The sequence below is a fragment of the Poecilia mexicana genome, unplaced genomic scaffold (genome assembly GCF_051168715.1).
Source record: "Poecilia mexicana isolate PSO_F unplaced genomic scaffold, ASM5116871v1 scaffold_11, whole genome shotgun sequence".
Classification (NCBI taxonomy): Eukaryota; Metazoa; Chordata; class Actinopteri; order Cyprinodontiformes; family Poeciliidae; genus Poecilia; species Poecilia mexicana.
This window is the reverse complement of record NW_028263380.1, coordinates 16,871,135-16,985,773: the sequence shown is the minus strand read 5'-3', so window position 1 is coordinate 16,985,773 and position 114,639 is coordinate 16,871,135. Positions and strand designations below refer to the sequence as shown.

The 114,639-nt window shown below is 36.2% G+C and overlaps 4 protein-coding genes across 12 annotated transcripts; 2 read left to right on the top strand and 2 right to left on the bottom strand.

The window, feature by feature from the left end:
- Nucleotides 1-351: 351 nt before the first annotated feature.
- On the bottom strand, nt 352-4,246 carry LOC106919957 (small ribosomal subunit protein eS19). Its single transcript, XM_088010308.1, is given in 7 exon segments — nt 352-549; nt 1,412-1,466; nt 1,661-1,844; nt 2,628-2,728; nt 3,826-3,896; nt 4,081-4,185; nt 4,187-4,246. Coding segments are annotated over 7 exon segments (624 nt in total). The 3' UTR covers nt 352-501.
- Nucleotides 4,247-40,905: 36,659 nt separating this feature from the next.
- On the top strand, nt 40,906-46,755 carry LOC106919955 (uncharacterized). 2 transcript variants are annotated; one of them, XR_015764635.1, is made up of 3 exons: nt 40,906-41,286; nt 42,833-45,533; nt 45,587-46,755. XR_015764635.1 is itself a non-coding variant. In XM_014990649.2 (2 exons), the coding sequence occupies exon 2, from the start codon at nt 42,873-42,875 to the stop codon at nt 44,070-44,072; it is 1,200 nt and encodes a 399-aa protein (XP_014846135.2). In that variant the 5' UTR covers nt 40,906-41,286; nt 42,833-42,872; the 3' UTR covers nt 44,073-46,755. The 2 variants fall into 2 exon arrangements, 1 of the variants encoding a protein (XP_014846135.2); XM_014990649.2 differs by having other exon boundaries at nt 42,833-46,755.
- Nucleotides 46,756-49,268: 2,513 nt separating this feature from the next.
- On the top strand, nt 49,269-56,386 carry LOC106919954 (uncharacterized). 2 transcript variants are annotated; one of them, XM_088010307.1, is made up of 5 exons: nt 49,269-49,520; nt 50,238-51,042; nt 51,741-51,923; nt 53,098-53,320; nt 53,545-54,458. In XM_088010307.1, exons 2-5 carry the CDS (start codon nt 50,373-50,375, stop codon nt 53,594-53,596), a joined length of 1,128 nt encoding a protein of 375 aa, XP_087866433.1. In that variant the 5' UTR covers nt 49,269-49,520; nt 50,238-50,372; the 3' UTR covers nt 53,597-54,458. The 2 variants fall into 2 exon arrangements, with proteins under 2 accessions (XP_087866433.1, XP_014846134.2); XM_014990648.2 differs by lacking the exon at nt 53,545-54,458 and adding an exon at nt 55,057-56,386 and having other exon boundaries at nt 49,291-49,520.
- Nucleotides 56,387-58,865: 2,479 nt separating this feature from the next.
- LOC106919952 (myocyte-specific enhancer factor 2D homolog) lies at nt 58,866-100,167 on the bottom strand. Of its 7 annotated transcripts, XR_015764634.1 has the most exons (13): nt 99,953-100,166; nt 86,794-87,163; nt 83,603-83,806; nt 82,355-82,492; nt 80,476-80,692; nt 78,182-78,238; nt 76,445-76,626; nt 70,329-70,458; nt 69,945-70,119; nt 67,424-67,492; nt 66,043-66,093; nt 63,462-64,389; nt 58,866-62,062 (listed from the first exon to the last, which is right to left on the bottom strand). XR_015764634.1 is itself a non-coding variant. In XM_014990643.2 (12 exons), exons 2-12 carry the CDS (start codon nt 86,845-86,847, stop codon nt 63,969-63,971), a joined length of 1,695 nt encoding a protein of 564 aa, XP_014846129.2. In that variant the 5' UTR covers nt 86,848-87,163; nt 99,953-100,167; the 3' UTR covers nt 58,866-63,968. The 7 variants fall into 7 exon arrangements, 6 of the variants coding, with proteins under 6 accessions (XP_014846129.2, XP_087866432.1, XP_014846128.2 ...); XM_014990643.2 differs by having other exon boundaries at nt 58,866-64,389; nt 80,476-80,689; nt 99,953-100,167; XM_088010306.1 differs by having other exon boundaries at nt 58,866-64,389; nt 80,476-80,536; nt 99,953-100,167.
- Nucleotides 100,168-114,639: the final 14,472 nt, after the last annotated feature.

The following is a 114,639-nucleotide window of genomic DNA, read 5'->3' as shown; positions in this document are numbered from 1 at the left end:
CACACTACTTCTGCAGTTTTTTATTTTATTTTTATTCTTCCCCTTTGTCACTATTCAAAATTAAAACAATTTAATTTAATTTTCTTAGTCCTTTACCTTTACTCGGAATACAACTTAACATGTTTTGAATATTTCCACAGAAAAACAGATCACCAGATATTAGTGCTGACAGGACAAATACATTTATTGATCAGCTTTTAGTGTAGCCAAATCAACAATATGCATAATTTTCTGCAGACAAAGCTGTTCGAAAGAGTAAAACATGTTTTTGGGTCCGTTGCATTTGTTTTATTTTCCGTTTTTCACAGCTTCTTGGTGGAGAGCAACAACTTTAACATGCTAATGCTTGTTTATACTTTATATTGGTTCACAAGTTCAGCTGAACTTCAGACTCATGCATCTCTTTCTGCTGCCTTGGACAGAGTGGGAACCAGGCTGATATGGAAAGACAAGCAAATAAAAAAGTGAATAAACACGGCGTACGCGCTCTGGGCGCTTTCCTCAGGCGGCGCTTTGTAAACTTCGCTGTTTCTTGTTTGCAGAGGCGACCTGAACACACAAAAGGACAAGAAAGCAATAAATATAAAGTGTCCAACATCCTAAAGACGGTTTAACAGTTTCTTAGAGACAACATGGCAGCAAATACCACAGGCCAAGTGTGAGCGCCCACAGCTTGTTATATCTTTTAAAAAAAATTATTTTCTCTAAAATAAGACAAATAAAATAAAATATGATCACTTTAGTTTTTATGTTGCACAAAAAATAAAACATTTCTGAAAATATAGTATTTTAATTTCAGAATTTAATAATACACAACCACTAATTGGGCGCAAAGGCTGAAGCCTGATAAAACATAAGACATCACTTCTATCATTTACTTAATAATTATCAAAAATACACTGCAAAAACACTAAATCTTACCAGATTATTTTGGTTAGCTTCTACAGGAAATATCTTAGTGCACTTGAGATAAGACAAAACTAACTTAAAGTAACTTTTTACTAAGATAGAGGAGATTGTTAAGTAAATAATTCATTAACATTAATAAAAAAGTGATAGTTCCATTGGCAGCTTATTTCACTTATAAAATAGGAAAAATGTCTTGATATGAGTGAATCACTAGAACTTTTTCATCAATATTAATGCATTATTTATTTAAAATCAACTCCTATGCCTTGCTGAAAAGTTAGTTGTGAGTTAGTTTGTCTTATTTCAAGTGCACTAAGATATTTCCTCTAGAAACTAAACAAAAAAAAAAAAAACATCTGGTAAGATTTTGTGTTTTTGCAGTGTAAAAACAGACAGAAGCAAAGATTATTTTTTTATACAATTAAGTTTGACACATTAAAGCAGCACATACATTTATACATATTTATAAAATTCAAAATATATTTATCATGGAAAACCTCACCTGTCCAGCGATTCTGTCTAAATCCCTCTGACCTTGAGGAGTAAGTCGACGACCGCTGTAAAATGTTAAAGATTAGACGCTGATTCCTTTATTGTCATAATTTAAAAAAATAAATAAATCTCTTAGTCTGGCCCTAATACTCTGTCGTTAAGAGTCAATAACTGGACAGAGAATGAGTGAAAAAGCATCCATATTTTGATAAAGATTGGCAAACTATTGACCAAGATTTTCTTTTCTTTCCTGTCTTACCCATTGGGATCTTTCTCTACCATCTTGAGGCCCTCCAGGGCTTGAAGGACCTTCCTCGCTACGTTCCTGGAGCCCACGGTGAAGTGGGCGGGGCATACGCCGTTCCGCTGGCGGCCTCCATAGATCTTGATCATGGCGCCCACTCCCACTCCTCCTCGCAGGTAGAGGTGGCGGGCTGTGGATGCTAGAGAGGAGGGAAAAATAAAATAAATATGTACTGGCTATTTCCTGACATATTTACTGTCAGGATGCAAAATAAAGTGAAATTAAACATCAACTCATTATGTTAAAGCCAATTTATATCAAATAAATCCTCACATTTAAAATAAAAGCTGGACAAATAACAGTTGTGATTTCTTTAGTAGTGAGTGAAGAGGGGATGCGTAAATAGTTAATTTCACTAATGATTTTCTTTCTGTTTTGCTTATTGTAATCAATTATTTATATTGTTACTGTTAAGATCTGATTACAAACCCCAAAATGCACATTTGGACTAACCTAAACACATCAACGGAGGTCCAAAAGTGGCACAATTAAAAACAAAACATATCAAATATTACTTAAATATGGATGGATGGAGTATTTTATTAAAGCTTTCAATACAATTTATAGCCATTTCTGGGTGATAAATTAAATTGATTGATTTAATCAAATTTTTGTGTTTCGAAGGTTTAAGTTTTAGAAAATGTGTTTCTTTTCCACCAATGTCCTCCTTGGGTTTCCATAGTTAAGAGGGCGGCCATCTTGTTTGACAACCTTCTATTTATGTGGACTTTGGATTCAGGTCCAAAGTCCACATAAAATCCTAATGTTACAAGAATACAGTTGTAATATTAGGATAATGAAGTAGTAATTTTATGAGAAGTCCAACACAGAAAAGAAAAAAAAAATAATTATCCAAATAATCAATTAAAATTGGATCTGGTACAGCGTGTGGCCCAGTCCAGTTGGGTGAATAGTAACCAACCTGCTCTGGTGTAAAACCAGTTGTCATCACAGGGAGCTAGCTCCTTGTGTCTGGCCAGCTTCACAGTGTCGACCCACTCTGGGACCTTTAGTTTCCCAGATCTGAAATTTTGTTTTAGCATAATATGGATAAATATTATGTTATGTACAGCATAGATGTGTATTGTTAGGTTAATCAGCAAAGAAACAAAGGGGATGAATGTCCTCAAATTTAAATAAATACTTTATTTATGCTTCACGGTTTACAACAAGAGCATATTTTATGTTTTATTGCAGCTAGATGACCGTTTATTAAGGGGAAATGAGAGCAAAATCAATGATAATTGCATGGAAAGCGACTGAGAGTTACTAAATCTACTCACAAACAAGACAAAAGACAGAGTGTTTACCATAATGGAGTCCAAAAGATGTATACTAAAGAACTAAAGAAATAAAAAAATATATTTTATTTAATAGTTGAACAATGTCCTTAAAAACTGCAAATTAATAAAACTGAATCAAGTTTCACCTAACAAAACTGTTTTTATTGAGAATCAGCAAAGATTATATAAACAACATGGATTCTGTACTATACTTTCTTAAAAAAAAACTGTGTAGATCAAATCATTTCACTTTTTGCAAGTTTGCAGGTTGTTACAATCTGGTGAGCTTCCTTAGACAGAAACCTTTTTTAACTGATTTGAATAATTAACTGAGTTTACTGCACTGTTTGATAACTAGGATCAATTAGAATGTAGGAATAACAATAAAAATAACTTCATTTAAGTGCCTTGAGTTGAGGTGTTGTGAATTTGCGCTACATAAATAAATTGAATTCAATTGGATGAATGGACAAACTTTTTTATGACAAGGAAAAAGAGAATAAAGTCTACAAATACAAATATCTTCGATTTGTAAACAAACCTTTGAGAGAAATACTTAGGAAATAATAATAATAATAATAATAATTATTATAATAATAATAATAATAATAATAATAATAATAATAATAATAATAATAATAATAATAATAATGAAGAAGAAGAAGAAGAATTTGTTTACTTAAAAATATATATTTTAATATTCCCTCCCTCAATTATAAATAAGGAAACACATCCCATAATGTTTGTTATGTCATTAGAGTTAGCATACATCAGACTGGGTGACGGACTGGCGGTTGGTGACACAGAAAGTCTGGCTTTACGCTTTGTTTTACTTACTTTTTAAGGAAAGCTGACAATGCCTTAACAAACTCCTGCTGGTTGACATCCTTCACCGTCACGCTGGGCATCTAGAAAAACCAAATGGAGACAAAAGTGAGCTGATACAATTGTTTTAACATTAGAGACCTGTCGTGGCTGGGATGTGGCGCGTGCCGCAGCCGTTGGAAACGGTCCTCTTGCTAACCACTAGCTTAACTTAACCTAGCTAAAGAGAAGCTTCTGTCTATATTCGTCTTTTAAGTATTATTTTACACCAAGAATCATACTTTTATGATATAGTTTAAAGACGCCAGGAGGGCTCTGCGGTCTCAAAGTGTCCCCGTTTAGTCGAAGCTAACGCGGCGGAGCATCTGAAGGAAATGATGCTGATGATGAGGGATGGAGGAAGACTGTCCGCATAAGAAAAGGATGACACCATGAGTGCATTCAACACACCTTCAGGCTTTAATTTTACTCTTAACCTCTCCTTTTAAAACCACCTTAAGGATAATTGGATATTTCTCTTTATTCATGTGTGAATTATTTTATCAAACTGATTAAAAATAATGACGTTTAAACAAGCTATTACATACAAAAAATATCAAGTAATTCCGGTTGTATTCCAGCAGAGGGTAGTGTTGTGTCTTTTCTCTTATCTTTCTTTTTTCCCAACAGATTCGAGAGCTCTTTTGAGGACTGCGGTACAGACGGCAACAGAGGAGAAGTCGTCTGAGTGTGGAAGACAACACAAGAGGGTCAGTAACTCTATAATATTTGTAATAAAAGTTACTATTCCTGTCTGGAAATACACTTGCTATGTTGTATTAGCTTGTTGAAAGGAGCTACACCTCTTTTTAGGGGTGATTTACTTGCAGTTTGTGTGTTTTTGTTGCAAAAAGACAGTTTACAGCATATTATTTAGAGTTTTAAAGCATAAGAGGGTCTTAGCATTTTAAAGAAGATAAATCTTTTCTCATTTGGTACTGTTTGCTTTGATCAATGGCCATTTTTTTCGGACTGAGACTAAGTCACAGGCCTCCCTTTGCCAGGATGAATGCTACCTTTCAAAAACAAAGAAATAAGCACTGGGTGTTTCTAGGGATTTTCGTCATTACAAATGTCATACCTAATTCACATTTATGAGAAAATACAGTGTACACGAACCCAGCCAATCAAACTTCTAGGTTTTAGTTCTTTTTCTTTGCAACCTCTCCTTTTTTTTCTTTTCCTTTACTTTTTTACTTATATTCCTGTCTTCATAATAGCTCTAAGTTAAAGTCATTGGATTATTTACCAACTAAACAGCACCTAAAAATGTGCATTGAACAGACTTTAACTGTGTTTTCAATACTGTGAGAGCACCTGCCTTACATCTCTCAGTTTATGTAATACGCCTTGTGTAAGTTTATATCTTTAGTTGCAATTTGTGTGCCTGGGTACATGGAAATTATTGTGCAAAGCTGAGATAAACAGCTTTGCACACAAATAAAAACTAAGGAGCAATAACTGATTAAAATGAATTGTGCTCAAATTACAATAATATGTGATTAAAATATATATTGTTTTGAGATGAGATAATTGAGTGTATTTTTGCTATTTGGGATTTTAGAATAGCATGTAGAATATTTTTCCATTTTGTGGATAAATTTATAACATTGAAAAGTAATTAAAAGTTAATAGTTACGATTACTGTTGTTTATATAATTAGACTGACTGAAATGAATTAAAAATAATCATTTTAATTAATTTCTTTGGTGATATGATACACATATTGGCAAAACTAAAAATATTTACCTAAAATGTATTTATTTTCTGCATATATACCCTTCCAATTAACAGGATTATAATCTAATAATTAGAGGTCAGTTTTGTTAATTTGTTTATTTAACAGGAGCAGAGCACTTTAATAAACAGCTTAGTAAATGTGCCAGAGTTTGCCAAAAGTTTAGCTTTTTGCTGTCTTTACAAAAGCGTCACAGAGTTGACCTAAAATTTAATTCAAACAAACAAATAAACAACAGAAACAACACATAAGCACAACTTTCACAAATCATAATCAAACACCATTTAAACCCTAACCTATCTCAGACTGGCAAAAAGATAAATTTGGATCGGTTGCAACCTGAAAACTCATTCAGGTCAAATATTCTTTAATATAACTATAATAATGAAACAACAAAGGTTTTGAAGTGGTGAGATTAGCATCTAAAATACTAACAGCTTTTATAATAATAAGCATAATCTAAAAGCATGATAAAGGGATTTTATGAGTAACTACTGCCTTCCTGTCAAGATAAAAAATAATTATAAATAGAGAATATGCTTAGGGCTTATAACTTAGGCAGATGATTTGAAAATGTATATCTAATTGGGGAAAAATAATTGTTAAATGTCTATATATGTTCATTTTAGCATTTAAAATAATCTTGTGGTAGCCGTTCATACCTGATAACATCTGAAATGTGGGGCGAGTGTTTTCGGCTCGATCAGCTCTGACCTGCTGTTCAGCCTCTAACAGCCGTTTCTGTGCCAGTCCAGCTACGGCACAGACTGCAACGTCTAGGCTTCACTTACTGAAACATCTCCTCCAAGACTAAAGAAAACAAAGGGCTAACAGTTTGGGTTATTTATTTTTTTTTCCTTTTTAGTAAGTAAATGTAAACAGAACAAACACAGAAAGCTCCCCTCTGCGTTTCTTTCACATTATCTCTTGAAGTAGCTCAGATATCACCTTCGTCCATCCATAACAAGATGACAAAATGACAGGAGTGTGTTGGGACCGCACTTTGCTAGATATAGTGCAGTTTTTTTGATTTGTGCCTAACACATTTTCAAACATATTTTCTGATTTCTTTGGTTGGGTTTTGAATTGAATCCTCAATCAAAAAATAGCAACAGATGTATCATATAAGTTATAGTTTGTCGAAACTAATGCTTTTATTACTGCTGCACGCACTCTTTTTACACAATAAAGGTAGCAAAATAAACCAAGTAGAGGAGAAATCAGTACTTTACTTCACTGTACATTTTGTGTCCATTAATGTTTAGTTGAAAAACAACAGATACCTACTGCACCTTGCTGCTCTATATTTAAAAATATGCAACATAATTTAGCTATGCTACATTTCTCATTGCATTCATTGTATTTATTTTCTGTCCGATAAATCTGCAATGCAAAAAAATGTTCATACCTTCTGTAAGAATACTAAGAAGTCTAGTGCTATATTCTTTCATAAATAAAAAATATACTCTTTTAGTAATGTACAAATATTTAAAAAATTTAAACAATCAAAACTTAAATAATAAATTTAACAAAGTCAATTTTTAAATATTGAATAGAGATAATTCAGCTTAATATGGAAAATGTGCTTCATGAATAAATCTGGGCTTCAGTTTTCAACTCTGAGAAATAAATTTACAAAAATGTATTTTTATGACCTTGGTAGTTTCTTAAAGACAAACAGTGAACCAGAAATTAAACTGTAATTCTTTTTTTAGCTAATAGTGTGCAACCACATGAGATGTTTCTCTGGGATATTTCAACAGATTGGTGTAAAAAAAAAAAAATAGTAAAATAAATAAGGCAACAAAAACATTTTAACACAAAATAAATTATACATGAAAAATAACTCCAACAATATTTAGAGCATAACCTTAACAGAAGGCAGCTTGAGGCGGAAACTGTGGAACAATCTGGTGGTTCTGCATCTGATGTTATGGTTCCATATTTTTTATAGAAATAATTCAAAAAGTTCATGGAGAATGTGTGAGGAGTGTCTAAGAATATTGAGAGCCATGCATTTGTAACAAACCTCCCAGATCCCCTCTCTATCTTCTGCCATGGTGATGTTGAACATTATTGATTTCTAATATTTTTCTAGGTATTAATATAAAATTTTGTTTTTGTTTTTTCCAGAAGCTAATGTAGTGAAAATTTGATACAAAATGACAAAAAATATAATGTCAGCAAAGGCAACTAATGACATAAAATCTTAAATAGAAAAGTTAGGCTTTCAAAACTGTTAAAATCCTTATAAACATGGTTTATAGTCTTTTGAATAAGATAACAGAGAAAGTCTGAGAGTGCCTGAATATTTCTGGGGGTAATGTAGTTCTCCCAGTCCCCACCTGTTACTGTGCACTGCTGCTGAGCTGGCTGGAAGAAAGCCACTAGACATTTTAAGTGTTTAAAAATACATCCAGATGTAAACATAAACAATACATGTGTTAAAACCTAAAGCATGCCACCCTTCACTCCTGTCATTTAAAAATCAAAACTGCAAAAAAACAAAAACAAAATAGGTTTCTCAATTCATGTTTTCAAAATTTAACAGGTGTCTATTCCCTTTTTAACTGTATATGTATCAAAACCAAATTGCAGACAATGCATATTTGAATAGTTAAAATGTTAAATTATTTTTGCAGCAATTTGAATAATTGTTATTTTTCTGATTGAGATTAAGACAGTTACATAAATTTACATATTTTTGCTTAAATTTTTGGTGGAAATACTGTGATTTAATGACACCTTGGTGTTTTTACTCAAAGTTATTTCACAGTCAGAATCTCATACATATTTTTTTTACTTTCTGATTTAAGGCAAACAACTCTTATATCTTCAAGTAAAGAGAATAAACACCCATTAAAGCATTAGGGGTGGGCATTTATCATATTGTTTATTATTATTTATTCTGATACATTTCTTGTTATAAGAATTTAGATTTTTGTTGTCACAATAAATCCAATTATAAGTGGCAAAAGCCCCTAAAACTGTCCGTACTGTTGATTTTACTACAACTGCTTGTTCAATAAGAGTATCAATAAATGTCCATACATTTGAATATATGATTAGATGCAGTTATTGCGAGCAGTTTAATGATATAAATAACACTTCTTTATATGACTGTTCTCCTAAATAACTTTAGTATTTTTATTTGTGGGATTATTAAAGCTCTCTCATAAAGTCACAGCAATATAGCTGCTTAAAACAATAAGTAATAAATAGTTCTTATCACCACTTTTATTGTTATCACAATAATATTGCAAAATATTGTGATAAATCTCCTACAAAGCATATTTTTCCTGCAAAGTTTTTGCCTGGTTTTTAGAAGTTTAAGCAGATTTTACAGCCTTGCACAATGTGCTGAGGGTATTTCAGCTGTTTCTTTGTACTGAACATGCAATATATTAGATTTCTGTTATCAAATAACCGCAACTAAATCAAACGTCGGATGAACATGCGTACGAACGTGAGACATGTTCACATGCAGGACACACACCCATAAACACACTCCGTGCTCTCTGTGTCAGCCCGTCTAAGCTTCTTCCCCTCCCCCCTCTCTCTCAGCTCAACATCTCTCTCCCCTTTTTGTCCCCCTCGCCCTCTCCTTTTCCCTCCCCTCGCACTCTCCTGCCTGCTAGCACTATTTCAAGCCTCTGCCGAGGAATGAGGGAGGGCGAGCGAGGCAGAGACACACAGATGCGCAGTTAGAGAGAGGGAGAGCGGAGGGGAGGGGAAAGCAGACAGGATTTAGAGTTCAAGTGCACGTGCAGAAAATAGGGTGAATAGAGGCTAGCCGGACCAGAAAGGAAAGCAGGAACAGGAACGGCAGGAGCTAGAGACGAAGCCCACACCGACTCCTTCGAGAATGGGAAGGTATAAAGGAAAAGCACAAAAGATTTATTTGTGTGTGTAAAAAAAATATATATATAGATAAATATATATTTTTCTACTCCTTCCCCCCTATTTCTCCGGGTCCTCTTCAGACTGCCACACTCCTCCTCTATCCCTCCCTATTGGATATTTCTCCATTAACCTCCAGTCTCTCTCCTTTCTCTCTGACTCTCCTTTCTCTCCCCTCCCACCTCTTCACACATGCACACGCCCCAGACTCCTTCCCACTCATTTCCCTCACGCGCCCTTACTATCCACTTTCACTGGAGACCAACTGCAATCCGCTTAGGGTTTTTTTTTCTCCTCTTCCTTTTACTTTTCTTTCCGCATGCCGTTATTTCCCTTCAGTTATCCCTTCATGTACGGAGGCACCCCCCTCTCAGACGCCGCACTCTTACTATGTGTGGCGCCCCTGAAAAAAAATGTAGGCCGTGGATTGTCCCCGCATTAGACTGCATGCCACAAACCGCTTGTCCTATCCTGTCAACATTTTTTGTTTTTTATGTTTTTGCTTCTCTTCTGCAGTATTTTTATTTATTTTTTGTTCGGGAAATCGCTTTCTGTGCAGTAATCTTTTTCTAAAGTCGTGTGTGCATTGAAAAGCGGAAGCTGGGAGTTGAAGAAAGGAAAATCGTGTGTGTGGACATGTGAAGAAGATAGAGGCAAAAAAAAGGAAAGAAAGAAAGAATGAGGGGGAAATGGAGAGCATGGTCTGCGGTAGAAAGAATGAAGGACAGGCAAAGAGAGAAAGAGTATCAGTACTGGCAAGAAAAACAGGAGGAGGAAGAGAGGAACGAGAGGACCATAAAGGGGGGGATTGACTCAGGAAGGAGGGACGGCCGGATAGGAATTGGTAAAATCATAAAAAAAAAAAAAAAGAGGGGAAAAAAACTCCTGAATTAGAAGAAACTGGACGTTTCCTCAAACTCAGACTTTCACTCTCTGGTTTTTCTTCATCACTTCCCCGATCTTTCCTCTCATTCATTCGTAAGTATGCAGCATGTACCTGTCCTTTTCCTCTCCATTCTTAAATACTTTATCCCTTCTCACTCTCCTGTTTTTTGTAGTCGTTTGTTAAAAAAAAAAGTCTGTAAGTTGCCTCTCCCCCTCCATCCGTCCATCTATCCCTCGCTCTTTTCCCTCCTTCAGCTCCCTCTGTATCTTGAGTCTTTGCTCGTTCTCTCCCCTCCAAACACACACCTCTGCTCACATTCAGCAGAGCTCTGTGTTCTCCGAATACACTCGGTTTCAGAGGGGCCCATGAATGGGAGGCTAGCTCGCGGAGGATTCGGGGTACGTGCATTTGTATCAGTCATGTGTATTTTTGTGTCCGTGCATGTGTGTTAATATGCTGTGGTGTGATTTGGAGTTAATGGAGCCGGCAGTGTCAGAGGGTCCTCCCTCCGACGCATGCGTGGATCCACAGAGCCGTCCTTCATATTTCAGGATTTATTGGGCTGTGTTGTTATTGATGAAATGCACAGAAAGGACACATGAGGTGTTACATTTGTGAGAGAAAAATATTTAATACTTACCTCAGAGTTTTAGTCGCTTATCCAATATTTTGTGGGGGGGTTTCTCACAAAACCTCCATCCATTCATCCGGGTATCGTCAATCTATCCGTGTATCGCTGCATGTGATTCATCATTACCGTGGAAATTTATGGTCGATTTGTTCCAGGTTTTTTTTTATTAAATATGTGTTGAAGGGAGTGACTTTACAATTTTATACATCTAAGTGCAATTAAAATGAGTCTTGATATTGCTTAGATATTGTAACAACATTAAATGATATTTTTGTTGTAAAATAATGTCAAATATTTCTGCCTCAGAAATCCGAAGGCGTCTCTGTCCCTCCGTTTTTCTCTCTTTCTTCCCCTCTCCTCCGTTATTCATCTCTGTGCTCTGCCTCCTCTTTTATTTACACAACCAGGTGTTATCTCTGCACAGTGATATTTTCTAACTCCACCGTCGCTCTTTGTCATTGTTCTGAGCGGAGGACATCCACGTGTTGTCCTTGTTGTTTTAGGGTATTCATATCTTGGACATGCCATCGTTGCCCCCCCCCCCTCCATTTAAGCTATTTAAGCATCATAACTTGAATCATAAAAGCATGTTCTTCTAAAATTACTTTAGATCAAAAGCAGTCGAGTCATTTTTCTCTTTCCAGAAGATAAAAACGATGCCAAGATTGTTAGATAACAGTCACTGCCCTACTTAAATTATGATAGTCAGTGTAAGGAGATTCGATTCTTATGCATTCGTTGAATTAATACACAGTTATTTGAGCTTTGTAGGCAGAAGGCTGCTCTTCAATTTATGGGAGCTTTTGTTTAGTCGCATCCTTAGGTCAGCCTTCTTCTGACCTCCATTCTCATGTCAGCAAAACTCAAAGCATGTGCAGAGAGATCAGTCTTCCTCCAAACTCTTGAAATGCTGTTATTTGTTTCTAAAGCTCAAATTTCTGTCTGCGTTTCTTTGCTCTTTTCGATTCCACATCCGAGGGAACTTAACGCTTCCAACCGTATAGTGGGACCCCCAGGTTATGAAATGTTACTCAGACAGGCCTGGTGTTATGTAATCTTACATAACCGAGGCGGCAGCTCAGCAGGCTCGTGATCTGAGCCTCTGGAGGAGAAGCTATATGGGTCTGCTTATGGTATGAACTCGCTGACAGGGTCAACACACTCTTGAATACCTGGAACTTAAAGGGGAAGAAACCTCAACGCGATACTGCAGCATCTCTACAAAAAGAAAAACGGAGGAACTAGCTCCCCCATTCCTGCTTAAGCTTTACAATTTCTCTTGTTTTCATCATTAATACATATTCAACTTGTATTATTTTAAAGAACTCTGCTTTTACATAACCTTTGTTTCTGCAGATGTATAAGAGACTGCAACCCGGGTTCGTTCCCATGTTTCTATAGCAGCTTTCTATGAGTCTAGTGTGTTTCTCATTCATAATTGATGACATCCAACCGCAGCATACATTAACGGATTGAACATACCTCAGGAATTCCCATGCAAGCTGCGATTGTGCGTCGCAGGTCTGACTTTAAGCTGCTCAGTTTGTGTCCTCGTAGCTCAATAAGAACAACTAAAATGTGCTGCAGTAAATGAAGATGTGGGCTGTGTGTCACTGGGACCAGTAATGCCATTGACGTTTTAAAAATCATAGTATGTATAAACAGTGCTGTAAGTATTCAACCCCTTGGATTTTTTAATGTTGTATGTCACTGGGATATTTTAAGATAGACCAACACAAAGTAAATTGTAATTATGGCATTCAATGTTCTTTTTCCAAATTAAATCTGAAAAATGTGGCATGCATGTGTATAAAGCCCCCCTAGTAGCTAGATTTTGCTTTAATTGCAGCTGTCAGTCTTTTGGGTGACATTTTTTCTATTTTGACACATCTAGAGACTAAAATATTCAACTTTCATGTCTGCTTTTTTAGGTCAGGACTTTGACTAGGTCACATGAATGTGCTTTGGTCACTGAAGCTGCTTCAGTGAACCTCCACTCTGGTCTCAAATCTTTTGTCGCATCGAACATGTTTCCCTCTAAGACCCTCACATCAGCTTCCACCAGCTTCCCTGTGCAAGCTGAAGGAAAGCATCAGTGCACAGCATGATGCTGCCATCACAGTGCTTCGAGTGTTCAGGATGATGTGCGAATTTTGGTGTCAAACTGCAAACTTCTTGCAGCGAGATTTCAACAATTTTAAAATTTTTTTATATGATTCTTTCCTTGTTAAAGGTTCAATTTTTTGGGAAAATCTGGATTTCTTTTCTCTGTAGTTCAGAGTGATGTCAGCACGTCCAGGGCCGCCATCTTGTTTAACAAGTGTGTTTTACAGCTTCTACTTATCTGGATTTGAATTCAGGTCAACTCTACAACATATTGGACCACCCGGTGGCTTTTATTGTTTCAAAAATATTTATTATTTCTTATTTAGAAAAGAAATTGAGAAAAAAAAAGGTGTTCAGACCTTTGGTTTAGATGAACGGCCATGTCTTTGCTGTTACTTTTTCCAGGTTCAGATGATGGACTGATCAGTTTTCTTTGAGACGTTCAAAACATGTGGTTACTTTTATGATCAAACTGTGTTTTAAACCTCTTTGTTCACCTTTCACCTCTGTGTTCATCTGGGTTCTTTGTAACAAACCTCTGAGGCCGTCACAGAACCGTTTTTATTAAAGTACGCATAGGTGGACTGTGTTTTACTAATTAGGTCTCCTCTCAAAGCAATTGCATTTTATTTAGAAGTATTCTAGTGAAAGGGGTTTAATAAAAACGTGTTGTGAATTTTTCTGATTATTTTGTAAACAAGGAAGAAAAATCACAATTTTCTATTGGTTTTCTACATAAACGCCCAATAAAATGCATTGAAATTTGTGATTTTTAATGTGATAAAATAAAAATTTTGTGAATTTTTGTAAAAAACTATGTAAAAAATCACCAAACATTCTATAATATAACATGTTTCGATTTCAGGTTGAATTTAAGATGACGTGGACTCTTGGACATGCTTTATATAAGGTAAATATATATAGATATATTCAATTATTTTTAAGAATATATAAGCAAAATCACTATTTTGTGTCAATCTTTCACACAAAGTCCTGATAAAATACATTAAACTTTCTGACTTTAAAGTGATAAATTATAAACAAATTGTGTAAGTTCTTTGCATGGCACCGTACAGTCATTAATGTGGATAAAATATTCTTTAATATCATATATATTTGTATTTCAGGTTGAATTTAAGATGACCTGAACTTTTGGACATGTTTTATACAAGGTAAGGCTATACAATTTGCTCTAATTTCTCAAAGAATATAATTTACATATTTATTATCCCAGCTGAGTGGATGCGTTTAGAAAGGTTCAGTGAATTCAAATGTTTTTTTTAAACCGAGTTTTGCCTGATAGCACTCAGCAGACTAGAACACTTGGTCAGCCGTTTTAGTCTGTGGCGCGATCGAAATGTCAATGCACCATCAGCATAATTCAATTACTCTGCCCTGAATCATTCTGTCATGATTAACCTAACAGATATGCGCTAACCATGGGCCAGTCTGAAAGCAACAAACAGGGAAGCTTTCTGTTTCACTGCATGCCTGTTGGAGTCAGTTCGGCACAATACTGTAGATTATGACTTATGTTGGTTAGCAACAAGTGGAAAGGTCATCAGGTGGTCACGTCCCGATTATCAGATGTTGCTGAAAAGTGAGAGACTGCGGGCATAAAGCCGGGCCTGTGGTTTAGCCTTGAAGCTAGTTTTGGAGATGGCCTCACATTACATTTCTGTCTTTGTGCTAATGTCACCCCATACCCCCCGACCAGCAGCACCAGAATAAGAGCTACATTCTGCCTCCACCGTACAATTGAGCCCTTCTTGGCCTGATATTTTCACAATGTTTTTGCACGGCCCCTTCGTACACGTGTGCACACGGCCCTCTGCGAGCAGCGGGGGCTGTTGATTCAGCAGGTCAAGCTGCTCACCTGATGCTTCAAATCTTGTGGAAGGTATTTGCTTAGAGATTTGCAGAACTTCCACTGTAAATATACTCCAGGTCACCAGTTAGATTTTCAAATACATTTCTCAGCGCCCACTCAGAGCTGCTACTGTTGATTATAAAAATGCACAGACTTTCCAGAAGGTTTGAAGGCATTATTTGTGGGTCAGCCGTTGCAGTACAGTATGGCAGTGTTGCATGGGTTAACATCTGACCAGAGGAATGTGTTCAGGTCATCAGGGAGAATTCCTCAGTGCTTTGTGACTAGGTCATTGCACTGACAAGAGTCTGCCACCTATTTTAGCATGCACACCCTCTCTCTAATTCTGTCCTTTCCTCTCCTCTTTCTATCTTTTGCATTTCATCGTTCCCAGCTTTTGTTTGCTCTCGCTGTCTGTTTCTGTGTCTGGTGTCCCTTTTTATTTAATCTGTCTACTTTGCTGTCCTACTTTGCCTCACGTTTTTTCTCGCCCTCCCTCCTGGCTTTTATCCGTCCCCTTGCTCGCTCGTTTCGCCCGTGTTTTTCCTTTTTCACAATTCATGCCTTCAGGTGTTTCTGCACCAGACGCCATTATTCTGTCGTCGTTGAACCCCGAGCTCCACTTTTTAAATATTTTTCTGCCTCCGTGTCTGTCTTGCGTGGCGTATTGAGTTCAGTGCTGCAGGTGCTTTTGGAAGGGAAATGCTTTGAAAAGCCGCCATGCTTGTTTTCAGTGCGGTACAGTAACATACAGCTGGCCATGTATGATTTATACATCATGTTCCCACACACTGCAGCGAGGTCTGCCGTAGCAGCAGAGTGGAGGAGTTAGCTTTGGTTCCTCATTGGTTGGCAGCAGGGGCGACAGACAGACCCTCAGGTACTGAAGTGTTTCCGCCGATGGCAGATGAGCCAATTTGACACAGTCTGATCCTCACACATGTTCACTGGCTGAAATGAGCTTTTATTTGTTTTACACAGATGTGGATCATTATAATTTTAATATATAGAGAGTGAAAGACACATCAGGGCGTTATTATTTTCCTCTCTGCAGTTTTATTTTTATTCTTCAAAAGTCTTTTCATTAAACAGGTCTTCTAATTTTCTGTTGACGGCGTTTAAATAGACATCATATATACAATATTTTTGGAATCAAATCCGTGTTTACATTACACTAATTTCAGTGTCAGCTATGTGTGAAATTGTAAAACTATTTTAGGGAAGTCAGACTCAGCATTTTGGACTCATTAGATACCATTTCACTGACCATGTTTGTTTGTATGCATTCGCCACCAAAGCCCAGACAGCGAGGAGAGGTCAGACGTGACTAATAGAAGCGACTGATGATGTCACAGACAGCATCGTGCCGCTTTTGCTGCCCCGCTGCCCCGGCTTTAGGACACTGACGGAGGCAGCACTCAGGCACCCGTGGGTAACACACGCCAAAGCACATTAGAGGCAGGGAGATGGAGAGAAGCAGGAGAGAACGGCACAGAACACAGCTCAAGGGGACAGAGAGAGACAAACAATGAGACAGAGAGAAAAAGAGACAGACGGGTGGGGGGGTGTCAGATTTAACAGCAGAGAAAGCTGAAAAATAAAGCAGTGAGACATGATTCTTGCTTTGTTCAGCAGACTGTCTGGTTGGAGTTGAGGAATATATATATATCAGAATCAGAATTCCTTCATTGTCATTGTGTTAGAAACACACACACACACACACACACACACACACACACACACACACACACACACACACACACACACACACACACACACACATATATGTTTACATATATGTGGGTGTAAAACCTCCAGAATTTAATTCCCACCTTGTCTTCTGTGTCATACCGTTATATTCTTCTTTCCCGTTTCACTGTGTTTAAAAAAATAGCAAAAACATAATGTTAGCATCTTAGCAGCCAACATATAGGCGAAAGAAACTATCAAAATGTTAAATCGTTGCTTGACTCTCACTCTGCACTGGCCCCTTTTGTAGATAAAAAGATATTTTTATCTCCAGCTTCTCACATGTTCCCTCAGTTAATCTCGTTTATATCCATGGCCTCTGTCTGTCAGCTTTGCTCACTGAGTGAGATTGCCAGAGGTAAAAACGATAAGTTAACACTGGTGATATGAGTGACAGTGATGCATTTGAAGGACTGCTGAACTTGCTGCCTCGGACATTATTCTTCATGGAAGAAGAAGAATGGATCTAGAAAGACTGAGGCTTTTCTAGATCCATCGAATGCTAGAAAATAGTATTTATGATTCATGTGAAGCCATAACAGCTGATTAGCGGCTTAACAGATGCGATTTCAGTGGGTATAATTACACATATTATATTTATTGGATATTTTTCCTTCATAGTTTTCAGTTGTCCTTTTATTTTTCATACTTATATGACTATAATGGTTTTTATTTAATACAAAATGTAATAAATTCACAAAAACAAATTCTTATCCACCTATTTAAAAAAAGTCATCTATATGAAAAAGTTAAACAAAAACAAACAGCTCTTCACTATTTAATAATCGATGATTCTGATGAAAAACTGGAACATTTATAGATTCTTTATGTAACCTCTTAAGCTTTTTTATACAGTTAGAAATATTGTAAAAGATACAAATAAATAAATAATTCAATTCCCTTTTTAGATAATAAAATAAACATTTTATTGCCTTATGTGCAATAATATAGCGTTCCTTTAGTGAATTTGATCAAATGAAACTTAAAATATGCCAATTGAGGAGTTTTGGGTAAATCATATTTCCAGACAAAGGTGTTTTTATATATCTCTTTACAGTTTTTGCTTAATTACGTCTCTGAATATGTTCTTTCTTTAGCAAATGGCCTTTTTTTAGTCTATATACTCCAGTTAACAATTAATTGACTACTAATTTAGTTGACGATTATTTCAATAATCAATTCACCTCAATTAATCCAATTAATCGTTTCAAATCTACATATTCCACTTTCACATTTATGAAATGTAATATATTTTATCCAGCGGGAGTCGACTCGGCTGGACTTGTCACCAGTGGTGCAGGAAAGCAAATAGTCAAAACTATAAAACCAGAAGCAGAAGTGAGTTACACTCAGTTCACTGAGTTACAAATATAAATAATGTAAAGTTAAAAAGATCCCAGGTCTTATCAAATGTGTCAGTGTGATTCTGAGTAGAACAATTACTTTTTTTTAAGACTGGCACAAGACTTGATGCGTAAAATTCACAGAATAACCATTGGGCGGAGCAGCTGTCTCCCATCTCAGTAATATAGCAATATTTATATCATGAAGGATTTTTAGGAGTGCAGAAATTATTGGCTAATCTTTTATAGGTGCTATTTTATAGGTACTTATGTAATGTTTTGCCAGTTCTGCAGTTATTCAGACTGGACACAAATTATATTGTCCAAAATGATAGCAGAGTTTAGGAAAAAGAGAAGAAATACGAAAACAGGCATAAATCACAACTTCACCAATATTAGGTTTTTACAACATTTCCTAACATGTGCACCCTGACACTATTTTAATTTATAAATGTTAAGCTTTTCCAGACAGTAATGAATAAATCTGTATTTGAAAATGTATTGACATGAGTTACAATGTAAGCAAATAACTTTTAGAATTACAAAACCAGATAAGTTTTTTATATGAAGTTTTAATTTTGTAGATAAAATTCATTTTGTACTCGTTACTATTTGTTTCTCTATTGCCCTGGCGTGTAACTAAATATTATCAAATACGGCTATTCATGAACATCTACCTCAAAAGCGTAAAAAAGAAGAGTTAAAGTACTAATTGTCATTCTTGTCAGGACTGAGGGAACCTTGAACTCGAGGTAGATAGCACTTGTTCCCGGCACTCAGCTCCCCTGTGTTTGTTTTCACCACAATCACTTCAAAGTCACATTGAGTTCCGACTCCCAAATGACTCTTGAAGCTTTGATATTACAGCCAGAAGATGAGCTGGTACACAAAACCCAGCAAACATATTTTGCTGTTTCAAGGTCACTCTCCAAAGCAAAAGCATCGAAAGTATTTTTGAAACATTTCTTCAATTTTAACCTAACAATTTTAGCTCTAACATCAAAAAAGGCAAACATCTCTAATTTTTATATTTTCTTTTACCTTTTTGTGATATTATAATTTATGCTTGTCAGATAAAATGCATACCTTTATAAAATTGTATTGATTACTTTAAAGAAGTTCATATCAGACAAAATTAAACAATAATAAAATATTAATATGACTAAATATAAAGGTAAACAAACATCACTGTTAGGAATGATTAAACTAAAACCTTTTTTTAACTGTTTTGGAAACAGTTTTCTGTTTTATAGTTCAGGCTTTTTGAGTTTAAATCATCAATAATAATTAAGATCATGCTTCAAACTTGTATAAATTACATGAATCTGGTATAGTAGAAAATTATTAAGACAACAAAAGTTTAGTACCACTCTTACAGATTGAGCAGTGAACAGATTTGACCTCTAAGTTTTGCTGTTTTCAAGTCTGAACGTTTTCTTTATGTTCACATATTTTGCATTTTCTGAAAATATCAGCAACTTAACCTAGAAGGTCAAAATTGAGTCTTCACTAGCTTGAAGTATGAGATAGTATGCATGAGTTTATATCAAAAATGTAAAAAGTCATATTTTTAAACCCATTAATTGTTCAACCATTACCTTTCTTAAGACTTAAAGTAATTTAACGAGTTTTCTAGTTTTTTTAAGCGTAGCACAGTGCTACCCCTCACCCACCTGCTGCTGCACAGGTGGGGTAGAATGAAGACAAATTTTGAGGTTTGGGGTTTTTTTTGTTTGCATTTGTTGTATTACTAGAACCAAAAGTTTTTTGGATCAAAGTATCAATAAAATATCATACAAATAACATTAAAACCTCTGCAATAAACAAAAAGTTGCATTAATCTATCAGCAATGAGCATATTTGTTGATTCAAATTAAAAATATACATATATTTTCATATATTAATTATATTGTGAAAATCTTAAGCCATTTAGCTTCAGAAAATGTAAAATTTAGTCTCAACTACAGCTGCTGTGTTCAGTTATTATTTTTTTAGATTTGAGATAATTATTTATTTATTTTTAACCACGATCACACATCTGTGCTTATCAACAGACTGCTTCTGACTAAACAAACCAGAATTTATACTAAGTAATTTGCTGTTCTATAGAGATAAAGTTAATAAATTCTGGATGAAATGATATCCTGTCATGAAGCTTTTTATCATATAAAAGATAAACTAAAATCTAAAACTATCGGAAAACATTCTTCATTTACATTGCTTAAATAGATTCTAATAAAGTGATTCATTATAAGCTCATTTAAAAGCAGCACTAATTACTGTCTTTCACACCCACTCTCCACTAAAGACCACCATCAATAATGCAGCAGTGCCCCCTTTGTCTCAAGTCCACGGCTGCTGTAGTCCCTCTGCGTTTCCTCGCTTAACCATCCGTTTTACCTGCCAGTGACCTCATAGCTCTGAGGTTTTGGCTTCAGAAACGAGTGTTTTTTCCCCATGTGCACAGTTAATCGGCGAGCTGCTGGTAACACATCGCCATGTCCAACCAACCCACCGACATCCCTCCTTCTCCTCCTCCTCCTTCTGCTCATGCTCCTCTTTGGTGCATCACCCCACTCGCTTGCTTTCAATCTCTCCTTCCCTCTCCTTCTCTCTCTGGTTTAATATTGATCTGAATTCATTTGTTTTCTATTGATCCGCCACTCCACCCTCTGCCGCATTGAGCAGACGCTAGGACACATACCACGCACACAAAAGCTTTCTGATGCAGCTCTCTGGCAAGCCTTGCACGTGAGCATGCACAAACACCTAAAGGAAAAACGCATTTACTAACCCACCATACATGTAAGGTCATGAACGCACAATCACGTCAGAGAGGCACACTTGCAATCACGTACTCTTCGTGGGAGATTTAAGAGGCTGAAAACACAATGGCTTTTAAGAGGTTTCAAGTAAGCTAATGACATACAAAGGAACCCGAATTCTGTATTGATCCAACACTTTAGCAGCGAGATGAAAACACAGGCCGTCTAGAGCTGCCACGGGCGTGCGACACAATTAAGACTGCAGTTCATTTCTCAGGTTGGCTCAAATGTGCTTAGAGTCATTAGAGCAAAAAAAAAATGAAAGGAGTTCATTTTGGTGGTAATTGTGCAGAGCTATATGAATCAAGATGACATTTGTACCAGTAATTGTGTGGGTTTTTTTTTTTTAAATCGGTCTTGACTGAAAAGAGCCTCGATATTGAGCGAAATCAGTCAAGGTTAAAGCAAAACTCAACAGCATTTTGTAAATACTACTAGAAATTTGGAAAAATGCAACAACTAACAATGAACAGACATATTGTTGAAACATTTGGTTTTGGTTGAGTTATGTTAATTTCACCCTGAATGAGAGAGGATGTACAGCTCTGGAAAAAATGAAGAGCCCACTGCACTGAGTGAATATGAACTTGTCTTCTTTGCATTATTTGACGTCTTAAAGTTATTTTAACCATTTCTCATATTCTTCAAATAAAGATTACATTTTTGCTTGGAAATTCAGAGACATTTTGTCAGTAGTTTATAGAATAAAAGATCAATGTTTATTTTACTCAAACATTAGCCTGTAAAACGTTAAATCAGAGAAACTGATAATTTCACAGCGGTCTCTTAACATTTTCCAGAGCTGTATATACATTTAAGTCGTTCCTCACATGAAAAAAAACATTGGCCCTCATTAAGTTGGTATTAGTTTCAGTTTAAAGCAATCCCTTTGCTTTAAACACCCACTTTAAATATTATTATATTTAAAGATATGGATGGATTAATTTAGCCCGTTTTAAAAGCTGGAAAACTTTTTAACTGTTAAGTTTCATTTATGGTGTCCTTGTGAATAACTAAAGTATTCAATATCAACTAAAATCCAAATAATGCTCTCCCTGTAAACAATGGTTGACTGAAGGCTGATGGAGATTAATTTTATCAATTTAATCAGTCAATTGTCTTCTAGGACAGAATGTTAAAAAGCTAGTAATTTTACACAGAAGTTTCTCATTTTACCCACATTTTCCATAATTCATCTTAAATCACATTGACTTTATTTATTTTTTTGATTGCATTGGTGGCATTTTTCACACTGGCTGATAAATTTAGAGGTTACTGGCTGTGGCACCAATGCAAGGCAGCAAACAGTCCTGTTTGATAAAATTCAGTGCTGGACATTCAGTCTTCCTGAAGGTCAGCTTAAAATAAATCTGCTTCTTAATATTGTTCATTGTAACTTCTTTTAGAAGTTAAAATTGGAACATTCTTAGTTATCAGCTTCCTGCTCCTTCTTCTGTTAAAAGAGCTTATTTAAAACTGGCTTTTCAACTGCAGATTTTGCTGCAGTAGGAGTGTGTTGAATTTAGGTAATTCAATTCAAAAATACTTTATTAACCCAAAGGGAAATTAAACTTTGTAACTCATATTATCCAAGTTCCTTCAGAGTTGTTGTAGCTGCAGATAGGAAGGATTTCCTGTAGCAGTCAGTATTACAGTAGTTCTAAAGAAGCCTCTGACTAAAGACACTGTTGTGTAAGTGTCATGCATTGGAGAGATGCAGTGGAGCCTAAAAACACCGAAATAGTTACATTTACCATGTGTAAGCTAAGTAAATAAAATAATTGAATTCTTAATTTTAGTAGGAAAGTAGTTTATTAAGTCAACTTAAAAAAGTTATTTATCATACACCACTGGATTCACAGTAGTCATAAAAAGTCTTAAATTTAACTTATTGAAACCAGGAGAAAATCTGTTTTCTATGTTTATCTTCCTTTATGGTAACTAGTTTGTTTTTACTCTCCCTTCTTATTTAGGACTAAAGAGTCATATAAACTGATTTGTTTGTTTTCATCGCAGCCTCAGTGTTAAATATCTCAATCAAAGGTCTACATTTGACAGTCCACTGGTTTTCCTTGTAGACTCTAAAATAAAGGTTGAAAAAAATAAATGCAACAATTAATTTGTCTACGTATTAGTGTGAGTTGTTGAAGGTCTACTTTCTGGTATTTTTGATGAAAACTGTCCCATTTTGTCCTCACGCTGACCAAACTTTTCAGCAAGTTTTAACCTGTCACTTCAAATTTTTGGTTGATGGCATCAAGTTGCCATGACACCAGACTATTTGGGCTGCCCTCTGACCTCCTTTCAGGACACGCTGTGCTCAGTCAGAATGCATCTCGAGCAGCGGCTTGAGTTCAAAGAGCCGGAGAGGAAAGGAGCGAGGGCGGGGTGAGGCTGTGTGTCCTCCATGTTAAATTAGATAAGATGCCTGAGGCCGTACATGCTGACAGGAACACACAAACCCAAACATATATCTGAGGAGAACATGCCAACACAAAACACACATTTCTGTCATTGTTTCATTGTGTTGCAATGTCATAATTATTGCATTTGTTTGACTAACTCCTGTTAGATTGTATATTTTGTCAGTATTAATGCATTATTCATCACCAGTGTCTAACTGTCTTTGTTGTTTGTCTGTGTTTGCATTACTCTCTTCCTTCATTTTACAATATTCAGTTTATTAATTAGTTTCCTAATGAACACAATATGTTTTAAGCTTCCTTCATCAAAAATCTATTTTATTTCTTTGATTGTCACTAAGTATATTACTTAGAAATAAATGTGTGTAAATGTATTGATCAATCTCAAATTTATTTTATATCATTTATTGTATAGCTAATCTGATAATGCTTATCTCCTTACATGCTATGTCCAACGATAGACGCCTTCCCAGTGAGAAGAGAGGTAAAAGTTGCTTCCTGCTTTAAAGGTAAAGCTTTCTACAACATATTTTTTCATGTTTAAAAGGAAAAGGAATGAAATTAGCTTGACATGTCAGAAAGTTTGACTGTGAATATCAGTAATCTAACATTTATGTCACTGTTTAATGTTTTCTATCTGCATCAGTCGCTCTCTCGTGTTCCCTGATTTTTATAAAAGCTCTTAAAGATGCTGTAATATTGTTTAAATGAGTTTTTTTCTTGCATAGCTACAAAGAGACTGCTTTCTGGTTTCTTATATTTAAAACAATTAGTGTTTTACATTATTAAATGATTGCATAAGTTAAAAACATACAACTTTACAACTTTATAAAGTTGTTCTCATTTATTTCTTATCAAGTCCTTTTTTAATCCCTTTTTATATCGACTCTCTTCTGACCTTCAAAGCACAACTCAAAACTCTTCTGTTGAAGTTAGCTTTCTCACATTTATATGTATATTTTAAAGTTATGTTACGGTTTTGTGTCTTTATAGCCATTTTTTACTGTTTATTTTGTGGTTTTAGTGTTGTAAAGTATGCTTGGGTGTTTTGAAAGGCGCTAACAAATAAAATGCTTTATAAATACTATTATTATTATTATTAATGCAGTATAAACTTTAATATTTTAAAAAATAATTGGTATACATCTTTAGTAATCCATATTACCCATTTTCCTTTCTGCATTAGTTAGACACTAACGCAATATTTTAGTTTGAAAACTTAAACAGTTATCCTGTTCAGTTAATGATGTTTTCACAGTTTAAAACCATCCACTTTGCTTTAGTCAAAAGGCTATTTGGAGGAGGTGGTGTCAGTGTGGTTTCAAATTAACACTAGAGCGGTTCTTTTATGGTCTGGATGTGGTCCGACTCTGATCCGACACAGCTGCAAGATTGAGTCAACTGCCCTCCTGTAGCCAGGTATCAGTTGCATTGTGGGAGGAGGTAGAGTAAGGAAACTAAGAGACAATGGCCGCATGTGTTTTTTGTAAAAGATAAAGCCTGATGCAACTTTCAACATGTCCAAACAACAACATAATCTCGGATAATTTAGCTGGAAATGAACCAAGTAATGCAGTAATGATATAAATAAATTCTCCATATTTTGTGCTAGCTCAGAACGTAGCATTGACTTCCTGTATTTCCACTTCTGACCAGCAAATATGCTGAATGCTGTTGCATGGTTTGTAGTGACAGGTTTAAATTTGTTTGAAGTTTTTCTAAAATAGAAGTCGAATCACCATAAAAAATTAACAAACTCAACAACAGATTTGAGCCAAAGTTAACAAACTAGAGATCTGAAAACAACACTGCGGAATATTTCACCCAAATTGTTTTTTCAGTAAGTAGAAGTAAAATCTTTTTTTTTTTTTGATTGAGCGGTTTCTCCAATGAAAAGAGTCGAATCTTCGTCGCTGAGAAAATCTGCCCACACAGACTCAGACACAGACGAAGACAGATAATTTAGAAAGTCTCTGCAGAAGTAAATTGTAACACAGACATGCACAATTTGGGTTGGAATGGTTCATGGATGCCTAAGCATTAAGACAAACTCCAACAAATGACTTCACTCTGCTTTGTTAAAAGGAATCTATAAAATGTTGTTTTCTTACCGAGAATTTATTACGTCTCTGTTGTAATAGAAGCTCTTCTGTGTATATGGATGGATGGAGGGATGAAGAGAGAAATATAAGTGAAATTAAGGTGAGCTGCTGTGCTAAAAATATGAGTCTGTGGATAGACAGAATAAAGGATGAAGCTGATATTTTTAGAAAGCACATCTAAAGGAGGAATCTTCCATCACCAAAGCTCACCGCAGCATTTGAACATTATACCCGCTCTAAATTTTTGCGAGAGCGTGCTGGAGATCATGGAAGAAGATTTAGATGCTCCTTTCTCATCCCAATCAAAAATGAAAAATCGGATCGGCCATGTGTGGGAACGGTTCTGACCTGAGATCCCCACTGGTGCTAATGCATCTCTTCAGTAAGAATGGTGTTTGGTGCAAGGCCAGGATAATTATTCACAAACCATAAATTATTAGCTCTCTTAATTTGATTCTAAAGTGTGATTTATCACAAACCCCTCCTTTTTTTTTTTTTTGCTCTCATAGTACCTTATTTACAAAGCCAGAAATCGTTGCCATGGGAACACAGCACCAGGCAACCTCAGTGGCTTGGCATGATGCCCAGTGGTTGCTAGGGCAGTGTTGTCAATGGCTATTGGGTTGTGTGGACCTGTGTGTGTGTGTGTGTGTGTGCGTGTGCGTGTGCATGTGTGTGTTTTCTATGTGAATAGAAGTGAATATTATGTTTTTAAATTACTATGAATGTAAAAATCAGGATTAAATGAATAGATCAAAGCTATTTCATGTTTTTAGACATATTTTTATGCATTTGCAATGTCATTTTTATGAGATAATGTGTGGCATTTTAAATAGTTTTTATTGCTGGTTTCGGTTTGTGAGTGTCATTCAAGCCTTTTTTTAAATGATTTTGTCTAATGAGGATTCGTGTTATTAGAATTATGAATGTCTCATCTATGAAATAGTAAATTAGTAGAGATGCTTTGATCAATTTTTTATTGGTCAATTGATATCGATATCCAGTTTTCTTTGGAATCTGAACTTGCAAATCCGTTTTTTCTAATCAGGACATAAAATATTTAAATTTTGCTCCATGTTTCTTGATGATAGTTTTTAATCCAACAGAAATTATTCATCAAATAGTATATGTCTAACTTTAATCATATTCTTACAGAAACAACAAAAAAGCTTGTTGATTTGTAAATAGAAATTCTTAGTTTTGATGTGCTTCAGATTTTCTGATCACCAATCAGAGTCGATCAAGGGATATTTGGCCCATTTTGATCTCAAACTGATTGATTAGTTCATCTAAGAATTAGAAAACATTATTAGGTCTGAGAGTCAGTTTTATCTTCCGTAAAATGGAAAGGAAACTTATTCAGTATTCTTTGTTTGATGTTTTTGCATGGAAAAAAATGTTTTAATTGTAGTCAAATTAAGTTTGTCAAATTTATTTTATTTATGTTTGTTTAACATGATAAGTTAATAAACGTAATATATTTACTTGGATAAACTTAATTTGATTGCTTGTAACAAATGAACTAATTTTTTTTAATTGGATCTATTTTATTTTTTAAGTGAACAGTTTGTAATTTAGCTCAGCAGGTCTGTTGTTTTGTCAAAAATAATTGAATACTTTAATTCTGTGAATACAAGAAGACTTTAACTTAAATTTTCTATCATAAAAAAACCTTTACAGGATTATTGTATTACGCTTATATACTCCAACCCATATACTGAAGATTAATGCTTTAATTCAATAGAGTTGTCTTTTTTTTTTTGGTTTCTAAAGTGTAATCCCAAACCTCCTTATTTGACCCAGTAGCTGCTGCGTTTTGGGCCCCGGGGCCACCCAGGCTTCTGGTAACGGAGGCTCCTGTTTAGACATGCCTGGGCACATTGGCACAGAGCTGGCGTTGGCACAACCATGCCGCATGCATGCGTGACCGGACTGCGAATGAGTCGGTGTGAGGTTTAAATGGGTAGAAGAGGAATCAAGGGGATGAAGGGAGGAGATTCAAGTGGTGCTTGTCAGAAAAAAAAAGAAAAAAGTTTCAAAAGATTTGGGAACTTTAAGTGTGCGGTGATGAAGGACGAATCAGAGACGCGTAGAGGGCAGAGAGGAGAGTCAAAGAGAGGCAGTGAAGGGTGGGCGGAGGCGGGCTTTTACAATAGCAGGAGGGAGTGGAGAGGTGGGGCTTTTGTTCGAAACGTAGCCAAAAAAATGTTTGTTAAATATGTGAAACTCTCAAACCAATTCAAATGGCGTTGCCTTACGCTGTCACATTTATCTGATTTATCACAAAATATTTTTAAATAAACCAATTAGCTACTGCATCCGGCTGTGTTGTGTAATTCAAAGTGACGAGCACACATATAACCCTGTCAGCTAATAGAGTGAGTTACCTTATGTGGAATCAGCAATAAGCTGCTTCCACTTCTACATCTGCAGTTGTATTTTGGTGCATTGACCAAGCTGAATAGAAGGCCTTGCAGCTCAGCTGTGCAGCAGCCATCAAATAATCCATGAGTCCTTGAGGCACACAGCAGCAGTGTCAAAACACATCCATTGACGGCTAATAACAGCCAATTTGCTGCTTTCGCTGGAGATCACCTCGGCGAGATGTCGAATGTGTGGGTGAACCCCATTATTTATGGAACATAATAAGAGAGATTGACTATATGGTGCCATTGCTCCAAGCTGTCATCCAATTATTTGGTCATTAAATTCTATTTGATACGTTGAAAACTAATGTAGAACAAGGCAATTTTAGCAGCACTCTGAAAATACCTTGTTTAACAGCACAAACCAGCAGCCTCCTTTCACTGCAAGGCGCTGTCATCATGACACCATGCAGGGAATCTGATGAAAGTATAGATGCATAGATACACACTCTGTTTGCCAAATTGATCTAATTTAACAGGCTGGAAATTTAAAAATCTAGTTGGTCATTATTTGACTTACTGATGTGCTCACATTGCCTGTGGTGTTTAGCTGATAGCTGTAATTTCTACAGGTGACATTTTGCATTAGGTAACCTTTGATAATACTCAGAGTTTTGCAGCTGAATTGTTTCAGGGCTGCTGCATAAAACATCTTTCTTTTCACTTAATAGTCAAAATGGATGAGTAATCTTTCTAATACGATGCTTGCAAAAGTATTCACATACCTTAAACTTTTTCATATGTTGTCTTATCACAACCACAAGCTTCTGTGAATTTTTTAAACATTATTTTTATTCTGGACTTTCAGAAGAACCATTCAAACATTTGTTATGCTCTTAATAACAGTAGAGGCGAACTTATATAGTCCAAGATTGCATGGATTTTAATTACACTTTCAAGTTCGTACACAAATAACATTTAGGTCAGAATCAAATGACCGAACAGTTAAAACATCCAACAAAACAAAAAGGAAATAAAAAAACTCTCAGGCATGTACAACAGAAATAAATCACATTTTCAAACATCTGACAATTTTCTTTAATCTTATTTATCAGGGTAGCTTCAGTGAATTTTATTGGGATTTTCTGTGATAGACTTTCACTAAGTGGCACATATCAAATTAGAAAAGTATTCCATTCACTTGATATCTCTTAATAAAGTATATTGCAACTAGTTCCTTCAGATGTCATCTAATTACTATACAGAGTAACCTGTGTGCAGTTTAATCTCAGTTCTCGCATGAGATTAATTATTTAAGCAGCATAGATCCTATGGTATCTCTGGAGCAGCTGCAGAGATTCACAGCTGAGATAGGGAAAAAGGTCAGCAGGACATCTACTAGCCCTGCACAAATCTGGACTTCACAGAAGAAATTGTTGAAAGAGACCTGGAAAATAAATGCCGTTTGCCGTGTACAGGGTTGCTACACACGCTCAGAAAGTCGGAAAATATGGAATTTGCCTGGATAAGTATGGATAAAGAAAATTGCAAACAGAAAAATATTTGAGTTTCCAGTCATTTCAAATAACATCCTGCATCAATGATTTGTCATGTTAGAGTTTGACTACACATATTTTCCCGCTCATTTGAAAACCGAAAACTTTCTGACCCATTTTCCACTTTACATCACAGTTTTAAACTAAACCTGTGGATTACTAGCTAAAAAGTATCAAACGTGTTTCACATGCCAAATAAAACTTTGAAACAACCTTTTTCAAGTTTTAAAAAGGCATTAGTTATAACTGTCTGTGCTTTAAGGATCATGTGTCTTATGCTGTAGAAGAGAACTGATCTAAGTTAGTTCAGATGCAAAAAAAACACAGCAAAACAGCTCTTTACCATGATCAGAACTTCAGCTTTGTATTTGGAAAACATTTGGAGAAAGGAAATCACAGTGGTGGCAGCATCATGCTGCAGGGATGCCAAAACACTTGAGACTGAGGGAGATACTTATCTTCTGAAAGGACAACAATAATAAGCTCTGCACTGCAAAAATGCAAAATTTTACCAAGTATTTTTAGTCTAGTTTCTAGTGTAAATATCTTAATACACTTTAAATAAGAGAAAATGAACAAACAAGTAACTTTTCAGCATGATACAGGAGCTTGTCTTAAGTCAATAATGTTTTAGTATTGATTGAAAAGTCACTTGTAAGTTAGTTTTGTCTTATTGTAAGTGTACTAAGATATTTGCAGTTGAATCTAGACCAAACATTTTTGGTAAGATTTTGAATTTTTGCAGTGCATCGCTATAGTGGAATGGGCTAAATCAATAGATGGACTTTAGATCTGCAAAGCTGTCAGAAACATTACCCAGAATACCCAAAGGTGCAAAATACAATGCCACACTTTTCATATTTTAACTTATAAAATCTAAATTTTCATCCCACCAAACAATTATGCCACATAAAATCCTGCTAAAATCATATGTTTGTAGTAACTAGTTACATTTACGTGAGTAACCTTTTGGCAGAAAAATTGTTTTACTACACTATGCTTTTTACTTTTACCTCAGTAATATTTTTATAACAAGTAAAATGTCTGGATACTTTAATAGCTGCTTCTTTTTAGTGAGATAGTTTCACCAATAAAGAAAATAATGCATGAAATACAGACACACCTACAGTTTAATCTAAAGTGAGACTTGTTGTTTGTGCCAAGCTTTGTTTTTAAATTTTTTCCACCTGCTGTTCCATTTGGCACTAGAAGTACTTTACTCTGCTTTAGCATACATATTTGCATTACTGACTGTAAGTATTAGGTTCATGGTTTATTTTTTATGATTTGGAAAAGTGCTGCCTGAATCGGTCATTTTGTAATCATGTCATCTATTTGAATTTTTTCAATTTTTTTAGTTTTAGTATTTAAAATACCAGAATTTGACATAACATTTTTGTCTGTCTGATGGCATCATTTATAAATATTAAATCAGATGTTCAGATCAGTAACTCTGGACTTGAAAAGCCTTTTAGCCAGATTTTTTTTTTACTCAGTAACAAAATATGTCGCGACATGATCAATATCAGTAGCTAATACATCTGATAGAATATTCATTGAACTCCGATTCAGAACCACACCGCTCAATTTCTCACAGCCAGTTAAGCAAAGTTGGTGGAATCAACTGACTACTCACTCTTTGGTTACCTAGCAACTTATTCATAAAGCCGCTGCACGTAAACTCGGTGTGAACAAAACCGGATTTGGAGACGGAGAACTGTGTCCTTAATATATCCAGCAGTTATTAGGACGCAGCCCTCTGCTGGGTCCTTATGGGAAACCGAGAGCGGCAGAGATACCAGCGGCCTGTAGCCCGGTGCGGCTGATATATGTTAGTTTCCAGGAGAGGGGAGGCGGGTTCAAAAAATTTGAAGGTACGGTTTATAGTATGGTGCGCTCATAGTCTGGAAAATACAGTAATTGGTCTTCAAAGATTTTTTTGAAAACGAATTAATTATCTGCAATAACGCCATCTTTGAGTGTCTATGCTGTAGTAGTGACTAGCGGTGTAATCATGTAAATTTATTACCACTAGATGGCAGTAGGTACAGAGCATTTTACGTTAAAACAAGAGAACTAGTGATGCATGAATGTTACTACATTCATGCATCACACACGAGTGTTGTGGCACTGTTCAGGTGTATTTTTGAAGGGGACATGTTAAGTGCAATTTGAAATAAGAAATGTAAAATATGATAAAAATTAATTTTTGTGTTTATTTGATTCCTATTCAAGACACTTTGATAAGAATGACTATAAATGTAATATAGGCGGCTACAGAGTATCTTTGTTTACATTTTTGGTTGCCTCGTGATTTTTTCAATTAAAACAATGTACCTTGGCTCAAACTACTGGACTAATTGACGCAGCAGCAGTTTAAAAATTTGCCCACTGTGCCTCATAACTGCTTAAAAATAAAAAAACAACAGCGTGGAGTAAAGACTGTGAATAAAACAGGAAAGGTTACACCACGAGTTTGGCAGGATTTCAGATTTTTTTAAAACAAAAAGGGAATCAATAATTATCCGTTTTTAAAAATTGTGATAGGTTTTTCAGCCAGTTTGTCGAGCCTTATTTTTACTCTTACTGGAGTAATTCCTTAGAAGGCTATTTTTTACTTTTACTTGAGTAAAAATATGTTGAAGTAGTGCTATTATTACTTCAGTACTATTTCTGGGTACTCTACCCACCTCTGACTAAAATACGTTGCGGTTTGAGATTGTCACAAAATACAGACATGAGCACTTTTGCCACCCGTCTTCAGAAGAAAACGGTTTAAGAGTTTCTATTTAAAATGCATCGGAGAAACTGCAGCAGCACTGCTATTTAGGTAGAGGTCCAACCTGATCAAAAACAATAAAAGGTCACAGTTAAGAGTTGAACCTCTGAGAGGCAGCGAAACAAAGCTGAGCACAGAGCTGAATCAAATCTTTGAGGATAAGGAAGATTCCAGCCGCTCCACTCGCAGAAGTAGGTCATGCAGACGCCTACAGTATGCAACTGCAGGTTAAGTGCTTGTCTTTGTATTCCAGACAGCGAAGGTCTGCTGCGGCCTCTGGAGGGGGAAGGGGTGTCTTTGTTCTGCGTCCTCCCACAAGAGGGAGACAAGTCCACAGAAAACCACAGTGCAGGATGGTTTTTTTTGTGTCTTTTCTCACATTGTTAAACTTCTAGAATCGATGCAGATCACTAGGAAGCATGACATTTTACATTTTCTAGAAAACAGATTAAAAAAATACAATGATTGATAAGACGATAGAGAGAATCTGGAGGAGGAGGAGAAGAAGATGGAGAGCCGGCAGACTCCAGCGCTGACCCTGCTCCGGTGCTCTGCAGTGTGAGGTAGTTGGTTGTATGGTTTCGCATAATAAACAGCCTGGAGATAACTGTACAACCTTCTAGCTTTCCCTGCGGAGTCACCCAGACTTCAGATGGACGCCTTCAGTCTACCCTCCTTTTGATATGGTAAGTATAGAGAGCGGAGAGAGAAAAAGGGCAGAAAGTTATAATATAAATGACTTTTTGCTGAACCCAGAGAGGAATCTGTCTCAATAAGCACAGATTAAAGTAATTCCCGGGTTAAATTTAAACTAAACCTACTGTAAATTTGTTTCCTGATGTCTTTATACAGAAAAGGAGCATATCTGTTATGCAGACAGTGAAACAGACGAACTGACAGTCTGCGCCACACACATCGCAGCTATTATTAGGTTTCAAATTATTCTAATTCGCTTTCAACTCAGTAATTATATTTGCACAAACACAAACAACAAAACAGTTTCAGTGCTGACTGTAAATTTAATAAATCTAGATTAGGTTTGATTAGCTTTCGAGATCGCGATAATCCAGTTTTCAATACAGACACCTCGCCCTGCAGTGTCTTTGATTAGTTATTTGGTGCAGTCTAACGGGATGAAGAGCCATCTGTCAATAACGGCTTCGTTTCATTAACATCACTCCAGGAGGTAATCTTACGTTTTGTCTGAATTTATCACAGCACAATGAGACTGAAGTAATAGTAATGTTTTTAGATATTCATTCACTACTTGCTTGTTTTTCTTTTTCAAAACCTAAAAATAGAAGTGAAGTGGTGCTTCTGTTTTTAAATTTTCTGCTGTAGATATCTATTAAAAATTACAAGTTTTTCCAAAACGTTGTTTCATTTCTGCTCTTTTGATTGAAACTACTTTTTATTTTTTGCTCAGTAGCTCTTGTCACATTAGCAAATTCTGCTAGACGATGAATCGTTCCAAGAATTTTTTGCGATAAATGATAATATTGTAATATTGTTACATTATGGTAACGGCAAGAAGTCATTCTCAAAGATCAATTAACAATAAATTCTAATGAACATTTAACTCTGGAACTGAAAGACATTTTAAATATCCAAATAAAACAACAGAAAAAATAAATAAAATTGAAAATGAAGTCTCTGTAACAAAATTGTCCTTCAAAAGAAGGTCTGGTTGAGACCAAAGACTTTTCTCATCCAGTTTTTGGTAGAAAGAGAGAAAAAAACCCCCAATAAATCATGCAATTGGAAATAATTTAACTTGTTTTAATTTATAGTGCGATTGATTTATTGCAGCAGGCCTTCTTCTCAACTCTAAGCGAAACCTTAGAGACGTGTTTTGAATCAGAAAACCTAAAAAAATGAAACAAATGTCTGATTAAACGAGCAGACATTAGTGTCAGTGTCTCCTGAAGCACGAGGCTGAACTTGCCTCCCTGCCTCCGCCTCCTTCCCCTCCCCTGTCCCCCAGTGTGTCTGGCTAGTGGCTCAGACACCCAGTATCCGCATTGCGTTGCAGCGCTCCAGCGAGGAAGGGATGGAAAAAAAAAAAAAAAAGCACATATCAGCGATCTCTGCTGAGCACTGCACAAAGAAGCAACTCCCCGGCAGGTTTCCAACTCCAGGGGAAATTCAGCCTTCACATCAGACCCACTTTACACCTGCTGTTTCTGAACAGGCAGCCGGATTAATTTGATGTAAATTGTGTGTTTATATTACCCTCCATTATATTCACGCTTATTTTATTTTAAGCTGGGACTTTAAGCTGAGGAATTTGGCATAATTTCTGCCAAATTAAAGCGCGGTGGATGCGTTGTGTGCTGACATAAACTGCAGACTGTTTGTGCTGCTGTGGTCAGAAACGGCCGGGAGGTTAATCACCTTTGGCTTTCATCCTCACACAGCTTTTCGTGTCTCTCTGCTGCCTCTTTCATGCACACACTCCACTCCCTTTGGGATGCAGGAACCAGAATGCAAACCCCCTTCCTGACAAACTCTCTCCTCCAGATGCAGGAGCATCCTATCGCCCAAAGACACACACACACACACACACACATGCAGCTAAGAACGCATGGAGACACATGCCGTCATGTGAATGTCGCTTTTTTTTTTCTTCTTCTTCTCTTGGCGAGACGGGACGTCACGCCTTGGAGAAAAAAAGTAAAAAGGGGGTTCAGAGAGTGAGCGAGACGGAGGAGAAGGAGGCGGGGACAGGGTGATGGAGGGTGTAAAGGAAGGAGAAAGAGCAATAGCTGGAGATGCTGCATGCTTGCATAAGTAACTCTGTGTGTTTGTGTGTGTTGTATGCAGGTGACACAGATTTATGACAGGAGAGGGTGATGGTTGTTGGGGGTTGGTGGAAGTGTGGGTGCCGTTAGAGCACCAGATAATGGAATCAATGCAACTGTCTGCATGTGTGTGTGTGTGTGGGTGTGTGTGCGCGCGCGTGTATGCGTGCGTGCGTGTGTGTGTGCGTGTGTGTGTGTACCTGCGCCGTAGGCATCGACTGTTCGGACGCTAATCGCCTGGAGAATTAGTGATGTGACTTGGCAGAGGGAGACAGGCACACACCAGAGCCAGGGACAGCGGCTGAGAGAGAGGGATAGAAGAAGAGACAAAAAAAGGAAAAAGAGAGGAGAGTGAGGGATGGAGGGGTAGTGAGAGGGGGGAAAAAAAGAAGCTTTTTTCCCATTCGCCGCCGTGCGCTGCGCTCAGAGAAGACTGTGGAGACGGGGCAGGATAGGTTTTATGAAACGCTTTCTTCCCTAGCAGATGGATAAATGTCGTTTTTCCTGTTTCTCCCGTGGATTAATAACTGATCGTAACAGTGTGTTGTGTGCGGACCAGAGTGTAAACGTGTGTCTTTGTGTGTTTTCATGTCAGGAACAGCAGGCAAAAGCAAATGGTGAGTCCAGAATAACTTATTGGGCCGCTTAACAAACTGAGACGATCAGTCCGACTGACCGCGTCCGCCTTCCATCATCCGTCTCCATGTCCATTCTGTCTGATTCAGCGTTTCCACGTGTGAATGTTTCTCTGACGTCCTCCTGTCTTTGTCTCCTGTGCCTGCGAGGACAGCAGAGGAACTCATAAAACTGGGGCAGAGGAGGGCGTCTCAGTGCAGCAGAGACAAAGAGACAACAAAGAGACGCAGCGTAAATTCATAACAGACTGAACGCTACATGTCCCTTCGGACGAGTCGCATGTTTGTCTGCATGTTTTGCGCCCGGCCGGAGACGAGCGTCCAGAGCTCGGGACGTGATACAGGTGTCCTCTGGACGAACCGGTGCTATTTGAGCCCCCCATGTGTGTGCCGTGTGATTTGTCTGCAGAAAATATTCAGGGCTGAACATCTTTGTCATGGGGGAGTGATTACATAATCCTATGAGATCATAAGGCCTGTAGGAATATAAGAAGGCATCGCTGTCTGGCTGCCAATGAAGCACAGGCGATAATATTTACAAAAAGATACACATTTCATCTTGACTTAATTTACTTTCTTTAATTCCTCCAACTTGCAGATAAAAACTACGGATCTCCATTTGTATCTTCAGCTTACCTCAAACGCTCGAACACGTGTCTGCCAGCAGGGGGCGCTTTCTTTGACTGTTTTACCCCACAGACCTGCACTGAATGAAAGGCGTTGGCTATGCCACTGAAACAGATGATAAAAAGGGATTAAAAATGAAGAACGTTTGAGTAGATCCACTAGCACTGCAACAAACTGAAATTTAACTGAGTGCGTCTGTCTCCGCAGGATGGGATCCGGTCCAGGTTCTGCAGAGCGTCTATGACAAACGGCAACCCAGCTTCTGTGACGTAGGAACTGTTTCTTATTTTAGACCTTGTTTTTCTCATCCTGCAGGATGCGGTTAGTATTTAAAGCGTAATAAGTGTGAAAGTTAAGTGTTAAAAACTCGAATTTGGTGGGTCGCACCGGTGTGCTTCATTGTCCCTGAGACCCTTAACCTGTGATGATGTAAAAGGTCACAGGTGAGGTCCTTGGGAACAACGTTTCATGCATTTGCTCCCAGCAGAATCAAACATTTTAAGTCCTTTTTCTCAGAATATATTTTTAAAATGTTGACAGACAACATGTCAGATGCTGAATCTGTAGGAAACGTTTTCAGTCATCATGGAAACCTGAGACGAAGGACGTTTTATTTTGAAGGGGACAGTAGCTTTTGGCTGGCTTTGTGCACCGCGTTTCAATAAGAAGACAGCCAAGGTTTGTGACCCCGATGTTTTCAGCCACGCAGGATTCATTCATTCATATTATTATTAATCTTTAGTAAAGCCACAGCTTGGGAAAAACCTTATGCTGTTTTTGTTTTGGAGTAAAATAGTAAAACAATAAAAATAAGCTGATGTTCTCCAGAAGGTTTTGAGATAAACTTTGGTTATTGATATATTAATTATCACATTTCCACTTTTTTAAAACCTTTTTATTTATTGCTCTGAAAATTCCTGACTTATTAAAATAAACGCACATAAATGCTCTATTTTATTTCCCATTTCCAACAATTCATGTCTTTCTATGTTATGTTATTTCATTAACTTTTTCTGTTAAGTTTTATGCAAGTTTATACCTGTTTGATTATCTTTTGATTTGTTTCTCATTTGATTAATGTAGTTTTTAACACTGTTTTAGATTCACTCATAAATAAAATATAATTTTATGTTTTGTCTTTATTTGGTTGTGGTTAAATTTATTGAACCTAATGTTTGTAAGTCATTGACTCACATTTCCAGACATCAACCTCAAACAGTAAGGTGGAAATAAAAATGTGCTTTGCTTACTTTTATTTTATAGTAATTATTGTGTAGATACACCAATAACTCTGCTGTCAGTGAATTTGGGAAATTCAAATATTTATATCCTTATTTTGACGTTAAACACACGATTAATGCAGCTTTTTATTTTGATACTGCAACAAAAGATGTTGAAATTGATGTGCAAAGATGCTTTACATCCAATTCAACTGAGTTTCTACTTGGAAAGAAAAGAAATCTCCAAAACATCTGGAGTTAAAACTACAGATACAAACCAAGTTTTTTAACCTTTTCACTCTTTCATAGGGTTGAAAACCACACATCCTTTAACGTACACTTCAGTATTTTACATTACTTTGTGTTGGTTTAGCACATAAACTTACAGATTAGTCTGTGGTAGTTATGAGACAAAATGAGAAAAAGTTGAAGGGTCGTGAACATCTTTGCAAGGCACAAAAGCTGAATGATTTGCATCTGGTTTAGTTAACAGTTTTTTCAAGCAAAACATTTCTGACTCCAAACTCCAAAATTCTTGAGATGCATCTTAAAATTTTTGAGTATTTTTCAAGCAAATGTTTGACTTTTTCAAACTCAAAAATATCCATATTTTTATGGAAAATGTGTACGTTTTTTCTGTAACATTTTCAACTTTTCAAACTCTGAAATGATCTGTTTTTCTTGAAAAGTGTGTTTTTCTCATAAATCTTTGACTTTTCAAACTCAGAAATTTCCAAGACCTTTTTAGAAAGTTTCTGCATTTCTCTTGCAAATCTTCCAAATTTGCAAAAGAAGAAAATTTCAGAATTTTTCTCACAACATTCCGAGATTAATCTAAAATTTTCTGACTTTTTTTCACTAAAATATTCTATTTTTCAAACTTAGAAATTTTCCAAATTTTTTTCTAGAAATTTTTTTTAGAATAATGTTCAACTTTCTATGTTTTTTCCATCAACATTTTTTTACTTTCTCAAACTCAGAAATATCCATATTTTCTATGGAAAATGTTTGTTTTTTTCTAGAATATTTTCAACTTTTCAAACTCTGAAAGTATGTAGACTAATCTAAAAATTTCTGAGTTTTTTCTCACAAATCTTCGACTTTTCAGACTTTTCAAAATTTCCAAGTTTTTTCTACAAGGTTTCTGCATTTTCAAATATTTCAGAATTGTTCCTAAAAAAAAATTCTGAGATTAATCTTAAATTTTCTGGGGGGGGTTTTTTCCACAAAAATTTTCAATTTTTCAAACTCAGAAATTGTCATGTTTTTTGAAGATTTTTTTAGATTAATGATTAATAGATTAATGTCAAACTTTCTGTGTTTTTTCTAGCAACATTTTTGACTTTTCAGACTCAGAAATGTTAACTTTTTTAATCTCATAATTTCTGAGTTTCTTGATATACAATTCCTCCTATTTGTCCTCGTCCCCAATGTGCTGCTGTGGAAAACGCCCTGCGTCAGAACCTCCAGGTCGGCTCTGTGGCTCTTGGCCCGACACCCAGCCAGCTCGTCTCGGCGCTCCCTGGCTCTGCGCCTCGTGCGTATTTGTGCATCCCAGGACGGTTGACATTGATTGTGCAGGAGACAGACTGAGACACATTAGTACCCAGCTCGCACTCGCTGCTGAAAAACACATTAACTGGCTGCATTGGGAGCCCTGTCTGGTAACCATGGTAAAGCACACAGGCTGGGAGGAGGCGGCGGGGTGAGACGGGGCAGCGGGTTCAGCGCGCCGTCTCTCAGGGGTTGTCTTTCTCAAACGCTCCTTTCCCTTTCCTCCGGCCACGTCTGTCATTGTCTCTCAGCCTCTCTTGTCTCACACCGACAGCTTCTCTCTCTCTGTTTGTCTCACATATTAACACATTTGCATATTTCTTTTTTCTTTGTCTTAGATTCTTCCTGCTGACCCTGACATTACCTCATTCTCCTCCCCCTTATCCAGCCACCATGTGCAACATAATCTGTCTGCCTCTTGTTGTTTGCCGTCTTTTTCTGGCCTTCTCGTCTCGGCCGACAGGATTCCTCGGTGAAGACGGGAGGGACAAACGTGGGATAAGCTCAGCTAAAATTACAAACTGTGTGAAGAGAGATTCAGATTGTGGAGGTTTATGACAACATGCTGAATTCATCCAGTCATTTTAGATTAATAAAGTGTCTACAACAAGCCTGCTGTTGTTATCTAATATTCATGTTGATATTTTGTCCGTATTGTGCAGTATTTTTAATCTTTTTCCTGTTTTTACATGTATTTTATATTCTTTGTGTGAGTCTATTTGCAGCCAATAAATATATTTATATTCTATTATACTACAAACTATTATTATTCCTTTTCTTTATGAGACAGGTCACACTAAAATCATAATTTAAGTCAGGTTCTTTAAATTTGGTTCCACTGTAGTCTTCTGAAATCTAGTAAGTGTTTTATTATATCTTTATTTCAATTATATTATGAACATAAACTTATATTTTTTATCATTATTTTTGAGAAGACCTGTATTTATGTAACCTTAATTTACATCATACAAACGTTGCACTTTTTAAATATTCTTTTAGCATAAGATGTTAAAAGTTGAAATGGTGTAACAGTGAATTAAATTAGGGAATTAAAACAGAGACGTAAAGAGGAGCGACAAAAGCAAATGAGGTGGATTAGCCACCAGAACATGCTGCTGTGGAATATTTCTACTGCTGAGCTGTTATCATGTTCTAATACTGTCATACAACAACCGACTTCAGTCAGAGGCTTCTTCAGATTAACTGCGAGACTGACTGCTGCTGGAGATCCTTCCTGTCTGCAGCATCACCATCAACTCTTTGAATGTATGTTTGGTATAAATAAAGTGTTTTTGAAATTGGATTGTTCATCTATATTTTGTTTGTTTATTTTTGATTTACTAACTGAATTCATTCAAAAAATTCAAACAAAAAAGTGGAATTTCACTACGTTATTTGACTCTAAACAACTTTAAAATCTGGTTGAACTGGTTCAAATGGAAAATAAAATCCTTAAACTGTTTTTTTATTGCTGGCATGAAGAAACCAATGTTTACAAACGTCCACTAAATTTTCTGAAGCATGCCAATTGCTGCATGTTTTAACCAGAAGTGATTTATTTTAGTCCATTTAATAATTAAAAAAACAAAACAAAAAAAACTGAAATATCCCTTTAGCAAACTCGGAAGCCAGTTTCAGAGTTTTATTTTTCAATAGAACTGTACAAAGTAAGTAGCAGCTTTTTATGGAAAAAGTTTTGATATAACATAATAATTACCTGGTATTGCTATTTATTTATTTTTCTCTCGTTTTGTTTTTCCAATCTATATATAGTGTTTCTATTTTATTTTATCTACATAAAGCAGGGTTTAATATGTGCGAATCTTATTCCAATGTTAAAAACAACATTCGAGCACTCGATTAGGAACTAAAAATGCAGAGCTCTTGTTTCCTTCAGAGTCCGCCAGACATGACGGACCACCGGGAATAGCTATCAGAGCTTTTTTGAGAGGGAAACTTCAGACAGGGAAATGTGGCTGTGGGGAAGATGAGACAATAGAACATGTTATTTTACATCGCAGGAATTACCGGATTTAGAGAAACAAATTAATTAGGAACCTTATAAGTATGAAAATGAAATTTGACAAAATTGTTCAGGAAGCAGTGAATATCAGGCTATATTTGATTTTTTAAAACTGTAAGTTTTAGAGTAGGATATAGTTTTTTCCCCCCTTTGGTTTATTTTATTTTATGTCATGTGGTCCACACTCCTTACCGTTTGGTGGCGGTAATGCTCACCTAACGTTTTTTGCAAACCGTCAATAAATTTCAAGAAGAAGAAGAAGCCATCACAGCAACAATAAACACGCACTTTCAGTTTACGGTATGTCTCCTGAATTAATATTTACCGAAAAATTAACCTGAAATCTCACAGGGGTGGAGTTTAAGATGAGAAATGCACTGTGGTGTTTGCAGCCTTTGATCGTCTTTACATCTCTATCTACAGCGGTAGATTTATGAATCTGGCTAATACCTGGAAAATAATCTAGACTGTGGTCAAAGCTTTTATTACGGCTCTAATTTTAAATAAATACTCTGATTAAAAATGCGCCGTGTCTTAAGGGCTCTCTAGCGCATGTTGCATATATTTTTATTTATTATTGTGCATACTGGAAATGAACAGTAAGACAACACTCATTCTGTGTTGTCTGACTGCATTGTATTGATTTAGACCGCCTGTGCATTTTCCCGCCGTTATGAGATTGTAATCCGGGAAATAGACGGAGCCTTTTGAGAAGCAACCAGAACTTGGCTTCCTAGTTAGAGGTACACCTTAAAAGTCCCGTTCTGCCGGTAGAGGGCGCCTTTTACTCGTTCTGATAACTGGAATAAAAGTGAATGCAATAAATTTACTATGCTATTTATAAGATATATATGGAGTACCAGAGGTGCCAAAATTAGATTAGTAAATATTTTTAAAATTTAATTATAAATATATGAATTAAATTTAATTATTTGTCGAAAGCCATTCAAGTTTTAATTTATGTAATATCTCAGTATAAGAAATATTAATATTTAATTTAACTTTTATGTGTACTTTTAATATCTTTGATAAAGTTACAAATAAAATGTTTTATTTTCAGAAAAAGACACCAGTGTAAGTTCATTCATAAAATACTTTAAAAACAACAAAAGGTTTTTATTTTTTTTATTTTTTGTATCTTTATTTATTTCAGTGGAGTTTATTGGACCTTTGCAAACATTGGGTTGAGTCTCTGTGAAAGTGAATTATTTTCATTCCACTTAGATTTTGAATTAATTTTAATTAATACAACTAATACTTAAATATAGAAGAATTAATTTTAACTTAAAAAGATTTAGCAATCATGCTATCTAATATATTACTGTAATTAAAAAGTATTAAAACATTTAAATAGATGTGGGTATTTGTCATTTCCAATTGTATTTTCTTTACTTGTAAATAATGTTTTTATTGCAATTTAAGATTTTTGACAGTATTCATTATTTTGAAACAACATAAAAAAGACTAAATATTTTGTAATTTAATGATACAATCCTATTAAACAGGAGTTTAAAAAAATGGTCTGCAAAATTTTTATACATTTATTGGTACAGTGGTTCACTGGCTCACCAAAAGGTTTTTATTATTTGTGACCCAAACAGACAAATTTTATGTAATTTTAGGCAATAATATAGATATTTTCTTAATTTAAAAAAAGGAATTGAATTCTATATTTGCAATATTAATGAATCTCTAACTTGTCTGGTTAAATGAAAAATCTGCAGGATGTCATTTTATCTGATTAATCATCAGAATAATTTATAGCGTATTCGACTGCTCAAATAATCGGAGCTGAAACAAGCATTAACCAGTTATTGTTTGGATTGTATCTTCTGTCGGTTTACAGGAGTAGACTGACGGAGCAGGTCTGAGCTTCAGGAAGCAGAATGGAAGAGGAAGTGGTAACGGCCAAGACGAAACAAGAAGACCCCGCCAGCAGTGAAGGGGAGGCCGACGTGGTGACTAAAACTCCGGTCAAAAGAGGGAGAGGGAGGCCAAAGAGCTCCAAGAATAAACCGCTTTTTGCAGTAAACCTGATTCAGGATTCAGGTGATTCAAACAACACGCCTCAACCCAAAGAGCCGCCGGAGTCTGGGGAAGAAAACGCAGAGTCCCCGGTTACAGCTCGCAAGGGCAGAGGGAGACAGAAAGGGTCCACGAAACAGAAAAACAGCGACAATACAGAACAATCTCCAAAGAAAAGAGGACGACCACAGGGGTCTGGCAAGAAACCCGCCACTGAAGGCTTAGTAAACGGCGGCGCAAGTCCGCGCAAACGAGGGCGCCCAAAAGCCCCCTTAAAGCGAAAGTCTGATGTAGACGAAGGCATCTCCGTATCTCCTCGGAAAAGAGGCCGACCGAAAGGCTCTCCGAATAAGAAATCAAGGATTGAGCGGGAGCATAGTGACTGGGATGCGGAAGCGCACACAGCCGAGAAATCACTGAATATGTCAACAAGTCGGCCCAGGAAGCCTGTGGTGAAGTACAGCGGTGGCGTTCCCAAAACTGTCTCAAAGAAATCTCACAGAGGAAGAGGAAGACCGAGGAAGAACTTGGATGACCCCCAGCCGGTGAAGAGAGGAAGAGGCCGACCAAAAGGCTCTACGAAGAATAATCCGTCTCCATTTAAAGCGCGTAGGAAGCAAGGAAGACCACGGAAGTACCCTCTGCCTTCTGCGGAGGAGCTGAAGAAGCCCAAAGTGTGGAAACCCCTGGGAAGACCGCGGAAATATCCCCGAGTCGAGGAGGAAGCGTCAACGACGCCTCGTAGAGGCCGCGGTCGGCCGCGCAAGTCCAAGAAAGGTGCTCACTTACGAAAGAGCCTAACGTCTCGTTCCTCCTCGCGCGACGGAACGCCGAGGAAAAAAGGCCGCCCAGCGGCTAACCCGAGCAGAGACGACGGCGTCCCCCGGAAGAAGCGGGGCCGCCCGAAAGGCTCCACCAGAGGAGACGCACAGCTCAACTACTCCAAGGCAGCTAGCGAAGGCGAACAGGAGCAGACGGAGGCGGAGTCGATACGCGGGGAGGAAGCGGGAGAAACTGTCCTGGCTCAGGACGTTAGCTATGACATCAGCGACCAGGCTTGATGTACGGTCCGGTCTGACCGCTGTAGTCGATGCCGTTGAGTCATAGATCATGTGTTTTAACCTTCTGTCCGTTCGCTAGGCTAGGCATTCAGCAGCGTCTCCATTTTTACTTCTAACGTCGTCATCTCTTTTATTGTGCTTTTACTATTATTATTATTATTTTAAAGAAGTTTTTTCTGAGTGAGAATTGGAAGCCAATACAGACAGGTTGTTCTTATAGAGATGCACCGATCTGGATTTTGTCGTTTGAATCTGAAATTCGGTTTTCTTTGTGATCCTGCTTATTCAAATTTTGACAAATTCTGATGCGTTTCACTGCAAAAACACATCAAGTATTTCTGGTCTAGTTTTTAGTGCAAAATCTATAGTAGACTTGAAACAAGACAAAAATAGTAACTTCAGCAAGACAGGAGCTTGTTTATGTAAATAATTCATTAATATTGATGAAAATAATATCATTTATAACAATATATTTGTTTTCAATATTATGAGTGAATCAATATTAAGAAATTATTTACTTAAATCTAGCTCTTACACATTGCTAAAAAGTTTTTAATACTTGTCTTAGTTCAGGTGTATCAGACATAGTTTATTGTCATTCAATTGTACGTTTAAAAATGTACAAATTGAAAGAAATTCGTTGCAAGGCTCTAATAAATTAGTAATAATAAAAGGTTTAATGTAAATATATATAATAAAAGGTTAAACTAATGTCAGTTTACTAATCTTATGAGGGATGGAGCTGTTGTGGAATCTGGTTGTTCTGTATTTGAAGCTTTTAGGCAGCAGGAAGAATAAACCACTCTGAGGGTCCTTCATAATCCACCGAGTTCTGGACAGGCAGCGACTGTGAGCGCCGTCAAAGATGGAAGGACGATCGGTCCTGATGACTCAGCTGTCCTCGCCACACGCTGCCAGTCAGAGGTGTTAGATGCTCCAAACCAGACAGAGATGCTGCTGGTCAGTATGCTCTCTATTGCCCCTCTGTAGGAAGCGGTGAGGATGGGAGCAGGAAGGTTTGCTCTTCTCGTCACGATGACAGATTGTCTCAAAAACTATTGCGATAAACGATAATATTGTTTGAAGACCATTTTAAACTGGTGCAGTGGAAATGACATGATAATGCATTATGTCATTTTAGCACATCCTGCTAAAAATAAATGCATTTTATTTTCAACATTTAACACTGGAACTGATAAACAAAAGCAAAAATAAAATGGACTCTCAGTCTCTGTTAAAAAATGCAACTAAACGCAACATAAAACCAAAGTGGAAATAAAAACTACATTCAACCAAAAGAGTGCAGATTATGAAGTTGACATTCAGGATTAGATGGTTTGCATCACACCAGTCCACCTGATGCTTCGCCCGTTCGTTGTCGTCCCTGATGAAACCCTCCAGTGCTGCGGTTCTGAGCCTGACGGGTCATCAGTGGGCTCAGTACGCAGAGCCAGTGCTGCGGTTCTGAGCCTGACGGGTCATCAGTGGGCTCAGTACGCAGAGCCAGTGCTGAGGGAGACAACCCCTGAAGCGTTAACATGGTTGTAGTGAAAACTAGAGCAGAAATACTTGGCAGGATTTTGTGTTTTTGCAGCCTTTTGTTTTTATTGGACATATTCATAAAAGAAGAAGTTTGATTCAGACTATTTGTCCTGTTTTTTCTCTAAGGATTGTAAAAAAAAAAAAAAATGTCTGTGCATTCGCATGAAGGAAATACAAGATTATGTCCTTTAACCTTTATCTGAATTGTATTCAGTTCAAAACAAAATGCGTCAAAGTATACGTCGATGGTTGATGCCTTTACAGACTGAAAATGGCGCAACTTCCTGTTTTTGATGCATTTATTTTATTTTTATTTTGTCACTGATCGGAGCTCAATGGAAAATCGGGCCGATTCCGATCTCTAGCAGTTTTATCGGTGCACATGATGCACATATTGACTTTTCTTGTCACTTTTTTTGCCTTGTTTTTAGCACAAACCCTCCACGTCCATTAAGAGATGAAACTCAAGACCTTCAACATCCTCCAGAAGGTGGCGCTGGAAGCTGGTCTAGTTTTTTCCATTCAGAATCTTGTTTTTATGCCTTGTAAATCGGCCAAAATGTGCTTTTCATTTCTTAAACCTACGGTGGAAAACAGTTTTTAAAAACAAAGTATTGAACAAAAAAGAAAGTGTCAATTTGAGGTATTTTGTTTCTAATAATTTAACATTCATTTTGGGATGAAGTTCTTTGGTTTTAACCATTTCAGTTGTTTCTTGTGCTGACGTTGTCCATGACTCCATGTTCTGTTGTTGCCTCAGTGCCAAAGCTTTGAATGTACTTTATTTTTATTGACTTTCTGTTAATTGCATTCCTCCAGCAGTCCAATAAAAACCACATGTCGCTTTCCTGTTGCACCTGGAAGATTTCCTCCTTTGTATCTATTAACAGTTTGTTTTGTCTTTTAATGTTAGGCATGTAGCGCTCATTGTTTTTCTTTTTTATTATTCTTTATTTTTAACATTTTTTGGGATCAATTGATGATTTCACCAACATTCATGTGTGTGTTTTGGGGTACTTGTGCGTTGTACGTGATATTGACAACTTTTTAAATCCAAGAGGGAATTAGGCTTCGAGGTGGATTTTGAGATTAATAATTTGTGAGAAAATGTTTGAATTTAAATAAAATGTTCATCTGGCCATTTTATTTTCTGCTGTTTGTTTTTTTAATGTAAATTTTATAAACATTTGAGTAAATAATGGCTACTAGGAGCTCAGGATAATTCTGTGTCGTTAGCGGCTCCACACCCTCAACTCCTGTTTGTGACGTCATTAATGAACAATGCCCCTGAGTCACTGATAAAGATTGTGAGCTAGAACAGATGTATCACTACACAGAGAAATACGTTCAAATATATATATAAAAGTCCTACTTAAAAAGTTGTTTTTACATGTCTATTGTAGTTTTATTATAGTGAAGTGTTTTCCAGGTCTGGAAAAGTTTGGAAAAACAAGATTTTAGAATAATTTTTGTATTTTCAGATTTTATTCAATGTCAGATTCTCTAAATATTGCGTTCATTTTGTCCTTCCAGGCTCCCTTCCTCATTTTCTGTCGTCTTTTTCATTCTATGTCCTTTCAGATTTTTTTCTTCCGCGGTCTTCTTTTCTTTCTTGCTTGTCCCTCCTTTTTTTCTTTCCTGGTTTCATTTCCTGTCAACTATTTCAACATTTTGTCTTTCCTTACTTTTCTTTTTTTCCCAATCTTCTCTCTGTGTGCTTCCTCAGCCTGATGGTTTCTAAAACCAGCTTATTGTGTAGAAATGTCCGCTATAAGTTATACATTTAGAAATTAATGGAAAACTAGAATTAAAGGATTGGTGGTTTTAACTGCCACATTATTGTCTTGTAAAACTCCTTAAAATTTTATATTTTCTTGTTCTAGATCAGAGATCTGCAACCTTTTCACAAGGGTTAAATTAATACAGAACAAGCTTATATATTAAATATAACAAATGAGGATTTTAACTTTTTGTCAATGCACAGACTGACCCAGCAACCTCTTTTAGATCTGTTTTTCTTGTCATTTAATGTAATTTTCCCACATAGTTCATTCTTTCTTTTTCTTTTTTTTTTTTTTGCAAAACTTTTATGGTATTCCTTATTTTCAAACCCAAAAATGTGAGTTGAATGGTTGTTCTTTAAGAATGCCAACTCATTTCCTGTAGTAGATGTTGATTAAAATGATACATTGTCTCTTTTTCAACAGATAATCCAACATTATTGACTCTAAAGTTTTATTTAGTGGATGACTGGCAGTATCACCTCATGTCCCTCATGTTGTTTCTCCTCCAGCTTATCTGATCGGACTCCAGTTGTGAAATCTTTCCAGTGTCTTCAGTTGGCACTGCGGAGGCCTCAGGGTGGAAACATGGCGGAAAAAACCACACATAGGAGCCGCACATACCTGTTGCTCAATACCTGATGCCGAAAGAAATTCAAACTCAGGTTCACTGAGAAGCATTTCAATGTTTCAGCTTCTAACAAAGTCAAGCGTGAAATATCCAGGAATGTGACTGATGTGGCAAAGGAATCATGAGTCATACAATCGAGTCATTTAGAGCGACCGGTTCAGTTCAGTTGAACCCAGACGTGTCTGTCCTCAACCAGCTCCACCCTTTCTCAAAAAAATACTCTGATTACTCTTAAACTCCTCCCACAAATCAACAACCATCCTCCGGTTACCGTATTTTCTGCACTATAAGGCGCACCTAAAAACCTTCAATTTCCTCAAAAGCCGCCGGTGCGCCTTATAATCCGGTGCACCTTATATATGGACCAGTATTGAGCCACAACAGGTCCAGCAACTACGGTAAGCAGCCACCGACTTCATTTTCACCCGTAGAAGAAGAAGCGCGCGGTGCATGTTGGGATAGTTGTCAGAATGTTAGTTTGTTAATAAAATTTGACTGACCTATCTACCTACCAACCATCTATAATCAGGTCGTCTGCAGGTCATTTAGCACCACGTTCTCCACGAACATGCTGTGCGCGAACGGAGAAGGGTGACCATGGTCCGGCCACTCCCCTGCCCAGTCGCAGAAGGCTCTCCTCACCGACCGGAGTCGGACTGTTTTGTTGATATTCACTTTAGTGCAGCTCCATCTAGTGGATGCATAAAGTAACTCCAGCCTCTACTGAAGCGTCTCTTCTATGCGCCTTATAATGCGGTGCGCCTTATATATATATAAAAAAAGTTTTAAAATAGGCCATTCGTTGAAGGTGCGCCTTATAATCCATACTCCGGTGCACCTTATAGTGCGGAAAATATGGTATTTTATATTAAATTAGAATGTGATGGCAAACCTTTATTTTGATAGAAATGTAATCATTATATCATGTTTTGACAAAAATGCATTTTTACATTGAGTGAGTTTTATCTTGACCTAAAAGTTTCATATTCTTTAAAAAATAAATGCCATCTATCTTTCTGGTCTTCTTTGTAATGTGTGTTTACAGGGGCGCAACTACATATTATTCAGGTGGATGCAAAAACATAAATAAATAAAAAATAAATAAAATATTATAATATATAAACGGGTTCAAATTATTTTTCTTTCTTTGAAAATGTATTTATTTAGGAATGTTTTTATTTATTTATTTATTTATTTATTTATTTATTTATTTATTTATTTATTTATTTATTTATCGAATACTGCGGGATAAATGCGAAAACCTCAGGTAAAGTCGACCGTTACGTTGGACGTGTTTGGGAACCGGGATCTTCGGCGGTGTGATACCTCTCCTACAATAAACAATCTTTGAGACAAACAACTTTCTTCCACCTGCCAGGTAACTTCTGGCATAAACGTTGGATTACAAAACGACATAACTTTCAACAAAATCACAAGGTTGACGAAGTTCTGGAGATGTGGATCGACTAAAACCCGGCTGGTGGAAACATTCAGGTTTGATATTTTATGTCGTTTAAAGTCGTTACGTAAAACAAACAAGCGTAGCTCAACTAAACAGGTTGAGCTACACTACATTCCTGCATAGCTAAACAGCGCTAGCTACATTAGAGATCACATACAAGGTGTAACGTATTACTGCTATAAGTTATTTTAGCTTAAAGTATAATATCTTTTTTTATCTGATTTAAACGAAAACCAACAGTTTTACGTTGAATGGTTAAGGCTGAAGAAGTTAAATAGTAATAGAAATAAAAATAGGTGACGATTTATTGCCTGTACGAAACTGTATGTTTATTTTTATTATTATTAGTGTTATTGTTATGTTCAAAAGAGTTAATTTAAAATAACACAATGCCTGTGAGTGACGCTATGATGATTATTTTGATTCCAAATAATTAATCCCTAATTAAAGTAAACATACATTAAGCCAAAATTCACTGTGTTGAATTTAGTATAATATTATTGAATAATGGATAATAAATCTGTTTTTCCCCCTTAATTTCTTTATAATTCTGCACAAATCCAGCGACTTTTAGTAGAAATATCCTTTGACTGCCTGTGGAATCAAAGCTGCCCGAACAGAAACCTACTATGTAAACTGGATTGTCCTGTGTGGGGACAGGATCATCCATGTAGAGCAACACACCCTTGATAAACATTGAACTTTGGTTATTATGATAAAACGGCGTATTGTTGTTCTTGTCTTCACAGGGAAATTTCCAGGATTGCTGTGTCTGAAAATGGCTTCCTTGAGCAAAAGGAGTAGCTGCAAACACTGAGGATCTTTATAATTCAACTGGATATTGGCTAGAAATCAATAAACAAATCAAAATAGACAGTTTCAGAATGGCTGGTCAGGATGGGTTAGTCATGGATTTGAATGATGTGGTGGTTTTTCCACCTGATGGTTCAAATGCAAAACCTAAAGTAGCAGAAGGTGAAAAACAAGAAGACAGTGACACCAGCGCAGAGGAGCTGAAGGAGAGCACAGATGAGGAGGAGGAGGAAGAAGAAGAAGAAATGGCGAAATCTGCTCATTTTGAGCCGTCCACTTTACCCTGGTCTGGAGACAAACACAGGAGGCTGCTGCTGGAGCAGGACGACGACATCATAGGGCCCGAGGAGAAGGACTCTGGGTTGAGTCAGGACCTGTCAGAGGAGCGAAGCCAAGCGGACGGAGATGATGTGAGGAGCAAAGCGAAGTGCAGGGAGAGCATGCCAGAGGATGAGAGGTGGAGGGACGACGAGATCGAGCTGCAGAGGAACGACAAAGGAGACGGCTCACTGGCCGATGATGAAGACGAGGGGGATGAGGGGTGGATGTCCGAGAAACCGTCTATGGGTTTCACTCCACATGTCATGATCATGTGTCCCACCACCAAGGAGCTTCCTGAGGAAGAGGGGTACTACAGAGAGGAAGAGGAGGTGGAGGAGGAGGAGAAACGGGAGCTGAACATGGAGCACAACCCCGATGCACAGTTTTACCATGAGTGGGAAGATCAGGAGGAGAAGTACTGTAAGTGAAAAACCCAGTTTATTAGAACCAAATGGAACCGATCAACTTCCAAACACATCCAGAGGAAATGGTCAATACTTAAATTAGTCAGTATCTGTTAAAATCGGCGCTGGGACTCGATTAAAGGTCAAAATAATCAACATTTTCAATTAGGGCCAAAAGGTTTAATCAGATTAATTGATTACTAAAATAATCATCAACTAATTTCATAATCGATTAATTGTAAACTGGAAAAAAAATTAACCCCCAGAAGTTCAAGGAAAAATAAAGATCGATTAATTGTGTTAAAATGTTTAACGTGTTAAAATCTATGGAATCAAATAATCAAAATTAAAGCATTAAAGTCACAGTCTGAGTTAAAATATATCAGTCTGATAAGTGAAAAGTTTATTTGGGTTGAAATCTGACTACCAGTTTAAAATATTTCACTTAATTATAAGGTAATAAAACATTATTATGGAAATTAATTACATTTATATTTGGGTTTTAAGTAGAGAAGTGACTGTGGGTGGAAACCCAGGGAGAACATGGACCACATGCTCTCTACGTCTTTCTCCACGGAGTTTGCTTGTTGTTTTCTGATCAAAAAATGCATTTATTAATAGTTAAACCAATATTGTGAACTGTTAGCTTCAGTTTTGATCTTTGATTATGTTTTATTTCTCCTCTGATAACCTCTGACTGCGTCTCGTCCTCAGACGTGTGCAGCGAGAAGCTGCAGCTGGTGCTAGCCACACTGGCCGCAGGGGTCTGCTTCCCCCTGCTGGTGTGGGGTGGATACGCGCTGCTGCCCTTTGACCCACCCAAGCTCGACAGCGCCCCCTACAGAGTGCTCTACACACTTCGCTGCTCATTTTTTGCCATCATCCCCATCATCCTGGGTAAGACCTACTGCTGGAACTAACAATTATTTTAGTAAACGATTAATTGTTTGATTAATTGAATACAAATATTGATTCTGCTAATTTTTAGGCCTTTTTTATACGATATTAGAACTACATTAATGCAGATAAACAAATACATGAAATAAGAGAACATTTTCTTGCATAAAATGCATTTCTTGTTTTTTCTCTAGTTATTTATTGTATGTTGCAATGGTATAAAAAAGGAAAAAACAAAAAGTACTTTGAGTAAATGAATGAATATTAATGAGTGTGTGAGCAGTGATGCTGAACTAAATGAATTAACACTGACATTATCAGCATGTAAAGAAATTAAAACAACAACAATCAAGTAATAATAGTGACAATACTAATAAATCAATACATTTTCTTTTTAAGAGACATTTAAATATAAGCATGCAATGAATAAATTAACAGAGTTAAAAAGTTACCAAGTGAAGTTTGTTACATTATGTAAAGGAATTACCTGGAAAAAAGACAGAAAAGAGAGAAAAAAGGAAGAAACAAAAATGATAATCACAAGATAATTATGTTATTTATAATGTAAGTGAGAATCTACTGAAATGTGTTCAACGAGTACATTTTTCCAATGATGGTGGTCCTTGTTTTCTAATTCTTAACATTTGTCTTTTTGGAAAAACTTAATATTACAAGTGATTGTTTGAACAGAGACATGATAATAACAGCATTTTTTTAGTGTTTGCTTGATTATTTGTAGTAAAAGATGCATCTACAGCTAATGTATGTCTAACATGTGAAAAGCTCAACCTTTCTGCTTTCTAATGAAGTGTAAGACTGATCTGTTAGTTATTTTTTGGATAAACTCATTAACAATTGCATAGTAAAAGGTGGTTAACAGGAGATTTATTTACAAAATTTGAACCAATTTGAACCAACCAAGCTAAAACTGTGACTTGACGACTTATAGGTCGAACATTTTTATGTTTTTCATCTTAAATGCAACTTTTTATGTTTTTTGTACATATTTTAATTAATTTCTTCTCTGTGTTGTTGAAGTCTGTATACTCCAGTTAATAATTAATCAATTAATCATTTTAGCGCTAGCAAGACCTCACAGTTCCGATATGTTGTGTGATTTTTGCTCTGATTTCCAATAACAAATGTGTGTGTACGTGTGTGTGTGTGTGTGCAGGTGTGTTGGTCCAGGGAATCGCCCGGCTGCGTTTCAGCGCCGTGAAGCCGCTCTATCAGGGTCATCTGGTGGACAAAGAAGTGATGGTTCACTGGCACTACGTCAACGAATCGCTGCATCTCTTCCTCTTCTACTTCCTGCAGCTTGCCGTCATGGCAACGTATATCAGCCAGGACCTTCTTAAGCTGGTGCCGCTGCTCACCGTCATATTTGTTTTTGGCAGGTAGGTGTTTACGCAAAATGGATAAAAAGGGATTTTATTGTTGTGCTGATTGTTGTTTTTAAAGGGAGCCTGTTATGCAAAACTCACATTTTTTATGTTTATGTACTTCCACCCCAAGTGTTTAAAAAAAAAAAAAAAAAGAAAAGAAACAATAAATCAAAATTTTTTGGTGTCCAGCAAAAGAGCCGTTTCAAAAACTTTCTGAATATAATGTCACAAATCAGCAGGCACTACCTGTCACCTAGCAACCCCTGCGGAGTTCCACCCGTCACCTAGCAACCCCTGCGGAGTTCCACCCGTCACCTAGCAACCCCTGCGGAGTTCCACCCGTCACCTAGCAACCCCTGCGGAGTTCCACCCGTCACCTAGCAACCCCTGCGGAGTTCCACCCGTCACCTAGCAACCCCTGCGGAGTTCCACCCGTCACCTAGCAACCCCTGCGGAGTTCCACCCGTCACCTAGCAACCCCTGCGGAGTTCCACCCGTCACCTAGCAACCCCTGCGGAGTTCCACCCGTCACCTAGCAACCTGAGTAAAGCGGTAGCACGTTTAGCACATATGCGCTCTACATTGACTTCTGGAAAAGACAAATGTTTTTTTTTTTTGTTGCAGCAAGTGTTTCGAAACCACTTTGTTGTTCTTGTTGGTTGTGCAGGAGGCTCTACTTCTGCTTTTCAAAGTTGTACAGTCATATAATTGCACATCTGCTTGCAGCCATTTTCACGTGGTAAAAGTTGAATTGGGAGGCGTTGCCAGCAGCAGATTATTTGGATTTAAAGTGACAAGAGGCTCTAAAGTAGATCATTCAGAAAGAACCGAGCAGACTAAAATCTCATTATCTAAGAATAATTTTTTGTAAGAAATGTAATAAACATGTTTTACGTCACCCACAGACCTATCCCAACCTATTCAAGGAAGTATAATAGTCACCTTTAAAACAATATTAGCTGTCCTTTGGATCATCCAGATGCTTAGATTTCTCACTCTGTCTTAGAAAAGCGGCTCCATATCTTAGTCTTGGCAAAGTGTTCATGTTTTGTTTGTCTGCCTTCAACCGATCGATGGATCATTATCTAAACACTTTCCAGCAACACACTTCCTTTTGTAACAATTAAACTTCCTGCAAGTTCAACCGCCAGTAATACTCAACAAAGTGTTTTTTTTCTTCATAAACACGGGTGGAAATGTACCGACCCTAACCTGGTTCATGAAACCAGCAGTGACTCAGCAGGAAACACAAGTTCCTACTTGCAGCTTTACTATCTGAACCAGAGATGTTTGATCTGTTGCTCAACCTGGTTGGAAGTTTCTGGAGTGATTTATGTTCACTTTCTGCTACGTCTTAGTTCGTTTTGGAGGTAATTTTGTTTAAAAACACATCTGACAATCAGAAAAGACGATGTGATGTTTTTCTTTTACTTGTAAAGTTGGTTGATGATCAAATCAGAGAAATCAACAATTCAGCCAGGGAATCTGTTCATCCAACCAACCGTTTAACCAACATCCATCCATCCATCCATCCATCCAACCATCAATCCGCCTTCTCTCTCTCTCTCTCTCTCTCCTGCTCCCCCTCCCTCCCTCCCTCCATTTATTCATCCACTCTATAATTTGAAGAAATGCCAGAAGACATTTTTCAGCCTGAACTCAGTTGTCGGGTTTCTCTAGAGGTTCTGTTCTGATATTTCTCCTGTTGTTGCTGTAAGTGGTTCTGATGGATCCTCGTCTCTCTGCAGGCTGATCTACTGGGTCTGCCTCGCCCTGGGCAGCACCATCAGGGCCTTCGGCTTCGGCTTCTCCTTCCTGCCCGTCCTGGTGATGCTGGGCGCCAACATCTACTTCGTCTGCTCGGAGGTCGGGCCGGGCTCCGTGTTCGACGTGGCGCCGCCCAGCACCGATCCTCCGCCCAAGCTGCGCTGGTGGTTTTAAGGTCTCCAAAACGTGGTGAGAAAAGCAGCTGCGACACCTTCAGGAACCTCAGGAAACATGACTTACTCAGGCCAATCGCACAGACACCTTTTGTATGTTTAATCATTAAGTCTGATTTAGACTTTTATGTCTCTGCGGTGAACATGTGGCGAGTTAAGCTGCTTGTTTACAACGGAAAACCAACCAAACAAGCTCAGTTTGGAAATCTGTAATGACTCTGTAAATAAAACCACTGAATTTACTGGGTTGGAAGCCAAACTAAACTTCTGCTCTCACTAAATATCTACAAATACGTCTGATCTAGTTAAAGTCCTGAGGATTATAGTGTTCACTATTCATTCCTGTATTAACCTTTGCATCACCCTGCCTGTAGTTATATAGTTATTAGTTGTTATATGCAACCAAACTTACATATTTTCTCAGCTTTTTCTAAGTGTTTACTTATTATGTGCCAATTATCTGCTATTAAAGACATTAAGTTTGTTTTGTTTGGCTCAGATAAGCATCTGAGGCTCTGTCTGTGTTTGAATGAAACTTTTGTAACAATGTGCAATTAAAGCCAATTTATAACATGTGCCTCTTTTTTTAATTTTATATTCACTTAAATGAACAAATGTAAGTAAAACATGTTCTTAATGTATAAACAAGCGACTGTCTGGTTGTAGACTTTAAAAGTCTGAATTAAATGAGAAGTGTGAAAACTTTGGATTTAATGAGTCTATTTTGAATCAACTAAAATGTCAGTTTTGATTAATAAAAACATAAAATATGAGCTTCAATTAGAGAAGAGCAAGTGGGAGAAATGTTTGATTTAAATAGAGAAAAATTAAAAGTTTGATCTAAAAGTCCAGAATAAATCCTAACAATTTGGTTTATCTATTAAAAAAAAAATCAACATTTCTAAACCTTTATTGAATTAAATTATTGTAAATATGTGGTTTAGAGTGTAATCGATGACAGTTGTTCCCTTTGACTTTTTTACATTTAAAAGTGAAGTTTTAAATTTGTATTTTTATGTTTTTTTTATTTCTGTTTAAATGTTTTGCAAACCAACTTGGATTCATAAAACAAATTGTTTTCACAGATTTCCCCTCAATCCCTCAAAGCACAAACAATAAAAACAAAATTTTTTTTGTATTTTATGGTCATTTTTATTTTTCTCAAAATGTTATGATGTTTTTGTTTTTAAATGAATGCAGCTTTCATTTTTCCACACTGCTGTTTTTAACATAAATCATTAAATGAAACTTAAATCATTGTTTCCCAGATCAAAGCTTCTCGTTGTTTACAACATAATCTGCTAAAAAAAATAAAACTCGTCTCTTTTTCCTGAATGATGTGAAGCAGATGGGATCAATATTTCATTCAGTAATTCGGTTCAGTGAAGTTTTATGGTGCATAAAGCTGACAATGAAGAATAAATTACTGGTTATTGGATAGTCTGTCTTCTGCTGACAGATTTAATGTAAAAAAATCAAAACAAAACGAAGCTTCAAATATTAAAAAAACTGCTGCCAATCCTAAATGACAAACACTGGAAATCGATATTTATCTCCAACAACCTGTAATCTGTTTTGTGCAAAATACAAAAGACTCTGCAATATTTTTGGTGTTAAGTTTACTCTAAATCAGTGTATGTTTGGAAATGGCATCCATTTATAACCATCATAATCCTGCTAAAATCTGAACTCAGTTTTTTTATCATGTTGTGCATCATGTCTTTGTTTTTTATGTCTATGTGGCCCGCGAGTCTGTTGAATAAAAAGATCTGCTCTTCTCAGTAACTCAGATCTTTGAGTCTGTAAAAGTATTTTGAAAACATTGTAACACATGACTATAACTATGGACAATTATTACAACATAAAGTCAGTTTTATGTTCCCATATATTAAATCCCATTGATTGATGTACTATAATTAGGTCATAAAATAAAAAAAATCTAAATACTTTAAGCACAATTTAAGCAAAGTTGGCATCAATTGATTATGAAAAGATACAAAATGTTCTCTTATTTCAGCGTAACCTTTTTTCTCTCTTTGTGGGGGTGGTGTGTGTTTTTGCAGCAACTCCCTTCATGTTTTTCCATAGCAAGACATGTCATGACCTGAGCAGCGACTCCAATAAACCCTCAACGACTCAGATGATTAAACATGTTATAGTCTGGTATACAGAAGCCCTGCTGGCCTCTTTAACATTAAAACTTTTATGTCACTCAAGTGAATGTTTGGAGGTGAAGAAATGTTTACGTTTAGGGGCAAAACTTAGACAGGAAACAGGCAGATGCCCATATATGGGCGTCCATGGTATCGCTAAACCAGACGACCTGAATTTAACTTGAGCAGCTTTTTTTTGTGTGTGTGTGCAAAAACAGCTTAAAGAGGAGGGGAAAAAAACAACTTTAGTTGCAAAAACTTTTCTTATTGTAGGTAATTCAGTCGTTTTAAAATAGTTTATGTGAGAAAGTAAAATAAAACCAGTGGCAACCCTGAGAGGGGGGCGTAAGGGGTCCATCCCCCGCTTTTAAAAAATGCTGGCTACCCCAGAAAATCATGTCAGGGTTTCCTCCAGTGTATTATAAGCCTGGTGGGCCACCAGGCTTTACTTGTGCCCCCACCAGGCTTAGGATTGCTTATTTTAAGTTTTTAAAAAATGCTTGTATTTTTTAAGACTTTATAGTTGGTCTTCAGGTATTACTCTTCCTTCCAATCCTTCAATAACACGTAATTATCAAGTGATATTTTCAAATTTCCTGTCAACTTTAAACATTTTTAACTCAAAAACTCGGCAGCCTGCTGGATGAACGACCCACCAACGCCAGCAGAAAGCCATGCAGTCGTCTTCTTCAAAGAAGACACATCTACATATTCAACAATGAACTATTTTAATTAAAAAATTATCAAATTGTTTTTGTAGGAACAGGATTGTAGATCCAAAACGTCAAATGTTTTTTTCCTTATTAAATGAAAGGCATCCAGTTTGGATATTATTATTCTGGGTTGGATTGAAGAAAACTGAAAGGTAAAAACAGGATTTAGGTCAGTCTTCATTTGAAAACACCCGACGTATTTAATAAAGTTTTAATACATTAGATACAAACGTAGACTTGGGTGCACCAAGTTGAACTTTAGAGTATAAATCAACGAGTAGATGTGGCCTTAGTTACCATGACAACAGAAGGAACGTAAAAAATCTTACTTTGTGTCACATTTAACATTTTTGTGAGTAGATTTTGATTTAAAAATCTTGGTTTTGTCCTAATTTGTTTGATTTGTTCTTGAATTGTAGTTGAAGGTGAGGGAATAAAGATTGGAAATCCAAATATTTTCTTTTCCTAGATTTATCCAGACCTGGAAAAAAAGACCCTGGATTTATATTTCTGCACTTTGTGCTGGACAAAAAAAACTTAATGAGCCGACATGATGAGGAGCATCTTTCAGCACCACAAAGCTAATTTCTTCATCAGCTCCTGTTGTTGCTCCCGAGAGCCGAGCAAGGTCACGAGAAACCAGCTAAATTTAGCGGCGCAGTTCTCACCAAAACCGTGAAAAACAGCCGGAGATAAAAGTGCTGCAACACTTTTCTACCAAGACCAGAAAATAAAACCCACAGATTCGGTGTCATTTCACTCAGTTTGTCTATTTAATATATAAAATACGGTAAAACATACGCAAAAAGGATAAAGGTTTCAAGGGACTTGGATACTTTGGTACAACAAACACTTTTTTTGTAAAAGCGGTATAGAATTTTAATAACATATCAGTGCATACTTTGTATATGAAAATATACACAAACTGTATATCATTCTCAAAAACAAAAAGAACAACAAAAAAAAGAAATATCTTCTTTACAATAAAACCCAAAGCAGACCAGCTCGACACAATATATTAGCTATAAATTTCATCTTTAGTATTTCATATGCTACATTATTCTGAGCTGTTTTAACTCATTTATGATGCATGTCCTTATCATTACTGTACGTAACATAAGCTTAGCTGTTACCTGTGTCCCATGCATTTACATGTTTTGTTTTTTATTCCATGAATGACTAATTTCTGTTGTTTCCCGTTTTATAAATATATTCTATATATCTTAATTAAAACTGCAGCATTTAACTGGTATTTCCTTCGTTGCATTTGCTAATACCACAAGAACTGATCGTGCAATTTTCAGCAAGTTGTTTCAAAACAAAAAAGGAAACCAGTACTATATGTTTATAAGGAAGATTAAAAAGAGGTGGAACGAAAACAGCTATCCTACACAAAAATATAGCCATAAAATAAAAGCTCCAGAATATCATCATCATCATAATAAACAGACGTCTGAACTGTCACCAGCACAAATTAATCCAAAAATAGTGAGTTTCTAAAAAACATTATACACAACAGGTAACAGGGGTGCAGGTTTCCTCATATAGATTGTCTCTACACTGCAACCTTTCTTTGCATGTCTGAGAGAAAAAAAGGAGAAAAATGGGTGAAATGTCGGCGCCCGTCAGAGTTCAGAGGGGAAAGTCTGAGAAACTTTTGCCCATTTCTCAAAAATCCTACAAAAAGGAAGAGCAAACTCAAGATGTGAGCATGGGGGGTGGGAGGCTTCTGAAGCCAGATGAGCTGCTAAAAACAGGAAAATAAATAAATTCATGCTTTTGTTCCTAACTGGTTGTTAGTGGTTATGTTGGGCTTTCAGAGTCACGAACTCGTTTCACACCGATTACGACTCTCAGCGTCTTCACATCTACTAGCGCCCCCGCTAAGGACGTGTGAAAAATGACTTATTGCTGCAGCAGCTTCAACCTTTGGAGAGCATTTATTCATAACAGGCCGACTTTACTTAGAGACTCCTTAAAACCACATTCATGTTCAGCTAGAAAAACGCTAGAGAAATTAGCTACTTTCCTCAACTTACCCTTAACTAAAGTCAGAGAAACAATTAAAGTTAAAACTTCAAACAAGTTTGCTGTTAGGAGGAGTAACTAAAATCAAAAAAGTCCAGATTAAACTTTGTTTATACATTAAATGTTTGGAAAAAAGTCATTTTGTTTCCTACTATCACAAACGTAAACACCCTGGAACTCACTTCTTTGGCCAGATTGATTTAATTTTATTTCATTTCCACTGGGTATCAATGAAGTGTTTTTGAATTTGAATTGAATTGAATTGAAAACCCCCAGCAGGATCAGAATTTCAATCCAACATGAAAACAGACTTTAGAGGATCCGTGATGCTGTGGGCCTCTTCCGTCAGAGCCTGATGTTAAACTGGAACTAGTTTTTTCAGGCATCGTTATCAGGGGTGCCAGTAATTATGAAGTACGCTGGTGACAATCTACTTTGTATTTTTGTCTTAACTGAGATTCTAATAAATGTGGATAATTATCTCTGGGTGCAGAATCCCTGTCGAGAAATTCAAATTCACAGCACAAACAAAATAAGGAGCAATTTTCTGATTATTACAGAAAATTATCATCAGCTGGCTGCAAACGTGGATCAATTATCAGACGGATATCTGAAATGTTTATTACTAATATAAGATGATTGCTGAGCAACACAGTTCGCCTTGTGCTGCTCCTTTGTTTTGTTTTATTACAGCTCAAAAAGGAAATTAAAACAAAGTCAGATTTACCAAGAGAAATGGTAGGACTTGAGTTCATTATGTATTTAATGGGTTACTTTATAATAAATGCATTGAGTAAAAATGCAATAGTCTAGTGCTAAACTATCAAACCAGAGGCTGGAATTGTCCAGTTTTCCCTTTGATTAGCAGGTCGAATCCTGACCTCTTATTCTTTAAGAGAATTCAGAGTAAAGATTCTCACTATTTAACAAGTTTATGCTGCTTTTTTATTTGAGAAAAATCAGGGACATGCTTGATGCATAAATGACAAATTTTCTTTAGAGCTGCAGCTAACGATTGTTTCAATTAATCAAATATTCTGGGGATTAATTGATTATTTTGACGATTAATCAGATGGAAGAATGGACACATTCTTAACCACTTAAGCCTGATTTTAAAAATAAAATATTAGAAGTATTGTAAAAGATGCAAATAAATAATTATAAAAAAAAAGAAAAGTATTTTATTTCCTGAAATGAAATAACAGAATTCCTTTAGCTTTTTTTGTAAAATGTTCATATTTTTGCAGTTTTATGCTCACTCTTTCAGCAAATAACATTTTTCTTTCTGAATTTGTGTACTCCTGTTAATTATTGATCAATTACTACATAGGCTGATGATTGTTCCAATAATATACTCCTCATGATTAATCCGATTAATTGCTTCAGCCCTGGTTTTCTTCAGAACAGAAAAAGCCCAATCTATGCATCTTTGAAGTCTCTGATTATAAATATTTTATATTTTTGGGCCAAAACCACGACAAAGAAGCTGCTTATCAAATGTATGTGAAATATTAACATCTTGATTCCTGATCGGGGCAGAAAAAAATATAATAATAGGTTCATCAGCAAGCTTTCTGCTCCACCTGGGCTCACGCTTGAAATGACAGAAAAACAGAAAACCTGAAACCAATCTGCAAAGAGGAAAGCCAGCATCATCTGTGTCTGCGTAAAGTGGAAAACATTTTTACATGGTACACTCAATTCAAAGTGTATTTCATCTCCATCGCTACAATATAAGTGAATGGCAGTGTCCTAATAATAATAATAATGATAATCCTAACAAGAATAGTAATAAAGAGTTTACATCACGGTGTACGATTTACCTTCATTTGTGGGTTTTTAAAGATGTGCGGCAGGAGAGTAATGATGACACCACAACCAAGCAGGCCTCTGTGAGACAAAGTGCGCACGCCATCAACACTAGAAGAAAATGGAGGATTACTGAAACTAGCTCCAGCCCCTGCACCGCGGCTCCAGAAACATATCAAAGTCACACTCATATATGCGGACAGATCCACTGAGAATCAACACATTGCTTGTTTTTAGGGATACCTAGCAAAGTCTATGCAAATATACTCATTATGTACAGACACGTGGTTGAAGCCAAAAAGCTATTTCACTTTGTCGCCGACTCGAAGCGGTAGAAATATAGAAAAAGTCTTTTTTCCTTTCACTTTTCCAAACACGGCTATGGAGGGATATAGAGAGCTAAAGAGGACATCAAAGCTTTTGTATAAGGAGTGATTTTTTTTCTTCCTATTTTTTTATTATGTTTTTCTTTTTTTTTTAATACAAAGTCTGAATGTCTACCTCTGGACGACTAACGGACCTGCGAGACATGTTTAAAATACCAACAGATAAAGAACACTTGGACTCCGAAGAACCAAATACTAAAGAAAACTAAAAGAGGCTCGTTGAAGTTCCTATGGATGGAGCAGCTCCCAAAGTCTGCCGCGTCTCTGCGCCCAGGGAGACGTTTGGCGTCTGGTTTTGTTTTGAAGAAGAAGAGCCGACGCTGGCACTCGACTCCGCCCCTTTTCTGGAGGCTCTTCCTACCAACAGGGTTCCTTCACATCTCCATGGAAAAATCCCAAACCAGAATTCCCAGTCCTTTGGACTCTAACGTGTCGGTATCGGCCCGATAAATCTATCTCTTTGCCATTTGTTTTTAGTCGTTTTTTTTCCCCCAAAGGTGTCAAAACGGTAGAGAAATACATATAATATTGGTAAATATCGGTTATCGGCCAAAACAGCATTATTGATATCAGATATCGGCCCAAATTTTCATATCGAGCATCGAAATTAAATTTATCTGATGGAGACATTTCTACTGACGGAGGGATTTCAATAGGGAAGGAAAGAAGGAAAGACGGGGAGGAACTTGAACAAAAGAAAAGGACACAAGGATGATAGGAAAGAAGGATACTTGGAAGGGAGGTAGGACACAATGAAGGAATGTCCAGAAGGAAGGATACAAAGAAGGAAGTAAGACACAAGGACAGAGAGACAGTAGAAAAGGAAGAAGGAACTAAGAAATGACAGATTGCAGAAAAGGTAATAGGAGTATAGGGAGGAGGGATAGTAGGAGAGGAAACACAAGTGAGGGGGAAAACACTAGGAAAGGAAAATAGGAGACAAGGAAGGGGACACATTAGGAAGGTAAGAAGGACACAAATAAAGAAAGACAACGGAGTTGGAAACACACAAAAGATAAATTGGGGGGAAATGCAGATTTTTTTTCCAAGCTCTTGTTTTTCCAGACCTGGAAAATACTGAAGTCAAATTCCAGACTTTTCCAGGCAGTGGAGGAACCCCGTACCTAAAGCGTCCGGTTGTACATTTCCCAGCAGCCCTCAAACGTCTCCAGGCGAAATCAAGGGGAAAAAATGGACAGCACGCAATCAAAACGCCGCGGGATTGCAGGAGCAGGAAGTGACGAGTCATGCAGCAGGCGTCCGTAACGCCAAGGAGCCACCGGTCCACGCTCCTCCGCGCGAGTAGAAGAAGGTCACTGAGAAACCACGTGAAAAATGTCCTGTGGTTGCATCGAATTGCATAAAAAAAGGTCAAACGCCTCAGAAATCACGACAGAAATCCGTCCAAGGCCTTAAAACCCGAATCCAGCTGAGCTCAAACATCCAAACCAGTCTGTTTTTGGCGAAGCCCTGTGAGTTCAAGATGGCGGCGTGTAATGCAGGACAGGTGCAGACGTGTGGTGATAGTGTCACATGGCAGTGGGGTGGTGGGGTCAGGGGGTCGTGGGGGGCTAATAATGAAGGTAAGTGTTTACGAGTCAGAACTTCCTCTTGGTGATGAGAGGCAGCTTCTATGTGACCCAGGCGTCCAATCTCATGCGTTTTACGTTTCCTCCGTCCTGATCCGGTTCGTTCGACACCCTGAGGAGCTCGGTGGCGCCGCCTCCGCCTCCGGTACCTCCGCCGCTGCCACCGGCAGCGCTGCCGTCGTCGCGGTCGCTGCCCTCGAAGGAGCTGGCGTTGCTGCTGACGCTGTCTGCGGGCGAGCGGCCCGTCGGCGGCTCCAGGCAGAGCAGCGAGCTGGGGTACTGAGGCGGTGCCGTCAAGATGGCGCCTCCGGACGTGGAGGACGGCGTGGTGGATGGAGGCGGAGCGGGGGGAGGACACGGGGTGCTCCGGTCCCGGCCGGGCGAGACCGGCTCCGACTTGATGCTCACGCCGGAGCTGGTGTTGACGGTCAGCATGGCGCCTTGAGGTATGTGGGTCGCCGGCCTGGAAGGGGTCAGAGGGAATAAAACAAGATGGAGAATGAGAGGCGGAGCAAAAGCTAAACCACTGACCGTCCCTCATGATAAAAACCATTCTGCAACCTTTTAGCTTTTCCAGATTTGGTCAGTTTACAACCACAGACTTCAGTGTTTTATTGAATTTCATGAGATGGAGCAACACAAAGAAGCAGATAACTGAAGTGAAAAGTAAAAGTTTGTTGTTTTTTTAATTAAAACATTAAATCATGCATCATTTCCCTTCAACTTCAGGTACAAACTGCAACATGTTGATCCATCACATCACAAAAACAGGATTCTTTTGTAAAAACTCAAGTTTTTCAATACCTAACTTCCCAGAGTTCCCAGTCTGCAGTGTTTAATTTACACAACAGACTGTAAATTTATTTATAATGTCAAAAAGTATTTTAAATGATAAGGAACAAACTAGGATGGAAGAGAGGAAGAAGACAAGACGCACACAAAGAAGGGAAGAAAGTCGAGCAGGAAAGTAAGACAAGAATGTGGGCAAGAAAGGAAAGAAATAAGGAACAAGAAAGTATACAAGGAAAGAAAAAAGGTGGGAGAGACGGAAGTAAATGAGAAAGGAAGAAAGAAACGTGTCAACGTGTCAAAAAGGACATGAGGAAAGAAATGTAAGAAGAGAAGAAAGTACACAAGCAAAGAAAAAGACAGTAAAGTATGCAATTAAGACAGGAAACAAGGAAGGTAAGAAATTATACAAGGAAGAAAGGTGTCGAAGTATATGAGGAAAGAAAAGAGTAAGAAGACAAGGAAGTATGCAAGGAAAGGAAAAAGGTAGGATAGATGAAAGTACACAAGGATAGAAGGAAGCAAGAATGTAAGAAATAAGAGACAAGACAGGAAGATGAGAAATTATACAAGGAAGCAAATTATCAAATGAGAAAAGAAAAGAAGAGAAGGAAAGATGGAGAGAGGGAAGAGTGTAAATGAAAACAGGACACACGGAAGTACACAAAAAAGGAAGAAACAAAGGAGACAAAGTAGACAAGACAGGAGACAAGAAGTGTATTACAAAGGAACGACCAAAATAGGACAGAAAATATATTTTTTTCTATTCTTAGTGAATTTTCCTTTTGTTTTCAGTCTTAAAAAACTAAACTCAGTCTCCAGTTTTCCAGAAAATGTGAAAATCCTGCAATAAAATTCATCAACATTCATGGTTGTAAAATGACAAAAACATGAAAAACCTCAAAGGGGTGTGAATACTTTTGTAAGGCGCTGTAACAGTAATCAGCAACGTGACAAAAAGCGAACAATTAGATCCCCAGAAGACCATTTGTGTCGGGACAGAACATTACAGAACGGCACCAACAGGGAAAAGCCACACTCAGTTATTCACCGGCGGCCATCTTTGAGCCTTTAAAAGCAAAGTAACGTCCCCAACAGCAGCTCCCAAACCACCAACAGAAGCATGAAATGATGGGTGTGTGACGGGTGGTTCGCAGTGAGTCAGCAAGGATGTGAAGAAAATAATAATCTGGTTAGAAAACATGGTGGAAACCACAGCTACACCGCTTTCCTGTTTGGCAGCAGGCATGCTTAAAGAGAGGGGAGGGGGGCGGCAGCCAAGAAGCAGTCACAAGACACACAGGAAGTAGGAAGTGTGATACAGTACCGGCCCAACCACTCATCTCTACCCAAGAGCAGGTTGGACGGAGAGCCAACGCTGTGGGGAGAAAACAACATGTTGGAGCCCAAACCGAAAGGGAACAGGTGGATTAGAGGCATGTGAGGAGAAAAGTGTGAAACATTATGGCAGGCAAGTTTGGATTCACCGCAGTGACGCCGTTTCTCTGAGCACCGCAAACAGACTTCAGTTCGAAGCAGACAAAATAAGAAGGTCGGACATGTCCTGGGTTTTCTGGATGCAATATTTGCATCTGTGCTGTCCAAACCTTTTCTTTTGTTTACATTTTCAAAACTGACTTTTTTGCTCAATAATTAATTGAAAATTTAATTTTAATTAAAAGCAACAAAATATTCAGATTTGCAACTAAATCTATTATTGTGACGATTAATTGATTAATTGGATAAAACAATGGCACATTCTACTGATTTCTCACTTAACCACTTAATTGTTTTTCATGCAGTATTAGAAATACACATAAACCTTAAATAAGAAAATTAACATTTTATAATAACACAGCATTCCTTTAGTAATTCTGAACTATTCCACTTGAGGAGTTTTAATCTTAAATGCAAATATAAATATTTTTTGTCCAGTTTTGGATTAATTACTGCTCTGAATATGTTTTCTTTTCCACCAAATGGCATCTTTTTCAGTCTGTTTGCTCCAGTTAACAACAAATTGATTATTTCATTAAGCAATTTATCACAATTAATCCGATTAATCGTTTCAGTCCTAACTATCGATAAAAAAAACCTTAAAAAATAATTACATAAATTGGGTTTCCAGGCAGGCTCAGAGTTTCTATATTTTTAGGGTTGATTGGTTTCTTATTTTAGAAGTAAGGTTTGCTTTTCAGAAAAATTCGGTTGATGTTTGTAAATGAGAAACTACTTTTTCTACCTAATATTTTTTTAAGAACAGGTTATTTATGTAAAACAAAAAAAAATATTACCCTAAAAGATGAAAACATGTCTGGTTTCATGCTAGGTTTACTCTATTCCAAAATTTAGGGTATTCACAATAAGTGATAAACGATACGATAAATCCTCACCTCCTCACCCCTACTCCAGTCACCTGTCTCTGCTTATGCATCCTCACAGCATGATGCTGCCACCACCATGTACTGAAGTCACCAATTTAGTAGTAATGTGGCAAAATGTGAAAACCTTCAACTTTTGCTCATTTCAAAAGAAAATAAATCAAACTCGTTTAATTTTCTCATCTTGAAACGGTTTTCTTGCCCCGTTAGAATCTCCTGCTCTGCTGCTTTAGAGGCGGGATCGGTCCAAATACAAAGTGAGCCTCCCAAACCCCGGCTGACAGACAAAGTCATGACATTTCACACACACTAGCGGTGGCTGTTCACCTCAGATTGGCAGCCAGACTGGACACTTGGCTAGACAGCTCGCTGTTCTGTTTGTCCACGCCCCACATGCTGTGGAGGAGAGGAGAGGACACACTTCAGGATCCACCAGACCAAAACCCCAAAACGCTCAGAGACATTTAGTCACCCAGATTTCAAACCCACAGGAGAAAAAAAGAAGGGAAACTGTTTGATTCTGTGAAGGGAAAAAAGTGAAAACTTTAATCTGATCTAATGATTATAATAATCCTGACTGAACATGGATGCAACAATTTCACAAAACTTATCAGTTGAATAGAGGCTCAAAACTTTACAGATATGCTATTTAAAACCACTGAACTTCTATTTCTATATAAAATTATTTAGTATTACTTTGAGTAATTAAGTAAATTAAATAAATGCAATTATTCTTGAGCTGCTGTAGTAATTATTTGATCAAAAAGGTCAAATTTTAATTGAGTCCTCTCACAAATTAATGGCAAAATTTAGAGCAAATCATACTCAATAAGAAGTGTAGATTTTTTAAATTATTATTATGTTTGACCAACTACGCTTAAAAACTAACGTGCAGCTCTGGAAACAATGAAGAGTCCACTGCACTGAACCCCATTGAAAACCTCCAGGTTATTCCACCAAATACCGATTTCTGAACTGAGTTAAAACATCAGTATTGTTGTTTCTAAATGAATATAAACTTGTTTTCTTTGCATTATTTGAGATCTGAAAGCTCTGCATCCGTTTTGTTATTTTGACCATTTCTCATTTTCTGCAAATAAATACTAAATATTTGCTTTGAATTTCAGAGACATGTCAGAAGTTCATAGAATAAAAGAACAATGTTCATTTTGCTCAAACATAAACCTATAAAGAGTAAAATCTGGGAAACTGATCATTTTAAGTGGTCTTTTAATTTTTTCCAGAGCTGTATGTCATATAACATAAATTAAAATCAATTCAAAAAATATTGTATTGATCTCAAAGGGACATTAAATGTTGTTAAAACTCATATTAAGTCAAATTCTTCAAAGAAATTCAGAACTTCACTAGTGACATCTTATATATAAAATATTTCCTATGTGGCTTTACAGCACCTTAATTTCAAATGTATTATTAAAATCCACTCAGGCATTTTAACTACTTTTTAACTATAATGACAAAATGTATTTTTCTTATTGCCAACTGTTGAATAGTATCAGTTTCACTCACAGTTCCTGTTGACACAAAGAGGAAGTTCAGAGACTTCAACACTTTTAGCTCGTTAAATTTAATGCACGTCCTCTCTGGATGTTTCCAAAAGATAAACTTTAAAAGACAATAAGCGTGTGGCATTGTGTGAACGTCGCCTTAGAGCCTGAAGAGTCTGTAGAATCTGTTGCTACTTGACATTTTGGACCACAAGAAGACCCAGTTCACACTATTAGCTGCTCTGTTTGAAATTAAAGACTTTCAGATGAGTTTTTATTTCCCTGTGAGGAAAACTTTAAAGAAATAAATCTTTGTCCAGTTCTAAATATAAAGCCACATTCTCTATTTCTAAACCGTATTTCTGTGAACCGACATCTTCTAGTCCGCATGTGTCAAACTCAAGGTCCGGGGGCCAAATGTGGCCCGCCACAGCTTTCTACCTGGCCCTCTTGACTCCAGATGTTAAATTACATCAATCAGTCCCACCAGTTGCTGTGGAAATTCACATAAAATCAACAAATCCAAGCATTTTTTTTTCAAGTTTATTGCAAATTGTCAGCAAAAAAGAAGTTTTTTGGGTTTAAGTTATGCCAACTCTCTCCTGTAGGAGGCAGTATTTCTTACTTTTACAACACTACTGCCTCGGCGTTGTTTGATGGCAAACAGTCAGTGATCGGTGAGGAACAAAAAGTCATACTTACATTAGCGCAAATGTTGCAAAAATATTTTTGGAAATATTTCTAAATTAGCACCATAAAATTAGTGACTTTGATAGCAACAAACAATCACAAGATCCTGGAGGGACTGAACAATGTGAAAAGATGTTCAATATTTAATTGTAAGTACTAGTTATAAAATGCAGAGAAAGCTATTTATTAATATTTTAAGTTTATTTATCAGTTTTATCAATACATCCTGGCACAACCGGCTCTTAAGAATATTCTTTATCTCGATTTGCCCCAAGAGGAAAATGAGTTTGACACCCTTGTTCTAGTCAAACAGTTGTTTTAACAAACAAAATATCATCAAATCACATCTTTATTATTATAATACCTTCTTGAAAAGTGGCAAAGCCAACCTGCTACCCCCTGCTCACGACTGATGGTTTAATAAAAGCCACAGGAAACTATTCAGATCGATGTGATGGCAATGGTGACATGCAAACCGGGTCACTAAAGAGGATGCAAGTTGCTTGCATTGGAGGTCATGGTATGCATATAATGCAAGCAACTGGTAGGGTCAGTATGCCAGCTGTTATCAGAAGACTGAGCTGTTAGATGAGGATGTTACAAACATTTCCTACATGTCTGCAGAGGGAAAACAAAATCAGGAGACTTACACCAAGTTGCTGAGTGATGCAAGGTTAAGCTGCTGCTGTTGCTGCTGCTGTTGGGGCTGTTGTTGCTGGGAGACGGCCTGCTGTTGTTGCCATGTGGACACGCTGGTCGGCAACAAGCCGCCTGGTGACGCGAGAGCGTGTAAAGCAGTGATGTCTGCACTGGTCAGCTGGTACTCTGAGGGAAGATGCAGGATTTATATACGGATTTAAACTTCTGTTTATGTTCAGGTGACACAAACAGGTGCAGATCGTTTCACCGGTTTATACTTAAACAGTTTTGTTTTTTGTTGTGTAATCTATTCATCCAAAACGGATGATTTCAAATAATTTTGGACAGAAATGTTGTTATAAGGGTCTGATAAATTAAATCTACTGGTGCCTCACCTGTGTTGTATGCTGTGGGTATGGCGGAGAAGGGCAGACCCTGTGCCAGGAGGCTCGGTGTGGCTACAGACACCACAGGTGTGGTGAGGGTTTGTGCCACCTGGGCTCCAGCCGCCAGCCGCTGGGCGTTCTGCCAAAGAGCGAAACACCATCAGCAAGAATAAAAACCAGCAGCAGCTTCGTCTGCGAGCCCATTTCAGTACTGTTTTGTTTGTTTGTTTTTATTCGGACATGCTGGGAATGACAGATGCACACATGGCTGGATTCAGAATGATGTTCCACACCGAGGAAACCTCTCAGTGCGTTCTTGATGACATGCATCAAAAACAAACTCCTTGGTTTGAATAAGACATGTAAGAGAATTACATCAAAGGCAATTTATTCAACCTGTGATTACAAAAAGACCTGACCGGTCACTGGTAACATCTTTCCTAAATCTTATTACTGCGTAACATTAACAATGCGCAACATTAAAATAACTAAACTAGTTCATGATGTACATATAGTAACGAGGGCTACACAATATGAGTGAAAAACTTAACACAATATAAATCAATATCAATAATTATTGATTTGTTTTAAATATCTGAAATGCTGTCAAACTGGTAGTATGATCTTTATTCTTTTATCCAGTTTTCACAAAACACTGTTGTTTCTTAATTTTAAGCAGTTATGAGGCACAGTGACAAAACCTTAAATTGCTGTCAGTTACTCAGCATGCTGTTGCTAGGTAACCAAAGAATGAGTGAGTTGCTAGGTAACCAGAGTCAGTTAGTTGATTCCACCACATTTTGTTTGCTTAGCGGTGATTTATTTTAATAATCAGTTATGTTATTTTACGCCCAAAGAATCGCTATTAAGCCTTACAACCAATTAACCAAAGAAGATATTTATTGCTCTGCTTACCGCTTGAATTTTCAATGAATGTGAAGAAAAAAAACCTTTGAAATATTACGCCCATTACAATAACTTTTCTATACATTCGTTTTAAAACTATATCTTGAGGAGCGTCATCAAAATCACATGATTTGTGGAGTTTTTTTGTAATGTACTGTTACTGCTTGTAATTCTATTTTTATGTATTAAAAGGATTTTGACCCGTTTCCTGGCCTACATTTGAATTTTAAATGTATTGAATTCAAAATAGACTATCCAGTATCAGGAGCATAAATATTAATCACTAATAATACAGTATCTTCAAGTGCTTGAAGATTTCTTTATTTGTTATCACAGTTTGATGAAATGGTGAAGAAAAACAGTGATCAAGTCAATTATAAATGGAATTTCACATTTCTTTGGGGGGGAAAAGTGTCATAATTGCCAGAAAAATACAAAGAAATGCAAAAACTTTGTTTCTAAACACTTTAAATAAATGGAAATTTATAAAAAAAAATGTTTAGTATGGAAAATACCTTATTTTACGATAAATCATGACATTTTTTAAGGCCACATCATATTAATAAAAAAAAAACAACCTCTGAAACGGTCTCATTTTAATGTTAAACTATGATTTCTGTGTGCACAACATTTCAAATGTTCTAGTAACTAGTAATTACACTGGATATACATATTTTAATTTAGCCTGGTGGAAATCCTTGTACGTCAATGACCCATGTCCAAATCTTTTGCTCCCAAACTGGTCGAAAAGAGCTCAAATTTACCTTGGATAAAAAGCAAACTGGAGCTCTTTTTAAACACTTCCGCATATAAAACGTCTTGCTATAAAAGGCAAAAGATTCTGTGGATTTTCCCTGGAATTACGTTCGAGTGTGAAAAGAACCATTCAACAAGAGTTTTGAATTACACTAAACGTACAAAAGAAGCAGAGACAGACCTCAAAGAGGAGAAAGATTTAATTATCTTCCTTTGTGAGGAAGAAGAGCGAGAGCGCCAGCAGACTGAAAGTGATGAAAATTAATCACCATCTTCTGGAAAATGAGAATCTTGCCTGTCGACTTTAAGACGAATTGTTGAAGGGGGAAGAGGACAGCCACCAGAAGCAGCCATTACTCCTCTAAAAACACATTTATCTTAATAACTATTATTATCTTATTTTGTTGCAAGCATTGTGAAGGGCATGCATTCTGAAAGGTTCAGTTTTCCACAGCTTATTGTGGAAAAAGTTAATTTTTTTAAGTGTATTAAAACACTTAATAGTTGTAAAAACCTGCTATTTTTTACAACTATGTTGTTTTTTTTACACTTTATATTTTAGGGATGAAACGAATAATTGTGATTAATTTTTTAAAAAATTGTCAACTTATTTAGTAATTGATTAATCGTTAAGTAGAGCATACAAACTCAAAAACGCCGTCAGAGAAGTAATTAAGCCAAAACTGTACAAAAAATAGATACATTTTGCATTTAAGATAAGAAAAAACCTTGAAAATACGTTTTACCCAGAAGACCTACAGTTCAAATTATGTAAAGAATGATTTATAAAAGAAACTGAAGTATTTGTTTATTTGCGTCTTTTAAGGTATTTCTAATATTGTACGAAAAAGCTTAAATGGCTAAATGAAACATCTAAAAAATGATGCTATTTTTAAATCTAATTCAGAACAATTGATTGAATAATTGATTACTATAACAATAATTTGTTGCAGCCTTAACATATTTAAACGTAGTGTGCCCCGTCTTTCATCAGTACACCTTCATGTGTTTCTGTGCGTTTCCATTTGTCACTTTGACGCCGATTCACTGAATTTACTCACTTAGGCACAAATATTTGGATATTTCCATTTTATTCTGGAAGTTATAAATTATCTTTTTGTCATAAACTTTTAATAGAAGTGAAGCAATGATAATTAAAAGGTAAAAATGCTAACGATGCTACTGCAGTATTGGGTAAAATTGTAAGTCCTTTCCTCCGGATTTAAATCTGCAACTGAAAGGGTGAAAACTAAAATTGTTTGCATGATCTAAACTCTTAATCTGGTATCTAAATTTCTAACTTCTCTGCATTTATCAGGTGTAAAACATGAAACAATATGCAACTAAAAACTGGAATAAAAACTAGCAATTAAAGATAATTTCAAGCCTGATTGTTGCTGGTCGATGTAAGCAGACAACTAAATCCTATTTATGATTGATTTTATAACCATTTTCTATCCTAAAGGTATTTTAAGTTTTTTATTCATCTATAAAGATAATCTAAAGTTGCATGCTTTGCGTTGGCCATGAAAGCTCAAATTTGGAGTTTTCGTTGGTTAAATGCCTTTAATGTAATTCAAAGTAGTTATTAAAAATCTCAAACATTGTGTCGGATAGTGGAAATGAAAGTGTGAGGCCGTTGGTGAACACTGAAACATGCTCTGTGGCGCGTCGCACCACAACGCAAAGTGAGAACAACACCCATGCTTTAGATAACCACCATACAGAGCGATGAAGCGAGTCCAGCTCAAACCTGCAGGAAAGCACTCGGATATTTCTTATACGGCACCGTCAGCGAGATTAACGTGGAGGGCTCAGTTCTAGATTATCTCCAAAAACTAAAAAACAAATGCTGGAATAAGACATCCACGCACCCTGACCCACATGCAGTCAGTCAAACTGAACACCATCTCAAAGGAAATGTCGGTGAAAACAAAACTGAAACAAGAATAAACTCCTGCAGAGTCCTGCACTCATGCTGACAGCTGACTGGCACCGACTCATGCGAGTGACTGATGTATGTGTTTAGGAGTGAGGGGGGGGGAAATCACCTCGTTTACCAATTCCAGCTCATCCTCTGTCTGCAAGGAGTTGTAACAGAGAGGGTTATAACTCTGGAGTGACTGAATAAAACCATGAAAACAAAGCCTGAACTCGTACTAGTTCATCGGTTGGTTTGCAAAGTTCAATAGTTTTCTCAGACCTGAACTAAACTGCAACAGCTAGCAAGAAACTAAAGACAATAAAAATATTTGGAAACAGTTAAAATTATTCATCAAAGGTTTCTTTAAGAATCGCACTAAACCTGAGAATCTAAATAATGTTATAGTCCATGTTAAAGATTATAATTTTGTCTTTTCTTTACACTTTAACTTCACATTAAACTAAAATACTTGAAGCAATTATTAAAGCCTGATGAAGTCGTGGTTCATTCCTTCATAAAATATTTGACTAGATTGTACATCTTTAGAGTATTAGAACATATTTTTCATTATTGTGTCTGATGTTTGTTTTAAAGCTTATGTTCACTCAAATTATCTCAACTAGGCAGCTCGATTATTGTAAAAACAAAACCTGAAGAAAATCCTCTGACGCTGAAGAAGCAATGTGAGGAATAAGCAAGATTCTGGATAAATATTTTAGACCCTTCAGTCAAGTTTTAATTATCAAACAGCTTGATAAAAAAGATCAGATTTATCAGTAGCAAAGCGTCAAGATTTCCTGATTCTTTTGATGGGTTCAATCCAACTATAAAACATGAAGCAATTTGGTCCCCATTCATTTATTTCACCCCAGGATTGAGATGTTTACCCAGCTCCTGTAAAGTTGGGGGCATTTTGGCAACAAAAAATACGATTTCTGGATCATTTTGTCTTCTAAGTAAAGATATGGGAACTTAGAAAATGTTGATAAAATGTTTCTAACTTTTACAGCACCTCACCTATGAGATGAAAACAATATAAATGAACTAAAAAAGACAGTTTCAATACAGTATTACGTGATCTTGATCTATCAATACTTCTACAGGGACAACTAAAATACAGAAAAACTTTATATTTTGAAAAGTCTTTACACTTAACTGATCCAAGAACAAAACACTAACCGAACAAAAAAATCCCCCAATTTCAATAACTTTAAGGTATAAAATATAATCGGATCAATTCGGAATAATAAATATTCATTACACTGAAACAATCCAGCTAGATGACCAAATTAAATGCTTAAACATAATAAACACGAAAGTTACAAAAATATTTTGCTAAGTTTTCTGGCATTAAGTAAATAGAAATAATTTTGGTAATTCTAACGGGCCTAAAAAAAAAAAGAAACGTTTAGTCTGATTTAACTTCACAGAAAACAAAATGTGTGTCTTTTCACTAAGTGTATAAAATATCTGATTTCAACTGTAAGCAACATTTTATTTGAAGAGAAGTGCATGAGATTGACATGAGACATTAACATGAAGGAGTCTTTATAAATGTTTGACTGCTGTCATGATGTGTTATTCTGTAAATGACATTTTTAAAGCAACTCTGCATTAAAAATGTCATTTACAGAATGACACTTCATGACAGCAGCCATAAACATTCATAAAGACTCCTTCTTGTTTTTCACAGTTGTTATGTCAATCTTATGAATACCCTTCAAATAAAATGTTACCGTAACATTTTCCAAACTTAGGCTTTTAGATTTAATAGAGGGTGTCCAAAATGTGGCCTGGGGGCCATTTGCAGCCCTAGAAACAACTTTGGGTGGGCCTTAATCAGAAATTCAAGAATAGTATAAATGTGTAGTTTTCCATTTCAGGCAGAAAATACAGATTTGAAAGTAATGTTTCAGAAAAACACAGACAATATCAGATCTTAAAATGAAAAATATAAAGGTAGAGCACAAGTTTTTTTTTCTTTTAATGTGATATATTTCATTTGTAAAAACAAACAGTTTTACTAAAATGCAGATTTCCCATTTCATAAAATTTTCAAAATAAATCAAGAGTGAGCAAAAAAAAGACAAAAAATGTTGAAAAATGTGACGAGCCTGTTCTTATTTTTTTAATCTGACAAACCTGCAAAAAGATTTTAAACCTAGAATAATTTATCCACAGTAGCTAAATTATGTGACTGCTATTACGTTTACTTTCAGGTAAAAATGAAAACATAAAATAGTTTTTGCAAAAAAAAAAAAAAATACTAAAAAGTTTAACATTATCGGCCCCCATGCCAGAAAGTTTGGACACCCCTGACTTATGATCAAAACTGTGCAGTTTGAATATGAAGCACTTTCAAGTACAAACTTTGGAAAAACCAAATTGAAATTTAAATTACTCCAAGGTTTTCACGCCCCTTGTGACAGCAACTGGTAACATCTTGGGTCCAACAAAAACCTGGTGCGTTTGTGAGCGATCATGAAAAGAACTGAGGGGTCAGAAACGTTAAACCGAAGCTGAACTTGGCTGATCTCACCATCTGCATGAGGCTCTTCCCGCCCTGCGAGGTGATGACTCGCAGGTCCGGCTTACGGCTGTTGACCATCTGCGGGCTGGGAGGGGGCGGCGGGGACTTGGCCGGAACTACTTTCCCCAGGCTGTTGCCGTTGGAGACGGTGAGCAGACCTGGGGAGGCCCTGGCGCTGGTGTATCCATTAGCTGCGGGGGAGACGGAGGTGCGAATGCATGGTGATCAATAGGGAAAGATCAGACAGACAGTAGGGGTACAGAGTTTTGTTGTTAAGTAATCCTCTAAAAAACGTCTCGACCCTGAGGGAGAAACCTGAAGACAGATAATTCAGAGGGAGGCTACTGTTGTGATTTATTGGACACATTTCACTTATTTAATCCTTAAATTTAGTCTTTAAATTAGATATGTTCTTAAATAATACAATTCCTGCTTTTACAAGTCAATCATGATCAGCAAAATTTAGCTTTTTTGACAAAAAGACAAACCTTTGATGTCAAAATGAAAACTGACTTTTACAAAATGATAACAGAACATAAAATAAAACATAGTAAGTGATAAATATTGAGTGTGTTTCAAGAGACTGTACTATAAAGACACCTGAAAACCATGACAACATAAAGACAAAATATAAGCAACAAGCAAAAGGAGTGCACCGACCTGCTGATTCAGATTTTGAATTTAGATTTTCTTTTGTCTGATATGTTGCTAAATAAAACAAGAAAGTCTTTGAGTTGGTAACAGTGGGGCGACTATTGTTAACTCCAAACGTGCAAACATGACGCCTTCACGTAGACCTCAAAGTCTACGTGAAGGCGCGTCGAGGGACCATCGCAGCGCGATTTGAAGCATTTGACGAGTCCGGCAAATAAGCCGGCAACAGAAAACAACAGCTAGAGCGATTTTTGCTCTGGGAAATTTTGCTCTTATGCGCCCTCAACATGCCTCCACACAGACTTTAACTTGTGACACGTGTTTGGTGTAGAACTAAATGTCAAGCGTCTGCACAGACGTCGACCTTGAAGCGTTGAACGCGTTTGTTGTGAACGCACCGTTAGTTTGGTTGTTTCCATCAGCAGGAGAAGTTTGGACAACATTTATTCTCCAGCAAGATAACAAACCAAAGCACCCAGCTGAAGCCACACAGAAATGTTTTGGATGTTTTGGAGTGGCCCAGTCAAAGCCCAGGCCTCAATATGAACTGTTCACAAATGATCCCCACCAACAGTACAGTGTTTGAACAGTTTACAAGGAATAATGGAGTAAAACTGAGGTAACTGTGGCCAGGCTGTTACTGCAACCAAAATACAGACTTGAAAGAGGTGAATATTTAAGTAATCATTTAGTATATATTGCATATTTTAATTTAATTGCCAATATTTTATAGAAATCAGTTTTCACTTTGACATTAAAGGCTATTTTCCTTTTTTTTGTACAAAAAAGCCACATTTTGTTGATCATGACTGATTTGTAAATGAAAAAAGAAAGAGATAAAACATCCATGGGGGAAATGCTATTTATAGATCGGTATATGATTGTGCTTCACTTTTAGAATAAATATCTCATAAGTCAAAAGTGAACACTGAACATTCAGAGAATCCCACTAATTGGCATCCAATCCCAGGTGGAGCAACAGAGGAATAATTACTTAATTATTCCACAACATAAGGGAAACTGTAAAAAGAAAAAAAGAAAAAAGAATGCTACAAAACTTTGGTTTTGTAAAAAATTTAATAAATTACTTACAGACTGGACTTGGACATCCTCCGTTTGAATTATTCAGGTCGCCTCCGAGGAGAGCACCTATTAAATAAAGAAAAACGTACAATGAATCCATGCAATTTTGACTTTTTAGCTGAAACAAACTCTAAATTGAATTCTTAAGCTTAGTTTTCTTCCCAAGTTTAAACTCTGTGATTAAGCTTCACTTTAAGCTTGAACTTAAAACAACTTGCATCTGTTTTCAAAGGGATGACACAAACTACACACTACAAAATAAACACACAATTCCTTTACACATTTTTAGGCATTATGCATCACAACTAAACAAACAAATAAGTGACAATTTATCAGCTAGCAAGATATAGATGTAAAAAAAACATGGAAAGGATAAATTAATGCAAATCATGTTTACTCTACTGGCTGTGGTATCTTGTAAAGTTGCTCTAATAATAGTAGTCCCCATTTTAAAGTGTTCATTTAATTATTGCCTAGCACTAAATAAAACGTTCACTCTATGTGAAGATCACTGGGGATTTAGAAGGCAGATTATTTTCTGTGGAGTTTGCACAAATTTCTTTTCCTCATTTTTTATAGGATAGTGAAGCATATGGCACTGAGGTATTTGAATATGCATTTATCGATAAATATAAAAAAAGAAACGAAATGCAAGACTTACTTTTTAAAATTACATAAAAGGTTTCTGGTTCAGTGGATTAGCATGGACAAAAGCAATCAGAACATGAAGAAAAGTTTTCAGTGTGTGAAGAACGTTCTCCAACACCAAGGCTGTAGCTTAGAGAAAAGCCCAGCTTCATTAAATGGGTTAAAAAATGATAGGAAGCTTTGATTGCTTCAGTAGTAACATGATACAGTTTTATTTTTTCTCTGCTCTGGTGACCAACTATGAGTTTCATCACAAAACGCCCACACAGAAACAGACAACGACTCACTGAAAACACAGAACAGACTTAAATGGTCTTTACATTTACTACAGATTAAACTGTTTAAATTCACATTTACTACACGTTAAACTGTTTAAATTCATGATTTACTACATGTTAAACTATTTAAACTAATGATTTACTACATGTTTAACTGCTTAAATTTATGATTTTGAGAGGGAAATTTGTTAAAAATTCACTCCTAACCAGATAATTTGGTTGATTCTGCTAAACACACGAACCACATTATTGGGAAAACAAGTGTATTATTTTTATGTATTTGGCCTTTCATCCACATAAAAGCTGTTTAATATCACTAAAAATGATTATTTATAAAAACTCCAACCAATGTGGAGATTTCAGAAAACTGTGTTTGCATTACTGTCTGCAGCAAATAATGCGCTAGAAATCTAAAAACTTGCTTCAGCATGAATCCCAATCGACATTATCTTGTATTTTTATAACTTTATATTCAAATATGTCATTTAAAAGTAGTTTAACTTTTATATCTGTCCACCAGAATCTCCTGGCACCATGTTTAAATGCTAACAGGAAGTCGTGGTTGTTTTGAAGCAATGTGATTGGCTGACATTGCTATGCTGCCCCCTAGGGGTCTGGCATGTTTAAAACAACGCTCGTGTTGATGAAAACTTTTCTGAAAACATTTCAGTGTTTATGATATTATTTCTTTGTTTTTATATTTGTTTTTATAAAGACCTGGCTACATGTGTACAATGTCCAAGCAGAACACAGATTTGCTTATTTTCTAAAATTATTACATATTTATAATTTCATTTCAAATAAGTTTTGAGAATTAGATTTATGAAAGTGTAAGATAAAGAGTAATTTACCCACAGCCAGATATTTTATACAAATAAAATCTCTGTCCAAAAATATAAGAATGAATCCTATTTTTGGATGAAAAAAAAGTTTAAGAAAACAGGATATAATTTTGTAAATTAGACGAATTGTTACTTTCAAAACTTAAATCAATATTTAACATTTTCCCTGCGCTGCAATGAACCCTGCCTGTTTTAAAACCTAGTTAGACAGAAACAAAACTACCAAAAGTAAAAAAAACAAAAAAAAACAAGCTGGTTTTGAATGTTACACAGACTGACCAGATAGTTTTGGGTTCTCTCATTCATATACATCTTTAGCTCCTTTTCACTTAAAAAAGCATAATAGAACCACGATCCAGAAACAAAGATTTCGTATTATTAGATATAAAACAAAGTATATCTAATAACTTAATCGGATGCATCACCTAACAGCAGTGATTAAGAACTATTACCCATTATGATAAAAACAGTAAAAGTAAAAAGCTGCTGCAGATCATCTCCAGCCTCTTTGTGCTGCGTCTCGCTGCATGCTCACCTGCACTGGCCGGTCGCTGTGGCAACCCCGGAGACACTGTATTTCTCTGGAGAGCCGGTTGCTGTGGCGACAGGAGGTGGGTATCCGTGAGCGATGATGATGTGACATAGGAGGTAGTTACCAGTGCGCTGCCAGGATTACTGAAGTGCAGTGTGCTCTGATTGGACGCCTGGACGGTGACTGGCATAGAGAAGGTCTGAGGCGGAGCCGCCGTCTGCTGCAGGACGACATTCTCACTTAGACAACAACTTGCAACACATTAAATAACAACCATGCGTCATACATAGCTTTAAAGTGTAAGGTATTACTTTATTTATTCATCCACTTTTAGCTGGTATATCAGGGTTTCCTCTAAAGTATTATAAGCCTGGCGGGTCACCAAGCTTTACTTGAGCCACTGCCAGGCTAAACATTGTTTATTTCAGTTTCTTTTTAAATTTCTGCCTCTTTTATTTATTTTTTTTTAAGACTTTATAGTTGGTGTTTAGGTATTAAACAATAAAACATAATAATTATCAAGTGACATTTTCAAATTTCCTGTCAACTTTAAACATTTTCTAACTCCCCTACTGCCAGGCTTAGCAGGTTTCCTGAGGGAAACCCTGTATGAGATTATCAATATATGAAATTTTTTAAAATAAAAATGACAGTTTCATTGTGTAACAAGCAAAAAAGATGCTTGCATGATTAACTGTTGGTTTACTTAAATATTTAATACTACAACTTATGCTAAAATACTACAGGGCTAAAATGATTAATCGGATGAATTGTGATTAATCAATTTTTGAAATAATCTGCAACTAATTTAGTAATTGATTAATCGTTAACGAGAGCATACAAACTCAAAAAAGGGCCATTTTCTGAACACAGTCAGAACACTTAAGCCAAAACTGTATAAAAAAATAAGATACATTTTGCATTTAAGATAAAATTTTTTTAATTATGTTCAACCCAGAACAACTCAAACCCCATAGTTTTAGCTTTATACAGTTTAAACTCTGTTAAAATAATATTACTTTTAAAAGGAATGATGTTACTTGCATCTTTTAAGGTTTTACTAATATTGTCCTAAAAGGATTTAGTAATTAAATGGAAAATTTGCAGAATGTGTAAATTATTTCATCTGATTAATCATCAGAATAATCGATTACAACAATCGTTAATTGCAGCCCTAAAACAGTATTACAATTACTACAGTGCCAATATTGATATCTTCATTTCTGATTTTGACACAGATTTAAGACATAATGTCAAATAAAACTGTGCTAATTGTGCAGAATATTTATCTTGTTTGTGAAGTTTTTGTGTCTTTTTTTAATCTTTCTTGGAAGCCAGAGAAAACTGTAATCATCTTCTTCCAGTTGGTTCGCAACATTACCTTATGTGCCAAAATGTGGTTCAAATGCCTTTAAAACAAAGGAAAGTGATGAAAGAAAATCTTATTAAAAATAAAAAGAAAATATGTATCATTTTCTGAATGATAAATGTGTAATGAGATTAAAACATCTAAACCTCTTGTTGAGGTCAGCACATTAAAATAAGTCAGTCTACCCCAATAATGTTTGATTATTGGGGTAGACTGGGGTAGAGATCCTTAAAATATTTAATATTTTTAACTTCTACTTCCACATCCATTTTAATTTTAGATGATTATTTTTTAAATTTCCATGAAAGAACATAAAAATCTTATTTGAAAGGGAGAAAACTGAACTTTGAGGTTGCAACAATACAAATATCAAACATCAAAGAGTGGGTTAAAATCTTTGAATGTATAAAGTTAAACTCTCACTGCTTAAAGATCTCTTGAGAGAATAATTTAAAAATAATGCCGCTTATCTTTCACAAATCAAAAGGAATAATAAGAAGGGTAAACCCTTACACCGTAGCGTTTGAAGAGGACGTCCAGATCTTCCGTGGTTTTACGAAACTTGTCGTCATTCAGAGGACTTTGGTCAATTGAGTCTTCGCCGTCCGGCTCTGGACTGTCGCAGCCGTTGAAACCTTTCTTTCTCAAAGTCTAGAAACCAAATCAGGGAGAGAAACAATATTCAATAGACCAGCAATAAGATAAGCTATGGACTCTATGAGTACTTAGAAATAGTTTAGCAAACATGAATATCCCAAATGACTTCGAGTTAGGCTGCTGTAGGAGTTTTATTTTGAAGGGGACAAACTCTAGTAACAGGAAGTAGCATGTTGTGGTCATTAGCTTGTAAGCTAAAACATGCAACTTTGAAAAATTGAGTCGGTGTGTAATTATTAAACAGAGCAGCAGCTACAGCATCCGCCATGTTTACGTTTATCTTGTCAATTCTCTGCGATCTGTCATTAGCGTGATGAAAACGTCAGAGGAAATGAGACCCTACAGTTCACACTGACGTCACTTTAGACATCAGATACCGGATTGCATATTAAAAGTAACCTGAGTGATTTGAAAATAAATGGATTGTCATTAAATAAATAAAAATAAAAATAAAAAAAATCTAATTTTGATCACAAGTGGGCAAAACAAGTCGATTTTTGCCACGTTTACCTGCAGTGTAAATATTGAAAGGTAATAAATAAAACAAGTTCCTCATTTCTGACATAACTGCACGTCATATTTTAAATTACTAGCAAACAGGTGTATTTAGCTCTAATAAAGGCCCAAAGGTCACATATTCTGTTGTACAAAACATTTATATTTGTTTCAATATCATCAGTTTGGCAGGAAAATCATAATGTATGGGTTTATTTGAGGTCTGACCTGCCATTTCCAACTTTAACCTCCATCCATCCATCCATTTTCTGTACACCCTTGTCCCTAGTGGGGTCGGGACCAACTTTAACCTACTATGATTAATTCTCTTTGTGTACTTTAGAAGAGAAAAAAAAATGTTGTGTAGGTTGTTTGAATCCACCAGAAAATGAAGGAATGAATATACTATCCCACTTATGAGTCAAAGAAAATGAATTTTATGGACCTAAATAAACTGATTGACGGATCTAGAAATAGATTTTATTTCTCGAGTTTTATTTTTAATGGAACAGAAACTAATTTGAAGCTGGCGCGTGATCTATCCAGGTTAAAACCATTTACCTCTGTGACAGAAAACCCCTCAGGAAGCGGCGGACACGATGAATTTACCTCAATGATGTCTGCGTTGGTCCGGCTCTCGTGCGGCTCATTGTACTCGGTGTATTTGAGCAGAACCTTGTCCATGTCGGTGCTGGCGTACTGGAACAGCTTGTTGGCGTGGTTGAAGATGATCAGGGCGATCTCACAGTCACACAACACACTCAGCTCGTAGGCCTTCTTCATCAAGCCAAACTTTCGCTTCGTGAATGTGACCTGAGAGAGAACGGAGAAAAACATTAAAATCAAAGAAGCAACTTACACCATTTTTTTTAAATTGCTTTAATTGTATGCAGTCACTAATTTAACACTTTTTTCCTTCTCCAGTTTATATTTCTCTTGGTGGTCAAGTATTTTTTGAAGAATACTCAGTTAGACCAGTCAGCTATAGCAAAACATAACAGATTAAATAAAAGAGCTAAAAGGGATTCCCGCTGGTCGACTTTGTTTAATTTAGGCGTATAAGCACTTTCTCTTACCGTAAACTAAGACTGGATAATGGAAACTACTTTAAATCCTTTGGCTACCAAAGCAGTAACAAAACGTTCCCTATGTGGGTAGAAACTGCCTGTAGCAAACTACTAATTTGCATTTTTGGTTGTTTTGGGAGTTTTTTTTTGGTAAAAGTAGGGATTCTGAAAGGGACAAAATGATTAGAAATTACTATTCAAGACAGACATAAAGGAACAGACATAAAAAAAATCAGAAGACAAAAACTGGTTTTGAGTATTTTCTTACTTAAAGTATGAAAATAAAAAAGCAATCAGTACAAAACCAACATTTCAATCATTAATTAAAAGGATGTTTCCCTTTTTGTCAATCTTTGAAAGTCGTAATTGTTATAAATATTTGTTTTATTTATTAAAACCCTTCAAACATACATTCTGTTGGTATTTATTCTTTCATTATTAAAACTTAAAAACACGCTATGTTGTAAAATTCTACTTTTTATTTTGTGTTTTCTTTTAGTAGCGAATGACTAGAGCAGAAAATTTATTTTATGTAACTCTATGTTTCCATATTTATATAATACAATGTATATTTTCTAATGGTCTTGTGGCTGAATGATTTTTTTATTGATCAATAATTCACAGAGTTTCAGTATTTTAAGCATGGACGGGTTGAATCCCAAGAGAATCAAGACAGAATGTGAATTTACAAACAATTACATAAGAAATTTAATAAATGTTCACTAAGAAAATAAGCTAAATTATCACAAACTACCTCTTCCAAAACAATTGAGTGGAGATGAATAAAACTCTGATTTTACTGTTTCCTGTTCTGTATAAATTATTTCTATTATTTTGAAGAAAAGTTGAATAAAGTAAGAGTTTCAGTCTTAAACTATGTGGAAAGCTTGTTGCTGCAAGCCAGCGAAAGAGCAACAATCGAGTACAATGTTTAACAAAATTAGCCTGAATTTCTGTCAAGAACAGAACGTCTATGCTTTAAAAATGCAAAAGAAAGAAAAAAATACAAGCTGGAATTGAGGGCATGTGATACAAGTATCTGGTGGTTTGATGAAAACATAATTCAACTTTTCATCTTTACCAGAAGTAAAAGAAAGAAAGGAAAAGAAATGTGGAAAAGTGAGTTTAATCCAAACTGAAAGCCAATCAGAGATGCATCACAGACCAAATCCCTGCTCTGCACAAACCAAGACTCCACAATGCATCTATTATTAAACCACTCAGCAAACTGTTTGCTTTTACAGACAAAACCCAATATTTGTGCAAAGCATTCACACAAATACTGGCGAGAAGTCTTTAAGCGACTCCAGACTCAAATCTATTCTCAGCAGCTGGCATCTGCTGAAGATAAACATGTGATATCCCAGAATGTCTGAGGTTAACAGGATATTTGTTGTTTTTATTTTTGGGTGGGAGGGGATGCTGTGGATTAACTGGAACTGGTTTCTTTACTGCCTGAAGTTCTTCAACGGGAGATGAAGATAATACTCAATGGGACGCACAAGAGTTCAACTCACTATCCAAAAAGCAAAATGCAAAGAACGGAAAATGTTCAATGCACTAATAAATCCGGTTGCTGGTGAGTTTATTTTAACTGATGCAGATATTTTCTGGTCTTATCACAAAAAAAAAAACAACTACAAGTCAAGACTGATGAGGAGCATTTTCTAACAAAGCGTAAACATTTGGACTCAAAATAAGAATGCTTAAATGTCAAAAAATAAACTCCCATATCATTCAAAAGTGCTAGAACGGTTTTAATTTTCAGTAGTTTCAGATGAAGAAGCCTGCGGAGAATAATTAATTTGTGTAGTTATCTTCTTTTCACATGCATTAATAATCCATTATTAGTTCTATATTAATTAAAAATGGTTCATCGCAATAATTTCATCCAGCAAAATTTGTTATTGTGACAGACCTGGCTACAACAAACCTTCACAACTTTCACTGGCATTGAGATTATTGTTTAATTATACTGCATACTTAGCATGACAAATGCTTTGCAATTCCAGTCTGAGAAACTCAGAACTTTAAATCAGTCTGCCAGCAACCAGCCTGTGCACAATTTGGAGGTGTGGACGCATCACTGAAGCTGAGAAAACTTCAAAACCCAACAAATGTTGACGACTATGTGCATGACATTATGTGTATTAAAATTTAGTATTTTTAGCTGCTTGGGGAAAGCAGCTTTGTGATCCACATGACCAAGAACCAAACAGCGTCGCGTAAAATTACTTGATGTGCTGCGCAAAAGTCAGACCCCGCAACATTTGCTAATGTTAAGCCTGCGACTACTTTTAAATGTGATTCTCTGACCTTAATTTGCAGTAATGAAAAGCAGTGGTTGAAACTTTATCCTACAAAACTTGATATTCTCAAAACTAGACAAACAAAACAGAAAATCTGATTATTATTAATTTTTTATAGCATTTATAGCTTTGTGACTTCAGGCCAGTGCTAAAGTGTCAGAGATGACAGATGAATTTGGATTGAAGATTCAAGGGATTTGGATTAATTTGACCAAGATAAATTCAAATATCCCAATAATTGTTGCAAATTTTCTAGAATAATTATGCTTTTATAAACACACAGCCATCATTACTAATTAAATTCAAACACTTTTGATGAATCATAAAATGACTCAATGTGTGATTTTTAATTTCCAGAGCAGATTAGCAAAACAAACAGAACGCAAAATAACATAAAATCCTTTGTTTCACAGCAGTGACTCACCTGCTTGTTCCTTTCGTCGGTGATCCTTTGGATCTGAATCTTTTTCCTCCCCATTATGCTTTGTAGTCGTGAACACTAATGCTGGAGTCAGTCAAGTGGAAAAGTGTCTCTCTGAAGATGAGTACGGAAGCGAAGCAGAAACACGCTCAAACACAGTCATGCATTTCGAGGACATGCACGCACGCGCATCTCTGTGTCCAGGTGTGGTGAGGCAACACGGTTAACTCTTGCTCTGAAAGGGCAGCGGGAGAGAAGAGCGGCGCTGCAGCGATTTGGGACGTGGAAATGTGGAAGAGGTCCTCAGTTCATCTTTTATTCAGCGGGGACCGATGTGTGCAGCTGCTGCGGCATGGAGGACGTCACTCCTCTCCTGCGTAAACGAAAGAAACAAACATTCACCAAATATCCCTTGAAATGTAAATCATGAGTGTTAAAGCTACGTTACTTTTTTTTTTTTTATATGTTTTTTATAGAGATGCATGATATATTGGCACCTGGGCCGATATTAGCAACCAATTTTTTTTCCCACTTTGTTGCCGTCAGTTTCTGGTCGTTTTATTTTCAAAAGGTGTCAAAGTAGTAGAGAAATGTATACAAATAAATATCGGTTATTGGCCAAAACAGCAACATTAATATTGGTTATCAATATCAGCCCAAATGTTCATGTTCATGTCGGTGCATCCGTAGTTTTTTACGTATTTGTTCAAAGTGTCAGTTTCTTATGAGACAAACAATCTGTGAAATAATCTAATTCCTCTCAGTGCTACTGAAGAAATGCACTAGTCAAAAACAACCAATCAGAGCCAAGGGGAAGGTCTTACTGCTGGCAATCATACTTCTGTATGCGCTGCTCAGTGTGCTAATGGCAGAAAACAACTTACTGTCCAAGGAAATCTGGCATCATAATTAGACTGAGGATTCACTGGTAGCTGCAGCGTAGCAGAGAGAAAGGGGGAGAGAAGTAGTGCATCCACAAGGGTGATTGGCAGCACTAACACCCTCCTCCTGGTTCCTCCTGACTGTTTTTTTTTTTTTTTTTTTAGTTAGCACTGGAAGTGCTGGGGAAAGACAGGAATATCAAACTCATTTTCATTTTGTGCCGTATCCAAAATCTGAATGTTCTTAAAGGGCCAGTTGTCCCAGAATGTGTTGATAAAACCAATTAAGCTGTTAAAAAAATCAATAAACAGCTGGTTGTTTCAGCATTCAACACAATTTTAAGTGTTTCTTAAAATTAAATAATAATGAACATCTGTTCACACCGATCAGTCCGTCTAGGATTTTGTGATTGTTTTTGCGGGTTTTTTTGCAATCAAAATCACAGATTTTGTGGCGCTAATTTAGAAATATTTCTAAGGAATTTTTACAATATTTGCACTAAATAGGACTTCATTAATCGCTGTGTTGGTCATGGACTTTTTGGCCAATTTTGATAAACATTTGCAGTGAAATCATAAAAAATGTGGGGATCTGTTGATTTTGCATGAATTCAGTTTGGTTGTTGCAGATTTGTGAAAAACTGGAGGGACATACTGAGGTAATTTGGAGTCTAGAGGGCCACATAAAAAGCTACTGCGGGCCAAATTTGGCCCCCGGGCCTCAAGTTTGTCACATGTGCCTTACTGTCACAACACAGAGACGGTTTCAACAAATATGTGAAAAAATATTTTCATAAAAGTTACATACTGCAGCTTTAGAGTAGTTTATTCATTTATTAAACAGTAATTTATCACATTAGGGTGTGATAATGTACAAAAAAAATAACAGAGAACTATTGCTCAGTTGAAATAGGATGTGAAAAAGCAAGTGTAATGCACAGATCATGAGGTCAAGGTGCAACGTGAACAATGCGAGGGCCCACCCACTCAGCTTATGTCCTCTCTTTAAAGAAACCCTAATTTTTTATTTGTTTATTAGTTTTATCAGCTAACATGGCACCCACAAAAGCAAAGAGCCTCAAATGATATTTAATTTGCTCATTTTGCACCAAGTTAACGCGACAGCTGTGAGCACAAAGCCACAGCTTTAGGTCTTCAAAACCGATATTCTAATGTAACACAGCAGAACTAAATCTGGTGCATAACGAGAAGGAAATCTGATACACATTGTGCAAATCTCCTATGGACGGATTCCAGACAGATATGTTACCGCAACCAAAGCTGTTTCCACTGTTTAAGGTTGTACATTTCTACATAAAGATCGATGTATTACGCTTCATTATAGTTTAAATCTATTGCTTAGTTCAATAAAGCTGCAGTAAGGATGGTCTCCACCTGACTAAACAAACAGGATATGGAAAATGTAGGAAGACATTTGCATGCACAGCAGGAAAATGAAAATAGATCCAAATGATATGCATATTAATGCTATCTGCAAACAGTGTATAAATATTACCGAAGGGTCAGTGAGCACGTTCAGCTTTAAGGAATCTGAACAAAATTGAAACCAGTTACTTTACTACTGGAGCTCACTAAATGCAGATAAAACATGCAGCTGAGGAAACACATTTAGTTTAGCAAGGAGAGAAAATCTTTACCTGAAAAATCCTGAATTACATTTAGATAAATATAGTTTCTAAAGTTGTGTTTTGCACATTTAAATGGATTCTTAGTACTTAATGTGACTTTCTTTAAGCTGTTAGCATTTTATATACTTCAGGGTCAAACTGCAGGAATTTTAATTAATCACATTTATTTAAAAAAAATTTGATGATGCAATGTCATCAGAGTTCACAAAAAATTCAATCTTTTAACAATTAAATTATTTTTAAAAAGCTGCAGAGGAACAGATTCTGTTTCCTTTCGCTAATTTAAACTTCAGGCAGGTGAGGCGGGAGAAGCAGAGCATGAACTATGGCGTCACATTTCTGCCAAAAACCTTGAGGCGTTTCGGTTTATTCACAAAACGTCTCTTTAGCCTCAGATTAACAACTTCACATTGAGGTTTTTTGATTATTAAGCTGCCTGTGAAAAAGTATTTTTCTATTTGTGTATTTTTTTTCTTGGGCTGAACAACATTAGAAAAACTACTGATATTGATAATATTGGTAAATGTTGTGATAATATCAGGTGTGATATATGCCTAGAAATTGTGTTAGCATAAAAAGTACAAATGCAGAACTGTAATATTGATAAATTATTATTGCATTCAAAACAATCCTTTGAGGTAAGAATATTGAACTCACTGGTATTGCAATGACGATATATTTGTGATATATTGTTCATCCTTAATTTATTCTAAGGATGAACATATCCACGTTTTAGTCACAAATAAACATTGATGAGAGTAAAAACAGTTATTCAATTCAAACAGGCACATTCTGATAATAGTAATGGGGAAAAAATATTTTAGTATATGCTTTAACAAGAAGTTTTTCCTTTTTAATTTCAAGTGAAGAGTTACTCTGTATTCAGCTGCACTTTTCCAACCCGCAGTGATATTTCAATCCCCCTGTGACAGTAATTTAGCTTCACAGCTGGATTAGACATATATTAATCACCATTTCAGCATAAACATTTCATTACACTCAGTCAGGTGCATGGTGGATGTGCTGCATATGGGGTGGCTGGTGTGCTTGATTAAATCCAGCTGAGAGGAGCAGAACCTCTGCTCTTAAATAATGAAACGATGAAACATTCTCAGACGCCAGAACCCAGGTAACTCAGATAATTGCATCTCAGTACTGAACAATATTGTTTTCTTAGATTTTCTACAAGCAATACATTTATTTTTTTTTGCATGTTTCTGCTAAATTAACAGGTTAGTTGCAGCCTCTAATCAAAGAAAAAAAAACAATCCTGAAGGTTAATTATCCTAAATGGATGCCTCAAAATGGGAATGACTACAAATGGATATCAAAGTAAATTAACCAAACTCCATTAAATTATGATATTAAATTATGCCCTTAGTTCATTTATGGATTTATTTTGTAATTATTGGATTAATTTTCTTTCCTTGCAGGAACAAATAAATGGATTAGAGAGCAAATAAATAAACACCACCTCTATTTCAATCAGACCATCAACGTTGCTCATCAGCTCAACCAAAATGTTAAATTAAAGCAGCAACTGCAACCAAACCCTCCAACTACAAACTATGACACGAAAACTACGGCAACTACAAAAACTCGTAAGTGATGAGCGTGACATTTGACCTTTTGGGCAGCGTCTTCCTGCAATTTTATAGTTTCCTTTACTAAATTGAAAGTATAACACTGTGGATGTGCATAACTTTTTTTTTTTTTTTTTTGCAGAACTTTATCCTCTGATCTTTTTATTAACTCTCACTAAACTATATTCTGTTTTACAGCTGAAACAATTGACTATTTAAATCAATTAATCGTTACAGACTCAAAAAGATGCCATTTGCTGAAAAAAATAAAACATATTCAGAGCAGTAATTGGGCCACAGCTGTACAAATATATACATTTTTACTTAAGATAAAAAAATAATTTGTCTGAATATATTTTACCCTAAACTCATCAAGTGGTATTTTTTACATTAATTTGGTTCAAATTCACTAAAGGAATGTTATTCTTTTGAATTATTGGGAATAAAATTTTTGTTTTCTTATTTTAAAAAAATAACAAATGACCTATTTTAATCTTTAATGTATTTCTGGTGTTTTATACAAAAGGCTTAAGTGGTTGAATGAAAAATCTTAATCCAACTAATCATCAGAATATGGTATTTTAAATATCTGAAGACTGAAAAATGAGACTTTTAAGCTTCAGTATCTCCAAAAGAATGACTTAATATCCAGTTTCCCAGTCCAACTCAAACATTTTGAGCTCATTAGTCCATTTGTAATACGTTTTTCTTCCAGTTTTAACCCTACATGTTCCTGCTTTCCTCTGGGATTGTTGTCAAGTCAGATGGAAAAAATTAAAAGCTGAACCGCAGCACGCATGTGGCATCAAACGTCCCACATTTTACTACAAGTCCAGCTTGAATTTTAATAAGAAATTTACATTTTGAATCCTTAAAAACACCCAAATTATTCTGCTTCCCGCTTATAATAAAGACCCTAGTGTATTCAATTGCCATTAATTTAATACAGCAGCACATTTGGGCTATTTCAGGGATTTACAGTGTTGGACTCTCAGCGGCCCAGTTTTGAGCTTGACTCACTGTGAGTCAGAAACAGTCGCTCACCGCCTGAGGATCAAACATCTCAACTTTTTCTCCCAGTAACAACCCTGCACATTATCAGCACCGCAAGAGATTGGATGAGACCAACCTGAAGCCCCTGCCAGACCCCCATTTCTGATAAACATGATTTATTAAGAAACCAGTTGTTATTTTTGGCCCAACTGGACTGGGTTACCAGACTGGTAACGCCGATCTGTCCCACCTGTTTTCATCATCCGCTCCATGTTCCTGTCAGCCTGCCGGTCTTTGTGCAACACATTTCAGAAGGTTGTTTTAAATGTTTGTTTCAGAGCTGGGCTCGCTCTTCTAGCCCTGCACTATATTTAGAGATATGATGTGGCAACTGGATCAAGTTGCTAAGCAAGTGATAGGGCAGCTGTCGTTAACATTATGACATTTAAAGCTTCATCAGAAATCTAAGAAATTGTTGCTTCTCTTTGTCAAACTTACTGGACTGGATGTTTTATGTGCATTTCTGTATTTTCTTTGTTTTAGTGTTGAGTTTTTCTATATAAATTACACACATAAACAATATTAAGTCCTCTCTGGATTTGGCAATAAAAAAAATGGGTAACATTACCTTCCAAAAACATTGATATAAAAGTGTACAATTGACACTGTAAGGTTTTTGTAATGGTGCAAAAATAAGGACAGAGTTCTTTCTTTCATTTCAAACTTCACAAAAACTTAAGTGTGAACTCATAATAAGACTTTGTAAGCTTCTCCCACTACAGCATAGATTTTCTCGGAAACAAACCAAAATATGCGCGTGAACAAGATGAAGGACCAGGATGAGGTCATCTGAAGCGCAAATTTCCAGCTTCTTCTGAATTACACATAGACCTTTGGGCTACATTTCCAGTAAGAGAAAAGGAATGAAGACATGATGCAGCCATCACCGTACTTAAAGTTCAACCTTGGTTTCAAATGTGTTTCCACAAAACCTTTCTAAGCCTGGATGTTTTTTTCTCTGCAAAAACAGACTTTCTGTCCAGCCTGACAGATGAACTAAAAAATGAGCCAAACATGGAGAAGCAGCTTTCAGCTTCTATGCACCACAAATCTGGAACAAACTTCCAGAAAACTGCAAAACAGCTGAAACACTGAGTTCATTTAAATCTAGACTAAAAGCCCACCTGTTTAGGCTCGCTTTTAAATCATAATAAATGAAATCCTGACCAACATCTTGATGTGTAACGATGGCAAATTGTAATGTTTGTGGTGTTTTTTAGGACTTTGTATTTTGATCATATAAAGCACTTTGAACTGCCTTGTTGCTGAAATGTGAGATACAAATAAACTTGATTAATTGACTGAATACAATAGGTAGTTTCCATATGTACTACAAGCCTGTTGCTAGCCAAACAAAACCCCTGCATCTCCTTTTCTGTTTCTGTACGTCTCTTGGCAGATTTTTGGGTTAACAGATTAGTATTGGATAGCAAAATGTACATCTTCTACTGGTTGTGACTAAACTATAACCCAACATGCAGAAAAATCTCTTTTCTGGAGGGAAAATTTATTATTTAAAAGTTTCAGGCATCACTAACATCTTTGATTAGAGACTAAAATGGGGGCTGAACTACAAGGCCTCTGCCTTGTCTGCCTTGCCCTGCCTGCTCTCTGCATGCCTGCCCTCTCATTACTGTAATTGACAAGTTCATCCCTTCTCTTCCTCCCCGAAGGCACCGATGGCTCAATTAAGACCTGGCCGAAGGACTGATTGGACACAAACATAATGAGGTCGCCGCTTGGCTAGCATGAAGCCCTGCGTGCAGCCAGACTAAAAATGCACAGCTGCATTCACCGAATCCACACAGCAGAAACTAAAGATATTCTGCATCAAGTAATCCATAAGCCTGACATGAGAAATTCTCCCAGACGTTATTGCAATAAACAATCTTTTTAAGACATCTTTCGAGGAAAATAATGATAAAAATGGCATAACAATGCAAGATCACGTTCTCAAAGATCAATACATTTCAAATATTAATGAACATTTAACAAAAGACCTGAAAGACATTTTAAATAGACTAAGATAAATAAACAAAACAACAGAAACCACAAATCAAATGAATTATGAAGTTTCTGTTAACAACAAAGCTTTAGTTGAGACCAAAACACCAGTGAAGATTTTTATCACCCAGTTTTTGGTAGAAAGAGAAAAACGACAAATCATTCAAATGGAAATTGTTGAGCTCATTTTGATTTATCATGTGATTAATTGATTTATTGCTTATTGTGACAGTAATTTGTTGGTGAGGTGAACTTTGCTTCAATCTCTGAAGAATGGGAGCTAAAAATGAGCCACTAAAATGGTTTTCTGATTAGAAATGAAACAGTGAGGCTTAGAGAGAGTATTTGTCATTTTGGAGAAACATAATTAGTGCCAGTGACCTTTAAGAGAGCAGCCTATAGAAAGGTCGGACATAAACGTTTGGAGCCGGATTCGCAGCGGTCAGGATTTTTAGATAAACATCGCAGATCAATATCCACAAGGCAGACCAGGAAAACATAAATTTACACCAAGACGTCTGAACTTCACATCAACCTGAAGATGTTAATGAACTTTTATTTAACCAGGTGAGACGACACAGAACTGGTTCTCATTTACAACACCAAACTACAGTTGATATAAAGACACTAGCTTTATTTATTTTGACTTATTCTCAGTCTATCTCAAACAAATTAATAATTTAAAAACAGAAGACACACTGATCAGGTTCCTCTTAGCAAGAGGTTTGATTTTTTTTTTTTCTTGAAAGTACTACAAAATGAAGGAGGGAAAAGCTATTTGAGTTAGCCATTTTAAATCCGACTGAAAACTAAATTTAACTTTTTATATTTAAGTCATGTATTTCTTTACACACAGACAATATTTCATAACATCTATTGCCAGTTAAATAAACAAAACCTTTCTGTCCACAGTGTAAATGTTAGCTGAATCTTAAATTTTACAACCTTATACAAGCAGATTTTAAAGTTGTCCAAACAAATGAGCAGATTTAAAATCTCAACTTTCTCCTTGAATTATTGCCATTATGGTTTTAAATATGGAAATTTAAGGAAAAGATCTGTGACGTGCAGAGACGCAGCAATTTATTGATCAAAAATTCAGGATCTACTGATTTTCTACTGAGCTGCTCTGATTGGTCAATGACAAAATACTAAAATAATTTTTTTTTTAAATTATTTTCTTTTATTCATTCAGTTTCTCAGACATAACAAATGTAGTCCAACACCAACTGCAAAGTTTTTTCATTTTAATAAAAATTTGTTAATGCACAAATCGACAGCCAATTTTGCTCTTTTATTCGTTCTTGTCCTTTAACTTAAAGAAACGAGTAAACATCTGAATCAGTAGATAAATAAAGGATGATATAGTTTTTCTCCAAGGTTTGGCTTCTTTAATTTTCTCAACCTTATAGAGAATTTGACATTTTACATGTATTTGTATTTTTCCTTTATCCTATGCATATTTTTAACTTATTAAACCACATTTCCTTTATGCCACTTCCTATTTATGTCATGCTTTGTGTTAATACCCAATTAGATTCTTGATGTTTTAAAAGTGAAAAAACTCAGACTTTGACATGAAGCAATGAGTTTTTGCAAGTGAAGCAATGACGTGACATTTAAAATTTATAAAACTGATTTTTGCTCATGCCAGTCAGTGAAGCAGACAATAATAAAACGATTGCTGAGGCAACTGGATCAGTTGCTAAGCAATTGATGGGGAAGCTGTCAGCGCTGCAATATGACTTTTAAAGCTGGAACAGAAATTGCTGCTTCTCCTTGACAGGCTGATTAGTAAATCTTTGTTTTACATTTCAGTCGAATTTTAAATGTATTTTTTCCCCATCAATGATTAAACCATGAAAAAAAGCTCATAATAAAAATGTACTTCCTTTGTTTTTACTACTTTTTATTCCAACACTGATTCCAAATTCTAAATATAAACATTTTTATGGCAAGTATTTACTTGCAGAAAATAGAAGATGGTCAAAATTAAGGGTGGAAGAAGTTTTATCAGGATATTTTGTGGTACTTGGGATAAAAGTGACAATAAGAAATATTTATTATTACTAATTTTTTTTAGATCATTTCACAGCTGTAACTCCATGGTAGATTAGTACCAAAAACACAAACACAGTTCTTGAAACACAATAAAATAACATGCTTCTTTAGGACTTGAGTTAAATAAAGAAGTGTTATTTGCTAACAGTAACTGCATTTAATCCTATTTTTACATGTATTGATACTATAGTTGAACAAACATTGGAGAAAATAGTAAAATAACAATCCTGACAATACGGACAGTTTTGGAGGATTTTAAACATTATTAATTAAAATTTATTGTGACAAAAATAAATCAAAATTCTTACAGATTATCATGATAAATTGCCATCCCTAGCCAAAATACCAGAAAATTGTGTTTTCAGACTTCAAATAATGTAAAGAAAACTACTTAGTATTAATTTATTAACAAAATACTACGATTTTAACATAGAGTTCAGAGGGATATCACAATCCCTAACATTCACTTCACTCATCAATAAGCTGATCGCTGAGGGTTTTCATAACTGCAGATTGTAACATGAATCCATCTGCAGGGACGCCTCACAGCAGTAGATTCACCTTGTTAAAGCGGCCTACTTCAAGCCCAGCAGCTTGGGTATCTGCCCAGCTAAAGCAGTGAAACTCCGGCCTCTGAATTCATCAAAACCAAGCCGCTGTCCCGGCTGGCACCTGTTTTCTGCTGCAGGTACAGCTGGCCCGGCTGTAAATAAGATCATGCAAATATCAGTAGCATGGCTAGACCCTTGCTTGTCAAATGTCTTTCTATAAAATCAAATTTACTTTTGCATCAATTCAAATTGCGCAGAAGCAGAGCTAAGCAGGAAAATATTCCAGCCTCTTTCTAACAATGAGCCTTCATTAGAGAAATGGAAATAAAACGCAGCTTTGAATAGATATCCGCCTGTCTTTGCTATTCTTTTAACTCAAAGAGAGGAACTGAATTGACCCACATAAGGTCCAGAATCCAACAATATCTAGAAATAATTTAATGTTTATTTTCAGGATTTTACCACAATGAAAAAGAATGATAGCTGAATTTATTTTTGCTTCAAGGCAAAAATATTCTCTTATCACTGTTTGTTAATGGAGAAAATATTATACTTTACAACTGCAAACATAACTTTATTTAATATGACATGTCACGGAGGGCACAGAACATGTGGCAATTGAATTTTTTTAATAAAAAATAATCTTTTATTGCTTTTTGCAGGTTATTAATGCTCTTTTATATGAAATTGATTTTTTTTCACCACTCTTATGGAGATTGTTATTCAAAGTAATTGTAATTCAGCAGCTTGAAGATGAAACTATTATTGTTTTTCTGTTTTATTGACTATCAAATGCAACATATCAGTCATTGAATAAGTTTAATTCAACTCCCAAAGAGGATTAAGTGTTAAAACCCTGGTTTCCCCCAGGGCTTTATAAGCCTGGCGGACCACCAGGCTTTACTTGCACCCCCACCAGGCTAAGAAATCTTTAATTCGGATGAAACGACTTAAACAACTTTTTCTTGTTTCTCTTTTTTAAGACTTTACAGTTGGTGTTTAGGTATTGCAAATACTGTCTTCCAATAACACATAATCACCTAGTCATATTTTCACATTTCTTGTAAACTTTAAACATTTTTAACTCAAAAACATGATGGGCCTATGGATGCTAGCGCTCCTACCACCAGGCTTAGCAAGTTTTCTGCAGGAAACCCTGTAAGTGTTGCACTGGCCTGCATCCTGAGTGATCCGATTGGGTCCAGATGGTGTGAAAAATGTGTGAATTCACAACAAATAAACACACTAAGGATGTGATTGTATCTGCATTAGATTGGTAGGACACACTGAAGGACCAACAACAACACAATTATTACTGAACATCTTCAACAACAACCAAATAAAATGTTTTTATAACATCTGCTGCCAAAAATCAGTGCTGCTGTCAGTGGAGTCAAAACTACTACCTAGTTTTATTTGTTGGAATCCTCCTCAGTAAAAACCATCTTCTCTGAACAGTCGGCGTTTAACAGTTGATATCAGGACACTGTAAGGGTGATTTTTTATTTTTACTGTTGTTTTTGGAGTTGATTGAACTGCTGCGGTCACCGCACTATAAATTATTCATGCAAAGTGCAAAATCTCTGGAATATTTTGACACATTTAAGCAGCGCATATTAGTAAATGAATAAAATTGTGCAAGCGAGTCGACAAATGCTTTACTGTGGTGTTGTTTTATGGGTTTAAATTTATGCACACTGATGCTGAGCTTTGTAAAGTCACGCTATTTATTCTCTATTTCCTCTTTATGTTTTCTGGTATCATACAAGGGTCAGAGTATAAAGAGTTGGTAAATAACTCAATAAACCTGAATCAGATGAAGATTTGGCACCAATACAAGGTCTGAACAGAACCTCAGTACCTTTGCAGAATGGTTTGGTTTGCTGATTTAACTCATTAGTAGCTTCTTGAAAGGTCATTCATGTAGACATTAAGGATTGGGATATTTCTGAACTCTTTATGAGTTAAAATCAAAATATTGTTTTTTTTAAAGTGAAAATGAACTGGTTTGAGGTCTGAAAACACTGCCTTTGTGTTATTTTGACCATACTCCAGTTTCTACAAATGGGATCTATGCTAGAGGATAATAGAAATGGTTAATTTCTCTCAAATGCATACCTCAAAAATATTTAAAAAAAACCATATGAACAGAGACCAGAGTTTCTTTCTTCACAATAACAACCTTAAGGATTTTCATCCTTTTTTATGAACATCAACAAACATTTCTTGAAGTGTTTACAGTAATCTGAAAGCTGGCTGTATTGTCTTTAGACTACAATTTGTCAGTGATGTTTGATAATAAAAATCTGCCCATTTTGCTATTAAACAATAATAATAATTAATAATGTGGATAATATGCTGCAGTGTCCATTCTTAATGATGTAACTACAATAATTTTTCAAATTATGAACACTTTTTTACAAAAACCCTGATAATGTGCATAGCCATGACAAATTTGCACACAATAATCACCATGAAAATGTTGCATTCTTTACATTATTATATCGTTAATAAGAAAAAAATAGAGCATCTGGATTTATCATTCTGCCGTGTGCATAATGAGTGGCCCAGTTGGTATCTGCTATTTGATTCAGGTACAGTTAGCCCTACTGTAAACTAAGGCCATGCAAATACCAGCAACCCAGCTTGACCCCTGCTACATGAAACTCTGCTGATTTTTCTGCATGAAATCTAACCTACTTTAATATTAATTTAAATCCTCCAGAAGCAGAACTAGGAAGGAGGATATTAGTATTCTTCCTCAGGGCCTTTACAGTAATGAGCTTTTGTTACAAGGTTGAGTGAAAAAAAAATGCAATATCTTTTTTATTTGCAGTAGGAATCTGATATGTGGGGGGCCACATGAGGCTAATAGAGTTTTTCTACAAGGAAAACAAAGTGTGATGAAGGCGATGACAGATGGAGTCTGGAGATTGAACAGGCCAACTGACGGCAGACAGGTAAACCCTTCAAGATTTAATCTGACACGCTGGGAGCTCAGCTTGCTGTCAGATTGTGTTCCGATTTTAGCGGAATTAAATATCCTCAACTGAGCCCCTTTTACTGGCGCTTGCTTCACAAAGTAAAAGGACAAAGTAGCGTTACTGTACCCAGGCCATTTCACAATTTTTCTAGTTACGAGTCCGACCCGACAGCCATTACCTTCCTCACTCCCTCCGTGTAACTCGGCAAGACGAACCGGACTACGCACTACTTTAGAGGAAATCATGAATGCTTCCCGTTATAATATTAACTGTATGTCTACGAGTAATTAATGAAGAGGAACAGGATTGTCGTTTTGCTATAAATGAATAATAAAACGAGTTTTCAACCGTGAAAGGAAAAAAAGACGCAGGAAGGAAATGTATCACTCCACTTACCCTGAAATATTGCTGATAAACCCTGAAATTAGCCCTGCCGCCGCCTTCTTCGGAGTTGACCCGTCTTAACTAAGAGGCAGTATACAATCGCGTTGAAGAGGCGTCTCCATTTACACACATCCGCGGCATTTTATTCCACTTTATATTGATGTAACCACACTGTCCACCCAGGCGACACAAGCGTACCCAGTGTACGATCGGCGTCATTGACGTTAGCACGTGATTGACCTGTGAACAACCCAATGAGAGACTTCACTGCAAAACTCAGGACCAATCAGACTTCGGGAACGCCTGTGAGGGGCGGGACTGAAAGAGAGGACATGACGGAGGCGGCCATGTTCTGGTATGGTGTTTGTATCCCTCCGCCGGAGTATTTACCTTTTGCATGATTTTGCATGTGGGGAAAATGTCACTGTAGCCCTGCTGTTCGCTGCCTGCTTTCCATAAGACAACCCGCTAGGACATTTGTTTTTCTCCTCGGTTACTACCACACCACTGTTAACACAATATAAACAAAAAGAATAGCGTTTCTATGTTTTAAAATAGGGAAATGTTGAATATTCAAGAGTGTTAACTCTCGTGTTCATTTTAGACCGCAATGTCAAGCTATTAAATATTCACAGATTTTTTAAAAAAAATCTTACTTAATTACACCCTGTCACTGTCCACATTTATATGCAGATATAGATACATAATCCAAATAATTATTAAGGTATTTGATAGCAAACCAGGCTGTGCAATTAAAACGTTGATTGTTTAGCTCACTTGAGTCAATATTAGCGACAAAAAGATCTACCATAGTGATTTTGGTATAGTTTGTTTTCAATTTAGAACAACCACATCCAGTTGTACAGAGAGTTATTATTAACATGCGATAATTTATGCCTGTACAGTAGCGTTATTTAGACAGATTCAAAAACATACATCCCAAAGCAGTCATTATACTTTAATGACATTATACAGTAAGCTTCAGCTGAATATTTAAGCCCAGTTAGGGCTATGTTGTTTTTGTTTGTTTGTTTGTTTGTTTTTAAAGGAAATTGTAAATATTATTGTTGAATGTTGCAACGTAAATATTGATAATAAATAACTATTTTCTATTATAACAATGTTCTCATTAGTCTTCGTACACCTTTGAATTTTAAATGTCAATTGTTGAAACAAAAAGGGACAGATGATAGAAAATTGGAAAAAAAATTATCATCAACTCATAATGTACTGTAAGAAAACATGACTATATGAGATCAGAAATTAATATCTACCAGCAAAAGGTCACTTTTTTTTTCTTCCTGACCGTTAGAAGTGAATAACACCATCGTAAGAAAAGAGCTGTTCAACTTAAAAAAAGGAAAAAAAGGCTGTAGCAGGCAGCTAATGAGTCTAGCAAAAGATTTAAAAAGGTCTCAAATTAATCTGAAATCAGACATTTCACTGTACTGAAAATAGCCTACAAATGGAGGACATTCAAAATAACTGCAGACATCCCAAACTTTGGCCACCCAACCAAGTTAACCCAGAAGGCAGACTGCAAGATGCTAAAAGAAGTCTACAAACTTATACACTTATACAAAGACCAGGACTCCTCAAATAATGCCTGAAACTTTAATTATGTGGACATAAAAACAGAGGAGAAGTTTGGTATCAGGATTTTGCAAAATTGCTAAAGAAGAGTGCAGCTTACTCTTCACTTTTGAAAATGAAATACCAAAAAACTGGATTTTGATATTCTATCTTATTGAGAACCTAATTATCGTGGACTGTTTTAATCTGACAGCCTAAAATATATTTTTATCTTGGTAAGAAATACAAATGCTACGAAGAATATCACATAATTTCATATTATTATATTGTATCCTCTGCTTAGCAGGGGAAATCTGTTGGCCTGCATTGATAAGGCTTCCACTGACAAATTAAAATTTAACCCCTCATTTCACTGTGAAACCTGGTGATGGCAGTATTATGCTGTGGGGATGCTCTTTTACAACAGCTGAAATAGCAGAAAAAGGTAGTTTTCAAAAGCATTGAGTCAGGGAGGCTAAATATAAATGCTCACCACACTTTTCAGACACATTAGATTTTTAAAAAAGGCAAAAATGTTTTTTTTTCCCTTCACAGTTATCTACTGTGTTGTTCTATGTCATATCAGAGAATCTGAATAAAATACAACAAAGTTTCCAACATGTCAAGAAGTTGAAATGACATTTAGATGAAAGTGATGAACTCGTTTGTGTCCTTAAAGTTTATACCCAACATAAAGAGATGTTTCACATCTTACAAACCAGAGCCAACATCTTTCCCTGCAAACTCGTCCTAGTTAAAGAACATGCAGTGGATCAGCAGGGAATAGAAAAGCTCACAGGCATAAAGCACATGACATCTTGGAGAATAAAAGGCCTCTTGGATTAGACGCACAGTGTCAAAGCTTGGCTCGATTTGTTCGGATTAAAACGCATAAATCACAACCCCAAAAAAAGAATATAGATGAGTCAGAGTGAGATTTTGTAGGAATTGCTCAAAGAGGAGACATCAGTATAGATAGTGTGGTATAACAAGAAGCACATATAGAGGAAAGAAGCTGCAGCAGGGAATGAAAATACAGGACAGAAATCCTGCAAATGTTGAAACATCGCAGGCATATATAAGAAATTAAATGCTTGATTAAAATAAACTGGGCAGGACTGTATTCATACTAAAAACAGCATTAAGAGTGATGAGTTTTTATTTGGATTTTTGTATTCAGTTGACATGGAGTCAGTCTATAAACGCTTATCTGGTATTTTAAAACCAGAAACGTTGACACAAACAAATAATGAAGCATAAAATAAAGTATTCAAAAATACTTTATTAATCCCAAAGGGAAATTAAATGTTGTTGTAGCTCATAAAGAGTTATCGAAGATAGTGAAGGCTGTTGTCAGCGCTGGATGACTGGCACCAGATCATAAAGGATTTATATATGATGGAAATAATTATTTTTTCAGGTAGCAAAATTGGAGAAGATCTGAGTTAAATGAAAAAAAATATTGTGGCAAATCAGCTAGGATTTGTGCAACTCTCTGAACTAACTGTATTGCAATTTGAGTTATTTTGTATTTTCTTTGTTCATGTATGTTTAGCTGTGTTCAAAAAAAAAAAGCTAGGAAAAAACAAAATATTTATTTTAAAAATCTGCATTAAGTGTGCTGGTTGCTCATAATTTGTTATTTTTGTCCTTATAATGGAAGATCAATTGATTAAACCTGGATCAGTTTGACACCCAGACCAAATTAAAGTTGGTTTAAAAGCAAATATTCAAACATAGAGAGGAAGTTACATTATTTTTAAATGTTCTCGTTCACTTGTGCTGACTTCAAAACAAGCAGCTCAATAAGCCTGTGTATTGTCAGATAAGAGCGTCTCCATCCATATGTGAACCGGAGAGGTCATCAGATGCCTGGAAATGTGCTTTACGTTCTCCACTGCAACAACAACAAGCCAAAGTGCACTTCATGCAGGTCTGTCCCACTCTGCTGCCCACACACACTCCACGCTGCCACCCACACACACTCCACTCGGCCATCATGCTACTCTCCCATGAACTCATCTTTATCACAGGGACCTGAGCCACTTGGTGTCCTCAGAGCTCACAATGCAGTGGGGATTTATTTACTAATTCCTTATGTTTTTGTGTTTTAGATTAACAAGTTGTAATATTAGACAAAGATGATTTGAGTAAATCCAAAACCATTTCAAATGAAGGAAGAAAGCTCTAAAAAAAATATAAAAAATAAAAAACCTAGCCTGGTTGGAAAATGGCTCCCTAAACCTAATAACTGATTGAGCTCCCGTTGGAGGCACCAGCTGCTGTCACGTGGTGTTTCTGAGCGTGAGCGGCCGGTTTGAGGACACATCACAGTTTCTCTGTCGAATTCTGGGTCACACTGTGTCCAGGCTGCAACTTTTACAGTTTAAAGAGAGACAATTAGTTATCAGGAAAGACAAATAAAACTCATTTCACATGACTTTTTGAAAAAATAACTACTACTTCAGGAAATTTCTTGCAGTTTTAAAAAAAAAAAACAAGCATTTCATTTATATCTTTAGGATTTAAAATAAATGTAATGATAAAATACAATAGATTTTTATTAAGTACATAAAAGGTTTACCCTAGAAAACTTGCTAAGCCCTCTGGTTGGAGCGCTCCGTAGTCATTCAACCAGCGGCCCGTTGTGTTTTTGTATTAAAAAATGTTTAAAGTTGACATGAAATTTGAAATATCACTTGATAATTATGTTATTAAAAGATTGGAAGATTAATATCTGAGCACCAACTATAAAGTCTTACAAAATGCAAACATAAAAAAAACCCATAAATAAATAAGCAATCTAAGCCTGGTGGGGGAACAAGTAAAGCCTGGTGGCCCGCCAGGCTTATAATACACTGGGGGAACCCTCACATAGGCAAGAGTTTCAAGGATAAACTTAATTTGTCACTCAATCCAAAATAATATATTTTGTGTTTTATCCCACAGGGTGGATTGGAAAAAAAAAGAAAGTTAGGTAACACTTTATTTGAAGGGGTGTGCATAAGACTGACATGACACTGTCATAAACATGACATAACACCTGTCATGAAAATAAAGAAGTCTTTATGAATGTTTATGACAGTTGTCGTGAAGTGTCATTCGGTAAATAATGACACTTTTAATGCAAAGTTGCTCTAAAAGTTGCATTAAAAGTCCATTAAAAGTGCCAACTTTGCATGATTTTGTAAATGATGATAATTTAATGCAAAGTTGGCACACCCCTTCAAATAAAGTGTTACCGAAAGTTAAGATACTCCACATATGTTTTATGATGGCAGTAAAAATGATAACACTTTCTCTTCTTCAGTGGCAAAAAAGTTTAAAAAATGTCTACATAATGGGAAAAAATGACTGCAAAACTAGATTTATTTACAGAGTTCTGGGCTCTTGTCATTGACCACTTTGGCTGGAAATAATTGTTATAATTGCTGTATATATTTTATTTTGAATTACAATTTATTTCTGAATTGTGACAGCGTTTTGGAAAATGTACAACTATTTATTTTATTTGATTGGAAAACTATTTTTAAATCAATTACTTGAAGAGTTGCTATTTGTTATTTTGTTCTTACTGCACTTTGGTGCATCTGCATATTGAAAGGATGAAAAAAAATGTTGAATAAACATTAATGACAAGGAAAGAAGATCTAAAAACATAACTTTTAGTGTGGAAATTCAGTGCAAATATAAAAAAAAAAGACAAAAGATTATCACCTGTTCAGTCGCTTAACTCTATGAATCATTCATCCTTGGAAAAGTTCCTGACTTTGTGACTTTATCTAGTTTTGGGTGTAAAATTTCACTTTTCTACCAGCAGTCTATCAAACCAAAGATAAAACAGTTTTACAAATAAATAGTAACTAAGAATCAACGAGGTGATTCTCAAAGTAGTTGAAAACCTGGAGTAATTGCTGAGGGTCAATTTGCGTTGGGTTGAATCTTTTGCCCTTTGCTGTGGATTAAAATTGCTGCAACAGTTTAGCCGTTTGGGCCTCAGGGGTAAATCTGCTGCTCTCGCAACAAAATCCAAGAAAATATAGAAAACCACTCTGCAGTTGCAGCTCTTTAAAAGTTTATGGTCATTCCCACAAGCTAAGAATATATTTCTTGAAGATCTTTGTGTAAGTTAACATTTTTATTTTCGTCTTTTGCCTTTTCAAAATGAGAAGAAGGAAAGACGTTCCTAAGCAAAAGTTTCAGACGGTGCATGTCAGCGTTTAATCCTCCTCTCTTTTTCTAACAGCTGAAGCTCTTTCAGTTCCTCTTTGGAGTCATTTCAGACATTTCTCTTGCAAACGGCTCCTTGTTTTCTGAGAAACTCTCGCCATCTTGTGTGCTCTGCTCTTTTGGGGTCTGTTTTTAATCAATTGTGGGTAGACGGACAGTTTAGAGTCATGAGAAAACCTTCGTTTTGCACCCCTTTATGGGAAGGCAGATACAGATGTTTCCTGTTGTAAAACCACCTTGATCATCTTTTTAACCAACCTTGGTACCGTTTGCAAAAACTTGATCCCCCTTTGCTTTTTCCACAAATCAAACATGATTATTTAATCATTTAATTTTGTTGGAACACAGCAAAGTGACTACAGAATACAATCTTCCTCACTGACTTTATCTTTTTGCAGCTTTTCTTGATTCTTTGACACTCTGATTTGTTTTTCTGCTTCAGTTTTCAATTTAAAGCAGATTGTTGAGATGAGATTTCAGGCGTGAGAATATCTGTGAAGATTTGAAATCTGGGTCACGCTGTCTTTTCTAATGAGGATTCAATAGAAACACGTCACAGATGACACATACAAGCTCAAAAGAGGTGGAAAGAGGACGAAAAATAATGTACTCAAGTAAATGTACCGTTACTTTACTTAAATGCAATTTAAGTGATCAGTGTAAAATATTTAGATCTGGACTATAAAATGAATTTCATTGTAATTCTGCTGAATGTTTAGGTTGTGTTCTTACAGGACGATGAGCCTCTCCTCCACGTCAAGGATTATCCTGATCCACTTCTCTGTGTCTACAGAAGAAAGTAGACACAGCATGATGCTGCCACCACTGTGTTTCAGCAAATCAGCTGAGTTAATTTATATTAACTCTGAAACAAGAATTTCAGTCTCTAAATATACAAAACTAATCAGGTTTGCAGCTGTTGCTGCATCATATGTGCTCCTCTTTTTCAGATTTGTAACCATGCACATTTTCCACTTAAGTTTAGCACAGAAAACCACAGTAGAGCAAATTAAATTTGTGATAATTATGTGACAAAATGGGAAAAGCATAACTATTTTAGCAAGTGAAGACAAATGTCATAATGCACCTGAAACAAATATTTATTTCTACATATGAAAGAGCTTTTAAACTGACCTGACAAGACATAAATCATTCATAAATTGATTTATAAAGTTGTTTTTACTTTAATGTCTGAAGATCTGGATTAATCTGGTGAGAAATTACATGTGTACATTGATGCCTCCTTGGTTGATCAAATGGAAACTTTTGTTTTATCACCATTATTTTTTAACTTTTCAGTCCTTATAAATGTTTACATTTCCACTCTGGTCTGCTAAGAGAAAATTGTTCCCATTTTATTTAACAGCAGACAGACATACCTATATAAAAACACTAAGCTATCATTAGTGTTTAACTTTCTCCCTTTTGTTTAAAAAACAAACTGAAGCCTCTTTATTATTAAGACTTTAATTCAAAAAGGCTTAAAAACAACAAACTGATTAAATGTTGTACTTTTCACAATCCTAGCTTGGTTTTGGTCATTATTCTTTCTGATTGTTGTGTTATGAAGCACTTCTTTACTTTTATCTGATGACAACGAATGAACTCGTCTTAAATCAGAGACAAAAATAAAATAATGAATATTTAAAGGAGTTTAAAGGGGAATCATGACACTGACAGCTGAAGTTTCATTTCATTCTATTATTATATCCAAAATGCAAAATCAGAATACTTGAACTTGAATGTGTTGCAGTTTTGCTTTGTGTGTGCTGTCAGGTCTCTTCTACCCATTTCCATGATGTGTTGTCATGTTTTATAGTTAATAACTGCAGACTCTGAACGTGGGGAAAGAGCAGAGCAATTTAATAATAATTAAAAAAGGAGAATTTACAGAGAAGGATATGGAGTAATCAGGAATGAGCCATGAAAACAAGGGAGTCTATATTCTGCAGGAGGAGTGGAGGATGATCTTAAATATTAGACACATGTGAGGAACTAGGGGGGTAAAGAACAGCTGTGCAGGGGAGCAAAACAGAGAGACTGAGAGAAGGTGAAGAAACGAAACTAGACACAAAGAAAACTACTAACCAAGAGGGAAATATACTAACACTGACCTGAAGGACAAAATGAAACAGTAGTGGCTTCAAGAAGCTTTTCTACAGCTATCGACACAACAATGTCAAAACATGACTTATTGAAATACAGATATAGAGATTGGTTACACAACATACATGGATCTAGTGAGGTTGGAAAGAGCATTGTTTTTTATTGTTTGTGACATATATGGTGTTTTTACACTTGTTTTAGGTTATGTGTGTATGTAATACTTTTATAATGTTCTTATAAGGAACACTGTCTGGCTATGGATTACTTCCTTAAAGAACAGTGGGATTAAGTGAATTTCAACTTCATCCTTCTACTTTTCTTAGTAAATAAACTGTTTGGAATATATGATTGTGGAAATCGATCAAGCAACCAATTGACCATTCGACCAATCATCAACCAGTCAGCCAGCCAACCAACCGGCCAATCAACAAGCCAACAAGCCAAACAATCAACCAACCAACCAACCAACCAACCAACCAACCAATTAACAAGCCAACCAACCGGCCAACCAACCAACCAATTAACAAGCCAACCAACCGGCCAACCAACAAACCAACCAGCCAAACAATCAACCAACCAGCCAACCAATTAACAAGCCAACCAATCGGCCAACCAACAAACCAACCAACCAGCCAACCAATCAACAAGCCAAACAACCAACCAACCATCCAACCAAGCAATTAACAAGCCAACCAACCGGCCAACCAACAAACCAACCAACCAACCAACCAGCCAACCAATCAACAAGCCAAACAACCAACCAACCATCCAGCCAACCAATCAACAAGCCAACCAATCAACAAGCCAACCGGCCAACCAATTGACTGAATGACCAGCTGACAATCAATCAATCAATCAATCAATCAATCAATCAAGCAAGCAATCAATCAATCAATCAATCAATCAATCAATCAATCAACTTTGTCATTAATTTTTTGTGTTGAACCCCAAAATCCTTGCAAAAAGTTTCATTTTATTTGATTTTGTGTTGTATTTTCTTAATATAATATAGAGGAAGATGAGCCAAACCAACATTTATTAAATACCTGCATGTTTGTTGTTTTTCCAGCATAAAGTGAAATTTTTAGTGAAAATTGCACTAATCTTCTTTTTTTTTGTTACTTAAAGTGTAATCTCTCCTATTCCGGCCTAAGAGGACAGACAGAAATTCACTAACCATTATTCAAAAACAGCCCTTGTTTTATCCCGCTTGATTAGAAACGTATTTATTAGTGCCGCTCCCGGATTTACTCACTCTAAAAGATGCGGCTATGCAAAGTTTGACCTGAAGGGGCAGCAGAGCATCAGAAATCATGACTCCACCGGGGCTCTTCCTGCAATGCACAAAATGTCCACACGATGGCAGCAAATGAAAAGAAATCTGAATTTGATCAATCGTTTTCTGCTCAATTCATTCCTTACTTAATAAAAACAACTGAAGCAACAAACAGGCTAAACAGAACCCGTACAATTTATATTGTTTACTCACTAAAAACAAAAGAAAGAAGTCCAAGTGAAGTCCATCATTATGACGAATGTTATTATTATGGATTTCATTATCCGTTCAAAAACGTGATTTACCCTCAGACAACATAAAATTATCTCATTTGTAATGCTGCATAGCATCTACAATTGTACTTATTATAATTCGTATCACTTGAGCTGTTCCTATAGCGATATTTAGTCAAGATATTAAAACAAGTTGCCGAATTTCCAGCAGCAACAATGAATATTGAGATTTAAATCAGGATTTTATACCAATGATTGGCAGCTGTTGTGCTAATATGCACATCTAAGGCTGGTTTCAAAAATAACAAATGTATCTACAGTCCAAAAAAGAAGATTTTTTTTTAAAAGTAGAAAATAAGATACATCCCGCCTGATTTCAGTCAACAGTTATAAACACGAGGCAGCGTGAAGGTAAATATTCAGCATTGCGTTATAATATCTTTAAACGAATATTTCCTTTCGTTTATATTGTTTTAGAACTATTTTATCACACATAAAACATCTTAGCTTCTGCAAATCAAGTTGAACACTAAAAATGCGAGATAGTGCTCAGAATTTGAAGGGAACTTTAAAGTCCTGGAGGAAAACTTTTAATGTCTTGATAAAGTTAATAATTAAAGTTATTAAACTGCAAACCGATCTGTGTTTATGACCGTTCAGTTGCATTTATTTTCAAATTGACCGGAATAGTTTTTCCATTTAGTCAGAGGCAAAGAAACAGCCTGTTGAACGAACCGCGGCGTTTTAATTAATCTTAAACAGAAATCAAAGTTTGAATCGTGGAGAATTAAATATATCACGCTATTTCTGAACAACTGAATTATTTATTTTCTAAGATAAAAAAACAGTCAATTGAAAAGTGTTTAGAAACAAATTAGGTTGGACTCAATAGAAGACATATTAATAGTATTAATGTCATGAACCTACACAGAAATATTAAATAAAATAAGATTAAACTGCTTAGGATCATTATTTTTTACAAATTCTTTTATATTTTAAAAATATTGCAAGTTATTAGGAATCACAAGACGTAAAATATAAAATATTTTGAAGAAGGTCCAAATACTTCATCTGCAATAAATCTTAAATGTTTGCAGCACTATCATTTTAATAAATTATCATAGATTTTGTGATGGTTTAATCTAGAATTATTAAAGTTAATCTTATCTAAAAAAATCATATTTTTTATTATTTACAGTTTGAATAATAGCTTTATGACAACTTGTTGCAAAACACAAAAATCTGCAGAAATCTGAGAGAGACAAGAATATATTTTTATTTTATTTTTAAAAGAATATCTCTGGTGGATTGAAATCTGTTGCTAAAATAATTACATGTAATAAAAAGGAGAATAATGCTTCAGTTCACTCTTACAGTGTTAAGGAAATCTGTTAATTACTGAAAAACTTAATTTTTGACTACAAATGAAATGTTTCAATTCAAGATATATTGCTTTGGAAATCAAGCACATTTCCTTGTTTCTTTCCAAGAAAACTCCTCTTAGTGGGTTGTGCTGATTCTAAATCTCAGCTGCATGTTGAGAGGACGGCAGAGAGTTCCTGGTCGTTTACAGAGCTCCAGAAGAATTAATTAAAGTCCAAACAACTTTAAAATACACAAAACAAATAAGAGATTCTGCTTTCAGAGTCTTGAGGCAGATTTTTTTTTACAGGTCACAGTATGTATGTTGCTGAAATAAGACATGAAAAAAGGAGAAAATGAGCAAAAATGTTCAAAATGCTTGAAATTCTTGTGCTTCATGACTTCAGTCACGCTGCTGCTTGCTTTTCCCGCAGCCCATTATACACCAGCACGTCTCATTAAGCTCCTTTTCAATCCAGCCGATCGCGATTTGAATACTGGCGCGACGCGGGGTGAAAGGCTGCCAGATCTGCATGCGTGGCACAAACCCGCTCTCAGGTCTGAGTGGGTGACAAAACCCACTCTGATCTACACTTTATATTTACAGTGAGAGGTCAGTTGTTGGGGTTCACACCTCCAGATCACCTCCAGCGTGCGCCAAAGCTCAAGTTGCGTGATCGTCCACGCACGCAGTGAATCTCCCGCTCAGTCTGCTGCGTGCGGCGTCTGGCCTGGCAGCGGTAAAACAATGGAGGAAACTGAGACAGACTTTGATCCAAAACAGCCAGAAGACTGTCTGATTCTCACGCCTCAAAGGAGAGAAGAAGAAGAAGAAGAAATGCTGGAAAGCAGCGATCAATCACTCCAGTCCTTTTTTCGGATCCTCCAGTTATTGAGTTTTGGAGTCAGTGAAGCAAATTATATTATTATTTTATCATTTTGTAAGCAGAGTGATTATAGTTGGGTAGTATTCAGTTATATTTACTTGGGTTTTTGAAAAAATGTAACAATTTAGAAGTGCTGTACTTTTTACTTAGTAGTTTTATTATGAAGTATTTCTACACTTACTTCGGTAAAATGTCTGGATTTTCTACCCACTGAATGAAAAACAAATATGTTTTTAACCAGACACAGACACACACCTGCAGTTTTTGTTCAAGTTTAATAAGTTTTTATTGAAAGAAACTGATTTGGGAAAATTTGAATTGATTGATTTGATTTATGGTCATTTTCGTCCTAAAAATACCAACATTTCCACGAAACTTTATATTTTATTCCATTGATTATGTAATTTTTAAGTATTAAATGACTGATCCAGAAAAACAGCGTCATCGCAGATCATGACACTACCACCACCATGTTTGACTGTAGCTGTGATGCTAATTTACTGAAATCCTTAAAGGTGATCTACTATATTTCCTTGAACAGATTAGGATAGGTTTATGGGTGATACAAACATTCCAATTTTTGCACAAAATCATTCTTGGACAGTGAGGTTTTAGTCTGTTCAGCTTTGCCTATTCTGACCTCCTGTCAGAATTAGCTGTTTTAGGGCCTCTTGTCACTTTAAATCCAAATAAAACGCTGCTGGCAACTTAACGTTTACACTCGTTTAAACTGTGAATATGGCTGCAAACAGATGCGCAATTATACAATCATACATCTTTGAAAAGCATTAGTGGAGCCTCCTGCACAACCAACAAAAATGCAGTAAGTGGTTTCTGGATGGTAAGTTAACAATAAAACACTTATCTTTTCCAGCAGCCATTGTACAGTGAATACAGCAGTAACCAAACATGCTGGAACTCTACTTTTGATGCTAGGTAACTGGCTGGGCTTCGCTGGGATTGCCAGGGAACAGGCAATGACTGCTGATTTGTGACGTTACATTCAGAAGGTTTTTTTGAAATGGCTCCTTTTCCAGACACAAAAAACATAAAATTGCCAAGAACTACTTTACATGTTTTTTAAGCACTTGGGATGTTTTCAGAAGCGGTAGAAACACAAAATGTAAGCACAGAATCATGAAAAATGTGAACTTTGCTTAATACATGCCCTCTAAGATATTTTGGACAGATGGGCTTTTGTGTTGGTTTTGGTCACAAGTGATTTTTGTGGTTCGTTAAAGTTCCAAAACCTTAAAAATGGCTTTGTAATATGACATCCTGGCCTAAAAACAGAAGATGGATGTAGGAGGCACTGAAACAGGAAGCTTATAAATGAAACATGGCTACATCTTCAAGCCTGTTTCTTTACGGTTTATACAGAATAAAAATTTATTACTTAATTAAAAACAGGAATATGTCAGATGACTGTGGAACAACTTGTTGTCTAAACTGACTTGTTTATTTTAAAGATGATCCATCCAGGAAGTAGTCTGCTCCATAGATATAAACACAGGTAGGGAGGATAGGTAAGTTTCTCACTAAAATCCATCTCTGTCGAAAACAATTCATTTCCCAGGACTATGAATCACTTGGAAACTTTGACTTAACTACAAAAATATTCTTTCTTTAAAAGCAAATTTTACTGTCATTATGAAACGTGCTGATATTTCTGTTTAATCAGTAACACATCCTCCTACATGTTTAACCATTAATTAGCTTGACATGCAGCTTTTTATTTGTGTCTGAGCCAAGTGAATGACATTGGTTTCTGTAGCTGCAGTCTGATTGTACATGTCAGTAGTTTAGCTTCTCTTCTACACTCCAGCGGGGAACTTTTAAATCCCTGAGTAGGGTTCTGGTTTGATTGGTCTCCAGGATACTGCATTCAGAAAAATAAATCTCCTTTTCTTTAAAGCGGAACACTTAGTAATATCTTCACTGTCTGCCCAGGAAAAAAATCTCCAAATCTTTCAAACTTCAAGGTCGTCTCCTTGTCCATTTTTAAGTGACCCCATCAGATTTAGTTCTGGAAACTTGGTCATTAAACAACTTTCATTTTCTTCAAGTGAACCCATTGTTTTGGTGATTTTGATGTTTTTTTATAATTTTTTCTTTTTGCGTCAAAACTTACAAGTATTTGAAACTTATCAATGTTTTATTCGTTTTAACACAATCTTAGTTACATCTGTAAAAAAAAAAGGAGTTGTGGAGCTGCTCTTGACTGGATATTCTGGACGCCGTGCAACTGGAAAGACTTTTCGCTTTTACTTTTGGACATTTGCTATGACTTGTAACCATGGTAACGAGGTATTGTTTTTACAACCAGGAGCTGAATATTAGCTCAGGAGGTCAAATAATATCTGAACTAAATCCACAAATCCCAGATGAGTTGGAGAGGAGACTTCATGGACGCAGAGCAGAGAGAAGAAGGAGGTTCAAACTAACTCTTCTGGCTGGATAGAGATTTAAAAAGCAGTGGTAAAAGCAAATGAGGTGGATTAGCAGCAGTGCTTTCTAACAGCTGATGGTGTCATCCAGGACATGTTATTGTGAAATATCATCTCTGCTGTCTGAATATTGACCTGTCAGCTTGTCATTTTATGAAACTGTCATGCAGCAACATGCTTCTGTCAGAGGCTTTTTCCGATATGTTGCGACACTGACTGCTTCAGGAGATCCTTTCTGCTAACAGTATCATCATCATCATCATCATCATCATCCATGACTCTGGAGAAAGTTGGATGAGTTATGACAGGATTTAACTTCCTTTGTGGATAAATGAAGTGGGAATGAGCAAAAATGCGGTGCAAAGTTGATGGATGGATGAAAAATTATTGTCTTTTGTACAGATTTACTTTATGTTAAAATATTCATGTTAAAAATCTCCACTATGTAATTGGTGTGAACTAATGAGGAACAAATGCTGAAATTAAACTAAAATATCTTCCAATAAACTTCTGCAACCAGGTTTTCATTCAAACAGATGTTGGTTACATATCAGCCACATTGCAGGCTGGAAAAGTTTGGAAAGAT

Excerpts from the sequence above, each read along its gene's own strand:
- LOC106919954 (XM_014990648.2), top strand. The coding sequence starts at position 50,373 with ATGGCTGGTCAGGATGGGTTAGTCATGGATTTGAATGATGTGGTGGTT. Across the intron at positions 51,043-51,740 it reads AGATCAGGAGGAGAAGTACT|ACGTGTGCAGCGAGAAGCTG; the intron begins GTAAGTGAAAAA and ends TCTCGTCCTCAG. Across the intron at positions 51,924-53,097 it reads CATCATCCCCATCATCCTGG|GTGTGTTGGTCCAGGGAATC; the intron begins GTAAGACCTACT and ends GTGTGTGTGCAG.
- LOC106919955 (XM_014990649.2), top strand. The coding sequence starts at position 42,873 with ATGGAAGAGGAAGTGGTAACGGCCAAGACGAAACAAGAAGACCCCGCC.
- LOC106919952 (XM_014990642.2), bottom strand. The coding sequence starts at position 86,847 with ATGGGGAGGAAAAAGATTCAGATCCAAAGGATCACCGACGAAAGGAAC. Across the intron at positions 82,493-83,602 it reads CCAACGCAGACATCATTGAG|ACTTTGAGAAAGAAAGGTTT; the intron begins GTAAATTCATCG and ends TTTGGTTTCTAG. Across the intron at positions 70,459-76,444 it reads GGAAGAGCCTCATGCAGATG|AACGCCCAGCGGCTGGCGGC; the intron begins GTGAGATCAGCC and ends GCTCTTTGGCAG.